Source organism: Amblyomma mixtum, chromosome 10, assembly GCF_055824585.1.
Source record: "Amblyomma mixtum isolate Tamu chromosome 10, ASM5582458v1, whole genome shotgun sequence".
NCBI classification, from domain to species: domain Eukaryota; kingdom Metazoa; phylum Arthropoda; class Arachnida; order Ixodida; family Ixodidae; genus Amblyomma; species Amblyomma mixtum.
The window spans coordinates 4,127,168-4,271,346 of NC_143021.1; the positions used below are offsets into that span (position 1 = coordinate 4,127,168).

General features: G+C 47.2%; 1 protein-coding gene and 1 pseudogene across 1 annotated transcript; one reads left to right on the forward strand and one right to left on the reverse strand.

Moving 5' to 3' along the window:
* The first annotated feature begins 22,157 nt into the window (after window positions 1-22,157).
* On the forward strand, window positions 22,158-23,018 carry LOC149325014 (uncharacterized; annotated as a pseudogene).
* Window positions 23,019-48,381: 25,363 nt separating this feature from the next.
* On the reverse strand, window positions 48,382-108,951 carry LOC149325015 (protein 5NUC-like). Its single transcript, XM_089564164.1, has 5 exons — window positions 108,820-108,951; window positions 102,584-102,703; window positions 55,005-55,058; window positions 48,951-49,182; window positions 48,382-48,386 (listed from the first exon to the last, which is right to left on the reverse strand). Exons 1-5 carry the CDS (start codon window positions 108,949-108,951, stop codon window positions 48,382-48,384), a joined length of 543 nt encoding a protein of 180 aa, XP_089420290.1.
* Between the last annotated feature and the right edge of the window lie 35,228 nt (window positions 108,952-144,179).

Consider the following 144,179-nt stretch of genomic DNA (forward strand, 5'->3'; position numbering starts at 1 on the left):
ACACCTTTGACCAGTCTCAGCTCCAAAACGACATTGACACAGTGCATGCCTGGTGTGATGACTGGCTAATGTCGCTTAATCCCAACAAATGTAAACTCGTATCTTTTCACCACCGGCGTAACCCCCATATTTCCCCTTACTCAGTTGCTAACGTTCCACTAGAATCTGTATACTCATACAAGTACCTAGGTGTCACCTTGTGCCAGGATCTCTCCTGGCGTTCTCATGTAACGAACATCATCGCATCAGCTAACCGGTCATTGGGTTTTTTGAAACGTCATCTACGGCACGCCCCTCAAAGTATTAAACTTCTCGCCTACCAATCACTCATTCGACCAAAACTAGAATACGCATCTGCTATCTGGAGCCCGCAACAAGCATATCTCATCAGTTCACTAGAATCTGTCCAAAATCGCGCAACGAGGTTCATTCATTCTGCCTATTCATACGACATCAGTGTATCGTCACTTAAACGACAATCAGGTTTATCAACTCTTGCCCATCGTCGTCGCATTGCTTCTCTTAGTCTGTTTCATAAGTTTTTTTACAGTTCCCTCGGACAACCACCCTACATCACACCGCCCGCTCGCATATCTCATCGCACCGGCCATCCACTGCAAGTGTCATGCCAACGCGCCCGCACCGTCACTTTTTCCGCATCCTTTTTTCTTCGCACTGCTAAAGACTGGAATGGCCTTCCCCACGACGTTGATGCCATCACCTGCCAATCAAGTTTTGTGAGCAATTTAAATATGCATTTCATAAATATCATGTAAGCATTCATATTCAACCTATATTTGTACTCCCACCCCTTATGTAATACCCCCAAAGTGGGGTCTTTAAGGAAATAAAGTGAAGTGAAGTGAAGTAAGGCTCTTTGAGCACCGCAACTTCCACGGCAGTGACTCGCGAGACAACCTTCCCGCACACTGCCGGGTTTGCAAATGCACACCCCTTTTCCCGAAAACTAACGTGCTTTTTTTCCACCAAGATAAGGTGACCCGGGAGCTGATAGAAGCGTTCTTTATCCGAAAAAATGGCAAACGGTGCGTGAGTGATCCTTCAGTGGCCTTGTCAGAGTTGGAATTTAGGTACTTAAATAACCCGGTGCACACGCGCGCTGCTCCTGTTTAGATCATCTTGCACGCCTTGCACGTAATCTGTTATGACGTACGCAGTCGTGGGTGGTTATTGTATATATTCTGTTCTGTTCTTTCTAATAAACCTTAGTTGCGAGTCAGCGCTTGTAGTGTCTCCCCTCTTTTCTGTGTCTTCTGTCTTAGTTCGCGCTGTTTTTTTCCACCATGAGCTGTATTGACAGGCAGAACGCTGGGCCGACGTAAATGTTTTAGAACTTTTTGTTGGGCTAGATGGTGCATGTTGTAAGAAAAGAACTGTGACGCAACCAAGACGTACACAAGAGAGGACCACACAGGACTAGCCCTAAACTTCATCTAACTTTATTCACTAACAGTGCGGAAAATATAAGGAAAAACCAGGGCACGTGCAGAGAGATACAAGTTCCGACACAACACTATCTACGTAACCGTTCAAGATACTCCATTTCCGATTTGAAGAGGCTGACCGACGTATCGCTAACACAAAATACACCTCTCTTTTTTATATGAAATGCTTCCAATAGTTCCGTTGCTCTTGTATCTTTGCTTTTACCTAGAATCTTTATCTGGTGAAACCGTGGTTGACACTTTTTGCAGTACTTGCATCTAGCCTGTAGATAATTTTCTGCCGCTCGAGGGCATTAATAACATTCAACGCAGTGCTGAGAAAGGTGTGCACCACTTACGTCTTTTACTGACCGGGCGTGCTCACCTGCCATTTCATTGATGCACCGCCCTGTTTGGCCCACATAGGCCTTCCCGCATGACAGCGGTATTTCGTAAACCACCCCGATGCAGCAATTCATGAACTTCTTTGCATGCCTGATGGGGACCATTCATGTCTTTGCTCGCGATGCCCGCTCAGAGCTGTGCTAGCTTGCGTGGAGCGGAGAATACAACCGGTACGCCATGTTTGTTGGCCACTTTTTTGAAGTGGTGGGCTACCTTGTGCACATATGGCACTACTTCAGGTTTCACAGCCGCTTTTCTGTTATCACATGGCTGCTGCAACTTGATGGCTTTCATCTTTTTTGACAGGGCTTCAGCAACCGCTGTGATGATTGTGCCAGGAAATCCTGCCGAAAGTAATCTTTCAACCTGCTTTTCATAGCTCCCTTGCATGGTATGACAACACGATTTCACGAGAGGCGACTCAAGGCAAAGTTCAGCAATGGCGCATTTCACAGTTTTTGACTGGGCCGAAGCATACCGTAGCAATCCCCTCCCATTCCTTCTGTACTCGCGGTGCATATTGCCAACATGAATGACCTTCACCCACAGTGATGTTTAACTCTAAAAACTGCAGAGAACCCCCCACAGTAGTTCATGCGTAAACCTCAATCCCCCTCCCATTTCTTTAAAAGTATTTAACACAGAGATCACAGCATCTGTGTACGTCAACCCATTGTGTTTTTTAAAAACTACCAGGAAATCGTCAACATAACTTGAAACCTTCAGCACCCCCTTCCCCGTTAAACTTAGTTCAAGGGCGCAGTCAATAGATGTTAGAAAAATGTTAGTGAGTACAGGCGCTATGCAGGATCTAATGCAGATCCCTTGTCTTTGGCGATAAAATTTGTTGTCGTACGCGACAAACGTCACAGCGAGGTAAAACTCAAGTATCCTCATAAAGTAAGAAAAGAACAGTAGCGCAACCAAGACGAACACAAGAGAGGACCACACAGGACTAGCGCTAAACTTCATCTAACTTTATTTACTAACAGCGCAGCAAATATAAAGAAAACCAGGACACGTGGAGAGAGATACCAGTTTCCACACAACACTATCTACAGAACCGTTCAAGATACGTCATTTCCGATTTGAAGAGGTTCACCGACGTATCGCTAACACAAGATACACCTCTCTTCCTTATATGAAATGCTTCCAATAGTTCCCTTGCCCTTGTGTCTTTGCTTCTACCTAAAATCTTTATCTCATGACACCGTGGTTGACACTTTTTGCAGTACTTGCATCTTGCCTGTGGCAAAGGTTCTGCCGCTCGAGGGCATTCATAACACTCAGCGCAGTGCTGAGAAAGGTGTACACCACTTACGTCCTTCACTGACCGGGCGTGCTCACCTGCCCTTTCATTGATGCCCGGTCAGTGAAGGACGTAAGTGGTGCACACCTTTCTCAGCACTGCGCTGAGTGTTATGAATGCCCTCGAGCGGCAGAACATTTGCCACAGGCAAGATGCAAGTACTGCAGAAAGTGTCAACCACGGTTTCATGAGATAAAGATTTTAGGTAGAAGCAAAGACACAAGGGCAAGGGAACTATTGGAAGCATTTCATATAAGGAAGAGAGGTGTATCTTGTGTTAGCGATACGTCGGTGAACCTTTTCAAATCGGAAATGACGTATCTTGAACGGTTCTGTAGATAGTGTTGTGTGGAAACTGGTGTCTCTCTGCACGTGTCCTGGTTTTCCTTATATTTGCTGCGCTGTTAGTAAATAAAGTTAGATGAAGTTTAGCGCTAGTCCTCTGTGATCCTCTCTTGTGCTCGTCTTGGTTGCGCTACTGTTCTTTTCTTACAATATGCACCATCTAGCCAAAAAAAAAAGTTCTTCTAAATCCTCATAAAATTACCTATTGACACCTCTGATGAGTTCGGAAATTGAACAGCACCGCTCCCTTCTATAGCATTTCTTAGGGCTGCAAACAACTCTCTGTGGGGCACAGAATAAAATAAATCTTCTACATCGACGGAAAACATATAACCAATGGAAGCATTTCCTTCTAGAAAACCAATAACATCTTTTGAACTCTAGGTATGAAAAGGATCAAGTACAGAAAGATGATTGAGGTGCTTTTGCAGATATCTGCTTAGATTAAGCTGCCGAGTGTCCGTCTCGCTGACTAGAGATCTAAACGGCACTGACGGTCTACGCGTATTCGCAATAAAAAACACTATAAGCTCATTCTTTTTACTGTTTGTGATGCTACTCGCTAGTCTATCTAAGACAATTTCAAGTCCATGCACATCTCGGCTGCCTTGCCTTTCACTGTCGTGGCACTGCATTTCACAGCAACAAAGTTCTTGGCAATAGCTTCACCGGCTCTTACTCCGAACTCTTCCTCGGTGAATACCACAAAGCCGCCCTCCTTGTCGGCTTGGAGAAGCTGGAGGTTGTTTTCCCTAAAGTAGGACACTACTTTCGTCAAGGTATGCTTGCCAGTCCTTGTGCCACTGTTGCACGTAGATCTTGTTAACGCATCCACTCCATCCAGTAGGCATCTTGGTTTGTTTTCTTCAGACGTCTTTCCTGCTATACGCCTGTTCATGGCCAGGAACTCATGTGCTTCAACTTGCGGCTCATAGCTAAACTTCGGTCCTTTGCTCAAAAGTTGGTTTACTTCACTAGGAAGCTCAACCTTCCCCACGACAGTCACCGGTCTCTTCGGCTGCGTCTTGCTCTTCGTCACAGCAGTCCGCATCACTTGGTTCAGAGTGTGGGCCCACCAAAACTCCTTCATCCTTCCAATTAGGCGGCGAATTGCTTGGAGCTTGGTCTTGCATGGTTGTCATACCATGCAAGGGAGCTATGACAAGCAGGTTGAAAGATTACTTTCGGCAGGATTTCCTGGCACAATGATCACAGCGGTTGCTGAAGCCCTGTTAATGAAGATGAAAGCCATCAAGTTGCAACAGCCATGTGATAACAGAAAAGCGGCTGTAAAACCTGAAGTAGTGCCATATGTGCACAAGGTAGCCCACCACTTCAAAAAAGTGGCCAATAAGCATGGCGTACCGGTTGTATTCTCGGCTCCACGCAAGCTGGCACAGCTCTGAGCGGGCATCGCGAGCAAAGACAAGAGAGGGTGCCGCATCAGGCATGCAAAGAAGTTCACGAATTGCTGCATCGGGGTGGTTTACGAAATACCGCTGTCATGCGGGAAGGCATATGTGGGCCAAACAGGGCGTGCATTAATGAAAGGGCAGGTGAGCACGCCCGGTAAGTAAAAGACGTAAGTGGTGCACACCTTTCTCAGCACTGCGCTGAATGTTATTAATGCCCTCGAGCGGCAGAACATTTGCCACAGGCTAGATGCAAGTACTGCAAAAAGTGTCAACCACAGTTTCACGAGATAAAGATTCTAGGTAAAAGCAAAGATACAAGAGCAAGTGAACTATTGGAAGCATTTCATATAAAAAAGAGAGGTGTATCTTGTGTTAGCGATACGTCGGTCAGCCTCTTCAAATCAGAAATGGCGTATCTTGAACGGTTATGTAAGTTTTGTGTGGGAACTGGTATCTCTCTGCACGAGCCCTGGTTTTTCCTTATATTTGCCGCGCTGTTAGTGAATAAAGTTAGATGAAGTTTAGCGCTAGTCCTGTGTGGTCCTCTTTTGTTTACGTCTTGGTTGCGCTACAGTTCTTTTCTTACGTAAATGTTGTTCGGGGAAGAGTGGAAAGGAAAGCCAGGTTATCAGGAAGAGAAAAAGAAAAGGTGCAAAATCGAACAGTTTTTTATCGCTGTAGGAAAGGGCACGATTCAGACAAGTGCTGCTATCGCAACGCGAAGTGCCGCGAATGTGCGAAGACGGGGCACATACAAACGATGTGCCGAGAGAGAAAAATTCGTCCGGTGAACTACGCTGAAGCTACGGACGAAGGATCTGATTATTCTCAGACATTTCACGTCGTGCTATGCGCAAGAGATGGAAAGCGAGGCTACAAGGTTTCCGTGCAATTGAAGGGAAGGTCATTTCTATGCTTTTGGAAACGACCGCATCTGTCGCGTTGATACCTGAAAGTGTTTTCAAGCAATGGTTTCCGCAGATTAAATGCAAGCCAACAAGGCAGTTTTGAAAACGTATTCAGGTGAGCCTGTAAAGCTGCGAGGAAAGGCGACCGTGACCGTTGAGCATAACTACTGCAAGCCTGAACTTCCACTGCATATAGTAGAGGACCAGGGCAAGGCTATGCCTATACTTCTAGGCCGGGCTTGACTTGAAGATTTGCAACTTGAATGGCAAACCGTCAGTGCTGTCTTTAAGAACACTGATGTCGATTCTCTGCGAAAGAAATTTCCAGAAGTTCTCTGTACAACAGTAAGGCATGTTGACGGACTAGTTGGTTATTCATCTTGAAACTGGGGAAAAAACCCACCTAGGCGAAAATGATTTCACGACACAAAAAGAGACGAGGAGACAACGGACAGGCGCCAACTTCCAACTATTTATTGCTCGAAAAAACACATACATTTATAGTCTCAGGCAACGCCCACATCTACACACCACGTGCCTTATCGCAGCCCTTACTTATCGCCTAGCACGAACATTATTGCTCAGAAAATCGTACTCCGCCGCATACAACCTAACTGATGTGTCACTCACGCACAAGGCTGCCTTTTTCTTCATGTGAAAGGCTTCCAATAAAAGCCTCGCCTGCTTGAATTTGCTCTTGCCCACAATCCTCGCCTTTTCCAGTCAAGGTGCACACTTGCACGTGTTAACGTGGCTCACCAAAGTGGCGTATTTGTCTTTATTATTCACTACCTTTTTGTCATGTTCCCCAAGGCGTTTGTTGATGCACCTCCCCGTTTGCTCTATATAGGACATACCACAGGGCAGGGGTATCTCGTACACCACTCCTTCCATGCAGCGTATGAAGGTGCGCTGATGTTTTATGCTGCACCCAAGGCGCTCAGTGCTACAAATCCGGGGTATAAGTTTGCTCAACTTGTTTGGGGCTGAAAAAACGAGCGGTACCTTGTGCCTGTTAGCCACCTTCTTCAAATTGTGTGACACTTTGTGCACATAAGGCATGACTTCAGGTTTTACCGCAGGGCCCCTTTCTTCAAGATTCTTTGGACTGGTGCAGCGTTTTGTTTTTTGGAGGAGGGTTTCAGCGACAGCAGTCAACACCACCGAGGGGAAGCCAGCAGCCAAAAGGCGTCCAATCTGATTTCTTAAGCTATCGTGCATTTGGTGTGGTCAGGACTTCGAAAGCGAGGGCTCAAAGCATAACGAGGCGATGGCGTGCTTCACAATTTTTGAGTGCGCCGTTTGAAGGGCAGCAGTTCCTTGCTAGTACGACGAAAAAAAAAAACGCTGCACCAGTCCAAAGAATCTTGAAGAAAAGGGCCCTGCGGTAAAACCTGAAGTCATGCCTTATATGCACAAAGTGTCACACAATTTGAAGAAGGTGGCTAACAGGCACAAGGTACCGCTCGTTTTTTCAGCCCCAAACAAGTTGTGCAAACTTATACCCCGGATTTGTGGCCCTGAGCGCCCTGGGTGCAGCATAAAACATCAGCGCACCTTCATACGCTGCATGAAAGGAGTGGTGTGCGAGATACCCCTGACCTGTGGTATGTCCTATATAGGGCAAACGGAGAGGTGCATAAACAAACGCCTTGTGGAACATGACAGAAAGGTAGTGAATAATAAAGACAAATACGCCACTGTGGTGAGCCACGTGCAAGTGTGCACCTCGACTGGAAAAGGCGAGGATTCTGGGCGAGAGCAAATTCAAGCAGGCGAGGCTTTTATTGGAAGCCTTTCACATAAAGAAAAAGGCAGCCTTGTGCGTGAGTGACACATCAGTTAGGTTGTATGCGGCGGAGTACGATTTTCTGAGCAATAATGTTCGTGCTAGGCGATAAGTCAGGGCTGCGATAAGGCACGTGGTGTGTAGATGTGGGAGTTGCCTGAGACTATAAACATATGTGTTTTTTCGAGCAATAAATAGTTGGAAGTGGGCGCCTGTCCGTTGTCTCCTCGTCTCTTTTTGTGTCGTGAAAGTCATTTGCGCCTAGGTGAGTTTTTTCCCAAGTTTCAAGATCTCTGTACAACACCTGGAATAGTTCGCAATTTCGAAGCCAAAATACCCATAGACCAGAATTGTACGTCTGTGTGCTGCAAAGATAGGTCTATGCCGTTCGCTACTAAAAGGCAGTCAGCGAAGAACTTCGTAAGCTGGAAATTCAAGGAATTTAAGAAAAGTTGCCAGCAGCAAGTGGGCGACGCCCATCGTACCGGTTCCGAAGCGGGGTGGCGGAATCAGAATGTGCGAAGACTATAAAGTAACAATCAATCAAATACTGAAGACTGATTTTTACCCGCTCCCGTTTCCTGAGGATTTGTACTCAATGCTAGCGGGTGGGAAGGTATTTTATGTGCTGGACTTGTCTTCTGCGTACCAGCAAGTGCCTCTCAGTGAAGATTGCAAGCCACTGCTCACGATAAGTACACGTCAGGGGTGGTACGAATTCGAAGGGCTCCCATTTGGAATTGCGAGCGCACCAGCTTTATTTCAGGCCATGATGGATAAAGTACTAGAAGGAATTCTTAACGGCCGCCGCGGTGGCTGAGTGGTTATGGTGCTCGGCTGCTGGCCCGAAAGACGCCGGTTCTATCCCGGCCGTGGCGATCGAATTTCGATGGAGGCGAATTTCTAGACGCCCGTGTACTCTGCGATGTCAGTGCACGGTAAAGAAGCGCAGGTGGCCGAAATTTCTGGAGCCGTTCACTACGGCGTTCCTCATAGCCTGAGTTGCTTTGGGACGTTAAACCCCAATAAACAAACCAAACAAATTCCTAATGTCGGGTGCTATATAGACGACGTCATCATCACCGGCAACAACACAGAAGATTCCTACACAACTGCCACGAAAGTTCTGAAAAGATTTAGCGACCACAATATAACGCTCAAAGAGGAAAAATGCAAGTATTTTCGTGATTCAGTTGTCTACCTGGGGCACAAGGTTTCGAAGGAGGGCATCTATCCCACCGCTGAAAAGATAAAAGTAGTACGAGACGCCCTGGAGCCCAGCAACATCACAGAACCCAGGGCCTACTTGGGTCTTCTTAACTTCTATGGCAAGTTTTTGCCAAATTTGGCAACTGTGGTAGCCACTCTTTATCAGCTTCTTCAAAAAGATCACAAGTGGATATGGACGGAACAGTGCAAGAAGGCATTTGAAACAACTATGGGAATGAGTTTGAACAGTGAAGTGTAAGCCTTCTACGACGTCACAAACCCACTCGGACTTAGTTGGGATTTTTCCACTTTGGCCTTGGGAGCTGTGATTTTCTATGAAATGCCAGACGGAATGGAACGGCCTATCGCATTCGCGTCTCGCACTTTTACAAGCAGCGAGTGAAACTACGCTCAAGGGGAGAAAGAAGCGCTTGCGCTCATATTCGGTTTGCGACGGTTTCATCGTTACCTGTATGGGTGCAAGTTCAACTTATACACCGACCATCAGCCGCTTATTGAACTGGGGCGTGATAAACCACTGCCGTCATTAGCAGCTGCACGGATGCAGAGATTGGCACTGACGCTGCCAGCGTATCAGTACGATCTCAAGTTCAGGAACGGCAAGAAAATGGAAGTCGCTGGGGCACTGTCACGGCTACCGCTGCCGACAGCCTCAAGCAACGACGAGCCGGAGTGTTTGGCTGTTTTTGACGAAATCCCGCTAACAGCTAAAGACGTCGCTCGGGAAACTAAGCGAGACCCCCTTCTAACACTCGTTTTAAGCTACGTTCGTTTTGGATGGCCAGAGCATTGCTCTGCAGAGCTGCGACCGTTTTTCACACGGAGAGATGAACTGTCTCCTGAACAAGGATGCGTAACATCGAGCAATCGAGTGATTGTGCCGAAAACCCTGCAGGGACATGTGCTCTCGGTGCTGCACTAAGCACATCCAGGGATGACTCGTATGAAGATGCTGGCACGGGCATACGTGTGGTGGCCTTCCCTCGACAAAGACGTAGAAGAAACCGTTCGGAATTGTCAAGTTTGTCAAAGCACTCGGCCAGCAAAATCGGGCGTGCCTCTGCAACCATGGCGATATCCAACAAAAGTTTGAGAAAGGATTCAAGCTGACTACGCTGTAAAAGACGGCGTCAATCTGCTAATAGTGGTCGACGCGTGTTCTACATGGATTGAAGTGTTCGGCATGACATCGACGACTGCAGCTAGAACACTGGAAAAACTGGACACTCTCTTCGCCGCCTATGCTATCTCGAAGAAGTTATTACCGGCAACGGCCCGCAATTCACATCAGATGAATTTCAAGAGTTCATGAGGCACAGGGATATCAAACACACGAGGACACCTCCGTATCATGCTGCTTCAAATGGAGCCGCAGAGAGACTCGTAAGAACGACGAAAGAAGCGCTCCTTAAAAAAGGTTCTGCACGATGAAAATGCTAGAGTAAAGAGTACAGCACAAGACCGCCTGAACAAATATCTTTTTTGTTATCGAAACACCCCACACTCGATGACTTCGCGGACGCCTGCTGTAGTTTTCTTCAAGCGTCTGCCGCGAATTATTTTGTCTCTTCTCAAACCAAGTTATGCAGAGCACATGACGCAGCGTCAGAGACGAGACACGGAACAACGTAACGATTAAAGAGGATCCGCAGAATCCTTCTCCGCAGGCGTGCAGTCTACGTGAAAACTACACGTGGTGAGGCGGCCTGTATCGTGGCATGAAGGTACTGTTGAACGAGTTGCCAGCCCAGTCACGTACATGATTAGGGTTCAAGTCTGACTACAGTTCACTCACGCTAAACACCTGCGGACCAGAAAAACCAGCGTATGGACTGAAGCCACCAATCATACGACAGGACGAACCGGTCAGGAGAATGATGGGGTGATTGGTCTAGGAGGTTCAGAAGAGCCGCGATGGGTTTCTCAAGATTTGCCTTCTCAAGAGGTCTTTTCCAGGTCCCCGGATCGTGCAATCGAAGTGCAGAGCCAACCTTCTCCAAGAAGAGATCCAACTCGGGTGACCTCTTCAGAGCCAAGGGTGTCCGCCGACCAGCAGACCCCCCAGGCCCTACTACCAAGACAACCACAGGACCCTCAAGCAGTGGCAGAAGGAGGGCGTCCAGAGCGCGGCGAGACCGGCTCTAACGGCACAGCACATGAGGAGCCCACCCCTACAGGCAACCAGCCATCAGCAGTAGCATTGCGACGAAGCACTCGTGCGCGAAACCCTCCCGAGAGATACACTGCAGAAGACTTCAGGAAGAAGAAATAGTAGTAATTAATATGACTTTTGTTTCACTAAGAAGGGAAGAATGTGATATCGGTTATCAGTGCAAGCACGTGCCTATGACGTAGGACCGTCTCGGTACATGCTATAAAAACGGAGGCGTCGTGGAATGAAACACATTCGTTCCTGCCCTCGTTCCTGTGTCTTGTGTTTACTTGGCCACGACAGAACACAACTGTAAACTACAGGTAGCTAGTTGTGATCAGGAGACGCACACGGTACAGTCTGGGCTAAAAGAAAGGCACACACCAGCAGGAAACGGATGAAATATCGGGCCTTAAATTTAGCTGCGCGGACAGTTGTTAATGTTAGCACAGAGGGAAATGCGGTAGAAGCAAAGGCGAAGCCTTCCCGCGTTCCGCCTCGTAAACGTTCGGCTTCAGTTACTGGTCAGGCGGAATTCGCCGGTGGTTCTTCCGGCGGAAAGGGAAGTACCGGACTACTGGCGTAAATTACCGGAAAGGGAAGAGCGCGTCTTCCAAGCAGAAAAGGAACGAGGATTTTCATTGGGCATCGGTCTGCAAGAACACCCAGGTCGCGCCGTACTGAAAAAAAAATAAAGACAGCAAGGAAAAGGCAAAGCGGCCCAAGAGATCAGAAGGCGCTAAGTTGCGCGACACCCAGCGCATGCGAGCACAGGGATTGAGTAACAGAGACCACGCATGCAGGCGAGTACATTAACACTTCTTTTTGGGCGAGTTGGTGCATACTTGATTTGAAGAAAATAGTGTGTCAGCACCCCATCTGTTTCACTTTTTTCGTCTGAGTTCGAATTCTTAGATGCCGCCCTGATCTTTGTTAACTTTTGTTTTTGTTTTGGTTTCCGCTTGCTCATGTGTGCTCGCTGTGATGGTCGCTTTGATATCTTTATCTTTCCTGCCCTCCTCCTTCTTTTTCAGTGAAACTTCGCCATATAAAGGCGCTGCCTGGTTTCAATAAAATTACTTGTGAGTTAGCGCTTTGTGTCTCGTCCTTGTCTTGTCGTGGTTTGCATGCTCTGGGGCTATTTTCTTCAAATCAGGCGAGTACAGCGCGCGCATTTGAGAAGGAGGATTCGTCCTTCACTGTACAACAGGAAGCACGTCGGGCGAAAGGGTAGCCGAGATTCGTGCTTGGGGCGAGAATAAAGAGTAGCTTCTTGCGCTGGTCACTGTTCGTCGCCGCGAGCCGGTTGTCGACTTTGCATGCGCTGCCAGTGCTTTCTGATCGCTTCGAGGGCGAGCGAGGACGACAGGGGGTGTCGGGGATGTTTTTTTCAGTGGCTTTTTGTCACGTATTGACAGCAATACTATCAGTGAGAGCGTGACCCTAGCGGGTGCGTCTGAGGAGCCTTTCAACGCGTATGAGGTGAGGCAGCTTCACTCCCGCGCAGCCATTCCAAGAAGTTTTTATTCGGCGTTCTTTTGTTTGGGAAATCGGGGAGGCAAAAGCTAGTTTGTAGCAGGATTTAGAGTTGATTTGATGTCGCTGTCTTTCCTTATAACTTCGACAATAATTATAATGTCAGTGAGTTAGAAATGGTCTCAATTTTCCATGCTGCCAAACAATAAGGGTACTCACAGGAGTGCAGCTAAGACTCGCGTAGACGAGGCGAAGATTCCTAATATAGAACTGTTCGCGGCGGACGTGTTTTTTGTCTGAGTTTTGGCACAAAAGCTGTTGTGTTACTTGTACGGCGCGAAGTTCCTTCGACGCTGACTATTCTGTAACGTAGCTATCACAAATGTCCCCTAAAAACAGTCGCCTGGTCAGATGGAGTCTAGCTCTCCATAGGCAAAATTTCTCGGTGCGTTACAAAAGAAAACTGCTCGGATACGCTGATGGATTGAGCAGGCTGCTGTAGGAAGGACAACTTGGTAGGCTCATCTCCTGTAATTGTTTTATATTTAAGCATTGGTTCAAGCAGTCCCTCTTTCGCGATTTCAAGGGGATGCTTCGCGCTTTGTTGGCACAGACATGAAGCCACAATGAAATCGCATTTTAGTGAATTGTTTTGTTGTCGATGTGGGAAACCTCAAGAATGTTTGGCGAATTCCGACGGCTTACTTGTGGGTCAGTGCCCTGTAGCGGGGTCCAGTCCACTAATGCCTTCTTTTGTTGAATGTTCAAGCCTGGATGATATTTCTGGAGACCAGCCCTTCAACCTAGTTCCAGCCTCATCTCTTCCTGCCCAGTAATCGTGAACGCTGGCCATTCGAGATTTTTCAGGGCGTGGAGGAGCTGTTAATATCGGCGAACCCGGACCTGGGAGGAATGCCTAGCAGTCATGAATAATCACGCAGCAAAGGTGCGGCGGCGAGGACAGGCGGCGGCGGCAGCAGCGGCGGCGGCGTCAGGTGGCCAAGTCTGCCCTCGGGTAGCCGGAGAGAGTGATGCTGTGAAAGTTTAAGCTGTCGATGTTACCTGAAAGGCGGCTGCATCATTGACAGAGGTTCTGTGTTTCGGACTTCAGGCGGGGGAGTACTGCTGGGAAACGGCGTGCAGTTCCTTTTCGGGGCATTACTATTTCCACATTCCGTTCGTCTGTTCAAGTTGCGGTGTCCGCTTTTGATATTTAGCAGAATAAGATGGTTTTCCGGAATATATCGAAAACACTTTTTTTTTCTGCTCATACATTCGCGGCGGCGCACGAAACTACCGCCCCCTGGCAGCCGTGATGTGACGTATGTCCACAACGTCCGATCCCAGCTATGACGGGCTCCTGCCGCAGCTTCGTCTTTCCAGGTATAGTGAAAGTGGGGATAACATCGTCGCTTAGTGTGCTGTTGTTGATGCCTTGAGTCTCCTGGGCTGAAATTTATTTATTATTTATTTATTTTGAACATACTGCAGGCTGAGCGCCCAAGGAGGAGTGGCAATCCGACCTGTGTAGCTCTCCGCCCGTGGTGCTGCTAGGCTTAAGGCTGTTGTAGCAGTGCGTGTTTCTCCTTTCCAAAGGATACCAAGCTCCGAAGGCTAAAGATGCGTGCTGAGCCTTCGGACATCTTCGGACCGGAATTTCTTTCCCCGGACCATTGACTGACGCGATGCTCTCAGAAAGTGAAAGCAAGACAGGAGAACCAGCGTTCCGTTCGAGAAGAGGAGACGGCAAGACGTGCGCGTTATTTTGTTTTTCTGTGCTGAACAAGTGACAGATTCCAATAGGTGCTGATTTTGTGCGTTAAGAAATGAAGGAGAGGCTCGCACCGCTGTTTCCGTATTGCTGCACAAGCGACATTTGGAGCAACTTTCTATTTTATTCATTTTACTGCTGGTGGGCGCATTTGTGGAAACATGCAGGGAGAACTCATAAATCAAGAATCACGTTTGTTTTTAACAAAGTCAAATCAGGAAATTCATTTTACTGAAGGCATCGGGTTCTGGGACAGGAATATGCAGCTAATATTTTGCGCAAACTACGACTGTGTATAATTTATTTATTTTCTATTAAAGATCATTCTTTCTGTTTGGGAGGTAGATGAGCCACTCTTGCAAGGCCATGAGACAAGCAATGGAAGGAAAAACACCAGCTATGCTCGTGCAGCTCTGTTATCATTCCGGCGTCCACTAGTATACAGAACCACGTGCTTCATTTTCGCTTTCTATTACTGAAACATTTTCGCTTTAAAGGCTTCCAGAGCAGTACTACTTCAGTTTTAAGCACTCAAATTCATCTACCGTCTTTGTGAAAAGTAACCGAGCAGCTGCGCCGGCGGCCAGAGCGGTCTTGGAGCCAAGCGATGACGCTGCTATCTTCGGCGCTGGCGGCGTACGCATAAACAGGCCGACCTAAGTGCGACACTACTCCAAAGGCGCGACATTTCTCGCCGTGCATATCATCCAAGCAAGGAGTTTACGCCAGCCAGTTTACACTCGTAGCCGAGGAGCAGCGGCCAGCACCGAGAACGGCAGCGCCGCCTCTCGGCTGGGAGCCGCTGCGGGTTTCTTTCAGGAACCCGCCACCAGTGTTCCACGCTTTAATCATCCAAGCGAGCCACATGCCGCACATCCATTTTCGCGATGTCATTCATTCTACGTACGATCACTAAATGGAACCATTCGCCATGCAACATCGCTACCGAATCTCACACAACTAAATTTCAAAGCTAATTCGTGGTTTGAATGACATGGAACCTAGCCCACAGTCCTAACGGTGCAACCCTTTCTTTCCTTCATTCATTCTTTCTCCGTTCCTTTCTTCCTTTCCTTTCTTTATTTTCTTTCCTTCGTTCTTTTCTTTCCTTCTTTCTTTTCTTTCCTTCTTTCTTTTCTTTCCTTCTTTCTTTTCTTCCTTTTTTCTTTCTGTCTTTATTTTTTACCCTGGTCAGATGTGTCTGCAGTGCTGATTCATTATGCACCCTAGTATCCTGTCGCCATGCATTTGCGAAGTTTTAGAAATTTACTGCTCTAACTTTAAATTTATTCCCAAAATTGAATAGAGTATTGTGGATTTATTTTCGTTCAGTTATTCTTGTTGATATTTGTTGATTTTCTGGCTGTTATGTTGTAAGTAAAGCTTTTTTTACTGCCCCCTCCCCCTTATGACGTACCTTCGAAAGAGCGCCTTTAAGGGCATTTTGAGTAAATAAATGAAATATGTAGAACACCGGATTCTGTGTTATGTGAAAACGTAGAAACACTCAAAATGACGGCACCATTGTTTCGGGAAGCAATGCATTTTGCCGGTACTGAATTGCAAATAAGAATAACCTAGAAAGAACACCTTCTTCATACTCCCCACGACTGAAATTTAGATAATTTGTAGGTACCTCCATGCGGTACAGACTAGATTGGTCTTTTAAGGATGGTACCACCAAGTATGAGCACAATGCAGGCTATAATGTGTCCATATAATCCGATGCGCGCATTCACTTACAATGATTTTCAAAGCTGTCTGAAACAGGTGAGCCTGTTCGTCGTCCGAGATATTGCAAGGGCTTCACACAAGAACCCAGACGGTGAAGTAGTCTCGTTGCCACCTATGGCGAAAAAGATTAGCTGGATTTTGTCAATATCGCCAGCGGCTACTTTGTTGACCTTGCGATGAAGATGTTCACTCTACGCTGCAGCCAGAGGTCACAAATGTTAAACTTTCCCTCGAGAAAATTGGATGGAACGAGTTGCTGATATTCGTCAGCAATGGCAGCAGCAGCCTTGTCAACCGACTGTGAACGTTGTTCTACTGCATTTTTGCAGGGCCGCCATATGTGTAGGTCGATGCTCATGTGATCAGCTACCGGATTTTGATTCAAGACAAGAAAGAGGGCAAACCTTGCCGGTACTGGCCAACGCCCTGCCTGCAGCTGCACAACATCCCTCGGAGCATCGTGACGTCAACGTGACCAAGCATTTCGCTGCCAACCATAAAAGACGGAAGGAACCACCCTCGGCCGAGCGTTTTGGCAGCAGCAGCCTTGTCAACGGCCTGTGAACGTTGGGGCCGACAGATGTGTACATTGATGTTCGTGTGATCAGCTACCGAATTTTGATTCAAGACAAGAAAGAGGGCAAACCTTGCCGGTACTGGCCAACGCCCTGCCTGCAGCTGCACAACATCCCTCGGAGCATCGTGACGTCAACGTGACCAAGCATTTCGCTGCCAACCATAAAAGACGGAAGGAACCACCCTCGGCCGAGAGTTTTGGCAGCAGCAGCCTTGTCAACGGCCTGTGAACGTTGGGGCCGACAGATGTGTACATTGATGTTCGTGTGATCAGCTACCGAATTTTGATTCAAGACAAGAAAGAGGGCAAACCTTGCCGGTACTGGCCAACGCCCTGCCTGCAGCTGCACAACATCCCTCGGAGCATCGTGACGTCAACGTGACCAAGCATTTCGCTGCCAACCCTAAAAGACGGAAGGAACCACCCTCGGCCGAGCGTTTTGGCAGCAGCAGCCTTGTCAACGGCCTGTGAACGTTGGGGCCGACAGATGTGTACATTGATGTTCGTGTGATCAGCTACCGAATTTTGATTCAAGACAAGAAAGAGGGCAAACCTTGCCGGTACTGGCCAACGCCCTGCCTGCAGCTGCACAACATCCCTCGGAGCATCGTGACGTCAACGTGACCAAGCATTTCGCTGCCAACCATAAAAGACGGAAGGAACCACCCTCGGCCGAGCGTTTTGGCAGCAGCAGCCTTGTCAACGGCCTGTGAACGTTGGGGCCGACAGATGTGTACATTGATGTTCGTGTGATCAGCTACCGAATTTTGATTCAAGACAAGAAAGAGGGCAAACCTTGCCGGTACTGGCCAATGCTCTGCCTGCAGCTGCGCAACTTCCCTCGGAGCATCATGAAGTCAACGTGACGAAGCATGTCGCAGCCAAGCGTATACTTAATATTGACCCGAATGTACTAGCCTGGATTGAATGCTTTTTAACTGACCGCTCCCAGTTCGTGCGCGCTAATGGTTACATGTCGTCATCACTTCCTGTAACTTCAGGTGTCCCACAGGGGTCCGTGCTCGGCCCTCTTTTATTTCTCATCTACATTAACGATCTCCCAAACAATCTTAACTCTTCAGTCAGACTGTTTGCTGATGATTGTGTCGTCTACCGTGCAATAAAGACCACTAACGATATAGCTGTACTTCAAGGTGATCTTAATGTTATTTCCGATTGGTGCCGAACATGGAATATGACACTTAAAACGACAAAATGTAAAGTAATGCGTTTTTCACGCCCCGGAATTGTACGCCCTCCCTCTTACTTTCTTAATTATGCTTCACTAACATCAGTAAGATCTTATAAGTACCTCGGCGCTATTCTAACATCAAACCTGACCTGGAATGAACACATTATTTCTATTATCGCAAACGCTAACCGCATGCTAGGCTATATTAAACGCAATTTTTCTATGGCACCGTCATCTGTGAAACTAATTCTTTATAAAACACTTGTTCGCTCTAAACACGAATATGCCTCATCAGTATGGGACCCACATACCGACGGATTAACCAATGCCCTTGAAGCAGTTCAAAATCGCTCCGCACGTTTTATTCTCGCTGACTATGGTCGTTTATCAAGCGTAACACTCATGAAGGAAACTTTATCATTAGCACCCTTGTCGCTGCGCAGGAAAATTTCCCGTTTGTGCCTTTTCTTCAAAATTTGCGACACCAATCCAATTCTAAAAAATGCACTGATTACATCACCCACATATGTATCGTCGCGCATTGATAATCTACGCAAAGTAGGTATCCCCCACTTCCGCACTACATCCTATCAGTATTCATTCATTCCTAAAAGAGCAACACAGTGGAATCGTCTGCCTGCCGCGTTAGTGCTTACAAACAGTGTCGAAGTTTTCAGGAAAAACTTATCCTTACATTACAAAGCATAGAAGTTTTTTTTGTTCTAACTCCTTTAGTTTGAAAGTTTTCAGTTATATTGTTGTGTGTTTTATGTAGTTTCATATTGTTATCTACTTTCTTCTCCATTTTTTAGCGACCAACATTAACGAGTGTTGCCACTCATTAGCTATGTTTCTCCTACAATGTCAGTGCTTTCTGTTTAGTATTTAGTTTGTTACCCCCTGAGCCCCGGGGATAATCGCCTGTTCACGCCTGTATTCAGTTTTGCCTGTCTTTTTGTATATGTCGTTTTTTTTAATATTTATCCCGCTTTCCCGAAATACTGTGCCATAACATTAGCCTCTGTTAATTTTTTTGTCTCTGTTGCATTCGTTCGAACTGTTTGTTAGGTATGTTCCACTGTTCTTTTTTTCACTGCATCACTCCCCCTCTGTAATGCCCTCGGGGCCAAGAGGGTAACTTGAAATAAATAAATAAGTAAATAAGAAGGACGGAACCACCCTCGGCCGAGCTTTCTGGCAGCAGCCTAGTCGACCAACTGTAAATGTTGTTCTACTGCATTTTTGCAGGTTAGTCTAAAATTCCTCGGTATTATTCTTACCTCTCTTCGTTACCCTTGCTGCTGCTGCTGCTGCTACTGATCTGTTGTAATTTGTTCTGTTTCTCTCGTAGTTCTGTGAAATTCTACTTAGCGCCATAGTCGAGATATGATACCGCTATGGCGCTAAGTGCAGTTTCACAGAACTACGACAGAAACAGAACAAATTTCTCGAGGGAGGGGGCACACACGTTCTCAGAACTGACTCAACAAGCACGTCTTGCCCGTCGACTCTATCCCTCTCCCCTCCCCCGCCTATCCCACTCCCAACAAATCCTCTGGAAGCGACTCCAGACCCGAACTCTTCCTCCCCCTCAGCTTCTATCCTACATCCGCCCCGTTTCCCCAGAGTGCACTCTGCGGAGAATCGCACGCCACCCTGGACCACATCCTATTCGGCTGCCCTGCCGAGCCTCCCCCGCAAGGACAGCCCGCCATCGGTACATGGGAGGAATGGGAGGCCCTCCTTGCGTCGCAGGACCCGGACACGCAACTTCGCTGTGTGAACCGGGGTGCCAGTGCCATCGCCCTACGTGGCCTGGGCACATGCGTGTAATGTGAGGGCTGTGCGGTGGCCCTGAGACCTTGCACGGTCCTAACTCGCTTGCGTAATAAAGTTTTCCATCCTTCCATGCACTTAGCGTATGCTGCCATGCCTGGGGAGGTGTGTCCGGCCTGTAACAACGATTGTCCAGATGACGAGGGCTTTCCATGTGCATTGCACTTATATGTATCGCTTCGGAAAGTGCTCGGGAGTTGGGGAATCGACGTTCAGGTCAAAGGGGGAAGCATGGCGTAAGGCGTGGCACTGTCCAACATGTCGGCATGCAAGCACAAGGGGCAGCCAAAGTGGCAGATCGAACACGGAGCAGGAAAGTGATTCTGCCAGCTTGTTCATTGAGCATAAACGACAAGCTGGAACAGCTTATGACATTGAAGTGCACGGTGGAGAAAATTTAGCAGTCAGTGCGAACAATGTCACATCAGTATGGCCCAATTCTTCAGCACATTACCCGTCAAAATAAGGACATAGCCGAATTAATGAAATGGGTTGACGCTATAGAAAGCAGGGAACACTTGCTTGACTGTGAGCAGATAATGAGGGTTACTAATGACGAGTGGCAGAGTAGGAAGTTAAACCTCGAATTCCATGGAATTTCAGAAAGTGAAAGTGAAGACCTGCTGTCGAAGCTTAACGATGTTACGAGCAAGGTGAGCCGACCCGCGCTGACTGTGAGCGATGTGGCCGCCGTGCATCCATTGCCAGCAGCTAAAGATTAGGTTCCAGCGATTATTCTCCTTATTTCAAGACAATCATAGAAAGATCTGCTCTTGAGCAACAAGGAAGAACTGAACCAAATGAAAACAAACCACTTTATGCTCGAGAACTTGAAAAAGGGAACAAGGAGTTGCTTAGGGACGTAGAAAAACTGGGCTTAACACAATAACTTCGAGTGCGTTTGGCACAGAAATGGGAAAATGTTTGTCAGAAAGCGAGATGGAGCGAATGAAATTCATGTTGCATGTACAGCAGATTTGGATAAAGCTGTTTAGCTGTATTACATGTTCCTTTTCGTTAGTTTTTTTTTCAGTTTCAGTTTTGTCAGTGACCGCGTCAGGGCACAATTCCTTCATTGCACATGGCGTTAGACACTTCTCGTTGTGTAATACCAAGTGAATTTCTGAATAGTCGCGAATATCAGAACCCGCAACCTTTTAGTGTATTTCATTTAAATGCTCGTTCACTAGTGCATAAGACGGCCGATCTTGAGTTGCTTTTACGTAATTAGGCTTTGATTTTGATACGGTCTTGCGGACCTAAAAATGGTGTGCTGAACATAACAGTGTATTCAAGCTTGATTTGTGCGACTCGCACTTTATCACTCGCACGAACAGTCGTGGTGGTGGCGTACTATTGATAGTAAGAACCATTTTCAATCCGACGTGTTGAATAAATTTTCGTTTGTGAACCCTGATTATGAAATCCTGTCTCTTGTAATCGAAAAGAAGGTTGTGGCGGATATCTATCGCCCCCCAAACGGAAACTTAAAATCCTTTTTGGCATTTCTCGACTTTTTCTTATCTTTCAGAAGCGAAAACAAATACATGTCATTTTAGGGAGTGCTTTCCTTCTAGATAACCCCATGATAATTGAATTTGAAAATCTATAGAATTTCTTCGCTCTTCTGAATGTGATTTCCAATCCTACATGTGTTAAACTGCAGTGTGAATCACTAATTTACCTATTTATAACAAATAGGCACATGCTTGTCCTGAACGCAGGTGTAATAAATACAGATATCAGTGACCACCGTGGCACTTTCATGTGCACTCCGAAAAGTAAATTACCTAATTGAAAAGTGACAACTAAGTTATTTCGAGATATTTGGTAAAAACTGAACAATTTCAAAGAGGAAGTTAATAGTCATGATTGGAGCGACGTTCTTAAGGAAAAAGCTGCCGAAAGGGCTTATGCTTTTTTTCTAACGGCCTTTTTACGTACATACAGAGAAACGTAAGAACATTAGGAGGCCATGGATCACACCTGAATTGCTGAAGAAAATGCGTAAAAGGGATAGGCTTTACAAGGAGTTTGAAAAAGCACGAGACCCTGACATGTTTAAAGCGTTTAAAGTGTTTCGAAATAAAGTGACGACGGAAATACGGAGTGCGCGCGAGTGGGCACGGGAACAGTGACATCGGCATACCTCCAATGCTTCGCTTCTTTACCGTGCAGGCCGTGCTGGCGCTCGCCATATCAACTTCGCCGGCTGCAGGCACTGACTCGACGTTTTTCCCTGGTACGGTGGTTGCAAGATCTGGGCTTCGTTTCACCGACAACTTCAGCTTTCCACCCGGCCAGGCTTTCCTGCTCATCGAATCCCTCGTCCACACCCGTCCAGCGTCATCGACGATGGCATCACCACCCACACCGGATTTAAAGCGACAACACGCTGGCTTTCCCTTCAGTGGGCACGGGAACAGTGACATCGGCATACCTCCAATGCTTCGCTTCATTACCGTGCAGGTTTGTACGCACTATTCTTTGACGCTAGAAAATGCGACGATCGCTGTTTACTTCTGTTCCCGTGCCCGCGGGTGTGCTTTGATGTTGCTTGTGAATGCTTTTCAATGATTTCTCTGCTTTTGCGCTCTGGCGACATTGAATCTAATTCAGGTCCTATGACTCGCTCCCTTGACTTAGACAACGTGCCAGACAATCCGTCTGAACAAATGAAAGTTATGTTTAAGCTGCTTAAGGATGTACATTCTCGTACGTTGCAAAGCTCTAAAGATCAGGCCGAATTAGCAGCTGATATTAAAGACATTAGGAGTAGTCAGAAGAACATTGAATCAAAGTTAGCTGGCATGCACAAGAGGCTTGATGAACTCGAGGAAAAGGGAAAGAAAATCGACGACATGGATCAGGAGCTCTCATCTTTAAAGATATCTATAGAAGGCCAACGTACTCGAAATGATTTGCTGCAGTCTCGCCTTGATGAAGCCGAAGATAGATCGCGACGTGAAAATCTAATATTTAGGGGTATACCCGATGAGGAAGAGACTTGGGCAGACACTGAATCTAAACTCCTGGAAGCCTTGACTAAGATTGTCTAAGTATGCCCCTCGAGTTCAATTCAACGTGCATATCGCCTGGCCGCTTTTTCAGATGAGAAGTGTCGACCAATCATAGCTAAATTTTCTGACACTAAAATGAAAGACAAGCTATTAACCCTTCGTAACCAATTTAAAACGGATAACATCACAATCAGTGAAGATTTCTCACCGGCTACGAGCCAGGCTCGGAAAAAACTTCTTGAATTCGGAAATATGCACGCTGACCCTCGCTCTTTTAAGATACGCTATAACAAGCTGCATATCAATAAAAAATGCTTCATGTATAACCCTACCAAGGACACTGTTGAAGAAATCGTGGCACGTGGCGAATCGTCTAGATTGGATTCTGTGGCTGGATCTTCCGCTTCACCGTAGGGAATCGCGAGGGGTAGTGGACAGTTGCCATCGTCGATATCTGTTCTGTATACTAACGTCAGGAGCCTACTTAACAAGCATACTTCTTTATCTTCTGCCATAGACACATGCTCAGCTGACATTATAGCGCTAACCGAAACCTGGCTCCCAACGCATGTATCGGATTCCGAAATCTTCCAAAACGCTCATCGCTACTCGGTATATCGTTGCGATAGAATAGCCAAACGTGGCAGCGGTGCTTTACTTGCTATTTCTAAAGACATTCCAACTTCATGTATCCAAGTTTTCAGCGAATTAGAACTAATATTTGCGTCAATAGTGATAGGTCACCTTAAACTGATTATTGGCGTCTGTTACCCTTCTCCTTCTTATTCGTCTACATTCACTAACGAACTTCACGATGCTATCAATCTTGTTCGCGCACGATTTCCTTCATCACCACTTTTTCTACTTGGAGACTTTAATTTTCCAACTATTTCATGGACTGCTCAGCCGCCTTCTTCATCTTCCCGTTCGTATCAAGCTAAAGAATTCTTAGAACAATGCACCATGTTTTCGCTAACTCAGTTGGTAACAAAACCCACAAGGACAGTAAATAACGCTTCGAACACTCTTGATCTAATTCTAGCAACTAATCCAGAGATAGCTACTGATATAACATATCTTCCAGGCATCAGTGATCACGTTCGGCTAAATTTTTGCATTAATATACCACGTCCAAAACCGAGCAAAATTTAAAAAAATCATTCTAGATTACAAACGCGCCAGCTTTGCCGCTATTAACAATGAACTGGGCATTATTGCTAACTCTGACTACTACTCTGTCGAAGAAAACTGGATGTCATTCAAAACGAAGGTTCACGAACTAACTGATAAGTATATCCCTAAGCGCACCGTCACCTCTAATCCACAAGCACCTTGGCACAACTCTCACATCAAACGATTATCTAACAAAAAGAAACGTTTATACCGCCGCGCGAAGCTTTCACCATCTAACGCGCAATGGGCGAAGTACAAGTCTGTTTCCGACGCTTACGTCAACGCGATTAAACGAACAAAGAATACCTTTTTGTCTGCCACATTACCAACTATTTTGAAAACGAGTGTTAAGAAATTCTGGCGCGTTATACACCCTGAGAACGACCCATTAATTAGACTACAAGATGCCTCCGGTAACCTTATCCCCAGTGATCTCTGTGCTTCCGTGCAGAACAACACATTCGTTGAAAGCTTTTCCTCCATTTCAAGCGTTAATCTGCCTCACATACAGCACCACAGGTTCCCGACAATGTCACCTATAACTATCGATCCACCTGGCATAGCCAAATCAATTGAATCTTCAAAAATGATTCCTCACCTGGTTCTGAGTCGATTAACGCTAAATTTCGAAAAAATACTTGTGCTTATAGTTCAGTTATACTAACCAAACTTTTTCAACCGTCACTCGACACAGCAAGCCTTCCTAACGACTGGAAAATTGGGAAGGTGGTTCCACTTCACAAGTCCGGTGGTAAGCACTCCCCTCAAAACTTTCGTCCCATTTCGCTCACTAGCACATGCTGCAAATTACTAGAACATATCATTTTCAAGCATGTCGTTACCTTTCTCGATGAGAATTCATTTTTTCACACCTGCGCAACATGGTTTTCGTTAAACATACTCGTGTGAAACTCAATTACTTGCCTTTACTGGTAAGCTATACCGCATACTTGACAACTCATCTTGTGCTGGCTGCATTTTCTTGGATTTTTCCAAAGCCTTTGATAAAGTATGTCATAAATTGCTGCTACATAAATTGAGCCATCTTAATCTCAATCCTGACGTATTCGACTGGATTAAATCTTTCCTTCTTAACCGTTGGCAATTTGTGCATGCCAACTCTCTTCCTTCATATTATCTTAACGGCACTACTCTTGATTGGGTAAAAACATACAAGTACCTAGGTATTCAATTCACCGATTGCTAACGTGCCGTCTGGTGTTCCACAGGGATCGGTCCTTGGACCACTTCTATTCTTAATCTATATTAATGACCTTCCTTCTGCCATATCTTCCAACATTCACCTTTTTGCTGACGATTGCGTAATATTTCGGGAAATAAATAACGTTAACAATACTGACACTCTCCAGTCAGACCTCAGTTTGGTGTCAGACTGGTCCGCTACATGGAATATGGAATTAAACATTAATAAATGTAAAGCTTCGCGTGTTTCCCGTGCACCTAACGCTCTTCCTTCATATTATCTTAACGGCGCTCCTCTTGATTGGGTAAAAACATACAAGTACATAGGTATTCATATCACTCAAAATTTAACATGGTCTATTCATATTGACTACGTTATTAATAACGCTAACCGCATGTTAGGGTACTTACGTTGCAATTTCTCAGCCGCTCCCTCATCTCTTAAGCTTATACTCTATAAAACACTTATACGTCCTAAACTAGAATACGCAGCATCAATATGAAACCCTACACATGATAACCTTATATATTCCTTGGAACTAGTCCAAAATAATTCCGTTCGCTTCATTCTTTCAGATTACAACCGTACGGCAAGCATCACAGCCATGAAATCTAACGTGTCACACCCACCGTTACAATCTCGCCGTAAAATTGGTCGCCTAACACTATTTCACAAGTTATATCATCACGTTACGCTTCACGACTATTTCATATCACCCCCAGAATACATTTCACGTCGCATCGATCACCGCCACAAGGTTGGCATCCCAACATGCCACACCAAATCTTCTTTTCAGTCATATCTTCCTCGCACATCTGTGGAATGGAACCGCCTTCCCCCCGATATTGCAGCCATTGCCGATAGCAAAACCTTTCACGACGCAATAGCTAACATTGTTTATTCTGAAAGAAGTTGATCATGTGTTATATCTGTTTCCACTGTGTTATGTACATTGATATTATGTTATTTACGCTTTGTGAATGTTGTTTGTTTTAATCTGGAGAAAATTTATTTTGTACTACCTGTTTTCACTGTATTATATTCATTGTTCTTTATCCTAATTAACCCCCTCCCCTCTGTAATGCATTTGGCCCTGAGGGTGCAATAAATAAATAAATAAATATTTTTGTGACAAGTTTTCCTGTATCAATAAGTCGGATGAATTATGGAGGAAGTGGAACGCACTTCTGGGTAGATTTTCAGGTTCAAGCCCAATAACAATTCAGAAGGAGGGAGGGAGGGGGCGGAAAGGAATTGACAGGCATTGACTTAGCTAATGTATTTATCAGCCACTTTATAGATTTAACAAGTAACTCCGTCGATTCAAATACTCTTGATATTCGAAACGAGAAATCTATGTTCTTAACGGCAACTAAGAATCAGAGGTGATATCGGTTTTCATGGGCTTAAATAGCAGTAAAAGTGCTGACGCCGACGACATTGTAATAAAACCAGTAAAGTGTGTTATAGAAAACATGACAGGGTGCTTAATTCAAATATATAACCTTTGCATATCTCAAGGAATATTTCCGAAGCAAATGCAGCTTGTCAAAGTGAGTGTACCGCACAAGAAAGGAAGTAAGAATGGTTTTACAAACTTTAGACCCGTATCAATATTTTCCGTTTTTTCGAAAGGATTTGAAAAAATGATTTTCTCTAGAATAACAAAGTTTTGTGAACAATGCAATATTCTTTACGACGTGCAGTATGGCTTCAGAAAACACAGAACAACAGAAATGGCACTGCCCAGGAGCAAAAAGAATTTATTCTAGAATCTCTTGAAAGCAATGAAGTAGCCCTTGAAGTAGTCATTTCACAAAAGCTTTTGATTACTTAAATCACTCTATCCTGCTCCCGTGGAACTGTGCTATCCCTTTTGAGATCCTACCGAAATGATCGCAATCAGTACGTATATTTAAAAGACTACTCATCCCGTGTATTGCTAATTTCTGCAGGCGTGCCTCAAGGGAGTATTTTTGGCCCGTTTTTATTTAACTTGTACCTAAATTACATCGTCAGCATCGGTCCCACGGTGAAATTTGTCATTTACGCGGATGATATGACACTGTTATTCACTGCAGCTAGCCCAGATGAGGTCATAATAAGAGCGAATGAAACTTTTGAGAAATTTTGACATATGGGTTGAACTGAACAAAGTAAAAATAAACTTTAGGAAAACGAAGGCTTTCCTATGCTGTTCGAAAAACAAAAATATTAGCATTAACAGAGACATTAAGTTGAACAACTCAAAGAAAGTGATAGTAAATGCATTTAAAATACTTGGAGTATATTTCAGAAAAAATATGACGTGCGAGAATCACGTGGGCCGCGTTATCTCAAAACTGTCTTGTATCGTTGTAGTAACGTATGCAAACAGATATATTCTACCTCCGAAGATTAATCTGTTATTGTATAATGCACTATTCCACTCACATATAAACTATTGCCAACTAGACTGGGGGAATACAACCAAAAGAAACTTGCAAAAAATTCTGACATTGCAGAAAAAAATTAAGAAATATTGAAAACGTCTCCAGAAGTCACCCTTCCCACTCTTTGTTCTCGAAGTATTGTATAATAAAAATAGACAGCCTATACTCACACTGCTTGAGTTCACGTTATAGGTTTGAAATAAAAAAAAAACCAACACCCATTGTCTATTACGGTTGGCATCTCTTCGTAACATCCTAGGGGAGGTTTTTTTTTTATAGAGCGCAGCTCTTTGGCGCCAGTTCCTGCATTTGGCGGGGTCGCCGTTGTCCCTCTAACCAGCTCCGCAGCCGGGGCAGCGCGCTGCTCTAACTGCGCGCGCTCCTGGTGCCATCTCTCGCACGTCCTTGCCGAAACTTGTAACCGCCGCCGTCCACCACTGCGTGTACCCCCCTTACTTAAGCTAATGGGTTAATTGCTCTTTTCGCTCCTCCTCCAATGCCACCCCTGAGCGGCGGCAGTCAGAGCGCCGGATCGGTGGCGGCGGATCTCGGTATGTGCACTGCCCGAGCCGAAACGCATAGCCGCCGCCGATGACCACTGGGAACCGCCTGCCTATAAGCGCTCGTGTTGTCCAAGTCTCTTCTCTGTCCGTGTTTTTTTGCGCTTGTACGTGTCTGCCTATATAAATAGTTTATTCTCTGCCAGCTCTTTCTGAGCCATGAGCGAGGCAGCCGGACAACCTCGGACATGAGACAACCTCGCGAAATACTTGTATAGACCTCGCCTTTGAGAACCAGGCATTGGTGCAGCAAGTCGACCATATATCCATCTGTATTTCTCCGACCACAAAGTTTCCTTCATGGCAATTAAGAAACGTTAGTGAAAGTGCTTCTTGAAGAATGAATATGTGTGAAAAATAACAAGTTGTCTGTAATTGTAAATACATGTCATGCTTGAATTCTTTGCTTCAATCTATATAAAAGCTGAAACAGCTTGTGAGGTGGACTCCCATTTCTCATTAGAAAGTAACGTAATCGTCGGTAATTTTTTTTATCAGTTGTGGATGGTGATTAATGAAGCATAATAGTGTAACTATCTAATCGCTTAAATATAATTGATAAATATGTATAAGAAAACAACCTTGTGGTAAGAAAAATGGTTGTTTACTAGGGTTTAACGTCGCACAGCAACTGAGGTTACGAGGGACGCCGTAGTGAACGGCTTCGGAAATTTCGACCACTGGGTTCTTTAACGTGCACTGACATCGCACACTATACGGCCCTCTAGAATTTCGCCTCCATCGAAATTAGGCAGCCGCGGCCGCCATCGAGCCCGCGTCTTTCGGGTCAGCAGCCGAGCGCTCTAACCACTCAGCCACCGAGGCGGGTTAGTCAGATGAAAAATATTAACTTTTTTCCTTAGAAGCGCCGACCACAGTCTTGTCATATCTTTTTAAGCGCGCTAAAACGTGTTAGGACTGCCTGAAAATATGATTCGGCAGAATTCTCTTCCCGATGTGAATCTTTTGAATGCTGTCCGAAGACTGGAAATGAACAAGCATATCCCTAGTTCTAGGTGAACTGCGTGAACAACTGCTCACGTGAAGATTAGCACGTACGGCTTGTTGTTGCCTTGATCGTTCGCGTTAAATGACCTTGCGATATGGATGCTCTTCGGCAGAAATGGCAGTGTCTGGGATCCACCCGCAACCAACCCCTAAGCTCCGTGAGTCTCAAGTGTACCTAGGTGTTAAAGGTGGCAATGGATGGCCGCTGTGATGAGTTATGACCGGCAAGGAGGATTATTAGGTGTTGTCGGAGAGGCCAGCACTGCTCAGACGTCCCATAGCTCTTAGTACTCCGTCCTCATTGCAATTAGCGTTCAGATCACGCAAAGGAGAGTTGACGGTACGCGACGCAGGCACCGCAACTCTTCATAAAAGGCCCAGTTTACTCTAGCACAATTGCAGGGTCATTCCAGAGATCATCGTCAGCCTGGCTACACCCCCAGCAGAGCAGAGGTCTTTTAAATACCTTTCACAATAACCGTGTTTTGCGCCACCTATGGCCACCGTATCGCGCAAACTTTCCAATCGCATCAGTCCAGCTAATTTTGTGCCGAACCTGCTATCTGCCGATGAGATAAAAGCTGGGGACTATACGCAGACGACTGAGCGACAAGCTCACGAACGGGCTATATGCGGGGCACAGCCCTATGTTCACCAGCTTACGTGTCGCCTTAAACAGGCGGCCATGAAAGGCAATATCAGGGTTGTGCTTACCGCACTCACAGACTCGGAAAAGTTTGCAGAGTTGTCAATGATGACTCCAAAGGAAAACTTCCATGTACCACCAAGCATGGAAAGCCGTTTTTGGCCTGCCGGACTAATGTATTCTATCGAATTTCGCTACCTTCCGGAAAATGCTCCATCGGCCAAACTGGCAGTTGTATCAGTGTTCGCCTTAAGGCCGTTGTACGATCGTTTTTCGGGCGGATCCGCCAGCGAGCGAACCGCTCGCTTTCAGCCTCCGCTCGGACGTGGGGCGGAATGGGTGTTGTACGATCATTTTGGAGCTGGCGGACGAGGCGGATGGTTTAAGCGTTCCGATTGGCGCGCCCGGCATTGCCGTCTGTCCAATAGCATGCTCTTGTTGGCAACCTAGACGGCGCGAAAACCTGGTCTTTTTTTGCTCCTCGGCGACCGGCACCTAGGCTGAACTTCGGCATAGCCATGGCGTGGTTTTTGAAGTTCTTGCTCTTGTACGCGGCTCTCGTCAGCTACCAGATGAGTAGCTCGGCTGTAGAGGTTTTGACTGCTTACATGGGCGACACAAACAGGGTGAACTGGCCATTAGTCGCGCAGTTCGTCGCTGCCGACGCAGTCATTCAGCAGCAGCTAAGCGTAGGCGCAAGCCTATACGACGTCTTTTAAGAGACCGGCGTCGACTGGGCGAGTACTTCACGTTAGTCCGGGACATGAGGGATGGAGATGGAACAGACTTCTTCCAGTACTTCCGGATGTCTGTGGAAAGGTACAGTACAAGTTCATATCTTCCTTGTTTGCTTCGCACGTGTGGTCGCGTTGTTGCCGCATTGACGCTTTCGACAGATGCAGAGGCTGATACTCGCGGTAATGCAGAAGCGCGTTTTCGTGCGACTAACGTGTGAACAATTTATGACAAGTTTACTATAAAGAAGCAGGCCTAGAATGCAAAACGTGTTCACACGCGCAAACATTTCTATTACATTGGCACTGACCTCTTTGCACCCTTAACTTCAGTGAAGCACACACCGCGCAGGCAGGCTCGAGAGTGGTCCTCGGAAAAAGACCAGAGTTGACAGTTGGGCAATAAGTTTGTTGCTTTAACCAAACCAAACCCTATTTCATTTTTCCTGGCTTGGTCGCGCAGACACGAAACAGCGGTGTCCAGCGGTGCCGTGGCTTCAGCAGAATAAATGTGTACTAGGAGCACCATACAGCTCCGCATATGCGGTATTTGTCAGCAGAAAATGCTTGTGGCTCATGCCGTTATCACGTTTATTTTACAGCCAAGTGTTTCATTCTGCTCATGTCATTGTGCAGGTTTGACCGTCTCGTAGAGCTGATAAGACCCCTGATCGAACCTCGTAGAAGTACGGTAGTCAGTTTGTCGGCCGGAGAGAAGCTGGCATTCACAGTAAGGTGGGCTAATGTCACATTTTTTTCATCATTTTTTACAGTGCCGTGAAGTATCGTGCCATAAACTGTGGATACTGTGCAGTGAAATCTTAAGACGAAATGCACATGTCGGGCCTTTCCTGTAGTGTACCACATGTAGGGAGGAATTGTCTTATTGTCAGCTTTTGGTCTGAAAGTTGACAGTACACAATTTAATGTGTAAAATGCTTTGTTTTGCCTATGTGCTATATACACCTTGTGGTGTAGCCTTTCAATGACACCCAGTGTATGCTTAATAACTGCAGCTTTTTAAAACTTTTGCGATGTAAAAGTGCTCACAGTGTGATTGTAAATGCTCATGATTAGCTCCTGTGAGCTGCCCAAGTGTGCTCATTCTTTCAGCCTTCCAACGGCTTCAGCTCAGAGCTAAGACTGCAGTAACGCTGTTTTCAATCGACTGCTTTCGTTTTATCTTATTTGCAAAGCAGTTCCTCGACTACTTTGCTTGCTGTTTCATTTCTAAGTGACCTCATGTGAGGTGCAACATGTGGCTTCCTTTTCTTCACGTCTGCGGGTTGTATCTGCTTCAGTCAGGACACCTTATCGTCAGACACCTTAACTGAGATGAGATCTACTCTCTTTTTACAGAATATAGTTCTGCCTCCTTTACAAAAGACAAGGTGTATTATTTCCTTTTCAGTGTTTGTTTTTGATGTACTAAACACTGGAAAAGCTTATTGTAAATGTACAGTGCCCAGCTCCCATTCCGGGCAGTCTTGGAATTCATGTCGGCCAAGTATTCTGTACGGAACTTAACCAATACCGAAACTGATGTTAAAATCTTTAAAATTCTTCCACCAGTGCAAGCTAATGACAGAAAAAGTTGCTTTCACTGCATTTGTCTGGCACTTGGGTGGCATAACGCAAACACATCATGAAGCTGCTTTTTTAGTGCCTGCGGGTATTGCAGCAAGTCTGCCAGGATTTGTCTTTCCCTTGAATGCATACAGGCATTTGTAGTATGAGTGCCCCTCGCACTCAGGTTACCTGTGGGCAGAAGCAGGTACCACCTAGAGACAAGGGTACTGAACCTTGTGCGTGAAATATAACTGCCAAACCTTGCTGGGTCCTTATACTCGACTGCTGAGCCCTTCTGCTCACTGGTTTGTACAGCATATAACAGCAGACCACTTCTGCGATGTGACGCAGAGGTGAAGCGGGCAGAAGTGAGTTGCAAGAAGCCTGACAGATCAGTCCTATTAAAGCAGCTCGTAAGAATGCTGAAGAAGTAGTCTGGTGAATACAAGAATAATGCTGTTGAAGGTCTATTTTATGCTCACCTGAGCTGTTTCAGACTGCACTGAAGGGTGGCACCATGCATGTTTCTGAAGGAACCAGCGCACAAAACACAACGGACAAGAAAAAGGAGGAACACGATGGACAGGAGCGCTGAACTTACAACTTTATTTCGGAAGTACAGATGCAACGTATATATATATATATATATAGCCATGTCAGGGGGGCGTGCCACACAAGGAAAGAAAGAACAAGTGGAATCAGCAAGGTCATGAAGAGACAATCGACACAAGCAAACCAAAGATCTTAACTAATATAACAAGTGGAGGTGAAAAGTTTCAACAGGGAAAAAAAACAAGGAAAAACGCCAGACTTCGTGAAGATGAAAATTGATACTGATAATAAAAAACAGATAAAAACAAAAAGGTAAAAACCAATAAAAGCGATAAAAGCAATAAAGTTAACAGGGCAATGGAAATGAAAAAGATAAAATGCCAACAAGTAACACGGCAAAAATACTAACAGCTAAAGTTAAGAAAACACCCCTGAAAAACTAACAGCTAAAAGGTAAAACCCAGAGAAACATAAGGTTAAGTCTTGTGTATCAAATAGCGGAATAAAGTTGGCGGGAAAAAAGATGGATGCATAAAGTGGGAAGTTAAAAAGTTAGTGCCTCGAATTTTTTGCCAGATAGGCGAGTTCTTTCTCAGACAGCGACACTGAAGGCTGGCTAATGCACTGTTCTTTTAACGCAGCTATTGTGATTGCCTCAACTATTTCACGGGGCCTCGTGTTTCTGATTGTGGCCATTACCCGAGTTTTTTCAAAGTGTGGCACATATCCTGTTTCTACATCTTTGCAGTCCCGACAATGGATACCAATGTGACGGCACTTTTGGACATTTGCGTTGTAATCATGTTCTTTTAGTCTTTCATTTAAACAACGCCCTGTCTGTCCAATATACTGCTGTCCACAGGACAAAGGGATGGAATAGACAACTGAATCGGTACATTGCACAAAATTCTTCTGGTGCCTGACATTGCATATACTCTCTTTTTTACGAGTTTCATTGACCTTTCTGCAAAGCTGGGAAAGTCGCTTTGGGGCACTAAAGACGACTTCAACTCCAACACGTTTCCCAATTTTCTTCATGTTGTGCGAAATGCGATGCAAGTAGGGCATAACGGAGACTCTATTTCTATTGGCGTTGCCAGTCGTGGCAGTCGAATCGGGTCGTTTTGATTTTGTAAGCATTGCTTCCGCGACTGAGGCTAAAAGCTTAGTGGGGTAGCCAGCATTTTCTAATCTAATTGTTTGCGCTAAAAAATTGGTCTCAATTTGGTGTTCACACGATTTTACCAGCGCATTTCTAAAGATTCCTTGAACCACATTCCTTTTAACCAACTTAGAGTGGGCTGAGTCAAAAGGAAGTACCGGCTTCTGGCCCCTTGGCTCATAAGACCAGCAAGGTGATCACACTTGAAATGAAGGCCCAATTCTAAAAATTTCAAGGACCCATTATTCGGAAGTTCATGTGTAAGGGTTAAATTAGATAAGCATTCTAAGAAAATGGCCAATGTTTTGGAGACATCAACTTGGAAGGTATCCTGATTGCAATCGAGAAAAACGAGAAAGTCGTCTACAAAACGAGAAATCTTTGTTGCTTTTGTACCCTCCAACCGACTGTTCACGTTTTTATCAAGTTTGGCTAAATACAGGTCGCTCAATAAAGGGGCAATCAAGGAACCAATACAGATTCCTTTCTTCTGAAGAAAAACCTTGTCATCCCATTCTGCAAACGTTGATTTCAGATAGGCTGCTAGAAGTTCCAGAAAACCGCTTACTGCAATACCACATTCATTTTGAAAGGAAACCGGACCAAACTTGTCAATACAGTCGTTAACGCATTCCAGCAGGTCGTCATGTGGAATAGAATAAAATAATTCCTTTACATCAACAGAAAACCCTAAAAGTGGTTTGTTGTGCTGGGCCTTTAAAAATTCAACCACTTCTCCTGCGTGCTTAACAACAAAAGGATCATCAAGAGTCAGTTTTTTTAGATGAAGCTGCAGAAAGCTGCCAACTCATTTTTGCCAGGTGCCCGTTTCAGAAACAATGACTCTTAAGGGGCAGCCAGGCTTGTGCGTCTTGGCCGTAAAGAACATATTTAAGGAAAGTTTATTGCTGCCGTTTATAGCATTTGTAAGCTTTAGCAAATTTAAGCTTTTTCATAGTTTCTTCACTACTTTCTTTGCTTTAGAAATTGAGGTTGCGCGATGTCGATCGAAAGAGGCTTGGATTGCTTCAGAGGCTTTATAATGGTAGACCTGTCTAGGTAGAACACAGAAACCGCCCTCCTTGTCAGCAGCCAGTAACACTAGGCGCTTTTCTTTCAAAACAGCTATAGTTATTTCCAGAGGAAGCGTAGTGCCTTTACCTTCACACCTTGCCAGCATGTCAACGCCTTCAGAAATGCACCGCTGGGCGTCCGCTTCTGGCGCAAGCCGAGAAACACTCCTGACGGCGGCAAGCAAATCGGGGGCGGATAACCTTGGTTCGATGGCCCTTTGCTCAGTAAGCGGCGAACATCGTCTGGTAGAGAAACACCTTCAGCAAGATACACTGGATTCCTTGAGGCTGATTTCTTCTTAGGTACTTGTGCTTGAAGATGGGGCAAAACCTGCTGCCACAAGAATTCTGTAGTTCTGTTGATGACGCAAGAGAAGTGACGCCAGCGGTCACCTGGGCCTTGTGAAGACGAAGACAGGATAAGAAGAAGACGCAGAAAGTCCTTGTGAAGACGTGCTTGGTGCTGCCACTCAGACCTGAGCAACTTACAAAGCCGAATACGGTGGTTGGGAGCAGGGGCGATGCCACCAAATAGACCTAGGATTTCAGGTGGCAGGAACTTGTGTCGAATGCAAAAACCAAAGGTTCTTGCCCTGCATGTGGCAGCCGCTGACAGGGCCACAGCTTGAGAATGGCTAACAGCAAACGATGAAAAAGAGCCCATTGTACAAGAAATAAATTTGAGCAACACTTGTTGTTGGGCTAGTTGGTAATACGTACTTCTGAAGGAACCAACGCACAAAACACAACGGACAAGAAAAAGGCGGAACACGACGGACAGGAGCGCTGAACTTACAACTTTATTTCGGAAGTACAAATGCAACGTATATATATATAGCCATGTCAGGGGAGCGTGCCACACAAGGAAAGAAGGAACAAGTGGAATCTACAAGGTCATGAAGAGACAAGCGACACAAGCAAACCCAAAGATCTTAACTAATATAACAAGTGAAGGTGAGAAGTTTCAATGGAGGCAAGAGAAACAACAGGGAAAAAACAAGGAAAAACGCCAGACCTCGTGAAGATGAAAATTGATACTGATAAAAACAGATAAAAACAATAAAGTAAAAACCAATAAAAGCGATAAAAGCAATAAAGTTAACAGGGCAATGGAAATGAAAAAGATAAAATGCCAACAAGTAACACGGCAAAAATACTAACAGCAAAAATTAAGAAAACACCGCGGAAAAACAAACAGCTAAAAGGTAAAACCCACAGAAACATAAGGTTAAGTCTTGTGTATCAAATAGCGGAATAAAGTCCGCGGGAAAAAAGACGGATGCATAAGGTGGGAAGTTAAAATGCTAGTGCCTCGAATTTTTTGCCAGATAGGCGAGTTCTTTCTCAGATAGCGACACTGAAGGCTGGCTAATGCACTGCTCTTTTAACGAAGCTATTGTGATTGCCTCAACTATTTCACGGGGCCTCGTGTTTCTGATTGTGGCCATTACCCGAGTTTTTTCAAAGTGTGGCACACATCCTGTTTCTACGTCTTAGCAGTCCCGACAATGGATACCAATGTGACGGCACTTTTGGACATTTGCGTTGTAATCGTGTTCTTTTAGTCTTTCATTTAAACAACGCCCTGTCTGTCCAATATACTGCTTTCCACAGGACAGAGGGATGGAATAAACAACTGAATCGGTACATTGCACAAAATTCTTCTGGTGCCTGACATTGCATATACTCTCTTTTTTACGAGTTTCATTGACCTTTCTGCAAAGCTGGGAAAGTCGCTTTGGGGCACTAAAGACGACTTCAACTCCAACACGTTTCCCAATTTTCTTCATGTTGTGCGAAATGCGATGCAAGTAGGGCATAACGGAGAAAGGAATCTTCAGAAGAAAGGAATCTTCAGAAGAAAGGAATCTGTATTGGGTCCGTCATTGCCCCTTTATTGAGCGACCTGTATTTAGCCAAACTTGATAAAAACGTGAAAAGTCGGTTGGAGGGTACAAAAGCAACAAAGATTTTTCGTTTTGTAGACGACTTTCTCGTTTTTCTCGATTGCAATCAGGATAACTTCCAAGTTGATGTCTCGAAAACATTGGCCATTTTCTTAGAATGCTTATCTCCTTTAACCCTTACACATGAACTTCCGAATAATGGGTCCTTGAAATTTTTAGAATTGGGCCTTCATTTCAAGTGTGATCACCTATGCTGGTCTTATGAGCCAAGGGGCCAGAAGCCGGTACTTCCTTTTGACTCAGCCCACTCTAAGTTGGTTAAAAGGAATGTGGTTCAAGGAATCTTTAGAAATGCGCTGGTAAAATCATGTGAACACCAAATTGAGACCAGTTTTTTAGCGCAAACAATTAGATTAGAAAATGCTGGCTACCCCACTAAGCTTTTAGTCTCAGTCGCTGAAGCAATACTTAAAAAATCTCAACGACCCGATTCGACTGCCACGACTGGCAACGCCAATAGAAAGAAAGTCTTCGTTATGCCCTACTTGCATCGCATTTCGCACAACATGAAGAAAATTGGGAAACGTGTTGGAGTTGAAGTCGTCTTTAGTGCCCCAAAGCGACTTTCCCAGCTTTGCAGAAAGGTCAATGAAACTCGTAAAAAAGAGAGTATATGCAATGTCAGGCACCAGAAGAATTTTGTGCAATGTACCGATTCAGTTGTTTATTCCATCCCTCTGTCCTGTGGAAAGCAGTATATTGGACAGACAGGGCGTTGTTTAAATGAAAGACTAAAAGAACACGATTACAACGCAAATGTCCAAAAGTGCCGTCACATTGGTATCCATTGTCGGGACTGCAAAGACGTAGAAACAGGATGTGTGCCACACTTTGAAAAAACTCGGGTAATGGCCACAATCAGAAACACGAGGCCCCGTGAAATAGTTGAGGCAATCACAATAGCTGCGTTAAAAGAGCAGTGCATTAGCCAGCCTTCAGTGTCGCTATCTGAGAAAGAACTCGCCTATCTGGCAAAAAATTCGAGGCACTAGCATTTTAACTTCCCACCTTATGCATCCGTCTTTTTTCCCGCGAACTTTATTCCGCTATTTGATACACAAGACTTAACCTTATGTTTCTGTGGGTTTTACCTTTTAGCTGTTAGTTTTTCCGCGGTGTTTTCTTAATTTTAGCTGTTAGTATTTTTGCCGTGTTACTTGTTGGCATTTTATCTTTTTCATTTCCATTGCCCTGTTAACTTTATTGCTTTTATCGCTTTTATTGGTTTTTACTTTTTTGTTTTTATCTCTTTTTATAAGTATCAATTTTCATCTTCACGAGGTCTGGCGTTTTTCCTTGTTTTTTCCCTGTTGTTTTTCTTGCCTCCATTGAAACTTCTCACCTTCACTTGTTATATTAGTTAAGATCTTTGGGTTTGCTTGTGTCGCTTGTCTCTTTATGACCTTGTAGATTCCACTTGTTCCTTCTTTCCTTATGTGGCACGCCCCCCTGACATGGCTATATATATATACGTTGCATTTGTACTTCCGAAATAAAGTTGTAAGTTCAGCGCTCCTGTCCGTCGTGTTCCGCCTTTTTCTTGTCCGTTGTGTTTTGTGCGCTGGTTCCTTCAGAAGTATGTATTACCAACTAGCCCAACAACAAATGTTGCTCAAATTTATTACTTGTTGACTCTGTCATTGCCGTTCGCACGTTGCTTCTGCTTGTCTCCTAGTTTGCTTTGATTGCCTTTATAAGCACCCTGCTTTTACAAAATAAAGTCAGTTGGAAGTCTGCGCTTTGTGTGTGTGTAATCGTGCCTTTCTTTTGCCCCGTCTTCTTCGCGCAGTTTTGTTTCGCTCTAGCCACACTACTGTCACCACCATATATGATGAACTGAACATTGTTGTCGATATGAACTATTTAGATTTTGTACAAGTTGAACAGAAGCGGGCTTAATACGCTTCCCTGTAAGGAAGGATGACTGTTGGAAGTAAGGATACAGATACACCTGCTTGTATTGCGGAGATACGAGTTAAGGAAAGCATGAGGTTTTCCGCGGATGCCAGATGAAATGAGTTTTTAAGGAGGGTGTTATGGTCGAGACAGTCAAAAGCTTTGCTGAAGTCCACAAAAAGACCGAGCGTATATGTTCCGTGTTCAGTCTTCTGTAATATATTTTCTTATATTGCAAGCAGCGCTGTTTCAGTAGATTCGGCTTTTCTGATTCCGAACTGACAATCATTCAACGCACTAGCTTTATCTATAAAATTTATCCGGCGCAAGTAAAATACCATTTCTATTCCTTTTGTGAAAACCGCTAATATAGAAATTGGTCGATAATTAGGTGCTTTGCTTCTGTTTACGCCTTTAATGATTACACCGACTTCATGCCCTCTGGAAAGGTAGCCAACTCTAATGCTAGGTTAAATATATAAGACGCTAAATATATAAATACTTAAACATGTAATATATGTGTATTTAAATATATAAAACCACCCTTCCAATCTACGATGCTGGCCCAGAAGATGACGCAGGTGGCGTACCACCCACTGCTTTCGCAGTTCCGCATGTTAGGATACTTTAGTGCACCTGGTAATTTTGAATCTTCTCACCACACAAAAGGGGAAAAGGAGTTTTGGACCCACAGCCGACTGCTAGGAAATCGGCCCAAGTCAGACCTGCAGTTAAGCAGGATTTATATTGAATGGTACGGCAAAACAGCGCTGACGGACGGGACGGAAGAAGATGAGACAAACACATGCGCTGAACTAACAACCAAATGGTTTATTGCGAAAGAGGGGTGCAATATAAAGCATAGAAGGGAAAACTGCGGTGTAAACATGGCAAGGCATACATTCGGGATATCATCAATGATTAAGAAAAGCGATCTCCTGTGGTAATAGAGCCACCGATGGTTGGCTTACACATGAGTTGCCTAATGTGTGAATGTGAAAGGCCTCCGATATCAGGCGCAAGGTGTGGTCTCTATACTTAGCGATGATAGTGGTTTGGTCTTAAAACGCTTCACATTTGTCACAATCTGCGAAATGAATGACCATGTTATTTCGGCGTGATTATTTTTCTATGTCTTTCGCGTGTTCGCGTAGCCGATCATTGACGCACCGTCCGGTCTCCCCGATGTAAAATCGGCCGCATGACAGTGGGACCTTGTAAATCAAACCACAGCAACAGTTGACAAATTATTTCTGTTTTTCTTCTGACGAGCTTTCTTTCCACTTTCGTGATTAACTTTCTTGCACAGGCCTCCCAACTTGTTCCTGGCAGAGAAAAGGAGCTTCACGCCGGCTTTGTTCACAATCTTTTTCAGGTTGTGCGATACTTGATGAACATACGGAATACATGTTATGTTCTTATTGTCCAGTTTGCGCGTCTCCTTCTGAATTCTGCATTCTTTTAATATCGACTCTGCTACGCTAGATAAGACCTTCGTCGGGTAGCCTGCAGCGGTAAGCCTAGTAACCTGCGCGTCAAAGCTGGCTTGGGTTTTATGCGCACATGATCTAAACAGAGCGGCTTTCATCCAAGTTTTCCCTATCCCGCGCTTAACTATCTTAGATTGGGCCGACCGGAAGGGGAGCAGGCTCTTCTGGGATCGCGGGGAGTACATCCAACAGACATTGTCACATGAGCTAATCAACGAAAGCGGATAACCGGACTTAGTCAATCTATTAACTTGTTCATGAAAACTTGTGGCTATTTTATCATGGCAAGACTTAAGTAAAGCAGAGCGTAAGCATGAGGAGACAATTGCATTTTTTACTACTTTAGAATGCCCGGAGTGAAAATGGAGTAAAGGTTTAGAAGACCTAGGGTGGTAGCCCCAGCAAAGATGCTTATTGCCAGAATGAAGAGATAAGTCAAGAAATTGAAGTTATCTGGATTGTGTGCGGTGGTCAGAGCGAAAGCAGAGGGATTGAAAAGTGATCATCGTTGCCATGTTAATCACAAATCAAGGTTCGTGCCATGTAAAAAAGAGGTGATTTATAAGATTCCTCTTTCGTGTGGAAAATTCTATGTAGGGCAGACCGGGCGGTGTCTAAATGTCCGGCTGTTTGAACACAGAAATTCTTTGACGCCAACAGCTCTTGAAAATTGTCACATGATACGCGCGGGATAAGGAAAACATGCATGAAAGCCGCGGTGAAAGTGGCGGTGGACTCCGACACCAAGGTGCAGGCAATGCGGATCGACGCATCGAAACCGTGAGTTTCCTTGGTCGCATTGTTCACGCCCCTGTGCATGTGTTCGAGCCGGTAGGACAGTTGAGGGGTACATACGGTGGTATGGAGAGTTATCCATGCCGGCCCTCACTCGATGTGAGGTACCCAGTAGAGTTGGCGAAGACGCGCTTAGCTTATTTTCAGGCTGAGCTTTCAAAAGTGAATGGAGGAAAGGCACCGCTATGCGAAGAAAAACCTCCGGATTTGAAGGCGTTAGAAGCAAAGCGCCAGCAGCTAGAGCTCGAACTGGCTAAGCTCAAGGAGAGTAGAAGAGCCAGCGAATCAGCGAGGGAGAACTGCTCCGAGTCCCGAGAGGACAGGCCACCTGTGCTGGAAGGCAAAGCCTTATGCTTGTCAAGCACAGGTCAGGAAAACAGCAGTGAGGACGCTGAAAGCAATCAGCCGGCACGCGGGAATACCTCTTCGTTAAGAGAGGCCGCAAAAAGCGCTGGAAGCCAAAACCAGATTCCTGAAGGGCGCGAAAATATCCCAGCTTTTCCGCCACCGCGGGTGGCTAGCCGCGAAAAGGAACAGCCCGATTCAGATGATCTGGGGGCGATCGAGACCGTATTGTCCGACAGCAAACAGGGCAACGATCAATCTGCCTAGGTTAGCTCAATCTCAGATGAGACCAAGAGCGACAACGCAAGTTCAGGAATGCTGGAATTGAGTCTGACAATTCCAAAAACGCAGTCTCAAGAAAGCTGCGAAAAAGAGCATTTCGTTCAGCAGGGAACGATCAGTGAAGACAGACGTCAGATAGGCGAGCGAGTGAAAGGAGGAAGTCTAGCTTTGCCGCAAAGGCACACAGTGTCGGGCATAGGGCATGAGGTGCCCCGTAACGCTATTGATGGCAAATGCCTTTCATTCGAGGACAAGGCAATGCGTGGCGACTTGCCACAAGGCAAGCTCGGGTCAAGCGACAGCGAGTTAGACGAAGCTACGGAGCCAGCAAGCGCCTGTAAAATAGGGAGAGGCGATTTCAATGTTTGCCCGTGCAGGAACGGTTCAAATAGCCCCAAGCGAGGCGAAGTAGCAGGAGGCAAGGGCGTGGCTTTCAGATTAAAAGTCGGTGTGAGTAATAGTATGTTCCGCGCTACAGATCGCCAAATCAAATGTAGCAAGACTGACCGTACTGGTATATTTGGACGGGCCAGGGGCTACGCTCCTTACGCAGTACGCTGTTCTTACTGGTGCGCCGGAGAGAGCGTGCCCTTAAGGGCGTCGCATAGTGAGGTATTTGGACCTACCGATGATCAGGACGTTTTCGATCCCGGAGGGCAGCAGCTTTTGAGTTCTCGCCCCGTGGCGTCACCAGCCTAGTGAGCTGAGTGACCGTCAGGCGTTGGCGTTAATCGGGTTGTTTAACGAGTAGCGGCTCGAATACACACAGGGACACTCGGCGCTACTAATGAGGCTCACGTGGCCACCTACGGACATCGTACGAGTGCTGTTGAACGCTCCAGTTGCGAGTGTCTGTGTGTGTGTGTGTGTGTGTGTGTGTGTGTGTGTGTGTGTGTGTGTGTGTGTGTGTGTGTGTGTGTGTGTGTGTGTGTGTGTGTGTGTGTGTGTGTGTGTGTGTGTGTGTGTGTGTGTGTGTGTGTGTGTGTGTGTGTGTGTGTGTGTGTGTGTGTGTGTGTGTGTGTGTGTGTGTGTGTGTGTGTGTGTGTGTGTGTGTGTGTGTGTGTGTGTGTGTGTGTGTGTGTGTGTGTGTGTGTGTGTGTGTGTGTGTGTGTGTGTGTGTGTGTGTGTGTGTGTGTGTGTGTGTGTGTGTGTGTGTGTGTGTGTGTGTGTGTGTGTGTGTGTGTGTGTGTGTGTGTGTGTGTGTGTGTGTGTGTGTGTGTGTGTGTGTGTGTGTGTGTGTGTGTGTGTGTGTGTGTGTGTGTGTGTGTGTGTGTGTGTGTGTGTGTGTGTGTGTGTGTGTGTGTGTGTGTGTGTGTGTGTGTGTGTGTGTGTGTGTGTGTGTGTGTGTGTGTGTGTGTGTGTGTGTGTGTGTGTGTGTGTGTGTGTGTGTGTGTGTGTGTGTGTGTGTGTGTGTGTGTGTGTGTGTGTGTGTGTGTGTGTGTGTGTGTGTGTGTGTGTGTGTGTGTGTGTGTGTGTGTGTGTGTGTGTGTGTGTGTGTGTGTGTGTGTGTGTGTGTGTGTGTGTGTGTGTGTGTGTGTGTGTGTGTGTGTGTGTGTGTGTGTGTGTGTGTGTGTGTGTGTGTGCGCGCGCGTGTGCGTGCGTGCGTGCGTGCGTGCGTGCGCGCGCGCGCGCTCGTTCGGGAGCAGGACGACGGTGTGCATGCAGATGGAATGGGTACAACCTATCAACTTGGACTCCGTTTTACGGCGCACAGCTAGCATGCCACTGTGTGTATTTGCGCAATTTGCTTATGTTGTATTGGTGCCCATGTGCATTATTTTGCTTTTGCTTTTGCTGGTGCCAGTGCTAGCGTAGCTGCGGTATCTCACCCACAGGGTGGTTTCGTGACCGACACCGATCCGTTCTTTGTTATAATTCTAAAAGTGGCATCTGAGCCCTTTGTAGAATCTTGGCAATGGCGTGTAAGGTATCGGTAGTGCACGCGGGGTCATTGGGGCCGGTCGTTCTTTCTCAGCACCCTGCCGCTGCCGTCTTCAATGGACCCCCCCCCCCCCCTCCTTCTGCAACGGGACGGGACGGAGGGGTGCGCTCGTAGCGAAGAATGACATTTCTTAAAACTATGCGCGCGCGCGCGCGCGCTGGCGCCGGGCCGCTCGGGCGTCCATCGCCCTTTGGGGCTGATTCGCGTCAGCTAGGCAAAAGAGCGGTGGCAGCTTGGGACTGAAGAGCCGCCACACGATGACACCCCCCCTTGTCTTAATCCCGTCGTCTTAACGGACACCAGCCGAGGCGCAGACTCGCGACGAACGTCTCGTTCGAAAAGTCTGCAGGATTCCTGATAGGATTGAGCACTGCCGGACGGAACGGCGTCAGGGCGCCGTTGACGAGGGGGGCAATAGAGATGAGGAATAGCCGGCGACAGCGCGGCTAGCCGGGAGCAGCAAAGACCTTGGTTGGGTGACGCTACTGACCGGGAGTCGGTGAGGCGCCGACTAAACAAAACAGCCTTGCTAAGGCTAAGTCGCCTTGGAACGCAGGTCCAAGCTCGCAGTGAAAGTTCCAGCGGTAACTGCCCGCTTAAGCCCGATAATCCCCAATTCCGAGACGACGCCAAGGTCGGGAGGTCATTGGGGGAAACCGACGTCACGTGCTCGCACGAGTGTGGTTTGTGTTTGTGATTACTTTTATTTTGGAGGGATAGAATGTTCTAGCCCGCACATGCTGGCACTGGCTGGCACGACTGTGCGTTTGTGTTAGTTTTATTTTTATTTTGCAATGGAGAGGGTTTTTTACCTTATGGAAGCTGGAGGGCTGGCCATGCCCTTGAAAAGCCAATCGTGTTAACCGTGCAACATGATTGGAAGCTGCCAAATGTGGGCCGGGCCTTTAGGGCTTTAAAACTGGGCCCCAAAGCTGGAAAAAGGGTTCTGGGCTAAGGTCAGGTGCTATGCATCTTCGGCTACGCCGAGTAGGGGCCTCCCCTAGTGTTGGCCAGTTCCACCTTTTTGTTGTTTTTGTTTCTGTTTGCTGCTTAATATGTCTCCAGTGCCTTGATTTGTACATGCTCTAAATATCTGTACATAAACTTCAAGTACTCCCTTTATCTCTGCATCTTAACTCATCTTGAGACCGTCTCTGACGGGGCACCCCTAGTGCGAAGAAAAGCTTCAGTCTTCCAGTTAAGCAAACCGTCTCTGGTGCGAGGAAGGAAGATAAAGAACCTGTGAAATTTACTGCCATAAACCATTTGGGTTTTAGTTCAGCGCATGTGTTTGTCTCATCTTCTTCCGTCCCGTCCGTCAGCGCTGTTTTCCCGTACCATTCAACATGAACCAACCAGCCCGACTCAGCCCTCTCCTTAGGATTTATATATATGCATAGAGAAACAAAACCAAAAAAATTAATATCTAGAAGGAAGCAGTGCACAAAATATACACAATGAATAATGCTGCATACACGAGAACGGTATATACATGGGATATACTTATAGCTCAAAATAACCCTGCAGTTAAATTCTTGCACATGAGAAATCAAGGGCATGAAGTGATCCTTCACTAGTGCGGAAAAATTGTGTGCAGCTTTCCAGTCCAGTGTCAAGCTGTTCTATGTTTATCTGCCTTTAAACAGAAGTCGCACATCGCTATTCACACTGTTTCTTCAATAGATGACGTCATAGGCGCAGGATCTTCGAAGTTGACAGCCTGCCATCAAGACAATTCCTTGAGGCTTGCGGAACGCTGAGAGTGACAGAATGGGTGGTGCGACCCAGTACCAGCTCTCAAGCTTACGTTTTTGCCGCTACTGTATGCTTTCACTCCAATGTATGTTAGCGACGCCAATAGCGATGTCCAGCACAACGCAGCCGTCGTTCTCTCTGCTTCGTAAACGCCATCTCATTTACTGCAACAAGACGCGAAGTGGTTCCGCACATTGCACGTGTAACAGGTTTTTCTGTAGCCTGTGCCGCGCCTCAAGGCATGTCTTCAGATACAGAGCGTACACTTTGAGTCGCGCCTGGGCCCCGTCGGATCTCTCGTCCTGGACCTGGCAGGGTTCATATCGAGCTTTTCGTTTGCAATGCGGCAGACTGCATTTTGATGAGCTCATGTTTCTGCCGCCTTTCATACGGTAACAATGTTTCCCAGTAACACTACAACCCAATTTAAACATCATAATGCGCAAGTTCTCGGGAGAGGATGACGTCCTCGAGCGAGAACTCTGCGGCAGGTACAATTCTATGCAGCACCTTGCACAACTCCCGACGTAACAAGGTGTGGAAAATACGCATCTGGACTCAGAGATCTCCGAAGCCAAGATCATCATGGCTCTCATCCTGCTGCGCTTCAGGAACACCCCCGAGCAGGACGAGTTCACCAGCAAGAACTTCCGGGGTCTAGACGACATCTCAGTCTCGGTCCTCACAGACTGTAGGAACGAATGCTGGGAAAACGGAGAAAAGCCGTCTGCGTGGAAACATGCGACGTTGGCTTTCATCCTGAAGCCAGGAAAACGTCTTGCCCTAAAAAACATTCGTCCCATCTCCCTCACGCAGTGAACAAGAAAGCTGATTGATTACGTACTGATAAACATACAAGGCCACTCGTGGACGACAGTCACATACTTCTGCCGGCGATGCTGTGCTTCCGCTAACACTTGTCGGCACAAGTGGGTCTTTAAGGTATTAAAATGAAATGAAATGAAATGACGTGAATCTCCAGCTGTCACGCGAAATCATATATTCCTCAGCCATTCTCCATTCTCAGACTTGCCCTCACGAAAGAATAACATAATGCCTTCCACGAAGCGACTCTAACTAACCTGTAGTCTATCAGCCCATGACAGTGCACATACAGTGCACAACCCCGCACAGGGCTGCCCTGTCACCCCTGCTATTCAACCTGGCGATGAAGAACCTACCATCCCAGCTTCAGCAAACTGAAGGCGCACAACACGCCGTCTCTGCAGATGACATCACGATCTGGTGCCCCGCCGGGAACGGTGCAGAGGTGCCTGCTCCGCGTAAAGTGGAGTTGGACGTGCGCACTGACGCGTAGTTGATCAGTAGTTGATAACGTCTCCAGGGAGCAGCTGATGTGGTTCACCAATTTGCAAAACTCCGAGGCTTATACTATGCCCTAGAGAAGACGGAACTGCTCGTACTGAAGCACCCGAGACAACCAATAGCCCGAAATATCTCAATCCGCATCGATCGAACGAAATCCCCAAGCCATCCGAAATTAAAACCCTGGGCCGGTATAATCCACAAGGTCGGCAAAACACCGCGACCGTCATAAAGATCGCAACTACTACGCAGCAGATAACAGGATGCATCTGCAACAACCACTACGGCATAAAAAAGAGGGACGCTATTCTCCTGGTGCAAGCTTTTGTCGTCTCGCGAATAATGTACGGGACTGCCTACCTCTAGCCTCACACAGTCAGAAATAACAAAACAAGAATCATAAATACGGGTGGCTTACAAATCGGCACTTGGTCTCCCAAAGAAAGTATAAACATCGCGTCTCATGTCTCTCGGCATCCACAACACGCTCCAAGAAATCTGGGAGGCGCAAAGATTGTCACAGCTCAACCGCCTGGCCATCACTCGAGCAGCCAGACCTTTGTAAGCATGGAGCACTTTACGGTACCCTGCACGGTCGACCAACGGACGGAACTTCCTCTGTACATCCGCAAGATGATCCATCATCTCTCCGACTTTTAACGCGGAGAGAAGAAACGCCAGAGCCGAACGGCTGCGCTAGAAATGGAATGGCCGCTCGCACACGCTCTACGTGGATGCAGCCGGTCTAGTCCAAGGAGGGATGGCCATTGCCATAACGAATCCCGAGGGGAAGCTGATCAACTGCGCGTCAGTGCGCACGTCCCACCCTACTCGCGCAGAGGCGGCAGCCACGGGGCTACCATCCCAAACGCTAATACCCTGACAGATTCCCAAAATCCGTGCATACATACAAAGAAATGACTAATCCATCAATCAGGTCTTACACTCTTAGCCAAACATCCTCCTAATGAAGACTGAATCATAACGTTTCCACGACACACGGAACACACGTGAGGGAATGATGGCGCCCACCGGCACACACGAGCTCTCTTATACCGGGATTCTCCCTTAGCCGACGAGACAGAGGAACATGTTACACAGTCCACAATCAGCTTCGACGGACACGTACAGGCGCCGCCGCGGTGGCTCAGTGGCTATGGTGCTCGGCTGCTGACCCAAAAGACGCGGGTTCGATCCCGGCCGCGGCGGCTAGAATTTCTTTGGAGGAGAAATTCTAGAGGCCCGTGTACTGTGCGATGTCAGTGCACGTTAAAGAACCCCAGGTGGCCGAAATTTCCGGAGCCCTTCACTACGGCGTCTCTCATAGCCTTAGTCGCTTTGGGACGTTAAACCCCACAAAACAAACAAACACGTACAGGCATACAGACAGGCCAGAGAGGCATACCCCACACCTAAAAAAATTCTAGACAAGGCAGAAAAACACACCCGTCGCCGACTACAAACCGACACCACTTAAACTCCACCAATGGTACCCCTCACTCTAAAATTCACAGTGCACACACTATGGAAAAATAGCTACTGCTTTTCACAGAGTGAGTTTGCCGATTCAATCCTGCTATTTGCAGACTTTCTGATCCCACTTTGGAGCAGTTGGAGGAGGTCTGGTTCGCAGGGCCCACGCTGCGGCGCAGACCAATCAGCTACCGGATAAGGGGCCCACCGAAGGCTCCGATAATTACCATTATTTAAATGACTTTTCAATCAATCAATTAATCAACTGCCGCGATGAGGACAAGGGGACCATGTTGATCACCGTGTTAGGCACTGCTCGTTGCTGGCGCCCAACAGATGACGCTTTCTGCTGATGACCAGGAAATCTCGGTATGCTCGCATCCAGACTATTGTTTAAACTGCGCGAGGAAACGAGGACACAGCGGAAGAAAATACAGGACACAGGGGCAGACTAATAACTGGTTTTTATTCACGGAAAGGTGCCTATATATGCTATTTTACGAACCCGCGTCTTAACAGAAAACAAAAAGAAAAACGAAATTAATATCTCACTTTTCTTTTTCACATGCTACAGCGCCACTGTCACATGATAATTTTCTTTTGCTGTGTCCTCGTTTCTTCGCGCAGTTTAAACCATGAATCCCCACAAACTCGCCCAGTTCTCCGTCCTCATTATTTATCCATATTACTCCCGAGCACACGCGGTTATTTAAAGTGCACCAAGATTACAGATCACAGGGCTGCGAGTGACTTCCGCCTCCATCGAAATGCCACTGGTGAAACGAGATGAACGCTCGCAATGCAGCCTAAGTGGGAAACATAAGGTAGTTTTATAGTTGCTTTTGCGCTACTAGTGATACGCAATGAATACACCACAAGGCCTTGACGGCAGTGTCAGCTCCTTTATGGGCGTAAAGCGCTAACGAGGGCAACGCGTTTTTTCTCACAGAAAACGGCCGTACCAGGGTAAGACCTGTAGGCTGTCAGGGGGCTTATGTAGCCAATGATTCCCACGCTGACGGACCCGTTGTTGTACCTGACCACCCGGGAGGGTTGCGTGGCGTTCCCTTCGATTTCGGGCTCCCGACGCACGTCCACGTTGCACAGGACAACGGGAATCTCTTGAGCACTCATTGCGTCCAGGTAGACGCGAAGGTCGGCCGTGCCCCGGTCGAACTCGTGCACCCCGAGGCTCTGCGCAGCAGGACAGCTGAGGGAATGACTACTCGCGCTAATAGTGAAAGGAACATTGGCTGCAAAAGTGCGAGCATCAAAATATGTTTATTACCTTCTAACATTACTGTACACGCATTTATTTATTGTGTCATTCTCAGTGTTTTTCTCAGCCTGACTACACCCAACCTATGAGAACTGTTTTCCCATATAATCCCTATCCTGTACGGGCAAGGCTGCGGCGGTTTTTTTTCTTGCAAACTCTCCTGTATAATTCGCCCTAGTGACACGGGCCGACTCCAGCCATTTTTGTCTTCCTCTGGAATCCGCTGCGTTACCCCATGGTGACATGAATTATATCTTCCTTTACCTTGTGACACAATTGCACCCACAGTTGGGAGTGGTACTTCTCATATTGCCTGTCTTTCCTTCTGGACGCTTAAGAGTTATCGCGCAAAAGCCAAGGGCAATTTTGATATGTGCATTTTTGAATTGCTTCAGCAAGAACCCCCACATCCTTACATAGTTTAAAATGCAACAAGGAAAACAATAATAACAATAACTTTTATTATACTTTGTCACAGGTTCAACTTCGGGCCTTACAAGGCCGGATGTTGACTTGACTGGCAATGGCCGGCAGAGAGCGACACAACCAAGGGATCGAAACGCGAATAGTGAAGACTGCAGAGCAAGCAGCACCAGGCAAATAAAGAAAATATAATATTGCATACGCAAATTAAACCGCGACTTCACTGCTGTAATCGTCTGGAATGAGGACATTCCTGGAGGTCCATTTCGCAGAACATTGTAAGTACGGATAGGTTCACCGTATCTGGTGCGGGTTTCTGGCAATAAATATCGTTTATTTATTTATTTATTTAGTAAGGAACCCACAGCGCCGTGGCATTACAGTGGGGGGGGGGGGCAATGTACAAAAAAGAAACACACATGACACCTCCGCTCGCAGGCAGAGTTACAAGCATAAAGCGTTCGCCATGTACATCTCACTTCAAAAGAACACATCACAATCGCATCACATCATTAAAGAACGAAAGAACGCATCATTTGATGTCACACTCACAACATCGCTCGGTAGTCTGTTCCATTCTCTAATGGTTTTCGGAAAAAAAAGACATTTTAAACAATTCAGTTTTTGCCGCGAATTCGCGGACTTTAAAAACATGGTCAACACGGTTGGATCTATAAAAAGGCTCCTGCACATACCTTTCGCGTTCAACCCGAACAGTTGAATAATAAACAGCATGAAATAGCTTCAGACGCAACTTCTTTCGGCGCGTGTCAAGCAATTCCCAGTTGAGTGCATCCTTCGTACGCGATGCATTGTAACGAGCCCCGCGAGTGCCAGACACGAAACGAGAGGCAATGTTCTGCACCCTCTCCAACGCGGGGACGCAGCAAGCGTGCAGGGTATACATAGTACAATAGTTTTTCAACCACATGACGTGACATTAGCACAACAGTTTCAGTCAATAAAGGTTCAAAGCTGGGCATTTTCAAGAAGAGATACAAGCTTACATCTGTATCACGAAGGAAGACGTATCTCATCGACTTGAAACTATTCTGTAAAACATAATTATTTGTTTTCTCCAGCTGATAATGCCCTGCTGCAACATCTTGTTTACTTCAGTTTCGGGAAAAGCTCGGTCGTCAGGAGCATATCTCTATAGGGATTGACTTTAGGGCACAGTATTAGGCAAGACGCCAATGCGTTGCTCTATGCCTATATAATGTCCATGATCATCATCGCGGCGAGCGAAAATCGCATTTTTTCACCGCAATGTCTTTTACTACTGAGTGCTTGTCCAAAGAGAGCGGGCGGAAGGTCTGGGTGAATGCTAACAGATACGATGCAGCTAGGTGGAGTGGCAGGGGTACTCATGTCTCTACAGTATTAGCCAGTAATGCTTGCCAGGGAGTCTGCTGTTCTGAAGGTGAATTATCTTTCTACAGACAGGCATTGGCATCCTATTCATGTGGAAGTAAAAGCCTTGAAAGTACAGGAATCACAGCGTTGGCCATGCGTTGGATAGGATTTCGATTGGCAATAATCCTGAAGTCTGTGGCTGCATGTTAGAGCTGAACTTTCTTTGGATATTCGAAGTTGAGGCGTGCTAGTGCGGATCAAAGCCAATATTCACATAATATGAGGCGGAGCCCGTTGTTGTCAAGGGCGGCAGCTCCAGAACTCTGAAATATGGCAGACTGTTATTTTTAGAAGGGCTGCTTCAATAAAAAGCACAGTACTTCCTCCAACAACAGCTGTCCAAGGGAACATCATGGCAGTAGAAAGTAAAGCTTTGGAAATTAATGTCGTCATACATCGACAGTCCGGAAATGCGCCACATACACCTATTCCAGCAATAGAGGAGACGAAGAATGGACACTGTTGCTGCAAGCCTTCAAAGGAAACGGGGGAACTGGGACAGGCGTATAGCTTTGAGTATTCCCACCGGATGCGCGTCGACTGCGCTATGGTGCAAGACCGCAGGACATAGAGTACCTGGTCGCTCACGTGCTGCCCCCTGCCTCGCAGCAGCGCCAATAGCAACCGCCACCCCCGAGGCGCTTCACTTCGCCCAGTCGGCCCTCAACCTCAGGTCAATTCAGGCGCACGTCCGCTCACCGGGAAAGCAGAACACGGCGTACTCCGGGGGTAGGGCCACCGCCACTGCACAATCAACAGCCTCCACCCGACTATTCGACGCGACGGTCCGGGCGGCGGCGACCCGATCCGACGACCTTACCGACGTGCTGAGAACGATTAGTTTCTGCCGAAATTTTAGCAACCGCCGACAGTTATGAAGTGACGGCACTCATTGATACCGGCGCTGATTTTTCTGTGGTGAGCAGTCAGCTCGCCACGACTCTCCGTAAGGTTCTGACGCCTTGTTGTGGACCTGTGATCCGCATCGCCGGTGGAAATGTAGTGACGCCAATCGGCGTCTGCGCCTGCCGCATCCAGATCTGCGGTCTTACTTTCGCTGGCTCCTTTGCCGCATTACGTGACTGTTGCAAAGATCTGATTCTGCGCATGGATTTTTTTCAAGAGTATGGTGCGGTCATCGACCTTCGGGAGCTTGTGGTATCTTTTTCAGTCTAGCGAGCTGTTGACGCCAACACTGAGCCCAGTAGAGTTACGTTGCGCCTATGTCACGGCCACATAATCCCTCCGCGAGCCAGGAAGTTCGTAACAGTTGAGTGTAATGACGGCACCGGCACTCTTGATATCGCTGAAGCGAACATGTCGCTTCTACTGGCTCGTGAATCTTGTGTAGCTCGAGGCCTAGTAGAACTTGCCAACGGTCGCACCGACATCTTAGTCATCAACTTTACCGGTGAACCGCAACGCTTAGCGAAGACAGAGGTCGTCGCTTATTTTGACAAGCTTGGAGAGTGTACCAGGCTGTGCTCTTTGTCCACGATGTCAGACCACGACGAGGCGACGGGTGCAGCCATTCCGACCGACGTAAACCCGCACCTCTTGGCCAGTCAGAAACAATGCGTAGAAAACCTCATCTGTTATTCCTTCCGCGACTGCTTTGCATCATCTTCCAAGGTGCGACAGACGCCGCTTACCCAGCACCTACACTAAATGTCGCCGAGAAACGCAGCAGGAAGCGGGAAGCTCATCGAGTACCTCGAAGGAACTGCTCCAACATTCTCCTCGGCTCTTAAAGTGCGGACTGTCATCGTTTTGCTCGCGCGATGGTGTCCTCTAAAGAAAAAAATTACGACCCAACGGACACTGCCCATCTGCTTGCAGTACCTAGAGCGCTTCGTCACGAAGTTCTTCGTGCGTGCCCCGATGACTTTCCTTCGGCCCACCTCGAGCCTTCCCGCACGTTGGCGCGCATGCGTGCCACGTACTACTGGCCCAGGCTTGCTGCGCTTGTCCACCGCTACGTACGAACCTGTCGTGAGGGCCAGTGTCTGAAGGTGCCGCCGACTAAACCAGCCAGGCTCCTGTAGCCTATCGATCCCCAGCGCCCCATTTCAACATGTCGGCTTGGACTTACTCTGCCCATTTCGGGCATCTTCCATGGGTAACCGGTATATTGCTGTTTCTACTGATTATCTCAGCCGCTACTGTGAGACTAAGTGCCTTCCCCGTGGTACCACAGCCTAAGTTGCAGATTGCTTCGTGACGGAGCCCCTACAGTACCTTACAGAAGAACCGCTTTTACATCAGCACCTACGAGCGAGGTACTTCAATTCAGTGGCACCAGCAGTCGAAAGACTACAGCTTACCATCCGCAAACGAACGGACTGACTGACAAGACAATGTACAAGACAACTGCCGATATGATTTTGATGCATGTCGAAGATGGCCATGGGAATTGGGACCGGATACTACCTTACATCACGTTCGCGTACAACACTGCGCTACCCGAAACGACACGTTTCACTCTGTTCCATTTGGTGCACGGTCGTGAAGCCTTGACCATGCTAAACACCATGCTTCTTCCAGATTCTGCTCCCTCTTCTGTCGTGGCCGCTGACCAATTTGTTCGTGGCGCCGAAGCTGCTCGTCATGTTGTTCGACAACGAGTCCGGCGCCAACATAAACGCGACGCCGATCGTTACAATCTCCGTCGCAGGGAGGTGATTTACACACCCGGTGACCAAGTCTGGGTGTGGAGCCCGATCCGTTTGCGAGGGCGCACTAAGCTTCTTCGCCGTTACTTTGGTGCCTACCAGGTGTTACGCCGCCGCACCGCGGTGACCTGCGAGGTGCTCCCTCAAGGAACTGGCCGGTCCTCTCGACAACCGACGTCCGAAGTAGTCCACGTAGTGCGAATGGAGCCGTATTACTCCCGTTAGCTCCCTTCCAGGAAGAGACTCGCGCCATTAACTTTCCGCCTTACCATTATTTTTTTCTCCGCCCGTGCGGAATTGAGTCAATGCCTCTTAGAATGCAGGGGGGGGGGGGGCAATGCTACACTGCTGAAACTCTGCAGGCGCCACATGTTGGCCAAACCTTGTCTCCGAGCGCGTGGCCGAGCGTCTTCTTTGTCTTAAATGAGCTCGGTGGTTCGGCCAGCCTCGCCCCAGGAAACGACTGTGCTTCCCGGTTCCTGCTGCGTTTGTCGGTGACAATACATATTGTTGCGGGAATGATTATATTTACAGATATTTACAGATAGAAAGGAACAGCTGCGAACGGCCCCGAGAACACAGTCAGAACTTCGTTGTCGTCTTCGTCTTCTCCCACTCGTTCCATCGCTCATTGTCGTCGTCTTGTATCCGCTTCAGGACCCCCGGCCGCCGAAACACCGTCTCGGCGTGAGGGTGGCGACGTATGAGCGTCGTGATAAGGTTTTAGGCGGCAGACGTGGACGATGTCGGTGGTGGGGCCAAGGGACGATGGCACGGTCGCAAGGGGAGAAATTTCACAGTTGACGTCAGTGACACGGCGCACGATACGGTAAGGGCCACGGTAGTGAGAAAGAAGCTTCTCGGAGAGACCGACGCTGCGAGACGAAGTCCAGAGAAGGACGAGTGATCCTGGGTTGCATTCGACTGCCCGGTGACGGCGGTCGTAGCCGGACTTCTCGGAAACTTGAGAGGCATGGAGCCGACTACGTGCTATTTGGCGCGCCAGCGTGACTTGGGCGATTGCGTCCCGAGCGTAAGCAGTGGTGGGGGCTGAAGAAGGCGGCATGAGTGTGCCAGAGGCAAGGTGGGTACGGCTGGGTAATACGCCTGCTTTTGGCTTCCTCGAAGCGTCGACATTCCTTAATAATTGCATCGACTGTAGTGCAGTTCTCGTACACGAGTAAGTTGAAGGCATCGTCGGCGATTCCCTTCAACACGTGGCCCACTTTGTCATACTCGGGCATGTTGGTGTCAACTTTGTGGCAGAGGGCCACCACGTCCTGAATGTACGAAACATAGGACTCCGTAGAAGTTTCAGCTCGGGAGGCAATGTCCCTCTTAGCGGCAAGCGTTTCGGCCGAGCGGCCGTCCAAACAGTTCGCGCAGTTTCTCTTTTCACACCTCCCAGCTGGTCAGATCGTCTTCGTGGGTCTCATACGAGACCCGGGCGGTGTCCGTTAGATAGACGATGATATTTGTGAGCAGAAGGGCCGGATCCCAGTGGTTGCAGGTACTCACGCATTCGTACATGTGGATCCAGTGATCGACGTCAACGTTGTCGGTGCCAGAAAACGTCCCAGGGTCACGAGGGAGAGAAAGAACATGCGATGGCATGCCCGGTGCTGATGTTTGCTGGGAGGCATGTTGGGTCATGATTAGCGAAGACAACTGGCGGCCGCTGCGGAGCTCCGTCGTCGGTAGGCGTAGGGTAAATCTGCACCTCCACCAAATATGTTCCGGGAAAGAATATATTTACAGATATTTACAGATAGAAAAGCTGCGAGTGGCACCGAGAACAAAGCCAGAACTTCGTAGTCGTCTTCGTCTCCTCCCACTCGTTCCATCGCTCATTGACGTCGTCGTCTACCCGGTTCGATATATATATACATACATATTTTATTTTCCACGAAGAAGCGGAAGGAGACCGAGGGAAAAGCCTTAGGTCTGCAGATTAAGAAATCAGCCGCCTTCTAAGGAAAGTATACACAGCGCACAGTGATTCCAAAGAAAAAACGACAAATGGCATCAAACAGTGCAATAAGCACAAATAAAAGATACATGAAACATTGTTTGAAAACATCTGTAGAACAATATTTGACGTTTTATGAAAATAAAATAATACATAACATACTATTCAACCCACATTTTAAATTAAAGGTGAAAAAAATGTTTCGGCATATTCACAAAAGGGAGATTAAGCAGCAAAATATTCGCATATACATGAGAGAGGCATATTGAATACATCAGTGCCTTGACTTTCTACAGCATCCAATATGCGTGGGAGATTGTTTCGAAGCTTTGTTGCTCTTAGGTTACGCGGAATTTGCGAACCTTCCACCTTTTTGGAATTCGGTTCATGTCGATGGGATTGTTAGGAGATAATCTTGCATTTCAGGAAAGTGAAACTGTGTCCTTGGATCATTAAACGGCACAGCCGACATAAATTATGCTTTCCTAAACTATTTGCTCTTACCACACTGAGAGATGAAAAGTTATACGGTAGTGCGGTGTATTCGAAATTATTAGTGATTCGACATATCATATATACCGTGTTTTGCAACCTCAGTATGTTTGTTGCTTTTGTTCCCTAGATTCCATAGAAGCTCTTTAGGTATTAAGCGAAGAGGGTATTGTAGATCATCAGTTTAAATATTTTCAGGAGGACATGGCAGTTGGGATTGAAAATTCCTGTTATTAAACTTCATTTATTTATGAGACTGTTCATGTGATGATACCAAGGTGACAATGAAGCAAAAATGAGCTTATACTCTAACATTGTTTACCATATCAACCACTGTAGACTTAGATGTTTTTTCCTGTAATAAAATTTTCTTTTGTTGTTGTTCGGAGACGTCTAGTCTTTAGCTCGCGGTAATTTTTTATTGATTTTTACACGTATACTCGCCTTCTTTATGCAACAAGATGTCTCAATTGTAAAGAGGGCTGTGGCTCAGTTGAATCCAGGTCACTTTCCGCGTCCGACAACAGTCCTGGCCAAGAGTGCGGTCAGCAAGCCTGCTTCAGACATCTGGGTCGTTGTTTTCTTTCACCACAGAAACTGAGCGCGGCTGCCACGCTATAACTGCCGCCGGGTGTAAAAGGAGGCATCCTGCTGACCTATGGAACATGCACGTTAGGCTGATCGTAACACGGTTCGAGGCGGTAAATGTAAACGGTTTTGCAGCCACGATGGCGCGCATACTGGGGCGGCGGAAGCAGTTCAATACCGTAGTTCATTGAGGATATCTGGCCTATAACAATGTACGGGCCTTGATATTTTGAAATGAGTTTCAAGCAGAGGCCGGGACCGCTTGACGGAGCCCAAAAGCCATGCGAGATAGCCTGGATTTTACGACGGAAGAGACCTGGTGTGGGAGCGTAGGTCCTCCTGGCGACTCTGATACTAGGCGGTATGCTGGCGGCATTATCTAGCATATGTGGCTCATTGCGATAGGGTCATGACTCGGACACGTTACGGTTATAGCACAGGGCCAATGTGCAGGTGGGCTCGCCGCCACCAAGAAGGTAGAACGAAGGGAAGCCTGTTGTGCTCTGTGTGGCAGTACTGAAAGTGTATGCGACAAAGGGGAGATTGCGGTCCCAATTTGAGTGGTCATATGCAACACACATGTCCAGCATGTCGCTCAGTGTGCTGTTGAAACGTTCAGTCATGCAATTTGTTCGAGGGTGGTAGGCCGTTGTGAAGCAGCGAACGATGCTATATTGTCGAAGCAATGCTTCGACGGTGTCTGAGAGGAAGTTACGGCCCTGATCGCTCAGAAGTTCCATAGGGAAACCATAGCACAGAACGAGATGGTGCAGTATGAGAGACACAACGCCTTGCGCAGACGCGCATGGCAAGGATGAGGTATCTACGTAGCGGTTGAGGTGATCTACCGCCACGATGACCCAGTGGTGGCCAGCCAGAGTGAAGGGAAGGGGTCCGTAGAGATAGATGCCGACGCGGTCGAATGGGTGCGCGGGGCAGGACAAAGGCTGCCGCGGAGCGGTAAAACGGCAAGGAAGGGTTTTGCGACAATGGTTTTCTCTGCAGGAGCGAACGTATCGGCGGATGAAGCGGTATATTCCCCGCCAGTAGAAACGGCGTCGAAGACGTGTGTGAGTCTTCGCCACACCGGCGTGGGCGCACGGGGTGGGTGTTGAAAGACGCGCATGTGTAGGAACGAAGATGCTCATGAATTACATGGATCCATTTGCGCCCGTCGGGAGGCAGTTGCGGCGGTAAAACAGGCCGTCCCGTATGGCAAAGTTTCGGGCTGGACGGCGGAGAGGTTGGGCCGCAGGACGTGCAGATTGTGTAGATAGGAAAGCGAGGAGGCAAGCAATCCAGTGGAACTAGCGTTGTCCAAGCAGCATGTTGGCAATGTCTAGGAAAGAGGAATTACTGGTGCCAAGGGATGTGGAGTCGGAGTCAAAAGGGGGAGGCGAGCGGGATAGGGCCTTGACATCAGAATGCTTAATGCCAGAGCTCTAGACTACTTCAATATCGTACTCATGTAAACGCAGCGCCCAGCGAGCAGGACGACCACAGGGGTCTTTGAAGGAAGACAACTGCAGAGGGCATGGTGATCAGTTACGACAGCGCATGGGTGATCATATATATAAGGTCACATCTTTCGAATAGCTTAGATGATAGCCAAGCACTCTTTTTCTGTTGCAGAATAATTCGTTTAGGCTTTGGTCAAAGTGCGGCTGGCATACGCAGCAACACGTTCAGGGAAGCCGGGCTTCCGTTCGGCAAGAAAAGGGCCGAGTTCCACACAGCTGGCATCAGTGGGAAGTTCCGTGCGTTTACGGGGTTCAATATGGCGAAGGATCGGAGTGGACATAAGAAGGCGCCGAAGTGTGGAGTAGGCTGCATCACAGGCAGGGGTCCAAGACGACAGGTTTGGGTAGCCGGCAAGCAGCTCAGTTAGAGAACTGAATTTCCGGACAGAGCGGCGGAAATAAGAGCATAGGTCTCTCAAGCTACGCAGCTCTTGAAGTGAAGTCGCTCGAGGGAACACGGCTACTGCGCGCAGTTTCGCGGCATCAGGAAGAACGCCGTCTTTGGAGACGATGTGGCTCAATACTCTAAGCCGCTGAGCAGTAAAGGAGCAGTTCTTCAATTTCAGTTGCCGGTCGGCACCAGCAAGGTATTGCAGGACACGCTCGGGAGAACCAGGTGGGACGAAAAGTCTCTGGGAGAGACGACGACACCCTCGAGGTAACACAGACACTTGTAAGGCTGAGATCTGGGTGAGTTGGTATGCATTCATACTGGTGAACAGCGCAAAAAAGGCGGGACAACAACAAGACAAGCGCTTCCGTGGCACTTAGCAACAAGGAATTGGCTTACATCACTTCACATGTGACATAAGTTTTGATTTTCACGGCCCTTTTCACACTATCTTCTTACTTCTTTGTGTTATGTTTTTGTATATATACCCTTCCGTCCTTCAATAAACCCAGTTGATAGCGCTTGTCTTGTTGTTGTCCCGCCTTTTTTGCGCTGTTACCAGTATGAACACAGACACTTGTGCCGCTTGAGTCCGATGAGAATTCTGGACATCATGCGGTTGAATGTTACCGGCGTATTGCACAAGACGAACAGCATGACGGTAAATTCTGAGAGGCCAGCGGGCGTGAGAAAACCACTTTCTGCCTATCAGCAGCTGCCATGGTCCAGTTTCCGGAGCCTACTATCGCGCTCAATATGACTTGCAGCCTCAAGCATCGTGGCCGGAGCGCTCTCCGGAAGCATGGTGGAGCCGACAAGCGACACACTTGAAAACTAAAGGGAAAGGATTTTGCTGTTCCACCATTCAGCCTACTCCCCTGCGGTCTTGGCAGTACCATGGCCTTATCGCATCGCCGGCGCTTGCGTGACGAATGCAAGGCGCATGTCACGGTTGATTTTGTTTCAGTCCTTTCGCTTTCACCTGTCATGCCCGACAAACCCGCGGCCCAAATCGCTCTTCAATCACAGTATGACTGGAGTGGTTTTGACAATTTGAAATCACGCCTGTGCAAGGCTAGGCGCGCCGGCGCCTGTGAGAATCAACCAGCTCAGATTTCGTTGAGCAGACGACACGGGGGATGCGCCTGGCTGATGGAACAGCAGAATCCTTTCCACTTACTTAGCTTTCAGGCGCGCCGCTTTCGGCACCATGGAGGAAAAAAAACTAAGAGAGAGTGCGCTCAGCCTCTGCAAGCCATCCTCCTCTGACGCTGCTGCCGAGGGCCCTTTTGCGCACTGGCTCTTGGGAAATAGGCCCTCCACAGTTACCAGACTGCCAACAAGCGGTGCTTTTTAGTGAACGCCCGTGCTCCGATGTAGCGCAGAAGCGCAGCGCCTGTGTTGCTGCTTTGGCGGAATGCGTACCCAGCTCGAGGTTGTCTGAAGGCTCCGCGTCTCAACACTTCTATTGATTACACTCTCGAGTTGTTGGGTGCACTGTAGAAAACTGCAGGTAAACTTTTCATCAAAGGGTGCGGCCGCGACCTCGCCACTGTTCAGCTGTGGTTCATAAAGAGAATAGAGAGGAATTCCTTTCGTCGTTATAAACACATACGGAGCGTTTATTTCAGCGCATGCTATAAGCAGAGAACTCGAGAGTAGGCGAAGAAAACGAGCCTCTAAAAAGGGCGCAGTGGCTTCCAGAGCGCTCACGGCGCTCGGGCGTGTTTAACGAGCGCTCCGGCGCGCTGCGCAAGATTCTATTTCTCGGGCAGGCGGACTTCGGCCCGCCCATGGGCCCGCCGTTCTCCACTATTCTCGAGGCACAAGTCGCGCCGAGTACGCTCGCGCACATACGCGATTCCGACATGAAATATGCAGCAGTGAAGTATTTCTCTCTCTCGCTGTCGAGAGAGAGTGCCGGCGGCTTTACGTGCCCCTGCGCGGGGTCTCCCGGCCGCTGCGCACAATCACTTACAAAAAGAAGTAAACTGTATGTACTACGTAGCCGCGCGCACGCAGCGTCCTGTCTCGGACTAATCGCGCGCGCGGCACACTGCACTAGCGGCCGAGGTGGGGCGCCCGGCCGCGTATACCGTCCGAGGTAGCACCCACGGAGCGTTCGTGTCACGCGTGCACTACCTGGCGAAGAGCAAGCGGGAAGTCAAGTCCGCCTGCTCATGAACGCACAGAGGCTCACCATTGTTCTGTCACGGGGGCGTGCATTGCCGCGCGGCCTCAGGAGCGCTTCGAGACTGTCCGGGATGATTCCCAGCGCCCTGTAGGCCGCGAGCATCTCGCGACGCGGCACTGCAGAAGCGGCACAGCGAAGGAGCATGTGCTCCAATGCGCCGCAGTGACCGCACGCGGCGCTCGTGTATGGCGGCCGCTAGGGTGCCTCGATGCCCAGCACTGCGCCGTACAGGGTGGAGACACGACCTTCGTGGGCGCCATCTTGGGGCAAGCGCTGAAATGCGGGCCTACGGAGCGTCGGCCGGTATCCTTCTTTAGAACGCGCTTTCGCTAGCAGGCTGAGCTGTATAAGGTTTCTGCATATATGCTCACAGTTCTGAGTACTTTTTGCTTATTGATATAAATGAGAAAAGAGCTAGCGTTTGCTTACAAGCGCCGCTTTTAGAGCAAATGGCCACTGTGCAGCTAGGACAGCACTTACTTTTTGGCCGTCTCAGATGCTCAAATCGGTTATTTTAACTGCAGTGACTGCTTTACAGAGCAATGCCTTTTGTACTGCCAGAACATGACGGAGTTTATAAGGTGCATGACAAGCAAAAGGCTTTAACTGCCTCTGTTGATGAAGATGAACAACTAGTTGACGTTTTAGTCAGCCGCGCATATGAAAAATATTTTGCATCGCTGTCGGCTCGGGTCTCTTCCTGGTCAGGTGGCGTCTCAGGGGTTGGCGAAGAGCCTTTTGTAGCGTCAGGTGTAGAACTACGGGGAAAAAGCCGCGGTGCAGGCGGCTTTCTTCGCTTCGGCTGAGCTGTTCGCGCAAGAAAGAAATTAATTCATCAGTACCTAAAAATATGCGAGGCTCTAGTGCTCCTCAGATTATCTGATGCGGATACTAGGCTAGCAAGCCGAATGTGGGCAAACACGTCTAAAATCAAACAACGTCGGGACAGCCGTTGACTTGAGGAGCCGCCGTCCATTCATTCTGTTGCCCTCAAACTGATCTTCCTCGAAGTGGCGCTAAAATGAGAGAGACGATGAAACTGTCATTTCGCGCCTCTCGTCGTGTGCACGCAAACAAATGAGATAATAAAAAGGCGTTAAGGAAGCGGTGCGATATTATAAGCACAGGATCACGAAGTATTTCCGTGGACGCCAACCAACTCGCCCAAACGCAGCCATTATTGAACTATATTTCTTGTACAATGGGCTCTTTTTCATGTGTGAATGTGGATCCGTGTTTTCTGGTTTCCCTCACTGCAAACGCCATCTGCCAAGCTCGTGCTCTTTCATTTTGTATTCGATGCAACGTGGTGCCCCCGGCTGTCTTATCCTTGTTTGGATCACTTCAACCATCGGCTAGTCATGGAAAAAGGATATTGAAGATACTTCGCGCGGAATGGAGAAGACAAGCAAGGCTGTACAAGGACTGTCTGCAAGCAAGGCTTTCCTCAGGTGAGAGCCCGTCGAGTGAAAGGAAAAAATGGCAGCAGTTCGCACGAGTTCTTCACCAGTCCGCCGAGTTCTTATGGAGTTCTGTCCTGCCTGGGCTTCGACAACTGGTCCCTAAACGGAATTCTAGGTTGCACAACCACGTCCATACGTTTGGGGAGGTAACGCTTCCCGAAGATGTGCGCCGTACGCTTCAGTTGGGACCAAAGTTCGCCGTGGAACAAAAGAAATCTAAACCAGAACTTTTTGGCCATGGTCCGTTCGGTTTCGAAGCATGCCCCAACAAGTGAGCAAGGGAGCTGTGTGTCGCAGGGCATCGACGTTTTAAAGAAGTGTTCGAAGACAAGGCCAATGGTGTCCCTTTCAAATGTTTTGAAAGTGCTCAAGGAAGACAACTTATGTGTTCTTCCATCTGATAAGGAAGGCGGTTTTGCTGTGATGCCAAGATGCCTTTTTGGTGAAAAAGTTGACAAAACGATTGAGAATGTATTTCACAAGCAGCAAGGCATTAAGCTTTCAAAAATTAGGCTGAAGGCAAAAAAGATGTGTACTTCGCACAATCTCACCCGTTTAGCTCAGTCCATCGAAAATTCCAGAGGCCTAAGTCTTGACATGTGTTTTTTTCTGCTAAAACCCATAAATTGGATTGTCCTTTAAGAATAATCGTTTCAGAAGCGGGAACGTGGCAAAAATCAGTCTCAGACTTCCTGCAAAGGAGCCTAAAACAGCTAGTTGTTGACGACCCCTTCTTAATAAAAAATTCCGATTGCGTGACTACTTTTCTTAAGCAAAGTGAAAGAAGAAGTCTCAGTGCTTTCTCGGTAGATATAAAGGACCTCTACTACTCTTTGCCCCAAAATGGTTTGCTGCAGTGCGTTGAAAGATGTATCGAGAACTCTGGTGTAATTGATTTTCAGAATTCAGTGGGTGTGAGTGTTGGCGCTTTTCTAGAACTTTTAGGTACATATCTTGATTCTACATTTGTTAGGTGGGGCGATGACCTGTTTTTACAGAAGCAAGGAATTTGTATAGGGTCCAGTGTGGCTCCCATTTTAAGTGACTTGTTTTTATCTGAATGTGACAGAAGGCTCTTTGCCTGGCTGAAAGACGTAGGGGTGGTAAATGTATTTCGTTACGTTGACGACTTTTTAATTTTGTTAGACACAACTGTAATCACCCTCGATGAGGCCGTTGGAAGTGTTTTAGATTGTTTTTCGAATTGTTTATCTCCACTTGTTGTCACACATGAGCTCCCTGATAACAATTGCATACGCTTCCTTGACATCATATTAACATTTTTTGCAGATCATACTTGCTGGACTTATCATCCCAGAGATGGAAAATTGCCTTTACCTTTTAGCTCCGCGCATTCTAAACTCATTAAACGTAACATAGCTCGTTTAGGTTTCATAAACTGTTTGAAAAAGTCATGCCCACATTCTGTTGAAGAAAGCATCTTTTTACAGTCAAGAAAGTTGCAGGATGCTGGCTACCCATTGCACATGCTGGTGTCTGTTGCAGAAGGACTTGTAAAAACAAACAAAAGGAATGCTAACTCAAAGCAAGAGCCGGATAAGACAAAAGATAAAAGAAAGTTTGCAGTCATAACCTATAAGCACAGGTTGTCACACAACCTAAGAAAAATTGGTAACCGAGTGAATGTAAATGTGTTGTTCTCTGCCCCAAGTAAGCTGAGTGCGCTAAGCAAACAGAGCACGTCAATAAACAGGCTGAAGTCAGGTTGCATGATCAAGCACCAAAAACCATTTGTAAAATGCACAGAAGGGGTTGTGTACAAGTTGCCTTTGACTTGCGGTAAATTTTACATAGGCCAAACTGGTAGATGCCTGAATGAGAGATTAGGTGAACACAATTACGTTGTCGAAAACAGAAAAGGTGGGCATTTGAGCATTCATTGCCTCAAGTGCAAAAGCAAGAATTGTCGTCCTCTCTTTCATCAATGTAAAGTTCTGTATAAAAGCAAGTGTAAAACAACGCGTGAAATTGTTGAGGCAAGTGAGATAGCACGGTCTGGCGATGAATGTGTAAGTGGTGCGTCGATTTTGCTGTCTGAGAAAGAGATTGCATATCTTTCTTCTTTTGCATGTGCAGCCAGATAATATTTTTCTTGTTTGAGTTTTCTTCGCATGCGCAGGTGATCTGAAGTGTACATATATTCTGCTCTCGCATGAAAATAAAAATCAGTTGGAAGTAAGCGCTCGTGTGTCTGTCTCTTTCTGTTGTCCGTTGTTTTTATGCGCTTTCCAGGTTTAACAAGCGACAGCACTAATTCGAGTGTCGGAGGGGCAAATTTAACTTCACTTAAATTTGGCTTAATCTCGGGCCGGTACTTGCGCGTTTGACAACGGTGTACTTCGCCTCGCGATGTGTCATTACATGGAGAAGAAAGAGCTGTATTCGGGATGAACTTCTGTACTGCGCAGGCACCTTGCTTCCTCGCGACCGCTTACTTAAAGCGACGGCCAGTTCACAATAGAAGTTTCTTCGCGACTAGTCGAATTGCCAGCCATATGCTGTAACCGACTTAATTTTCGCGAGGGCCTAACGTTTGCGTTCGTTGCGAATCGCAAATACCTCGAAAAATTATTCCCGTGAATAATTTGAGAAAAGGAAGGTGAAGGGGCTTATTATTTGTGCTGCGCAGAATTTAGCACTTGCGAAAAGACCACTTGCAAAATTCCAGGACGGCTGGCTCGTAGGCAGGTTTTTGCAGCCAAAACTCTCTGTTCATAGACTGCATTTTCACTTCCTACTCTGGCCAGAAAAGTGGGTAGGTAGCACGTGGGGGTTCACCCATCAGCCTCTATTATATTCTTTTTTGAAAAGGAGAGAGGGGAATGCTCCTTAATCTGCGTGAACCGGAAGCCTCGCAAGATCGAGTGTAAAGGGCAGCTGTTGAAAGAGTACAATGGCGCATTCCTTCGACAAATACCGGGCTCCACCTGCTTCACGTGTTTTTACCGCGGCTCTGAACAAAAAGAATGTGCGATCGCGAGAGAGTAAAGATCATTGTGAGACACTCCGTGAATGATACGGAATGAGTGCAACTCACTGAAAGTTAAAAGACGCGATGATTCATATATTTAGCTTGTAAGCCTTCACATAACTGGTAATTCAAAATGTTCCGCCTCAAAAACAAAGCGCGCTACTTCCAATGCCAGGCAATGCGATGCAACACGTGCTGTACTCACGTTTCTAACTAGGCTTCGAGCTGCAGCTTTGAAGGCACACAAAAATTCCTGTTGCGCACAGTGCGAGATTGGCGAACAAGGCAAAAACATATATTCAAACCGCACAAAGTCAGTGCTTACAAGCGGATGGGCGGAGCGGTGTGGTTATAATGTTATTCCTACTGAAAGCACATAACTTTAAGCGACATTTAGAAAAAGATCTAAAATCTTTAGCGCAGACAACGACCACGAGAAAGACGGTACACAAACACAAGCGCTTGTGTGTGTCTCTCATCTTCCTCGTGGTCTGTGTCTGTTCGTGCTAAATTTTTTTACATTATCTATGTGAACAAACTAGCCAAAAAAAGAAGTTTTAATGATGCATAAAAACAGCACAGACATTGCGGATTGCCTCGCAGATCTTCGCGCTGTCATTCGCCTTCCAGTTCTCACGCTTCACTTTCGCCTCCCATATTTCTCTCCGTCCCTCATCCCGTGGAAAACGAAAACGTCGCGCTCCTTTCTTCGCCGAGCCGGCACACAATGAAACACAACACCCTGGCATGCTATTTTTCGTGAATTAAAGCAGTTCATCAGCTCAGAATCCAGCGCAAAACACAGTTTCGAACCTTCCACAGCAGCGGCACGAAAAGCGACTTGCCCCAAGATGGCGAGCGCGGAGAAGACGGCGGCGCGGCGCATGCCAAAGCGTGTCACCACCCTGGACGGCGGCGCTGGCATCGAGGCACCCTAGCGGCCGCTGCGGCGAGCGAGCAGTTTGCGCTCACCACGGAGCCTTCAGTGAACACAAGCAAATGGTCGCGCAGTTGCTCGTAGAGCGAGAGAGCGAAACCGAAATCCGGCTAAGAGCTACCGCTGCCTTGTCACGTGAGGGCCTATTTCCCATGATTCTTTCCATTATATTTTTTATGACTAGGCTTCAAGATTGTGACGTCATGCTCCCTCCTAGTTTTTTCTTCCTCCATGTTCGGCACCACCACGCTTCCGAATTGGCTGAGGCCGCACGCTCCCGGGTTGCCAGTCGCCCTGAGCGCGATAGTACATAAGTCCAGCGAGGAAAAGAATACCGTGCCTTCCAGGCAGTTGAGGGCATCGTAAATTTGGGGAAGTGGAGACAAATCTTTGCCTGTAATCTTGTTCAGGTGATGGTAATCAACGCAAAAGCGGATGGATCCGTCCTTCCTCCGCACGAGAACAACGCGGGGAGGCGTAGGGGCTGTGAGAATGCTGAATGACGCCGCGGCGCAGCATGTCTACTTCTTCTGTACTGACGTCACTTTCAGTGAGCGATACCCAATACGGGCGCTGGCGCAAATTGGCATGTATGCCGGTGTCGATACAGTGAGTGACGACGGATGTGCGGCCCAGAGACGTGTGCGGGAAGTCGAAGGACGGACGCAAACTCTAAAGCAAAGGCGTTGGGCTGGCGAAAGGCTGGCATTAATAAAGCAGGAAAGAACGGAAACGAAGTGGGGGCGGGGAGCAGCAGCAGGTGAATCGAGGCAGAAATCTGGCGAGAGACGGGGTTGTCAGAAATGGTGTATGTAATAGCGTCATTAACTGCTTCCAGATGTCCCACACATTCACCACCGACAAGCGGTGATAAACACAAAAAGGGTTCGTAACGTCAACTGCGCTGTGGCCATGGCCAGCGCCTCCTGTGTTTTTACAATGCCAGCCGCATCGCCCGCTTCGCAATGGGAGCCGTCGGCACATATCACTTCAATTCACTTCATATCACTGGAAAAGATCTTACTGAGGCGTTTAGAACGTTTCTCTAATCAACACTCCCTTATAGATGATTCCCAGTTTGGTTTTCGACCAGGCCTATCAACTGAATCTGCTCTGCTGACACAAAAAGAACTCATTCTACAAAATATAGAAGAAAAACTATTAACCTTAGGCATATTTATTGATTTCAGCAAAGCCTTTGACTGCATTAATCATCATATCCTACAAGACAAATTGCAAAAGTATGGAGTCAGGGGAAGTGCATTACAGCTGATGGCATCTTATCTTGATAAACGTCAACAGTCTGTTATCATTAACGACTTCTGTTCTTCTTTTGAATATATTAACTGTGGTGTACCTCAGGGAAGTATACTGGGTCCTTTTTTCTTCATTTTATATATTAATGACCTGGCACAGATTACAGATATGGCAAAATTTGTAATTTATGCTGACGATACTAGTTTGTTCCTTTCGGGATTATCTGCAGATGAATTACTTGAGAAAGGAAATGCTGTTCTAGAAAAAGTTCTGCACTGGTCCAGTATGAACTCCTTAAAAATCAACAACACAAAATCTAAAGCAATAATCTTCCGTCCAGTAAACCGCACAGTATCTGCACTTACGTCACTTACTCTGGGCACAAATAGCATTGAAGTCGTCACCAAACACAAAAATCTAGGAGTCATCTTTGACGAACATCTTAAGTGGTCTGACCATATTCAATATCTTACAAGTAACTTAGCAAAAACTGTAGGTGTCATCTGTCGGTGTCAATTAAGAAACTGATATACCATGCATTATTTAACTCTCAAATTAACTACTGCCACTTAGTCTGGGGGTCCGCAGCCCGTACACATATTAACCACATTCTCATCTTGCAGAAAAAGGCCATCCGTATTATTTCCTCCGCTGATTACATGACACATACGCCACCGTTATTTATCCTATACAATATTCTACCAGTAAACAAAATGTTAGAGTACAACGTCCTGCTTCTTATGAAATCCACGACCTCCCACAGCAGTAAATTCCTCCTCAAACTTGCATCCTTACAAAAAATAGACCCACCCAGATATACACGTCAAAGAAACCAATGGTCGGTACCTCAGACTCGCACAAACTATGGGAGGCAAATGATGCGCTTCCTAGTTCCTAACACACTTAATTCAAATGAATGGTGGTGTGGGAATACCGGCTGTAAAAGAACTGTTTTAATCAAAAATTTTCTTAGTCGTATGGATGATGACTGTTTTTTCTCTTAACTATTGTTTTGTGTACATGCTTGTACATCCTCACTGTGTCTTTTCACAAACAGAAAACTCTACTTCCCTATTTCTATTATCTCATAGTGAACATCATATTTTGTACTTATGTCTGTCGCTTAGAAACATTTAGTAGCGTTGTGTTCTAGATGTCTGATTTTGATTTCATTTATTGTTCTTCTTGCCTGTTATATTGTGTCATGTTCAATTTGATTTAACTGGTAAAAAAAAACAACGCCTTATAAGTTTCGTCTTTCTTTGCGTTCGAAATTGCAGTGCTTAGTCAAATTGATGCTGTGCTTTATTACGTCCGAATTCTACATGCCCTGCTGCCTTGTAATGGGCCCCGGGCCTAGTCAAGCTACTCTGAAGTAGCTTTTTGCCCAGGGGCCTTTTTCTCTTTTAGAGAAATAAAGAATATGTGTATGTATGTATGTAATTAGTTGGCGCGCTGCGGCGCTCGCCAGATGGTAGCACTGCTTGCGTCATTTGCTCGCCGTTTGCAGGGCTGGGCTGCGGCGTTCATTCTACTTATCACTTGTGAATGGCAGCTGGCAATACTTGAGGCGCTGTTTGAGGTGTTTGCGCCACTTATTGTTCTTCATTGGCAGAGGAGTAGAGTGTTGTAAGATTTAAGGTTCGTTCGTTTCGTGGCACCATAGTTAACAAACATTGTTTTGCGCGGGTAAATGGCGTCTGCGACGCTGACGAGGTGTCCTCGAAGCAGCAGCTAAATGGCACTGGTTAATTATGTTCAGTATGGCAGCTGCTTTCAGTTTTTTGTGAAGTGTGGATGATTTTATGCTCATGGATGTGAAGCTGAGGAACTTCGCAGCGCAGACAGCACAAAAGAACAAGGACGTTTACGTGCATTTGTTCACATACAGGGTGTGTTCTGAAAGTAGTAGGACTGGTTTTTTCCTGGGCAAACGGGCGGACGAGAGGCGGTCTGCGCGTGCAGGATCGTTGAAGGGGGATATTGGGAATGCTGGGGAAAATGGGCAGTCGGCTCTCGGGCGTTGAAGAGAGCAGGTCACTTGTACTGTGAACCCTTGTCGAAACGTCTCGTCACGCAGAATCATGGAGCGTTTACTTGATCAGCGATACGCGATAAAATTTTGTGTAAATCTTGGTAAAATGGGCAAAGAGACTCACGACATGATTAAGGAGGCCTACGGTGACGCTGCCATGGGTAGATCAGGTGTTGTTTGTGTGGAACAAGCGGTTCCGAGAAGGTCAGGAAAGAGTAGAAGACGTCGACCGTTCCGGACGCCCTTCGACCAGCAAGACCAAAGAAAATGTGTAGCGAGTGAAACATTTACTGAACTCTGATCGCAGGATGAGTATCTGAATGATTGCTGATGACATGAGCATTCCTCAAACCCAAGTTTTTGAGATCGTGACAGAAAACTTAGCCATGAGGAAAGTGTTCGCGAAGTTGGTGCCGGGAGTGTTGTCAGAGGAGCAAAAAACCAACCGGAAAGCGATCTGACAGGATCTTCTTCATCATGTGAATGAGGACCCCAATTTTTTGCCCAGCACAAGGCGGCAACGCTACCTCAGGCCACCTAGAGCCCAGACTTGGCCCCGCCAGACTTTTTTCTATTCCCGAGAATAATATTGACGTTCAAGGGGAAGCATCACGGATCGGTAGAGGTGGTTCAAAAGGTCGTGACGAGGGAGCTAAACAGCATTCCGGTCCAGGCGTTCCTGGAGGCGTACGAAAACTGGAAAACTCATTGGCAGCAGCGTGTAGGTGCGGAAGGGTGCTACTTTGCAAAATTCTAATCGTTTGTACTATTGGTTTGAATAAATTTTATAAAATAAAATGAGGCCTACTACTTTCTGAACAGACCCTGTATATTTCCAGGAATTTACAGTAATAGTATACACAATAATTTGCATCTATCCGTGGCTACATACTTTACAACTCTTTTTATTTATATCCATTTACAGCTATAGAATTGGTGTCTATTTGCTTGTATTTGCAGGTATTTACGGTCTTAAATAGTTTGCATTGTAGCGCAACCACTTCTGTATGCGCGAGGAGGACAAAGCATCTCCTGCGCTAGCGGAGCTCAACAACAAAGGGAACAAAACACCCCTACCGCCCGGGTGGAGACGCCAGTTCGTACGCCCTCATGTGTTCGGTGGTCCTCTCTTGCGGCGTAGAACGACAACGCCGGTAAAAGAGACCCTGACGCGGCGCCCAAGAAACGCTGCCTTGTGGTTCGGCATTTACGGGACGGTGACACGTCCTGAAGCGGCCTTGATTTCCGTTTTATCTGCGCCCTTTTCTTCAAGCGCTTCTTCTTATTTTTGCATTGTTTTATTAGCGCCTGGTTGTAGTCAGGACCAGGCAAAACTTCCGACATTCTGTGGCGAGCAGCTGCTGCGCCGTGCATTTGCGAATGAAGTTCATTTTTTGCTTCTCAAAACAACCGTAGCTGCAGACTGTCAAGGACAGGGAATAAACTTTATCTAGTTGTCGTAACGATGGCAGCTTATCCTGGAAAAAGTACAGCTACGACTTGAAAGCTGTTACTATCTGGTAGTTTCGAAAAATGCCTTCTCGGGAAGATTTACCATGCCTTCATTTCATTCTCCAGTTTTCCTTACAGAATATAATTGAATCCAAAGCCATAATAGCAAAACTTATTGCTAAATACGTTACCATCCGATTTCATATTTTTGCCAAGCAGTTTTAGAACCTCTCCCGGAATATTTCAGCGTTGTAGCTTAGCCAAAAGACCGACATGATTCGACCAAGCCACCATCCTTTCGTCGCAATGCCAACACCGCTGCGCCGCACACTCAGTGGCTCCTTTTAAAGGGACACTGAGGAGAGCACTATTAATATTTTTTTATAGTAAAATCCGACAGTTCGGCATGTCATGGCTTTGTTGCCACTTGGCCGGCAGCGAAAGATGCATTTATTTCTAAGAAATTTGGATTCGAAGTTGAAAAAGTTTTTCCCGCCGTTCTGATTCAAACTTGGGATTCGTCTATGACGGCACAGGACTAAGAGACGTGAAACATGATGTGCACGTGACGCAATGCAGACTCCGTGATTTCTGGCTGCCAGCAGTGCGGCCTAGCAGCAGCCGAAAAGAAAGCTACCGCCGGCCGCACGTTGAAGGCATCTATCGGCTATTGCGGCCGTCGCTACAGTCGCTTCGATTACGATTGCACTGGCGTTTTGTCAGCGTTACGATGGATCTCGTTCTCGAAGTCGTCAACGAAGTTCTCGCAAATAGACACCTTTAGCATACCGTGTACCTTGTTACCGCTAGCGGAATACCGGGAGCCCGCCTACCGCCGGAAAACGGGCGCTGATTTGTCCCGATGCTTCAGGAGCGCGCGTAGCAGCCGGGCACGTGGCGCCATCTGGCGACGTCAAGGAGATTTGCGCATGAATTGGCTGCGCCTCAGTGATGCATGATTTCTCGGTTCCTGGTGTTGCTAGAACCATTCGTTCTAGCAACACTGTTTTGTCCTATGATCTCATCACGCTTGTACTTGCGAGTTTGGCCTGTGGCGCCGATACCTGTATTTTGGTTCTTGCTCTTTTCTACGTTACAAGAGCTTTGTTGTCAGTATGAGTGGCGTTTTTGTAATCAGGAGCTGGTATTCTGTCGATACAAGCCAACTTCAATTTCTCCTCAGTGTCCCTTTAAAAACAGCGCTCAAGGATGACCAGCGCCACGGTCAGCAACGCCACGAACAGCGCGCTCAATGACGCGTCCATACCTGGCAGGCAGCCTGATGATCATGCGAGATGCAGATCCCGGCCTCACGAAGAAAGAGAGAACGTTTTAAAAAATATCTGCCTTTCCCGTAACCGAGAGTAGAGTAAGCATGAAATGTTTACGGGCATAACACATTGGTTGTAGATGGTACTAGTCAAAATCTTGAAATTGGTCTAGTGTTCACCACACCACACCACACCACAACACAGCACATTCTTCTTGTTGCGTCGAAGCGATCGCCTGCAATACAGCGGGCTTAGGAAGGCAGCCGCGAACCGTGGCGGCCTTGTCGCTTTCGGGAGCCGCCGCACAATCATGGCGTTGTCGGCTGGGGCGAGCAGTCTTCTGCTGTGGCGTATCACTCGCAAAGCGATCGCTTTCCGCAAGACGCTTCCTATCTCTCCTTTCATCAGGCTCCATTCCTCGTCTTAAGCAAGCAGCTGTGACGATGGTGGTACGATGGCGTACGCGGACACGATGAGACGCAGGACTGACAAGAATGTATATGCAGCTCGTCTGAAGGCCGAGCGGCCGGTCTTTTACATGCGTGAATGTGGGACCGCAGCGCCATCCTTGGGGATGGCGCGGAAGCAGTTTTTCAGCCAAAAGCTCTTTTCGCCCTTGCGCTCCCCTCTTGCTCTCTCTCGTCTTGTCTCGTTAAATCTCGTACGGTGCCCGGATGTTCTCGTTTCAGTGCCCGGATGAGTAGAATTCAGTGCCCGGATGTTGGCTCTTGGTCTCGGCGTGAAGTAACCACACTGCCGACAACCGGAGCTAAAAGCATTTCATGCTTAAAATTGTTTTCGTCCTGCTTTCCGTCGTTCGGCGCAACTCAGATGGTACTTTCACTCACAGGAGCACAGCAGGCGCGAAGGCTAGCCGATGGGGGAGGGTATGAAAGGAGGATAGGAGAGAGCCTTGAACAGTCGGATCGGGAGTACTCGGCAGGCATTGTAAGAATAAAGGAAGTGCTGCCATGGCAGAGAGTCAGAAGGGCGCAACGAAGGAAGAGGCAGAGGCGATGGGCAGCAGCATCACTCGGATTGAAGAGTACAGATGAATCAGACAAACAGGCGCACGCTGTGAGCATTAGGGCTGTAGATAAAGCAAGCATGCCAGTAACTGCACCAACCAGCATTTTACTGGGACGGGGAGAGGTACCACATCAGGCGGTTGGACAAAGCGGAGACTGTTGGATGCTGGCGCGGTACAGTCGATGATCGAATGATGAAGGGTTAGGAAATCACCGCCCCGTATTATATCCTGAGTGCAGCGTGATAGCACAAGAAACTCGGCGATGTAAAAAAAGTCCTGTCGCCGTCGCCGTAGCTCAGCGGTAGAGCACCGGACGCGTAATTCGGAGGTCGTGGGCTCGGATCCCACCGGCGGCATGTGGTTGTTTTTTGTTCTGCTTTTCTAATCAATTACCTTTAAGCGGTAACATATTCAGTAATATTCTTAATTGAACAACAGCACAAAATAAATTAATTAAAAATCCCTCGTGCCCTTCGTTTGTGTGGCTGTTGGCTTCTGTCATATTTATAAGGAGCCCCTCATCCCCCCTCTCTTGTTTGCTTAATTGCTTAGCGAGGGCCTCGGTTCTCGCAGCCTTGACGCCATAGGAAGCATAAAAGGGTTCTCACACAGCTTCCACTCTCGCCGTTCGATGACGTTCTACGTCACATCAGCGGTAACTGAGGACGTGCTACGTCCGCCGCTTAAGAGTGTGGGTGGCGCTGGTGAACACTCTAAAAGTTATTTATTTGTAAACATAAATACCCCCGAAAGCAAAAGAATTGACAGCCGTCGCCGTAGCTCAGCGGTAGAGGACCGGACGCGTAATTCGGAGGTCGTGGGTTCGGATCCCATCGGCGGCATGTGGTTGTTTTTGTTCTGCTTTTCTAATCAATTAGCTTTAAGCGGTAACATATTCAGTAATATTACAAAATACATTCCGGTTATCACAGTTAAGTGCAGCAAAAGTGCGCCCTGGTTCAGTGGGCGGCTGCAAAGAGCTAATAATAAGAAAAAACGTTTGTATAGGCAGGCAGTTGCTAACAACCAATTAAACACATGGCAAAAATACAAACAAAGTGGTAAAAATTACCAAGAAATGCTTAAAGCTACCCGTCGCAAGTTTTATAGTGGTGTTTTGCCCACCATGCTATCAAATAACCCCCGTAGATTTTGGAGCGTAATTAACCCTCATTCGCGTGCTGATTCTTTTTTGACAAATTCTAATGGTAACCAGCTAGACGATGGCTATTCTGCTCAGCTCTTCAACAATGCCTTCTCATCTGTTTTCACTCAAGAAGTCATCACTACCTCTCCAGTTCTCGACCCATTTCATGATTATTCTTTGCCCCCAATAGTCATTAGAGAAGATGGTATTCTTTCTTTGTTAAATAATCTTAAAATTACCACAAGCACGGATTCACTGGGCTTTAACAATATAATACTAAAAAACATATCTCACAGTATTTTCCAAGTTTTGTCTGCACTTTTTTCTCAGTCTTTATCATCTGGCTCCATCCCTCACGACTGGCGTATAGCCAAAGTAATTGCAATTTTCAAATCTGGCGTCCGCTCTGATCCTCTAAACTATAGACCCATTTCATTGACTTGCACCTTCTCCAAGCTCCCTGAACACGTCCTATACACTCAGATCATTCATTATCTTGAAGATCATAACATCATATTTAAATATCAGCACGGTTTTCGCAACGGCTTTTCTTGCGGCACTCAGCTCGCCGGATTTACTAACGACTTATTTACTTCTTTGGATGCCGCAATTCAAGTCGATGCTTTGTTTTTAGATTTTTCAGAGGCATTTGATCGGGTTCCACACCATCGACTACTTCTCAAGCTATCGCATCTTAATATTCACCCTCAGGTACTAGCATGGATTAAAGACTTCCTTTCATCTCGCGTTCAGTTCACTTCTTTTAATGGTTCTAACTCTACATTGGCGCTTGTCACATCTGGTGTGCGCCAGGGAAGTGTTCTTGGTCCCCTTCTCTTTCTAATATTTATTAATGACTTACCAAATTGCATTTCTTCACAAATTAGACTGTTTGCTGACGACTGTGTTGTGTACCGAACCATTACAAACGACTCTCACCGACAATCTTTACAAACTGACCTCGATTCTATTAACACTTGGCGCCAGCAGTGCCTTATGACCCTAAATCCCTCTAAGACAAAGCTCGTCTCCTTTACTAGAAATTCTTATCGCATCCCAACCACATACTCTCTTAATGACATAACAGTTCAAACAACTTCCACTTACAAGTATCCAGGAGTTTACCTTCAATCAGACTTAACTTGCAACTATCATATTAACTTCATTCTAGCAGCTGCTACCCGTTTTCTTGGGCTTTTAAAACGTAACCTTCGACATGCTCCGGCACACGTGCGTAAACTTGCTTATATTACACTAATTCGATCTAAAATTGAGTACGCTTCCGCCATATGGAACCCAGATCAAGCCTACATCAAAGATCACATAGAATCCCTGCAAAACCGTGCTGCTCGTTTCATTTATTCCGACTACTCACGTTTTACTAGCGTTACGGCGTTAAGAGCTCGTGCTGGTCTTGACAGCCTTTCCGATCGTCGTAAACTCTCCCGATTAACTCTTTTTCACAAAATTTACCATCATCTTTTGCTTCACGACGATTTCTTTCACTTACCCACAGCAGTGTTTCCACGCCGTGACCATCCTTTCAAGATCAAACGCATCACATGTCACACTTCAAGTTTTCCCAAATCATTCATACCGAGAACCATTATTGATTGGAACCGTCTGCCTTCCACAATCGCAACTGAAACTAACGCGACATCATTTCGTGAACTTTTAAAAAATCAAAGCGATGTGTAGTTTTCTTCTAGTTCTGTTCTGTTCGCCGTAATGTGTTTGAGTTTCGCTTTTCGTTCTGTTTATTCCGATGTTTTTATTTTTTTGTTTTTTTTTTGCGTCTTGTTGTTCCGCCACATTTCGATTGTTGCTGACTACCAGTTATTCCTCTTTTCTTGCTTCTTTTATGCCCTGTTACTCATGTTAAATGTTCCTTTGATGTATACAATTTGTAATTTTTACCACCCCCTATGTATTACCCTCGTGATGAGGGCCTTTAGGGTATCTTGAAATAAATAAATATTGCCACGTATCATTGTAGTGTTTGTTCATTCACGCTCAAGGCTGTAGGAAAGGGTTGTTATCACTTTTGTTCGTGACGCGAGAAGCGACCAGTCTAATCTCAATTGATCGGAGCCATGAAAGGCTGCATCTAGGTTTTTCTAGATTACTGTAGATCATCTTGCGTTGTTATCTGGAAGTTTCCTTGCCGCCTTTAAATTGAGCGTTGCCGCGAGCGGCGGGCATTCGTAGATCGACGATTGACGAGCACCGTTGCTTACGCCGCCACCGAGTGATTTAGTTCTTTTGCGGGCGCAAGTCAGCCCAAATAAAGAGCTTCGTTTGCAAGTATTTCTGGTGTCTTCCTGACCGCTGGACTGCCGTCACTACAACGTCACATCTGGTGGAGGTGCTGGGTACCCTTCTATGTTCCGGACAGCCCCTACAAGTCGTGACGCCAGCCCTCTGAGTCATCTACCGCAGGACCTGAGTCCAGTCAACCGCGCAATCCGACGCCTGCAAGGGGACGCACCTGAGTTCGGGATTCTGCCGGACTCTACCCGGAAGCGAAAGCCAGCAGAAACGTCTACCCTGAGCTTGCCCCAAACGATGACTCCAATCATTCTTCAGCAGCCCAAAGTGCCACCAACCTTCGACGCATCGCCTGGCGCCGACCCCGAAGAATGGCTGGAACAGTTCGACCGTGTGGCTGTCTTCAACAACTGGGATGATGCTACGAAACTTAGGTACGTCTTCTTCGCCTTGGAGGGACCAGCAAGAATCTTGTTTGAGAATGAGGAAGCTATCCTCACGAACTGGGAAACCTTCAAGGAGCAGCTTCTGAAGTGCTTCACGAACGTCGTGCGAAAGAAGAGAGCCCAGCAGTTGCTACAGTCTCGCATGCAACATCCAAACGAGACCGTTGCAATGTACACTGAGGAGATGAAGCGTCTCTTCCGGCGTGCCGACGCAGACATGAAAAAGAAGAAAAAGTAAAGCTTCTTATGCGAGGAGTCAAAGAGCAACTCTTTGCCGGCCTCGTCCGCAACCCACCGAAAACCGTCGCGGAATTTGTAGAAGCATCCACGATGGAAAAACCTCTTGATGCCCGAGCCCGCCAGTATGACCGCCAACAGCGCGTTTTCTCAGCAAGCTGCCTGGACAACGCTAACAACAATGACCTGCGGGAGGTTATACGTCAAGTTGTGCGTGAAGAGCTCCGACGATTGCTGCCAACGGGAACACAGCCGCAGCTTACTTCGCTCGCTGACGTCATCCGGGGCGAAGTTCAGCAGGCCTTGGGTGTGACGCCATCATCCACGCAGCCTCTGCAGCCCCCAGGCATGACTTACGCCGCAGCAGTGCGCCGTCCTGCACCTCGACGACGGGACCCAAGCCCCTATCGCTCACAGCCAGCTGCGTTGGACCGCCGCCCTCTCGCCCCAACCCGCCCGTCCTACGAGCGCCGCACACAGACGAGGAAATGCGACGAGTGGAACTCCCTACCAGCGCCGTCCACTATGCTTCCACTGTGGCGAAGCCGGTCATGTCCTCCGGCACTGCCCATACAGAAGACTGGGCATCCGAGGGTTCTCTTACGACGCTCCATGACCCCGACCCGGCCAGCGACCAGCCGGAATCGAGGAGTTTTTGCGTCGGGAAGGATGCTCATCGCCAAGCCGCCTATCACGTTCCCCGTCGCCATCTTTACCGCGCTTTGTATCTCCTAACAGAAGTTACGCGGCGCGTGGACGCTCCCCCAGCCCTCGAAGGTTAAACTGAATAAAGCAGGCTCTGGAGGTGAGGTTGCTTCTAAGCGCAAGGAGAAAGATCCTCCACCGACGACACCTCAGACGACACCTCCGACGGCACCTACGACGACAACTTCGACGACAACTTCGATGACAACACCGACGACGACGACGACGCGGCCAGACTTGACGCCTTTACCGCTGACCATAGAAGTAACGTCGGAGTACGCCCACCGCAGCCTCACTACCCGACGAAGCAGAGATCGTACACCGAAGACCACATTTAGCACGAAAACGTGAACAAGTGACCTTGGAGTTACGGTCGACGGTCACGCGGTTACTGCCTTGGTCGACACGGGAGCTGACTACTCCGTCATGAGCGTGCCATTCGCTGTCCGACTCAGGAAAGTGACAACAACTTGGGATGGCCCGCTGATCCGTACCGCAGGTGGTAACCTTATTACGCCGTCAGGCCGCTGCACCGCGAGAGTTACAGTAAATGGGTGAACCTATGCTACAACCTTCCTGGTCCTCCAGAAATGATCGCGAGACGTGATTTTGGGAATGGACTTCCTGAATGAATATCGGGCGATCATCGACCTTCGATCCAAGTCGATCAAGCTTTCCACGGACAAAGCCATATCTGCAGCGACGACAGCGACTCATCGCGTTGCCTTAAACGTCCTCGACGAAGCACTGAGCGTGCCGCCCCGATTAAGTGTCGTCGCCTGCATAGGTACAGGAGGCCTCGAAACTGCCGAAGGCGTCGTCGAGGGGAACACTCAGTTACTCCTTGATCGAGGACTGGGCGTCGCAAGGGGAGTCGCCCAAATAGGAAATGGCCAAGGCCAGGTGCTGCTAACCAACTTCACCGAAGAATACCGGCATATAAACACAGGTACGACGATCGCTTTCCTCGACGAGCTGGCAGACATCAGAGACATATTTGCCCTACCCGACCAACCCGTAGAACCATCTGACCAAGGCCATCAACCAACGTTTGATATCAACTCGGCATTACCACGGAGCAGACAAGACCAAATAAGCAGTCTTCTTCAAAAGTACAGTGATTGCTTCTCATCAGCATCGAATGTGCGACGAACCCGGCTTTCCAAGCACCTCATTGTCACAGATGAACACGCCCGACCCTTGCGACAGAGCCCCTACCGCGTATCGCCGCTAGAACGCCAAGCAAGTTGAGGAAATGCTTCGTGACAACGTCATCCAGCCGTCGAGGAGCCCTTGGGCAGCTCCAGTCGTCCTAGTGAAAAAGAAAGACGGCACCCTTCGCTTTTGCGTCGATTACCGCCGCCTGAACAGCATTACGAAAAAGGATGTCTACCCCCTCCCACGCATCGACGACACATTGGATCAGCTATGCAAAGCTAAGTACTTCTCATCGATGGACCTGAAGAGCGGATACTGGCAAATCGAAGTCGACGAAAGAGATCGGGAGAAGAGTGCGTTCGTCACATCAGACGGACTCTTCGAGTTCAAAGTGATGCCATTCGGCCTCTGCTCTGCCCCAGCGACGTTCCAGCGAGTAATGGATACGGTGCTCGCAGGCTTGAAGTGGCAAATTTGTCTAGTCTACTTAGATGACGTTGTTGTCTTCTCCTCAAGCTTTGAAGACCATCTCAGAAGGCTTCAGATAGTGCTGAAAACAATCAAGTCTTCAGGACTAACACTAAAACCAAAGAAGTGCCACATTGCCTACGAGGAGCTGCTGTTCCTTGGTCACGTCGTAAGCAAGGATGGAGTTCGCCCAGACCCTCAGAAGACGGCTGCGATCGCAGAGTTTCCACATCCTAATGACAAGAAAGCTATACGCAGATTCCTTGGATTGTGCGCTTATTACCGGCGATTCGTCAAGGACTTTTCGCGCATCGCTGAACCTTTGACCCAACTTACCAAGGCTGACGTGCCTTTTAAATGGGAAAGGCTGCAAGAGGAAGTTTTCAAAGAGCTGAAGCGCCGCTTACAGTCCCGTCCTGTGCTCGGGCACTTTGATGAAAACGCCGAAACTGAAATCCATACCGATGCAAGCAGTGTTGGCTTAGGAGCGGTCCTCGTTCAGAAAAATGGAAAACACGAGAAAGTTATCGCGTACGCTAGCCGTTCACTGTCGAAAGCCGAGGCCAACTATTCGACCACCGAGAAAGAATGTCTCGTCATTATTTCGGCCACGTCGAAATTTCGCCCCTACCTGTACAGACGACCATTCAAGGTTTTGAGCGATCACCATGCTCTGTGCTGGCTAGCCAATTTGAAAGATCCCTCCGGCCGCTTTGCTCGTTAGAGCCTGCGCCTTCAAGAATTCGACATAACTGTAGTCTACAAATCTGGCCGCAAGAATTCCGACGCAGACTGCCTGTCGCGAGCCCCCGTCGAAGCAGCACCGGAAGAGGAAGATGGCGACGCTTTCTTAGGACCGGTAAGCGCCAGCAGTTTCGCGCAGCAGCAGCGCTCGGATCCTGAGTTGCAAAGCCTAGTTCATTACCTGCAAGGCAAGACAGCATCACCTCCTCGAGGGTTCAAGCGCCAACTGTCGTCCTTCGTCTTTCACAATAATGTCCTCCTGAAGAAGAACTTCGCGCCCAACAGGACAGTGCATCTTCTTGTCGTGCCGAAAAATCTCAGGCAAGAAATTATGCAGGCATGTCATGAAGAACCGACTGCGGGGCATCTCGGGATTGCTCGCATGTTGCACCGCATCCAGGAGGAGTACTATTGGCCGCGACTAGCTACGGACGTTTCCCATTACGTGAAAACGTGCCGTGAGTGTCAGCGACGCAAAACGCCTCCGACTAGACCAGCCGGACTCCTGAACCCCATATCACCGCCAACTAAGCCCTTTCAGCAAATGGGGATGGACCTTGTGGGAATCTGGCTTTCCGCCGTCGCCTTTGCGCGGCTGTGCCGGCCTACCGCGTCGTTTCTCCTCTTTCCCTTGCTCCCGCCTCAGGCGGTGGAGAGGCGGCTGGGTGACTAATCACTGTCATTTAGCCACAGCTCCGCCCCGGCTCCCCAAGGGCCTTTGCCATTGGCGCCTTTTGGCGGGAATCCGGGACCCGTTTTGGCGGCCGCGCATCCCGCGACCGTCCGAGCGGGGCCCAGAGAGAGATCCCTCCGAGACAGCGTAAGGTGCGTACGTTACTGTTTGTCCGTGCCGGCCTTTGCCGTTCGGACCAGTGCTTACTCGAGCTCGCCCGCACGTGTCCTCTGACCTGCAGCGGCTCGAGCCTGTCCAGCGGGGTCCAGCGACCTCTGACAGGCGTACCTTGCGTTGATTGCCCACTCTCTCTCGCAACCGGCCCAACGGTCGACACGAGAGAGAGATCACAGCACTGCCGCGGGGACATTCTCCTGCAGCGGCGTGCTAGCGGTGCGCATTACTCGAGTCGCTTCGTGCGCGCAGCGGAGCCTTGCTCCTCGCGCGCCCCCGGGACGGGGTGACTATTGAGCGCGTGTGTACCTGCTGGAGGACGATGTGAATAAACGTCTCCTTTGTGAACTTGGAGGCCTATTTGTTTGCGGCGAATCGCTCTCCTCCCAGCGGAGGCTGAGTGCACTGCATCGGTGTCCCAGTGCGTGTGTGGTGACGGCTGATCGGGGCCCTTGGCTCGCGCGAAGCTCGAACCCGCGGTGGGTGGTGGCCTGTGTCCACTTAGAAACCCACAACTGGCGCCCAACGTGATAAGTCATTGGCGCTTACGCCTTTGATGACACATTAGCCGAGCAGGTCGCATTGCCGATCCCGCTTGCGCACCATGTCTACCCCCAGCGGGGCACTCGGTAGCTACATGTCGGCTCCCTACGGAGTTGTAGCGTCGTTTGATCCGCTGGCTGCTGTTCCTTCGAATAGCCAGACACCGTGGTTGGCCGCGGCCCCCGTTGGGGTTTACGGCGCCACAACCCAAAATGTCGACCACGCGGCTGCCATTGGAGCTGTATCGGAAGCACCCTGCGGTGCATCCGCTGGTCACATGCCTCAGCTGTGCACGCTTTCCGCCCAGTGCGAAAGCAGTTCGTGTCACGCTGCCGCAACCGGCAGTTTCGAACAGCAGCAGCCGTGCCCCGCGAGCAGTCAATTCTGCTCTGGGAACGGCGAGGCGCTGGCCCGGTTCCCTGCGGAAACCGCGCCGCTCATCGAACTAGGAGCCTTGCCTCCCTCGTTCGTGCAGCCCGCCCAAGCCTCCACTGAGGCCGGGGCGCAGGCGCTGCTAGCCAGTGCTGCCCAGATGATCCAGTCGCTGTCAGGGGCTGTTGGGACACTTTTGGCCACGCCGAAGTTGTCTCACCCCGCGGTCAAGTTGCCCATGCCAACATACCGCGGATATGATGACCTACTCAGTGCCCGGGATTTCCTTGAGTCCCTCACCCATTATCAGAGAACTATGGGTCTCACTGAGCAGGTGGTGCTTGCACACATCATCCCCGCAGCGCTGACTGACACGGCAGCTCGGTGGCATCGGCTTTCCGGCCACCGGGCAGCGACTCTCGAGGAGTTCCGTGCAGCATTCCTGCGCGAATTCCTGCCCGCTGACTACGAGCGTAGGATGCGGCGAGAGCTGGAGCTCCGTACTCAGGCTCCGGATGAATCGCTGCAAGAGTATGTTCGTGCGATGGAAGACCTTTTCTCAATCGCCGAGCCCAGAGCCTCGAACGAGGAGCGTGTCGAAAGGACGATCAGGCAGGCACATCCGACCTTTTCGGCTTACCTGCGCGGCGGCCGATTCCGAGATTTGGAGGAGCTGGCCGCCGAGGCAAAGCGCATTCAAGGCGACATTCTCGCCGCGCGCGCCTATCGTCCGCCACCGCCGGCAAGCGAGGCCCTTGAGCCACGTTGTGCATGGAGAGGGGCCTTGCCCTTACCCAACCGGCGACCACCCGCACAACCTGCCTTTGCAGCTGTTAGCGGGCAAAACGAGGCATGGGAGTTGAGCGACAGAGCTCTCGATCCCTACTCGTACGGGAGACGGGCAGCCTGCGCTGCACCGTTTTCTGAAGCGCGTGCTGAGGGGCGCCAAGCGCTCCAACGCACAGCGGAGGGGGAAACCCGACTCGGCCGACCCTTTGGTCGTGCAGCGGGCGGACCCAGGCAGGAAGAGGCGCCATTGTCCCGCGACCAAGCTCGCGGCGGTGTGCGCTGCTTCCGCTGCCAAGAGAGGGGCCACTTAGCAAGAGAATGCACCGTAGCCAGGCCTCCTGCGAGGCAGGGAAACGGCGGCGGGGGTCGGTCGTAAAGGGACCACCGGCCCAATCTCTGCTAATTCCCTCTGCGTACAGAGCAAGCTGCCTTGCTAATGCGCACGCGCCGTTTATTCCGGTCACCATTGCTGGCCGCGAATTTTCGGCGTTACTGGATACGGGAGCCAGCGCTTCCTTGTTCGGTGAAGAGGTGTTGTCCCACTTGCAAAAGCACTCTGTGCGCTTGCGGGACTGCCGTACGGCATTCAACCTTGCGAAAGGCGTAGCCCATTCGGCTGGCGCCGCGAGGCTGACTGTCAGGTGGGGAGAGCGGACGAGACGCACGCGTTTCATCCATCTCCCAGCGCTCAGTGTGCCCATGATTCTCGGACGGGACTTTCTCCTGAAAACCGGGATCGTGGTGGACATTGCGAATGGCGGCTATCGCGACGGACCATTTTCCCAGCTTAAGCCGTTCATTAGCCCACCGGCGTCAGTATCTGCCTGCGCAGTGAAGGCGTTCGGAGAGTGCCACGCTCAGCGGACAGGGCCACGCCCTTGTGTCGAGCGTTCCGTCGTTCAGCCTCCCCATTGGGACCGAGCGGCGCGGCACGACCAGGCACCACATCCGCTGGCCGCCAGTGCGGTAACATTGGATGACACACAGAAGGCTCGTTTGACAGCGCTATTGCGTCAGTACGATGAGCTCTTCACGGATCAACCTGGCTGTACGACTTTAGTGAGCCACAAGATCCACACTGGAGACGCGCTTCCTTTGAAGTGCAACCCTAGACCCGTCAGCCTTGCGAAAAGGCAGGTGATTGATGGGTTGCTGGATGAGATGCTGTCGGCGGACATTATCCGCCGCTCGTCCAGCGCCTGGGCGTCTCCGGTGGTGTTGGTGCCTAAGAAAGATGGCAGCCACCGTTTGTGTGTGGATTATCGCCGTCTGAATGCGCTGACTCGCAAGGATGCCTATCCGCTCCCGACGATCAGCTCAATCGTAGGAAACCTGGGCAGCGCGCGGTACTTTTCCACGCTAGATGCCTCCAAAGGTTACCTACAGGTCCAGATGGCTGACACTGACCGGTCTAAGACCGCGTTCACGTGCCACAGAGGGCTGTTCGAGTTCACTCGTATGCCCTTTGGTCTCTGCAATGGTCCTGCGACTTTTCAGAGGCTCATGGACCGCGTCCTGGGGGAAGCGAAATGGTCCCACGCCATGTGCTACCTGGACGATATCGTGATTTATTCACGAACCTTCGATGAGCACTTAGGCCACATTGCCGACGTGCTCGAGAGGGTACGGGCTGCTGGGATGACTTTGAATCCTGCGAAAGCCCAAATAGCGCGCACCCGGGTTCAGTTACTAGGGTTCACGCTGGGCGAGGGCTCTATTGAGCCTGATGCGGAAAAACTTCGAGCCATACTCGAATTTCCCGCGCCCAAGGACGTACGCGGCCTCCGCCGCTTTCTGGGAATGGCCAATTTTTATCGGTCGTTCATCCCGTCCTGTGCCCACGTGCAAGCACCCTTGACCAAGCTCTTGGGAAAGACTGCAGCGTGGCGATGGGGGCCCGAGCAAGAGCGATCCTTTCGCCTCCTGTCTAGTGCCATTGCCGAGACAGCGCAGCTCAGGCTACCCGACCTGACCAGACAGTTCGTAGTCCAGACTGACGCGAGCGATCTGGGTTTAGGAGCAGTTCTCCTACAGGAATTCGATGGCGTGCTGCAACCGCTGGCCTTTGCCAGCCGCTCCTTGCTGCCCTCGGAGAGGAATTATTCCGTGACCGAGAAGGAGTGCCTCGCCATCGTGTTTGCACTGCGCAAATTTGACGTCTACCTTGATGGAACGCAATTCGTGGTGCAGACAGACCACAGTGCGCTCAGTTGGCTGATGCGGCTCCGCGAGCCTGCGGGTCGGCTGGCGCGCTGGGCTCTCCTGATACAGCATTACGACTTTTCTGTGCAGTATCGAAAGGGGAGCACAAACGTGGTAGCTGACGCGCTATCCCGTGCCCCACTCGCCAGCGGCGCCTTGACGCCTGTAGGCGGAGGGGGCGAAACAGCGGACGAGCCGCCGGGCGGCAAGGAGGGGGAGCCCGCAAACGGGTTAACCCATTCCGCTAACCAGGCAAGCAGCGCTTCGCAAAGCGGACGAGAGGCAAAGCTCTTCGTGAGCGCCTCGGAAGTGCCGACGCGAACGGAAATTTTGGCTGCAAACCTGAGTGGGGACGAGACCATGCTCCCCTCTGGGATGACTGGAATCGTTTTCAGCCGTAAAGAGCTACTGAAAGCCCAGCAAAATGACCCCTTTTGTCGCGAGGTGAGCGACGGTCTCAGGGAGACGGAGCGCCGTGACGCTACTTGTATTGTAGCGGGCGCAGGGGGGCAGAAGCCAGCGTGTGTCGCGGCGAACCCCGGGGATTCATATTTGCTGGACCATGACGGGCTCGTGCTGAAATACATAGCCACCGATGACGAGTCCATCGACCCGTTCAAGGTGGTTATCCCCAAAAGTCTGAGAGGTGCACTGTTGAGATTCTCTCATGACGAACCACTGGCCGGTCATCTGAGTGGCTCCAAAGTTTTTGCAAAACTGAGTCATTCGGTGACGTGGCCCGGCATGAAGCGTGACATTTTCCGCTATTGCCGTTCCTGCCATGTCTGTCAAGCGGTGAAGTCAAGGGGCGGCAAGCCGCCTGGAATGATGAAACCGATTGACAGTGTGCGTCCGTGGCAGATGGCCACCTGCGATTTGATGGGGCCTTTCCCCAGGAGCAAGCAAGGGTTCATAGACCTGAAGGCCTACGCGTCACGGTCTGACGAGCTTGCGCCGGTACCCATTGGTAACAAAGGCAAGCGCAAAGGCACAACTGGTGCTGCGGAACGCAAGCGTACGGAGCACCGGTACAATCTGAGGCGACGGTCACCGGTGTGATTGATGCCGGACGGCGGACTTTTCCGCAACCGAAGGCACGCAGCCTCAGCTAGCTGGCGAGCTTTCTCGTCAGGCCCTACCCAGGTGAAGCACGGTGTGTTATTTTTTTTGTTTTGTTTTGGCAGCATGCTCAGTTCCAGCCTTGTGTGTTTATCTATTTATTTATTTGTTTTGTTTTAGTCAGTTTCTAGCCACTTTCGTTTCCCAGCTTGTTCGTCTGTTTTCGTTCTAACGTACCCAGATGTACATAGGCAAATTTCAGCCCGCTCGTGCTTGCTCTTATCTGCTAGAAGGAATAGATTGGGTGTCGTTTGTACAGCGCGCCTTTTCTCATTTCCGGCCCGACTGTGGGTGGTTGGCTCGTTAAGGAGCCGTGTGTCGCGGTGCGAGTTTTGTGCGGCCCGCATGGAGGGGAAGTTGGCGGGGCGTTTGGGGCGATGGGGGGGGCGGAAAGTGCACCCTTTGACCCTCGCCGCGGCGCCTCTGGACGCTTCTGATGAGGGGATCGTTGTCGCCGACCAGCGTCCGCGCACTTGCCGGTGTTTGCGTGGTTGTGGCTGTGACTGTGTGCGCGCGTAACCATGAGCCAAGGCGACGCCTGTGAGTTGTGCCGTTGTGTCCTTCTGCGTGAGCGCGAGGATGAGAAGGACCCCTCGCTGTGGCCAAGGTTACACATCAGTACGCCGCCGAACGTCCTCGCCCGTTTCAGCCGGCGTGAAGGGGGTGCACTAACTCTCTTGTGCCCGAACGTGATGTCGTGTCCAAGGGCGCGAGGTCAGTGCTCTGCCGCGGCCCCGTCGTCATCAACGCACCCTACATCAACGGAAAGAAGACCGCCATCAGTCGTCGGCCCTCCCAACCTGTTCAACTTGAAGTCTGCGAGCGGTGAGTCGCCGACAGGCCCACTGGGCCGCGCCACCGAACTTTGAGGCTGGCATCCACCTGTAACATAGTTGTACAGTTGTATTCACATCTTCTTGTGTACCGTGTATATAATCTGCAAGCTGTTTTGATTTACTGAAGCGTATGCAAGTGTTGTTTGCCTTGTTTTTCCTTTGTTTTTTTTACATTGTTCTGGCAGGCAACTGAAGTGTAGCTAGTTTTTTTTTGTGTATTCATTTCTTTATTTTGGAACTGAAGTGTAGCTAGTTTTTTTTGTGTGTATTCATTTCTTTATTTTTGGAACTGAAGTGTATCTAGTTTTTTTTTTGTGTATTCATTTCTTTATTTTGGAACTGAAGTGTAGCTTATTTTTTTGTGTATTGATTTCTTTATTTTGGCCGCGTGCTTTGCCGATGGGTAGGAGGGCATTTAAGGAGAGGGGGATGTGGGAATCTGGCTTTCCGCCGTCGCCTTTGCGCGGCTGTGCCGGCCTACCGCGTCGTTTCTCCTCTTTCCCTTGCTCCCGCCTCAAGCGGTGCAGAGGCGGCTGGGTGACTAATCACTGTCATTTAGCCACAGCTCCGCCCCGGCTCCCCAAGGGCCTTTGCCATTGGCGCCTTTTGGCGGGAATCCGGGACCCGTTTTGGCGGCCGCGCATCCCGCGACCGTCCGAGCGGGGCCCAGAGAGAGATCCCTCCGAGACAGCGTAAGGTGCGTACGTTACTGTTTGTCCGTGCCGGCCTTTGCCGTTCGGACCAGTGCTTACTCGAGCTCGCCCGCACGTGTCCTCTGACCTGCAGCGGCTCGAGCCTGTCCAGCGGGGTCCAGCGACCTCTGACAGGCGTACCTTGCGTTGATTGCCCACTCTCTCTCGCAACCGGCCCAACGGTCGACACGAGAGAGAGATCACAGCACTGCCGCGGGGACATTCTCCTGCAGCGGCGTGCTAGCGGTGCGCATTACTCGAGTCGCTTCGTGCGCGCAGCGGAGCCTTGCTCCTCGCGCGCCCCCGGGACGGGGTGACTATTGAGTGCGTGTGTACCTGCTGGAGGACGATGTGAATAAACGTCTCCTTTGTGAACTTGGAGACCTATTTGTTTGCGGCGAATCGCTCTCCTCCCAGCGGAGGCTGAGTGCACTGCATCGGTGTCCCAGTGTGTGTGTGGTGACGGCTGATCGGGGCCCTTGGCTCGCGCGAAGCTCGAACCCGCGGTGGGTGGTGGCCTGTGTCCACTTAGAAACCCACAACCTCCTCGGCCCCTTTCCGACTTCGTCATCAGGTAACAAGTGGATCATTGTGGCCACCGACTACATGACCCGCTACGCCGAAGCAAAAGCGTTGCCTAGGGGTACCGCAACCGAAGTCGCAAAATTTTTTGTCGAACAAATTCTCCTGCGACACGGCGCCCCCGAAGTGCTCATTACAGACAGAGGAACGGCATTTACAGCGGAGCTGACGCAAGCCATTTTAAACTACAGCCAGACAAGCCATCGGAGGACAACTGCCTATCATACACAAACCAACGGACTCACAGAGCGTCTGAACAAGACCATCGCAGACATGCTCTCCATGCACATCGACGCCGAACACAAGACGTGGGACTCCATTCTGCCCTACGTGATCTTCGCCTATAATACTGCCGTCCAGGAGACAACCAGGTTTACCCCATTCCAGCTGGTATACGGCAGGAAGCCCACGACAACACTCGACGCAATGCTCCCGGATGTTTCCGACGAAGACAACCTCGACGTCGCCGCATACCTTCATCGCGCCGAGGAAGCCCGAAGACTTGCGCGGCTTCGCATTCAAGACTGATATGTTTTGCCGTGCTAGTAGCGTGTCCCACCAGGCATCGGGTCGAGGAGCACCGCCGCAGTGCCCAAGGAGGAAGGGACGTGGGCCGGAGACGGGGAGTAGGGGAAGTGAAGGAAAAACTGTATTTACATAATTACATGATTATTTACAAAAATGACAAACAAGGTAAAAACTGAGAAGTCTCAGGGAAACGTTGCGGGAATCGCTCAGGGAGTCGCTCCGAGAAATGGCTTTTTGATGAACGGCTCGAGCGCTTTAAATAGACCCTCCCTAGATCCTCCCGCCTTTTTTTAACCAATCGTAGGGACTTCTTCCGGGTGCTCCTAGGTCGTTCACCTCTTCGTCGTCTTCCTCGGCTGAGGCCCTTGAATAGTCGGAAGTGGCCCGTCAGGCCAGGTGGATTCCATATCTTGTCTCGAGGAAACAAGATGGGCGAACACCTGCAGCGTCGTCACCTCGCTTCATCCGCTGAAGGCCGTTGTACGATCGTTTTTGGGCGGATCCGCCAGCGAGCGAACCGCTCGCTTTCGGCCTTCGCTCGGGCGTGGGGCGGAATGGGTGTTGTACGATCATTTTGGAGCTGGCGGACGAGGCGGATGGTTTAAAGCGTCCCGATTGGCGCGCCCGGGATTGCCGTCTGTCCAATAGCATGCTCCTGTTGGCAACCTAGACGGCGCGAAAACGTGGTCTTTTTTTGCTCCCCGGCGACCGGCACCTAGGCTGAACTTCGGCATAGCCATGGCGTGCCGAAGTTCAGCCGGCAACAGGACGAAGAACTTTGCACACGCAAAGGTAACGCCACGCGGCGAACCACGGAGATGCGAACCGGTTTCAAAGTGAATCGTCTCGTGGGTTGATACCTTGATTCCCCGCTGTGCCCGCGCATTGAGCCGCTGCGAAAGAGCTTCCGTACTACTGGGGCACGAGATGGAGGGCGAAGAAACGGGCGCATGTACAGTATGGTAGCACTCGAAATTAAGGCAGGCTGTGACCTGTGCATTTCCGCGTGAGAGAATTCGGAAGCACATAGTTGCGGAATCTGTAACGCGTACCAATCCCACGGATGCCGGGATGGATGCGCGCAATGTCAAGACCGCATACTAGGGGTATTTAAAATGAAGGATGTCAAACTTTCAGAAAGGAATGCTGCGACGGTCATACAATGACAAAGGATAACAAATTAACTGACAAAAGAGATTGTGAAGTCTGCATTTATTGGGAGAAGCCCAAAAAACAACTAAGACAGGTGGAAAATGACATTATGGAGGAACATGTACCAGTGAACAGCCTCAAGAGGGAACAGTTATTGGTGGATGAACTGAGGGGGCTAATTAGAAGCACTGTCCCCATAATGGGACAGAGGTGTGAAAAGGCCCAGGGAAAGCACCTGAAGGCATTCCTGAGGTTATAATTGAAAGGCAGGATTAATGATAGCCATCATGGGTGAACTGCTGATACCTACTGGGAATTCTTGCATGCAGTGCTGTACAGTTGGATACTAATTACCGCACATGCATTTGAGCATTGATCTTGCATAGTGATGGAAATGGGGCAATAGCTGCTGGGTGGTAACTGACAAAGGCCAGCATTCTGAAGTAAGAAACAGTACGTGCAGCATGCACTCCATACATGAGTATACACAGTGGTTCCTGCACTTTGTCGTTTGTTGCCACAAAATTGTTGCATAGGGTTCTCTGTGCTGCTGAATGATAGCAGTAATGTCGGGTGAATATGACTGTTATTATTTTCAACTGGTAACCGTCTGTGCAATCAAACACATGCTTTTAGTGAGTTTCCATTGTTTGCAGAAGCAAACCGACATCCTGAGTGGAGTACTTTAACACAGACGTTGGCTGCCTACCTACAACATAACTGCAAGTAAAAAAATAATGGTGCATTTCATGACAATGGTTTGCTGGATTTGAGGATGGTGACCTTGTGGGACACACATCAAACATCTGAACAAGATGAAATTGCTGTGACTGAAATTTTATGATTCTGGTTCACATACCGCGTACCTCATGTATAGTAGGATAAAACTTAAAAGAAACAGCAGTTGTTAGCACTCGGTCATGGCCCGAGGCATCCTGTATTACTCCACTAACCAATAACAGTAAACAAAATAAGTTGTTCGATCTTTGACTTTATTAATCTATCCAGGTATCAGAATTCTAGAGCTTATCATTTTTTCTTGTAATAAGCTTCTTATGGTAGTATACAATAAAAGTTTTAACAACGGACTACTTTTTTTGGCGCGGAAGAATTCTGTGCGGCGGTCCAGATGGCAGAGCTTCACTGCAGACTTAAATTGAATCTGACTATAGTGTTCGGTGATAACATGTTCTGACAGCCAAAAACCAAAACTGAACATTGGTTGTTGGCTGAGCTTAGATGCCAATTCAATGCAAACAAGAATATTTGTTGTAGGAATAGATACGCATAGTTAACATGAAACAAAAAGAGACAACCCGCAACAAACACCTCACTGATACTGCCAACTGTCCAAAGCGATATCACGAACAGTGTATGCTGGACTGTCCTACACAAGAGGTGACGTAGAGCAGATGCCTCTGTGTGCTCTTAGATAAAAGGGAATAGTACCGAGGCTTAGTCCATACTACTGCTTCTGACGTCAAGGTGACCTTGACAAGATTGGTTGTTGCATCTGTAGAGAGGGCATCTGCTGCTGCTGATGTGGACTGCTTCTTCACAGCCTTTAACAATGCTCTGTCATAGCACGTTAAAGAACCCCAGGTGGTCGAAATTCCCGGAGCCCTCCACTACGACGTCTCTCATAGCCTTAGTCGCTTTGGGACGTTAAACCCCATAAACCAAACCAAACCGGATCATTTTTGCCCAGCTTAGTTCTCCAGCTGTGGGAAATCCAGCATCACCTGTATATCATTCTTCTTGTGTCCCTGTTCACTCCCGCCACACTTCAACTCTATCCACATCATAGTATGTGCGGTCAAATGACATCAAACACGCCACTGTCTCTCATTAAAGAAAAGGTGTATGTGTATGTGTGTATTATGCATGCATGAAAAAATCAGCATATTTTAGCATGTTACCATCAGATATGAATGCATCTATACATGAGGAAATTACAATGTTCCCAACCTCTACTAATATGGAAGATCAGTGTTAACTGCAGGTGTTTACAATATCACAGAAAAATGACGACGCAATAATACTGATTTCTTTTCTGGTTTTTTTTCGTCATGTTTTTCACACCATTACGAAAATCGAAATAGAAATACCACTCAGTGGCTTCAAAGTGGATATGGTGCGCATCACTGTACTAAAGTGCACGCTTTTGTTCTGCAGTGACAGTGGGCAGGCCGCTTCCTTTTACCAGTGCTTCCTGAGGTGACATTGCAGTGAACATTGTGCAAACCAGTATGCAGCATAGTAAACAAGTGTCGAAAGTTCTGTTGAGAGCCAATCAATGTTGACATGCACAGAAACAAGGTGGCGTATTGTGCGTACAACCACAAAGCATTCTTAACTGTCCCATGAATTTAAAACAAAGTGGTTGCTCCGTATTTCAGAAAAGTATACATGGGCCATCCTCATTAATCCATACATAATTAGATAAGGCAGTAAGTACACTGGCCTAGAGGTTAAGGAAATGCAAGAACCGATTTGGAAAGTTTACATAGCAAATATTGGCGGAGACTAGGATAGAATGCTTTGTATAGTCAAGGGAACGGGAACTGCTTCATATTTTGCAGTTACATCAAACACAATCATATCAAGCAGAATGCGAAAAAGGTAATTTTCAGAAATAAGAGCTATGATGTCTCAGGACAGAATGAATTGAAAAATAAGCCATTGAAGTATGTGTGGGCCATAGATGCTTAAGTTCTCCAGTAAAGCTCTACAGCAATCTTGAAGGTACGTCCTTTCTGATCAGTAAAAAATAATATGAGAAATTTTAAGGGCAACTCTGATTCCCAAAGCAGCAAGCAAAAGAGAGAATCTGTATTTGTTAATCGATATCCGCACCACTTGTTATATATAGAATAATGTCGTACTAGTTACTAATTACCAATTTCTTAGCAAAATATCCTTATTCCACTGCCAGTCTGGGTTGCAAGGAAACGAATTAACTGAGCCATCAGTAGTCATAAGGAAGTTGGAAAAAAACCAAGTTGAAGTCAGGCCGAAGGATGACGAAGAAAAACAGAAAGGCAGTGATGACTTTTGTCTTTTATTGCTATCTCTTTGCTGCAATCTGATGATGAGAGCTTTTAAGCTGAACCAATTGCCCAGTTAATACTATCCTCAGTATATGTGACTATATACAAGTTACATGCATAAGCATACACATGTAGAATTCTCACTGAGCCACATCATGAAGTCAGTGTGTTGCTCAGCTGAGCAGAACAGACAAGCACAAAGAGAAGCCTGGTCAACAACAGGTGGGTGCACTAATGCATGTTTAGCTTTGCAGTGAGCGAATGTAGGTAGCTAGAGCTAGCTTGTGCAAAGTTAGCCCAAATGCTACTATTGTGTAAATCTGCCCCGATATAGTTTGAAATAAATTGTGAACAAAGTTCTCAATGAACACGTTATGCATAAGAGAGCATTGTACTGGTTTGCCGAGGTGACCGAGTGACTGAGCACTATATCAGATCTATTTGTTTTCATATTTATCACACCTCAGTGGTCCTAAATGACGTTACTTTAGTAGCGAGCTTTAAAATGGTGTGCCAGGTAGGAGCTCAGTGAGTTCGTAATTTATAGCATGATTTCTGTAGTAACCACTTCGAAGGACAGTAAGATACACAGCCTTGTGGGATGCAAGACCGTTACAGCTTTCTGTGGCACGAACAAAAACGAATCTTGAAATTCAGTGGCATATGAGCTAAATGAGGCACAAGAGTGTTAGTGCACGAGAGACTACAAGTTGGGACTGATTAGTTGGGGACGTGTTGGTAAGGAGCAAAAAAAACCTGCATAAGATGAAGACATTCAAATATGCACTTTTAGTGCTGTCACACTGGACCTTCAAAAATGGCCTGAGAAAATAAAACAAGCGGCTCAGGACTGAACTAATTCAAGGATTCTAGTTAAGTTAGATTTGTGCCATGTGCCATTAGAATACCCAAGTTGATGACACAGGGGAATTGAATGCAAGTAACTTGGAAAACGGTGATACTAACAACACGTCATGGTGTAAATATCCTAGGTTGTGGGTGGGTGTATGAGGATTATTAGGTATTTGAATCAGTATAGAGTGAATATACCTTTATCGGAAGGCCTTATAAGTTGGCAAAATGTAATGCTGACAATAAAAAACAATATTACTGCATTCTTAGTAGCATTAGCAAACAGGACAATCCAGGGCATGCTAATTGTTGTTTTGAACAACTGAAATGCTGGTATTGATTGCAATATCGCACACACCATATGGCTGTCAGTGAAGGCATATGACAAAACACTGAAGGGACGGTAATAATGCAAGTAATGAAAAGCTGAGGCCCAAAGGAGTGCCTTGGCGGACGTCCGAGATTGCAGGAAAAGGCAAGATACATAAGAATTGGCAAGGGAAATCTGCCGAAGGCTGGCTGTTTAAGCTTGGATCCAGTTTAGAGCTATTGGATGCAAGTTAAAGCACGAGAAAACCAGCCTCACATAAATAGGGGAATTGCATGCTTTTTCAAAGCAAAGAACAAAAGCATCATAGGGGGATGTTGCAGTCAAGGTGCATGTCGTGCAAGTTGGCTATTACAGAAATGTCTTCTAAAAGCTTGCTGATTTGAATCAAAACTTAAAGGGCCAAAACAATCTAGCAGGGTCAAGAGAATGAAATGTGTTTGGTGATTTGCAGCACATGCCAATAACACAAATAGGGCCATAGGTGCTGGGTGATGAAGGATTAAAAACAGAGGGGCCAGGCTATAATAAGGCAGGAAGCTATCTGCACAGCATGCACTAGATATGCCTATACAACCTACTTCCTCTCCTGTTGTTGCTTTCTGTAAATTTCACAGAACTTGATCATAGCGTACTGTGGGGTGCACCGGTGGCAAGTTGGCATGTCGAAACTGTGCTAAGGGACGACAACAGAGCAAGAATTGCTACCCTGTGCAGTGATGTTGTTACCATCGTCTTTGTTCCTAGCGTAGCTTTACCAGCTCCACAGGGCTTATTTTGCAGTCTGCAAGTAGTCATGTCTGTAGCAAGCAGTCACAGGCAAATGAAGGTGGTAGCAGACAGACATATGCAAGTGCATCGACGAGATCTTCTCAAAGCTTCGAGAATGGCTTGTTAAACAAAGTGCTGCGGCTGACCCAGGAAGCGCCGCTGAACAACCGCTTAACACCAATAAGGACGATTTCGCGAGCAGCTCTGCAACAATAGCATTGTGAACACATCCAGTTTCGTACCACTTATCCCCGGATCGAAAAGGACCATGAGCAAAATCAACAACAGACACTGTCATTGCCTATGAGGTGCTTCAAGACCACTGTATTTTTCTGATTGCAGTGGAAACCAACATCCCACTTAAACTGAATACTGCCAAGCATTTGTCAATATTTACTTTACACTGCTAAGCAAAAAGAGAAAAAAAGCAATGGCAAAGGTTTTCTCAATATTTTTTTCTTCTTTTTCATCAAGACTCGTTATGCTCAACTTGGTCTGTGGTCAGTTTTGATTGCATAAGCTGCTGCCACACTTTTTTTTTCTGCGCTACATCAACTGAAATGCTCATGAAAAACAGACTTATGAGTTGGCACATATTAGAGATTTGTACACTGTCAATCAGTCGTGATTCAAAAGCGGCAATGATTCTTGCTTCCATGTTGTTACAACCTAAACCGAAATGGCTAGCGGAAGTGTTCAGTCACCCATTCATCACGCCGATATGTTTATTGCAGGCAAATGTGCGCACAGCCGGCAGGAAATAAAAAGAAATGACGCTCCCGAAGATACATTTGCACTGCACCGATGTTTTAACACAGGTTACACAGTTTCTCCGGCGAGTCCTAACCCGAGCACCCATCATCACAAAACGTACTGAATGGAGCACCAAAGCGCAGAAGGATGGCGACATCGCTGTTGTCGCCGCAAAACAGTCCTACGGCCGTGCAGCAAAGCTCGCGTCGCGTCACGTCGCACACACGGCAATTCTCAAGCACAGTGCCAACACGAATCGCGAACAAAATGGTAACGAATGCGTAGCCAGCAACAACGTCGTGTGCACGCTTCGGTCGCGATCACTGCAACCATCGCAACGAATGCGACTAGCTGCACAACGCCACATTCATTTCAGCATTCGGAAAGCACGGCGTGCGTAGTGAGCTCTCGAAGGTGCACATTTCACTGCCTTGACGTAAAAGCACTCGGCAGAGTTTCGAAGCACTCGCTTCGATCGCAATCACTTTCACTACGCGGACACTAGTCACTGTGCTAGGCAGCTCATGCACGCACAGAAGTTCACCGTGAGCAGCTTTTGCTCGCCGCTGTGCGTGATGATCCTCGCAGGAATTAGGAACGCTTGCAGCAACCACAAACAGCTCCCTATAAACACTTCGTGACACCGCCAACGCGGAGGTCTTGCGTCTGTTTGAAGAGGCGCTCCGTCAACTACATCAGTGTCGATTTCAACTCGGGAAACTGTCGCTGCTCGCCGCTGCTGCACGCGGAGAAGTTCGCAGTCGCTCTGAACACTCGTAATATCAACATGTGGCCAATATAGTACGCCTCGCGGCATAGGTGCCATCTCTACAGCCACGACCTATGCCTCGCTAGCCTCGCTCCCCAGTTCGGTCGACGGACGGCCATCTTGCCCCGGCAGGAGCGGATGCCTACGTCACGTAAAAAGCAGCCAATCGCTGCAATTCTGTCGCCGGGCGGTTCGCTCGTCCGCCCCAAAGTTGAAGTTCACCAACTTTGCTTTCGCCTGCCGAACGGGGCGAATGCCTATTGTCTGGTCGTTCGGTCCGCCAGTCCGCCTGCCTGGCGGATCCGCTCAAAAGCGATCGTACAACGGCCTTGAGGCCCGTGGATGCTTGGAAGTGTCGAGAAGGGCGTGTTGACTGGCAAGTCGTTTCCGGCCAGGTGGATTCCATATCTTTGTTCCAAGGGAATGCCCCAAAGGCGAACACCTGCCGCGGCGTCACCCCGCGGTTGACAAAAGAGCGAGGACCGGTTGAATGGCAGGCGCTTGGCATACTCTCGTCTCCGCGGGTGGCAGCTGGCGTTGAGACATGTCACCCTGACAGATGCACACACAATGTCGCAAGGTCAATACTTGGGTGCCGTTTAAGGGGAACTCCGGAAGACACGTCGTGGCAGCTAGGCAGAAGTGGTGGTGCCAGGAATCCAGGAGTTGAATATGTCCCTCGTGTTCGTTTCCACCTGTTATGAGGTTGCACGGGAGCGCGTGCCTGAAGACCACTTTCGCAGAACGACGCACTGCATCTGGGCATGGCCTAAGTGGAGACAGGTGTGACGGGAACGCACAAAGAGAGTTGGGGGGGGGGGTGGAAACACAACAAGACCAGCAGCACACCGACGCCCGACGCTACAATCTGCGCCGACGAGACACGCATTACAAGCCAGGTGGTCGTGTTTGGATATGGACGCCAGTTCGCCGCCGTGGATTGAGTGAAAAGTTGCTGCGACGATACTTTGGCCCTTACAGGGTTGTCCGTCGCATCGGTGACCTTGACTATGAAGTCATCCCCGACGGCACGACAGCATCTCAGCGACGCCGCACACGCCCGGAAGTCGTACATGTCGTACGGCTGAAGCCATATTATGAACGCTAAAGGACTCGAAGTTTCCATTCTCCGTGTTTGTTTTCATTTTAAAGCATCGAGACGATGCTTCTTTGGAAGGGGGGTAATTCACGTATCATTGTAGTGTTCGTTCACGCTCAAGGCTGCAGGAAAGGGTTGTTATCACTTCTGTTCGTGACGGGAGAAGCGACCAAACTAATCTCGATTGATCGCAGCCATGAAAGGCTGCATCTAGGTTTTTCTAGATTACTGTAGATGATCTTGTCCTGTTATCTGGAAGTTTCCTAGCCGCCTTTAAATTGAGCGATGCCGCGAGCAGCGGGCATTCGTAGATCGACGATTGACGAGCACGCTTGTTGCTTACGCCGCCAACGAGTGATTCAGTTCTTTTGCGGGCGCAAGTCAGCCCAAATAAAGAGCTTCGTTTGCAAGTATTTCTGGTGTCTTCCTCACCGCTGGACTGCCGTCACTACAACGTGACAATATCTTGAAATAAATATTCTTCATCGAACAACAGCACAAAATAAAAATCTCTGCCTCTCCCGTAACCGAGAGTAGAGTAAGCATGAATAGTTTACGGGCCTAATGTCATCTCGGTGGACACCCGAACCGCACCGTACAGGAAGGGAGGAACGCCACCACCCGTTCAGCGCGATGCCTTGCCATTTGAACGCAAGGTTTTTTGAGGAAAGGAAATGGCGCAGTAATTCTCTGCCATTTCGGTGGACACCCGAACCGCACCGTACAGGAAGGGAGGAACGCCACCACCCGTTCGGCGCGATGCCTTGCCCTTTGAACGCAGCGCTTCTCCCCCGGGCCCCTGTGCGCCTGCGCGGCTTTGCTTCGATGCGCGAAGCCCCTAAGAGATCACGTATGACAACGAAGTGTATCGTGGAATTTATGTGCTTTTTGCACGCGTTATTAGAAATCGGAAATTATAATTCCGTGCATTATCAAACGCACAGATCGACTGATATCTTGATAAACATTGAGAAGGCACTAACAGTAGTTATTTTTTGTGACTCCTTTGGAGACCAACCAGCGCTTGCATGCCGGTCGCGTAGGAGGGCTTAGAGAGCTCCGGCCGCTTCTTTTTGAGCAGCGTCCGCCGGAGTTGTTGTTGCAACGCGCGTCTTTTCTTTCTATTTTCTCTTTCCTCTGATCTTTAACTCTCCTCTATCTGCACGTGGCAGCGGTGGTGGCTTGGCTCGAGCCAGTAGCAGGCCTGTGCATTTTCCTTTTCATCCTTCTCTCAGTCACAACAACAACAACAAATCTCGTTGAGTATCTGATCTCGCTTCGGCGAGCGCAGCTTTATTAAGGCGGAAGCCTTTAATGTCTCATCGTTGTAAGCAGCAGTTGTCGACAGAAAATGTCACGCTTTTCAATTCGTGGAAACGGTCGTGACGTCACAGTGCGCGAATTTCAAACGGGGCCAATTGCACTTTGGCTAGTAACCATACAACCAATTGAAGGGATCGTATAGTGATGCTCCAAGTAAGTGGGACTGAGCTTAGTTAATTGTTTAATTACTCAATTAGCCTAGTTAGCTTTACTAGTCAGGCCATATAAATAAATAAAAGCGATTAAGAAATTAGTCGAGCTCAGGAATCGAACCCCGGTCTTCGGCTTGAGAGACAAGCACGCTATCCATTCCGCCATGCCACCTCGATGGTTTGGAATGAACAAAGGCGCGTCTAGTGAATACGGTGTCTTCACTCACGCTCATCCTCCTCCATTCCTCTCCGGCGAGGTTTAGGTGTCCACGGACATATGAAAGACAGATACATTTCCTTTCCTCAAAAACCAGTTTACCGACGAGCGAGGCGTAGAACCGAATGGGCGATGGCGTTCTATGGACTCCTTGGCAGCGTTGCAAGACGCTATCGCGTTCCACTCAGGGGCGAAGCTTAACATCTTAACCACACATCAGTGACCACACTTTAGGTCAAAAAAGTGCCCCCCCTGAATTTTGACGGGTGTCCACCGAGATATGTGAGACAGTTACTGCGTAATTTCCTTTCCTCAAATACAATTTTCATTTTCTTCATTACGGCTCCTCTTTATCTATCTTCTTTCACTCCCACCTCCCTTCCTCTACGGTGCGGTTCAGGTGTCCACCGAGATGACAGAGAATTACTGCGCCATTTCCTTTCCTCAAAAAGCGTTAGTTCAAAGGGCAAGGCATCGCGCCGAACGGGTGGTGGCGTTCCGTGGACTCCCTGGCAGCGCTACAACGCGCTGTCGCGTTCCACTCCTAAAGGCGAAGCTTAAGCGTCATTAATTAGCAGTTAATTAGTATTCAGGAATTAATCAGTAATTAAGAATTAATTAGTGATTTGCCATCACTTAGTAATTAGTACTCAAATATATGTGACGCCACCAGTGCCAGAGAAACAACGAAGGTGGTGCGGAAAACGCTTCCGCCTCTACACACTTTAGACAGTCAAAGTGCCCCCTGAATTTTTTGTTTGCACTGTTGAATAAACTTCCCTTTTATTCGGCCGCTTATCTGATTTTTTCAGCAGCGTCCGCTCTGGCGGACGCAGTTGTTGCTGCGACGCGCGTCTTTTCTTGACTTTTTCTCTTTTCTGTGATCTCTTACCTCTCCTCTATCTGCACGTTGGCAGCGGTGGTGGCTTGGCTAGAGCCAGTAGCAGGCCCGTGCAATTTCCTTTTCATCCTTCTCTCAGTCACAACAACAACAAATCTCGTTGAGACTCGTACGGTGCCCGGATGTTCTCGTTTCAGAGCCCGGATGACTGGAATTCAGTGCCCGGATGATGGCTCTCGGTCTCGGCGTGACGTCACCACACTGCCGACAACGGGAGCTAAAAGCATTTCATGCTTAATAAATTAAAAATCCCTCGTGTCCCTTGGTTTCTGTGGCTGTTGGCTTCTCTCATATTTATAAGGAGCCCCTCATCACCCCTCTCTTGTTTGCTTAATTGCTTAGCGAGGGCCTCGGTTCTGGCAGCCTTGACGCCGTAGGAAGCACAAAAGGGTTCTCGCACAGCTTTCACTCTCGCCGCTCGATGACGTTCTACGTCACATGAGCGGTAACTCAGGACGTGCTACGTCCGCCACTTAAGAGCGTGGGTGGCGCTGGTGAACACTCTAAAAGGTTACGTTATTTGTAAACATAAATACCCCCGAAAGCAGAAGAATTGACAGCCGTCGCCGTACCTCAGCGGTAGAGCACCGGACGCGTAATTCGGAGGTCGTGGGTTCGGATCCCACCGGCGGCATGTGGTTGTTTTTTCTTCTGCTTTTCTAATCAATTAGCTTTAAGCGGTAACATATTCAGTAATATTCTTAATCGAACAACAGCACAAAATAAATAAATTAAAAGTCCCTCGTGTCCCTTGATTTCTGTGGCTGTTGGCTTCTCTCATATTTATTTTTTTTTATTTTTATACAGAATACCCCTAAAGGCCCTCGAGAGGGTATTACATAGGGGGGGGGGGCACAGGCAATTGAACAGAATAAAAAAAAACCACAAATATAAAACAAACAACAAAAGCACAAATAAGACACACTGGATGAAATAAGTAAGCAAAAGAATCAATCAAAAGCACAAATAAGACACTTTGCATGACATATAAGTAAGCAAAAGAATCAAAAGAATGGCAGCGCGGCAAAGAGCGAAGATTACTGCATTATTAAAATTATACAAACAGAACACTAATACAATGAATCTTTTTAGTAACAAACCCTGCAAAAAAGGAAGCCATGAACAAATAAAATAACAATGTATGCGAAGAGTTAAGCAGTAGTTATTGAAGATATAAGTTTAAAATATTTATCAGGATCAGTGGTGGTTGCGATATGTGAAGGCAGTGTGTTCCAGTCAGATATTGTGCGTGGTAAGAATGAATGCGCATAGATAAATGTCCTGCACGTGAAACGTCTAACTTTAAAGGGATGATCGCGGCGGTCAAAAATCGAAGTAGGCAAAGAAAAAAAGTCGTTATGAAGTGATGGATGATGATAAAGTTTATGAAAAAGTGACAGTCGTGCAATTTTACGGCGGAGACATAAATCCTGGAGACCTGCGCGTTTCTTTAAGGCTGTGACGCTGGTGTTACGTGAATAATCGGAGTAATCGGAGTATTTATAACGAGCCCCTCATCCCCCCTCTCTTGTTTGCTTAATACCTTTCCTTACTGGAATTTTATTGCTGTCTTTATGAAGGACTACGGTGGCTGCGCAGCTATTACAGATATCGTTCTCTATTTTTACGTATCGCTCATGCACTATCAGCGTCAATTGAAACGCGAACAAGCCAATTGAAACGCGAACAGCACAACTCGAAGATAATATACTAGGGAGGCAAAATAGATAAGCAGTTGAGTTTCTGATCGAAGCTGGAAAGACCACTTTTTTGAAATGTTAATAGCCCACGCCTGTAATTTATCTCCAGCCTCTAATATGCTTGATTTTTTGTCCTCGCGTTTCAGGTGTTTTGTTCGCGTTTCATTTGACGCTGATAGTACATCTTGATTCCCTAATGTATGCATTACTGCTGAGGTTTCGACAGACTCATATGAGTTCTCTCAATCTATCAAAGCAATATATGCTTAAATTCTGCGCATATCTACGCAATCTTTCTGGTAAGTCTACCAAAATACAACACGAAGAAATTTTTCTGCACATTACAGTTGTTCTCGCCTTGCGGATGTATAGAGACGTTGCAAGCACAACGGCGCTGAACTGTGGGCACTTTCAAAGGGACTGCAAGCATAGCTTTGGAATCTTACGATGGCGTCGTGTCTCACGTAGGACACGATGGCGGAGAAATCGCGTAGGTGCAGCGAGCTGAACCACGTGGTGCCCTGGAAGTAGTCGCCCGGGTTCAGGAACAGCACGTGCTTCTCCTTCCTCTTCACGGATGCCACCTGCGAGCAGGAGGCTCCCTTTGAGAAGGTGACGCGTCGGCAAGCAGCGGACTTCTCTCTCCAATGCCACCAGTGTACACAGAGTGTTGTGTCACTGCTTCGGTGAATGCTGGATGGCGAGAAGCTGGAGCTTGTAACATGAAAGTTTTGCCGCTTAGAACCATCTGAAGCCAGCCTCCACGGAGCTGGCTGAAAGGCACTCCACGCGTTGGTCGACTCCACCCTCCGTACGGGGAGAATTAAAAAAAAAAAAGGCGGTAGCCGGACGTTAATTCGACTTACTTAAGGAAATCGGCCACACAGGGCAATAAGTACCACTTTCTAAGAATGCTCGGAACGTGTAGATCGAGTTTCGTGGCAAAAAGACGAGTCAGATTCCTCTTCACTGCACCTTTAAGTCCTCCGTGACAGCCGTCCCCGAGTCGGCCAGGCCTGCACTATCCACTTTGAAAAACAGCTCACCCGCACCACCGCCCTTGAACTTTCCACGCTTCCTGGGACTCCCGTGCCGGCTTCGTTCGCCGATGGCCGAGCTCCGAGAGAGACCTTGACGGACCCCCACCAACAGCCGTGCTACGAGCCCCTTATTGCCCTGTCTCAACACCCCTCTGCTCTCTCCTGATGAGCTACATCCAACTGGTCTGTGACAATTATAATAGCATTCAGTTCTCTCGAAGCCAATATTGGGTTTTATTCTACATATGTTAAGGCTACCAGAAGGGGTAAAATTTCAGTTAATTACTTTGGAATGTATGGTTAGCGTGAAATCCTTGCGAGGAACTGCTCTTATTCAAGCTTTTCTGTGAGCTTAAGCATTGAGAAAACCAGACACCCTTTGGGCCACCGTCCTGATTTCCTGGGCACCCAGGCATACACCATCGGCCCGTTTTGCGGCAATAACAAAAAGTGTGCTTTCCTTCCCCACCACATCATGGTTTCAACGCGCACTGTTTGACGTCCTGCAGCTCGAAAACCGAGAAACAAGAAGAGAGAAATGTCAGCACATTCGCTCCCTAACCTAACAACAGGGCGGGAAAGTGGCAACATCCGCCTGTATTGCCTCCCTGGTGCTATGGGCTTGTGTTGCGTTTCTCAGGACTCTCACCACCGTTCGCGGAGGGTACCCTCCTCACCTGTGGAGGAGGGTAAGTCCGGCGGTCCAAGCGGGGCATTTGCGTGAGCTCTGCAAAGGTGTGCGCCCGTTCTCTCGAGAAGCCCGGATCGAGGCTGTCCTTAGCCCGGCAAATCAAACCTCGGGCCAATTTATCGGCAGCCTCGTTTCCCGGATTTCCAGAGTGAGCCGGCACCCGCTGCAGCTCTACCCTGCGTGGTACGTTTTTGGTGGGGGTGTTCAACAACTCCTTACAAGGGGCGTGAATCCTACCTCTCGCGCAGTTGAACAGATCCGTTTTGTAGTCGCTAAAGATGTAGTTTGCGTGGAAGGTACAAAAGCTGGGGCGATGGCCGTTTCCTCTGCCTCCTCATACGTAGAGCCCGAGGGAAGGCGGTGTGTGAGGGGCTGTGTTAGGGCTGGATTATAACCAACTGCTACAGCTTCATGCGTTGTTCAGGCGGCGTCTACCCAAATGGCGTCCTGGGCTTGTCCGTAATACTTCTGAAGGGCCTTAGCGCGAGCAGTGCGGCGAGAGATGTGGCACGCGGAGGAACGTTCCGAGGAAGGGGTTTAACAACGTGGGTGGTATGAATGTGTCGGGGAATGGCTGGAAGGAATGACTGATTAGCGCGAATGTTGATTCGAAGGGAAGAGTGAATATGTTTCAGTTGCACTCGTGGCAAGTCTTAGAGACTGTGTCTGAAGGTGCGCGTCTACTAGTTCCTGAAAGGTGTTATGCATGCCTATTTCAAGGAGTGTCGCTGTGCTAGTGCTGTGAGGTAGGTTTAAGTTTGCCTTGGTTTCAAGACGAATCATGGCGTTCACTCGCTGTTTCCAAGCAGTTCAGCTGAAGATATAGGGTGGTGTATAAAATGCGGCTAAGTGTAAAATCATGCACTAATTTCATGGTGTCCGCTTCGTCCAAACCTTTGTGCAGGGAGGATACGCGGCGTAGAAGTTGCAACACGGATTGCGTAGTAGCCTTGAGTGATTTAAGGGTACGATTGTTTCGTCCGGAATCCTGCAAGTAAAGACGGGGATGGTGTTCAGAGAGCAGTGTCACGACGTGTGGTACTGCTCAGTATCGAACGATCGGTTTTGACCTGAGTGATACTAGAATGGTAGTTATAGTTTCTTGAAATCAATCATGCCACCTTGTTCTGGATGGACTCATGTTGACCATGTTGTTAGGACAAGGAGTCTAAATGGGGGAAGCGAAGTCCAGTTGTGGACGAAAAAAGTATAATAAGCTATTTACGAATGTTAGCAGGAGAAGTTTTCAGATTACCGGGTAGGTGCCCTAAGGACCTTGAGGCGATGGCGCATATGGATGTAATATGAAAGGACCATGACAGATCTGAAGAAAGATTAACCCCGAGGTATTGGTTAAGGGATACGTGACACAAAGGTCATCGTTTATTCGGTATGTGTAGTTAGAAATATTAGGCTTGCGAATGAATCAGACGACTTTGCAATTTGATACGCATAAGGGCCATTAACCATGTATTGAACCAGCCGTTAATAAGTTGAAGATCTGATTGGAGTGCCAGGCGCTCATTATTAGAGTCAATAGGACTATAGATAACGCAGTCATCCGCGAAAATGCGCATCCATGGACTTATGTTATTGGGTAGATCATTTATATAAATAAGAAAGAATAATGAACCGAGCACGCTGACCGCTGCTGAGAGTGAGAATAATGCCACCTGGTGGCTTCCAGTGTTGCCCGAACGACGAATTTGGGGATCTTCTCGCGCGTTTCGTTGTGAGGCTGGCAAAATAACTCTCGTCTCTGTGTCCGCCCTTTTACTTTCTGAACTCCCCTTTTTTTCTGACACAGTATGTATGCATTAAAATCCAGATTCAACCTACCCAACCTTTCAAAGGCGACGAAAAAATACTGATTATGCTTCTTCCTTGTGGAGTATCAGTCATATCAGTATATTTAGGAGTATCAGTCATATCACGAACTCATCACCTCTGCAGCCGTACTATTCGCCATAATGCTGTCTACTTCCGCAACAACTACCGCTCATTCCCAGTCTGTTTTCGTCATGTCCCACCGCGATTATAGGGGTGTGCCACAGGACGCCCTCCGTCAACAACGCCATCAATTTCCTTAACGTTATCATGACCAATGTTGTTTAACTGTAACGCCCATCCCTCATGTAATGTGCCATACCTGAGGCCTTAGGGGTACCAAATAAGAAGAATGTATTTGCGTCCAAACTGTGGCAGCCCCTTGGAACCGAGGTGCGTGTGCTTCACTTTTGTAGACTCCGTTTGAGTGCAGTACACAGGTATGGAAAATTTCTTCAAAAGGCTTCTTTCTTTCTCACGTCCTAAATATTTTCGAATTGCATATTGTGACGCCCATGAAAAGGCGATACCTATTCTGCATGGTCGGCGTTGCTGACTAAGCCGAAGTTGAGGAGAACGAGGTTGGTGGCGTCTCGTGCTCGGCAAGCGGACCCAGCTGTTTTCAATCCTCCGTCCCGGTCTTAATAAACCCCTGGGCGTAATATCTTGGTGGCAGGTGCCGGGTATACTGGTTCCCCGAAGACGGATCCTCTGCTTCAACCTCGCCGGAGTCGTCGCCTCTCTGGTCTGCCGCCTTCTGTGCTTATGATGTCCCTGGAGGGCGACGCTCCGAGGTCTGTGCCCAGCAGTTCATGGCAGCATTTCTGGGAGCCAAGGCCGTTCGCCGGCTCAGCCAGCGAGGACGTGGATGAATGGCTTACCCACTACCAACGGGTGAGCCGCTACAATAAGTGGGACTCTTCAGCTCGACTTGCCAACGTCATTTTTTCCCTAACTGACACGGCCCTAAAGTGGTACGACAACCACGAGGATTGATTTATTTATTTATTATTTATTCAATAAACCCCTAAAGGCCCTCAATCGAGGGTATTACATAGGGGGGAGCAATGACACACAACGCAAAATAAGAATGACCAAGCACCAAGGTGCAAAACATAAATGCAAAAAGCACATGTAGAAAAGAAAACAAGCAACAAACAAAAACCTGTAGTATACATTGTAATTTACACGAAAAAAGAACAGATAGCGTTTTAGAGGCAATAACAATCGCAGGAACAAAACAAAATAATAAAACAGCTCAATGCAGCAAGTGGTACAATCAATTAGTAAAGCTAAACAGACATTTGGGTTAGAAGGTCGTGAAACTTGTTAAGATCCCTTTCAGAAGCGATGTGTGATGGTAGATTATTCCAGTCGACTATAGTACGTGGTACGAAAGAGTTAGCAAAAGAAGACGTGTGGCATGATATGCGTTTAACTTTCAGCGGGTGGTCGCGACGTGGAAAAAAAGATTCAGGTGATTGAATAAAATCGTTATGGAGCAGAACATGATGGTAAAGTTTATGAAAAAGGGTCAAGCGTGATAGTTTGCGGCGATGTAATAACGTATCAAGTTCGGCGCGAGCCTTTAGTGCGGTGACGCTAGTATGACGAGAATAATCAGAAAAGATGAATCTAACGGCACGGTTTTGCAAAGATTCCAAGTCATCTATAAGGTATGCTTGATCCGGGTCCCAGATGGCCGACGCATATTCGATTTTAGGCCGTATTAAGGTAACGTATGCTAGTTTTTTTAGGTGAAAAGGCGCTTGTTTAAGGTTACGTTTTAGAAGATCCAGAGAGCGGTTAGTAGCTACAAGAATATGGCTAATATGGTAATTCCATGTTAAATTGGACTGAATGTGTAGTCCCAAATACTTGTAGGAAGTAGAAAGTTCAACCGGGTTATTAAGGAGAGTGTAAGATGTCGGGATGCGGCAAGACTTGCGAGTGAAAGAGACAAGTTTAGTTTTAGAGGAATTAAGGGTCATTAACCAAGAAGAACACCAGTTACTAATGGAATCTAAATCAGTTTGCAAAGATTGGCGGTCAGAGTCGTTAGAAATGCTACGGTATATAACACAGTCATCAGCGAATAATCTGATTTTGGATGATACGCAGGCGGGTAAGTCATTTATGAAGATTAGAAAAAGTAAAGGTCCCACAACGCTTCCCTGGGGAACACCGGACGAAACGGGTGAGGAGGACGAAAGATGATTATTGACAGAAATGAACTGAGATCGACATGCAAGAAAAGCTGGATGACGTCAGACACAGACTCGAGACTTGCTTTGCCAATGAGAAAATTATAAATGTCTTCTGCAAATCCTTTAAGCAGGTGGCCCACTTTATCCTCTTCAGATTTACGACATGGGACCGCTTTGTAGAGGAGCTAAAGAAGTGTTTCGGCGACTCTGTCACGAAGAAGAAGCGGGCTGATCAAGCGCTTGCGCAAAGGGCTCAGCTTCCAGGAGAGACCTGTACAAAGTACATTGAAGAAATCATAAAGAGTTTCAAGGTCGTCTCTCCTGGCATGACTGAAGAGGATAAAGTGTGCCACCTGCTTAAAGGATTTGCAGAAGACATTTATAATTTTCTCATTGGCAAAGCAAGTCTCGAGTCTGTGTCTGACGTCATCCAGCGCTGCCGCACATTTGCGACAATGAAGATGCGTCGCATCACACCGAAATTTGGACGTTTGGCCGGAGTGACAACGGTGGCAGCCGTAGACACAACATCGTCGTGTGATCTGGCTTCCATGGTCCGCCAGATCATGGGTGTAGAGTTGAAGAGGTCGCTGGAACTCACTCGTAATTGTTCAGTGCTCTCCCTGTGTGTCCCACGCGCCCTCCTCTGCCAGGCGCAGTTAACCACCGGGTGCCCCGACGGCTGCGGCCGAGCAACATACCGCGATCGCCTGCAGAGGACCGGCCCCGCTCTTACCAACATCCGCCGGCCACATACGACCAGAACTTTTGGCCTAATACTAGGCACGAAGACTACTTGCCGGATAGACGTGCTCCTGGTCCCTCTCTTGTATGTTACCGCTGCGGTCAGCCCGGTCACGTCTCACGATTTTGTCCCCACCGCCAACCATCGCGTTACGGCTCCTCAGGCTAACCCCCGCGGCAAGATTACCAACCTGTACCTTCTTGGTGCCCGTCCTACCCGCCTGATGTCGGCAACCGATGGCCTGCACAAATGCGGAATACTTCACCGGCATCGGATAGAAGCGTGACTCCACCTCCAGCTTGCCGCACTCGTCGATCTCCATCACCCAGACGCCGCTCCTCCTCGCCTCCGCCGGAAAACTAGTCGGCGCGACCGATGGGGGTGAGGTCGCTGGAAGTCTGCCGCCGGAAGAGATACTCCTGCCTGTAGTTATGTTGCGGAACAAAGTGAATGTGCTGGTGGATGGTGTACCTGTGATGGCTTTAGTGGATACCGGTGCTACTGTTTCCGTTATGAGCGCTGCATTTAAGTGTCTCCTTGGACGCAAAGTTTTGTTTCGGTAGGGCAAAAATGTGCAGTTTTTTGGTGTGAGTGGCGAACCGTTGCCTGCAACTGGAGTGTGTACTGTTAAGGTTTCTTTGAGTGGTGAAGTGTTCAGCACGGAAATGGCGGTGCTCGCCCGATCGACGCATGACGTCATTCTTGGGCTCGACGTTTTGCAAATGTGAAATGAAATGAAATGAAAATCTTTATTTGCCATCAAATACAGATGGGGGATTGTAGAAAAAAAGCTGTTCTTGGACAGCTTGACGGGTCCACAATCCCTTATTTTGGCAGAGTGGCGGCATCACGTAACATATTCTTGATATGCAAACATATACATACATATTTAATATGATACAGACTTAGTACTCGTAAACAAAAACAACAGAAAACAACAGCGGAACTCACTTCTACAAATCCAAACGAAAACAACAGCAAGGCTAGATAACATTACATAGAAACCAAATACATCTGCCGGAGGTCCTTGTAGGTTGCCGTGAAGAGGTCAAAACGGACAGAATTATAATAATTCAGATGCGTTGGTATTGTGTACTTAAGGCACTGTTTCCCGTAACTTGAACGTGGCATTGGTACTGACCAATCCTCGAAGTGTCTTGTAAGGTAACTTGGAGTTCTGTATTGTAATGTCTTCCAGGATTTCAATCTTTCTCTTGTTGCCGTGACTCTGGTATTGGTGGTGGCGTATTAGGATTTGTTAAAGAATGCTGGCACATTGAAAGAGTAGCTTGTGCTTTTACTGCGGCGGAAGTGGTAGCTCTTTCACTCAGTTGCGAAGACGAGACATTTATTGTGCTAGCAGTTTATCGCCCTCCGAACTCAATACTCGAAGTATTTTTTTCTGAACTTGAATTTTTAACTCACCACAATCGAATTAATGTAATAACAGCTAGAGACCTTATTATTGACATTTCCGAGATAAAGAAACCCGGCGTTGAGTGCTATTTAGCTTTACTAGCTTCATATGGAATAGAAAATATTATTTCTAGTTTTACCAGGGAAGAGGTCATGGGCACCAGACTTACTCAGTCGTGCATCGACCATATAGCAGTCAGACTCCCGAATAATGTCGCCAACGCTGCAGTAATACGAAGAAAGGTGGCGGATCATTATTTCACAGTGCTATGTGTTCAGGCGCAAGAAAGGGAAACGCCTGGTCAAACCGTTAGAACGATAAAAATAATTGATAACAAGTGCTTGGACGAGCACGTTCAAACTTTTGATTGGAGGTCTCTGCTAAGTCAAACTCACATTGATGCTTATAACTCGTTAGTAGCCAAGTTTGATGAGCTATATGCCAGTTCCACGAAGGAGGTTAAAATCAAGTTAAGAAATCCAGAAAAGAAATGGATAACGAATGATATACTTAAACTTTCTCATGAGAAGGACAAACTATGGAATGAACATAAACAAGATGTCGAGAATCTTGCCTTGAACGAGCAGTATAGGGCACATCGTAATAAGCTTACTGCTATGCTGAGGCAAGCAAAGAAGCAATATTTTTCTGCTGAGTTTTCTAGGTGCAGCAGCATACGAGGAAAACTTGGAGTCTATTAAATGAATTATTAGGTAGACAGAAGAAATCTAATTTGGATGAGAAGTTGCATTGTACTTTTCTGAAAGCAGATCCTTCGACCATTGCAAATTCTTTAATGATGCGTTTGTATCACCCATTAGGGAACTTAAAAAACAAACTGTCGTTTCTACCATTCAATACCAAGGCAAGAAAACAATTAATTCTGCTGCTTTTCCTCCTGTTGATCAAGATGAGTTGTGGAACCTTATTAGGACGCTACCAGACAGCAAACCACCAGGCTACGATAAGATTAGACTGCGTGATTTGCGAAACAATTACTCCAAACTTAAAGATGTACTTTTACATAGAGTTAATGGGTGTTTCAAGACAGGAGAAATACCATCAGGTCAGAAGATCTCAGTGCTACGACCCATCTACAAGTCGGGAAAAAAGACAGATCAAACAAATTACAGACCAATTGCCATACTACCAGTCATTAGCATCCTGATGGAAAAAATTGTGCACCAATATATGACATGTTTTTGTGAGAAGTATTCTTGTTTGAGTACTACACAGTATGGTTTCCGTCGTAATATTGGTGCGGTTGAGCTTCTCGAAGATTTCTGTGATTTTATCAATGGTAACTTGGATGTTAATCAATGTGTTTTTGGATTCTTTTTGGATTTATCGAAAGCATTCGATACCGTGGAGCACTCTGTTTTGTTAAGTAAGTTGGAAAGTATTGGATTCCGTGGTCCATACCAACAATTTTTTGCAAGTTACCTGTCGGAGCGTAAGCAAGTAGTGAAAATTAAAGAATCATTTAGTGCTTTTTCTGATATTCAGTACGGCGTTCCACAAGGTTCTGTTTTAGGACCCTTTTTGTTTAATATTTATGTAAATTATATGGTTAACCTAAGATTAAATGCAAAATTATTTCAGTATGCTGATGATACAGATTTAGTGATATCCCATGAATCTAGCCCACTCGCACAAAAATTACTTCAGCACGATATCAATAAAATAGCAGACTGGTTATCTGGAAATCAATATACATAAACATAAACAAAACTGTGTTAATATGTTTCAGAAATCCGCACAAGAACGTTGATCTTACCCAGTCGGTTCTACTGCATGGTAGCAACTCTGCCAATTGCGAATGTTCGCCACTACCCTACTCGAGCAGTGTTAAATATGTTGGTCTATATCTTGATTCCAACATGTGTTCGTCTTCCCAAATTGACTATTACTTAAAACGACTTATTATTAAAACGACTCCGTGCTCTTTCTGTCCAGCTTTATCGTATAAAATACACTACACCTATAAACTTGCGTCAGACTGTGTATAGATCTTTAGGAGAATCTATCCTTAGATACGGCGTTTCAGTGTATGGTTCTTGTGCACCTTGTAAGATTAAGAAGGTAGATAGTTTTCTGTGCAGAATCTCCTCTAATTTATTTTATGGCACTGCTCACGAGAAGTCCGACCATAACACCAGAATGGTTAAAGCAGGAGTTGTTCCTCTGCATGACTTGTACTTGCAGGTGGTAGTTCTGAGAAATTGTTTTTCAGCACAGTTTAAACAGCCAGATAAAAAACCACAGTCACTTAAGCACATAGCGCGTTATAAAGTTCCCAGGGTTTCCACACATTATGGTAAAAGGACACGACAGTTCTATATACCCTACCATTTTAATAAACTACCTGCTAAGGTGTTTGGTTGCGATTCGTTGACGGCTGTGAAATCTGGACTGCAAGCGTGGTTTGAAAGTTTCAAAGAATGGAAATACTGAGTTGCTTTGTAATTTCTATCTTGTTTTTGAAATTTGTGTTCCATTTATTAACTGCAGATTTTCTTTGCTTTACATAATTATCAATCGTTAAATTTGTTGACTGAACTATATGTAATATTTCGGCTTTGTTTTATTGCTTTTTTTCTTCTTTCGTCTTCTTCTTTTTCTTCTTTATGGATTGTAAATTGTGCACTTTCAGCGTTTTGTATTTACCGCATGCTGTTGTGACTGCCGTGACCCGCCCACAAGCGCTTGCGCTTCTGCGCGCACACGCTATGTACTGTGTATATATATCTTGTAATAAAATTCCTGTATGTATGTATGTATGTATGTATGTATGTATGTATGTATGTATGTATGTATGTATGTATGTATGTATGTATGTATGTATGTATGTATGTATGTATGTATGTATGTATGTATGTATGCATGCATGCATGCATGCATGTATGTATGTATGTATGTATGTATGTATGTATGTATGTATGTATGTATGTATGTATGTATGTATGTATGTATGTATGCATGTATGCATGTATGTATGTATGTATGTATGCATGCATGTATGTATGTATGCATGCATGTATGTATGTATGTATGTATGTATGTATGTATGTATGTATGTATGTATGTATGTAATTGGGATAGGTTACGTATATTGTTGATATTCCTGTGGATTTCTTGTTTATATACATGGCTTAAGCGATATCTATAAAGATTGTGAGCTCGAATTACACCAGAGTTGCTAAAGATAGTTGAGGTGGAAGCAGCATAAGAAGCATTATATGTTGGTCAAATGTTTAGGGGAATCCCCCAAGGTGGAGTAGATTTGTAATCAGGGAGTAATTACTCATTGGCATCCACCCGAGCGCAGCCATACGGCTACAAAGGAAAGCTATACAGCTTTCTCAGAAACTTCGTAGTTAAAGAAAAATTCGTCCAGGTCCGGGGTTCGAACCCAGGACCACCGCTACACCGGAGCAGTCGCTCTACCAATTGAGCTAACCAGGACGGCAAGCTTATGGTAGGGCGAGATCGAATTGATCAATAACTCGAAGTGGGAACACTGTTCCCACTTCGAGTTATTGATCAATTCGATCTCGCCCTACCATAAGCTTGCCGTCCTGGTTAGCTCAATTGGAAGAGCGACTGCTCCGGTGTAGCGGTGGTCCTGGGTTCGAACCCCGGACCTGGACGAATTTTTCTTTAACTACGAAGTTTCTGAGAAAGCTGTATAGCTTTCCTTTGTAGCCGTATGGCTGCGCTCGGGTGGATGCCAATGAGTAATTACTCCCTGATTAAGCATTATATGTGTGTCGGAGATACTTTTTCTGTAACAGGTGGATGTGTTCTATATTAGTAGATGTTGTGTTTCCCCATACTAGTTGACAATAGTTCAAGTGTGACTGAAAGAGTGAATGATAAAGCAAACGTTTGATGCGTGTGGGAAGGATATACCTTAAACGACCCATTACACCAGTTATTTGACTTATTTGCTTAAAACATGCTTGACGTGATTATCCCAGGACATATTTGCGGAAAAGGTGACAGCCAGACATTTGAAATTCTCGACTAAAGCGATGCATCGTGAGTTTATTATAATATCTTGATGCGGAGGTATGTGCTTGTTTTTCGGCCTGAATATAATCGCTTTTGTTTTGCTTTCATTTAGCTTCATTGCATTTACTCGCGACCATTCCTCTAAGGATTTCATTGCACTGTTACATTGTTCAACAAGAAGATTAATATCATTGCCAGCAAAAAAAAAATACTAGTATCATCTGCATAGATAATAAATTTTGCTTTAGGGTTAATAGTGACGATATCATCCAGATAGAGATTAAAAAGTAAAGGTCCTAAAATACTTCGCTGCGGCACTCCACAATTAACACCTTTAGCTTTCGATGTAAAGGCACCTGTGTTCACAACTTGAGTTTTATTGAATAGGTAGCATTTCATAAGAGCTAGTGCCTGTTCTCGTATTTCATACTTACTTAATTTTTCCAGCAAAATATTATGGTTAACTAAATCGAAGGCTTTAGAAAAGTCCACGAAAATGTCAACAACTATTGTTTTGTTTTCAAACGCCGTTAATATATATTCTTTCTGCTCTAGCAACGCTAATTCAACTGATTTGTTTTTACGGAAACCGAACTGGTGTGGTGTTAACAGATTATGTTTTTCAATGAAATTTGCCATCCTCGAATACAAGACTTCCTCAAACAGCTTTGAAAAGATCGGTAAAATAGATACCGGCCTGTAATTTCCCAGCTCATTACAATCTCCTTTTTTGTACAGAACAGTAACTTTTGCGCACTGCATTCTCGCTGGGAAAGTTGCTGATTCTAAACACATGTTAAAAATGTGGGTGAGGATGGGGGCAATAATATCAACTACATGTTTGATTGGGCGTACTTGAAGACCATCGATGTCACAACTGCTAGAGTTCTTTAAGGCCTGTATAACGGACATGATTTCATCCACTGTTACGGGTTGAAGGTATACTGTGTTGTTAATATAAGTGGAAACATATTTGCTAGCCTGAGAGGATATAGAGGGAGCAGAAGCGATACTAGTAAAAAAATTGTTAAAAGCATCAGCTAGTTCTGCACCTGATAATTCTTTTCCATCAACTTGTAATTTCAATGAAGGCTTATGCGAGTGACCACGATTAAGGATGGTGTTCAACCTCGACCATAACAGACTATTTTGACGGCACTCAATATCCAACAAAGATGAATAATATGCTGCTCGTGCATTTCGCAACTTCTTTGTTAGCTTATTACGATGCTTTTTAAATTGGACAAGATCATCTGCTGATCGCGTATGAAGGAAATGTTGATATAGCTTGTCCCTCGTTTTCATTTCACTCCGTAATTCAGGTGTAAGCCATGGTTTGCGTGTTCTTTTACTTTTTTTGCGTGTTCTTGACGGGAAACTCTTGTGGTATAGTTGGGTCAGTATATCCATAAACTTATCGTACGCTTTACTGGCACTTGTGAGATTACCGACCGTGTCCCATTCTACTGACAACAGGGCGTCACGAAAGGAATTCAGTGTTGTGTCTGTTATTGGTTGGTACATTATTGGTGGGGATTTTTTTCTTACTGACCTGCTTGATTCTACACACAAGAACACTGGCAAATGATCGCTGATAGAACATGACAAAACTCCAGATTTAACATTCGTGCCCAAGGAATTGGTAATAAATAAATCCAGAGTAGACTGGCCTTCAGGTGTAATCCTGCTTGGTGTGTCAATTAAGTTAGCAAAACCATTCGATAATATGAGCATATTGAAATCATTTGATGATGAACTGTTCGCACTCACGTCGACGTTAAAATCTCCACCAGCTATTAGAGGTTTAGAGTTCGGATTTTGAACCATATAAGCCAGGAACTGATCATAGAACTGCAGAAACGAAGGTGAATCACCATTCGGTGGTCGATAGCACACAGAAAATACATGTCTAGCAGTGCACAGGGTCAGCATTTCATAGTCTGGTGAAAGCACTGTGTAAGAATCAATGATCTGACATTCTACATCATTTGTGATCAGCAATGACACTCCGCCCCCTCGAGAGTCCGACCGGTTTAGATAGTGGGTATTATAATCAGGCAACCTAAAAACATCACATTCATTAGTGCTCCATGTCTCTGTTAACATAATAACCGAAAATTGAAAAAAGAAACCAGTAAATAACTCCTTATTTCTGACAGAACGCGTATTCATGTGGATGCATTTTAAGAGAGATGCGGGAAATGTTGCGACAATTTCATCTACATCATCAGGCAAGTAAAAATCCACTTCGTTATGCATCCTTCTTTTGTTGCAAAAAAAAACGCACCCTTTAAAGGTCGTCCGGCTCTCCCTTATCCCTGACGTGAATTGCATTAGCTCCGTCGGTCTTTCGAACAAGGACCTTGCCGTTCACGTACCAAACAAACTTATAGCCTTTTTCTTTTGCTGCTTCCTTTACCGACCGTAGAAGGTCCCTGTTATGCCGAGTCAAGTTTTCTTGAAAGAAAATTGCAGGGGTTTCATTCCTCAGAGCGTTTTTTTTTCTTAAGCCATGTGTCTCTGGTTCCCTGCTTTGAGAAACGGACAAGAATTCCCGGCACATTGTCTTGCCTAGCGGGCAGTCGATGCACGGCTGCAGCGTCAGCCTCTTCAAGCTGAGGCATCTGGAGCTTATCAGCTACCTCATTTAGACAGCATACGAGTTTATCACCCTCCACAACAGGGATTCCATGGACCTCAAGGTTCAGTCGCCTACTTCGGAACTCAAGGTCATTCACCTGACGTTGAAGTTGGGATTCAACGGCTGCATGCACTGTCTCTCTTTCCTCCAGTTCTGCCACTCTTTTTCTTAACCCTTTGGTTTCTGTATCTTGATTAGCAATCTTTTATTGAAATTCATCGAATTTCTGCGACAGAAACTGAACTGCCTCTTCCATGCTGTTTACTTTTTCAACTAGAGCTGGCAGGCGCTCAAGTTTTTCGCTGATTGACGCAAGAACTAAGCTTACATCAATGTCATCCTCACTGCGGCTAGACCGCGAGCCTGCGCTCTTACATGTCGTGCATTTCCAGGCCTTCTTAGCCACCTCATATTTAGATTTGTAGGTTTTTTCTTGCATACCAGCACATTTCCCGAAGTGGTACATATATGAGGACTCACTAGATTTCACAGCCCCTTCATCCTGCACAGACAGCTGACACGGTAAACAAATGTCAGACATAGCACGGAAGAATCAAGAAGAAACAAACCAAAATGAAAACCAAAATCGAGAAAGTTCCGCAAGGCAACTGTTATGCAATCCTATTGCATAATTTTATGTCATTGGCAGTAGTGGCAGCAGCGACAGCGTAAAAGAAGCATTGAAGTGCAAAAGAAAGCTCAGAATTACTAACCTGCAACGGCAAAGTACAAATGTTAGGCGTGCTTCCAGATGCTGCCGCCGCTGCCAAATGACCGCCGACCGGGAAACGCCCCACAATTTACAGACTGCGATGCGTTGAACGGCGCTTGCGCAGACGGTATCCTCGCAGTCGTGAATCCAGAAGCAGAGTGCAGCCCATCGTCCGGATTTCGTCGCAGGAACACTGACGATAAGGATGGCCGCCGGAAAATAGTGCTTCTGACGATGCCCCAGTAGGGTCGAATGCAGCACGGCTTCAATACGGCAACTGCAACAGCAGAGTACAAATGTTAGGCGTGCTTCCAGATGCTGCCGCCGCTGCCACCGCTGCCACCGCTGCCACCGCTGCCGCCGCTGTGAGACGCCAACGTCGATTGTCGCACCGGTGAGCTCAGCGTCGGCAAAAGTTTTACCACTGGCCTTGTGGAAGGCTCTTGCCCTGGAGAGAGTGTGCTCGTTGCTCCCCGAGATACTGTCGTCCCTCCTTCTTAGGCCGTATGCGTACCGGTTTCCTGTCCCGATACCACTGTCGACGTGTTTGATGCGACTGTGGAACCGAACCATCTCACCTGCATGAAGAATTTTTTGGTTCCTCATGCCATGGTTTCCGTCACCAACCGTTGCATTGAACTGTGGGCAGTGAATTGTTCTACAGAATCTGTAGTTCTGCCTGAAGGCCAGAAGCTTGCGTCGTGCAGCCGCGCCTTACAAGTGTCCGTTGCCTTGGTTTCCGACGCCTTGCACACGGAAGCGCCAGAGTTTTGTGACGAGCCCAAGCTGCTTAGCATGATTGACAACTCGCTCTCGACGCATGAGCGCCGTGCTCTCTTGGCCATTCTTCTGCGACACTCTACCATGTTTGACTTTTCACAGCCCGGTGGCCCTCCTTCAATTTCCTCGTCTCGGACCCATCCCAGGATTGACACTGACGCTTCACATCCGATCCGGCAAAAGCCCTACCGAGTGTCCCTGTCTGAACGTAAGCTGATCAATGAGCAAGTGAAGGAGATGTTAACTAAAGGTGTTATACAAGAGTCGTCGAGTCCTTGGGCTGCTCCAGTAATTCTTGTTCAGAATAATGATGGGTCATGGCGTTTTTGCGTGGATTAACGTCGCCTGAATGCCGTCACGAGAAAAGACGTATGCCCCCTACCTCGAATCGACGATGCCATCGACTGCCTTTTTTCAGCCTCCTCTTCTATTGATCTTCGGTCGTGGTATTGGCAAATCCCTGTGCATCCCGCGGAGAAAGAAAAAACAGCGTTCATTACACCTGATGGCCTTTATGAATTTAATGTGATGTCATTCGGCCTTTGCAATGCGCCCGCCACTTTCGAGAGATTTATGGACACTATACCCCGCGGTTTTAAATGGGAAATATGCATGCGCTACCTCGACGACGTTGTAATTTTCGGAAAGACGTTCAGTGAGCACAACGACCGTTTAGCTCTCGTCCTGGACTGTTTGAGCCAAGCTGGCCTTGTGCTTAACTCTAAAAATTGCCACTTTTGTGCGCGTCAAGCGTTAGTGCTTGGACACCTCGTTGATAATGACGGCGTCAGACCTGATCCAGCCAAGACTGCAGCTGTCGAGTCGTTCAAGCCACCACAGTCTGTCAAAGAGCTGCGGAGCTTCTTGGGCTTATGCTCTTACTTTCGCCGCTCTATTCATCGCTTTGCGGACGTAGCTTACCCCCTGACAGGTCTACATCAGAAAGATGTGGCTTTCGAGTGGACACCTGAGTGCGACCCCGCCTTCCGCCAACTAAAATTCCTTCTGACATCCGACCCTGTATTTCGCCACTTCGATCCCTCCGCTCCCACAGAGATTCATACTGACGCCAGCGGTGTTGGCCTCGGCGCTGTTCTCGTCCAGCGATGCGACAACAATGAGCACGTTTTGCGTATGCGAGTCGCTCTCTCAGCAAGCCGGAGCACAATTTTACAGTTACCGAGCAAGAATGCTTGGCCGGCGTCTTCGCCACGCAGAGTTTCCGTTCCTATCTCTAGGGACGACCGTTCACCATCGTCACCGACCATCATTCCCTCTGCTGGCTCGTTAACCTTCTTGACCCGTGCGGGCGCCTTGCACGGTGGGCTCTCCGGCTACAAGAGTTCGATTACACAGTCGTATGCAAGAGTGGTCGCCGTCACGCTGACGCGGACTGTCTTTCGAGGCTGCCCCTTCCTGAGTCGGAGCCTACCATCGCTACTTTGGACCACTGCGTCGCGTCAGTGTCACCTGCTTTTCCTGATGTCGCAACGTTCAAAGCAGAACAGCGGAAAGACTTAACCCTACGGTCTCTCCTTGCGGAGGCTGAAGATCCTTCCAATGTCAGCCACTTTTGTGTGCGAGATGGTCTTCTGTGGAAGAAAAACTATCCTTCTACGGGCCACCGCTTCCTGCTGGCAGTCCCGAAGAGCCTGTACAACTCTGTCTTGCAGGCCATGCACGATGACCCTACATCTGGGCATCTTGGTATAGCACGGACGCTCCACCGTACCCAGGCAGGCGTCTATTGGCCGAAAATGCGGGCCACGACTGAGCGGTATGTCGCCAGCTGCACTCAGTGTCAGCGATACAAGCGACCTACTAGCCTTGCATCTGGTCAGCTTCACCCTGTGACACCGTCTGCAGCACCGTTTGAGCAAGTAAGCATAGATCTCCTCGGCCCGTTTCCGAAATCCTATCATGGGAACCGCTGGATAGTGGTTTGTGTCGATTACCTTACTCGTTATTGTGAAACGGCAGCCCTCTCCGCGGCTACAGCGTACCATGTGCCCTCTTTTCTGCTACGATTCATAGTTCTGCGTCATGGACCTCCAAAAGTTATCATCAGTGACCGTGGTCGGGAGTTCACCGCTGACGTCGTGGAGCAGCTTCTCCGTTCCTGCGCATCGCATTTTCGCCATTTCTCGCCTTACCATCCCCAGACGAATGGACTCACTGAGCGCACGAACCGCACGATCACCAACATGCTGTCAATGTATGTTGATTCAAGGCACAAGAATTGGGCAGCGTCCTGCCGTTCATCACGTATGCGTTCAATACCGCGCGCCATGAGACTACTGGCTACAGCCCCTTCTTTTTACTCTATGCTCGCCCCCCCCCCCCCCCCCCCCCGCTACACCCTGGACACCTTACTATCATTTTCTGACGAGCTTCCTGAAGATCCCTCCATCGCTGAGACACTCTGTCTCGACGAAGAAGCCCGGCGCCTTGCTCGCCTTCGTGTTCTCGCCTCCCAAGATCGGTCCAAAGCGCGCTACGATGCCCGCCGCTGTCACGTCACTTACAGGCCTGGAGATTTGGTTTTATTTTGGCGGCCTATCAGAAAGCGAGGACTGTCTCAGGAGCTGCTGTGCCACTACGATGGACCGTATGCCATTATTGAGCAATTTAGCGAGCTCAGTTACCGCATAGATCGTCTCACGGCAAGCGGCCGTCGTTCAGCGCGAACTGAAGTCACTCACGTTGCCCGGCTGAAGCCCTACCATTCGCACGGCGCTTCTTAACTCGCCCAGCGGGCTTCGGCTGCGTAGGGGGAAGTGTGACGCCCATGAAAAGGCGGTACCTATTCTGTATGGTCGGCGTTGCTGACTAACACGAAGTTGAGGATAACGAAGTTGGTGGCGTCTCGTGCTCGGCAAGCAGACCCAGCTCTTTTCAATCCTCCGACCCGGTCTTAATAAACCCCTGGGCGCAACAATATTTACCACACAAGTTGCACAATCACACTGTACTATTACACATGACTTTTTCCAAATGTGTGCATTTGACACCACAGAGATCACGCGAATAATAATGAACTATCAGCAGGAGTTGGCACGATACTTCAAAAAGTATCCCCTGTACAGATACCGGATACCGCAAACATTTTCCGATACCTGTACATGATACACAACCGAAATGGGCCTCCGATACTGATACTGGATGCCACGTCTTTAATACTTCATTGAACTCGCCAAATTAGACACAAAAGTTTTGGTTGCGTGTTTGTTCTTTCCAATGATCCCATCAATGTATTTCTCTACCACTCTTAATAATCGATAAACGAAGTTCTTGATTCTGTTTCTGTTTAATTAGCCGAATGATTGCCATAAGGTGTGAAAAGCGCTTAAATGACGGGAAAAAGGCACTATAATGAGTGATACGCAGTTGTATTTCACTACTATGGCTATAGGGACTGACCACTAACCAAACGTGTTAGAAGTTTGTGGCGGAAATGTGTGCCTCATTTTGCGAGAAGTACAATATAAAAAAACGAGAATTAGGCATTTTAAATTTTCATTGAAAATTGTGATGAAAACCTGCCATGACTGGTGTAGCACGCCACACTACTACATTTCCGCGGAATATCGCTCATTTGTTTACAATGCAGTGTTTTTCCTTTGAAGAGTTACTAATGTTTTCTTAAATTTTACGCTGTATACAGTGCGCCCTTCGATCAAAAGCAACGCAGCATTCACATGGCCGAAAATGTGCATTTATCTTCAGAAACTATATGGCGCCGCGGTGTTTTGCATTTTTTGGATAATGCGGCAGTCACCGTACAATATGCCGCACTTTACTCTGCCCCGCAGCAGCTTTGGTTGTAGAGATTGAAATTCATCCTACTCTATATTAAAAATGTTCGTTACTCTCTGCTGTGCGAGATATGCAGGGTGTCCCAGCTAACTGCGTTCTTCAGAACTGAAATCGCGTGGATGTTGTTTGGGTTTATCTAAAGTTTCAGTGCCATTTTTTTCGCTCCTCTTATTGCCATAATTAGTCGAGATAAATAAATTAACTTTTTTAACATAGCTTGAAACTTTCAGGCGTCAAAAGGAAAGTTGTGCAGCTCCACAAATATTGTCCAACCCAGGCACTTCCAACGAGATCGACTTAGCGTGGCCATTTTTATTCGTGGAAAACGAAAGCCCGCGGAGTTTACAAAATACCATGTGACAGCGCGCTTCGTGCGCCCCAATGCGCCGAGATTACAGCGCTCTGAACCGCGCTTTGTGAAACGCACCACTCGCTTCGCACCTTTCGTGCTGCCCAAGACAAGGCTTGGAGTTGAGCTTGGTTCCAAGATAAATGCCAGTGGGTCCGGGCGGCAGTTGAAAGAAAGCGCGGCTCCCGTTTCTTCGGCGATAATTGCGCTATCGCGTTAGCAGAATGCATGCGGAGGAACCATGGCAATCTCATGAGTTCGAATTTTGGAGCAAGATCCCAACAAGCAAAGACACATACAACAAGATTGATGACTTCCTGTGAATTATTATCTTCCTGTGAATTAGAGATCATTACTGCTAAGGGCCCCCATTGGCGTTGTGGATCTACGCAGACTCTTACAGTTGTGCCTGGACAACTTATTTCGTCTTTCAAGGCTTTTTTTTTTACCCACAACTTCAGGGCACATCAATGGGCGCCTCTATCTCCGTAAATGTTGTGAATATGACTATAGAATCTATGGGACACCGTTCCCTTGATACATTCTCATCACCACCAAGAATTTTACTCAGATATGTAGACAACTGCTTTTACCTCATTCAGAGAGATGCATTGTTCGCCTTTTCGTCACCATTTGAACTCCATAGACGAAGCGATTGAATAAAAATCATTGAAGAAGAAGCAAATGGTGCGTTGCCATTCTTGGGCGTATTGGTAAAACGAAACGGTGGAAACCTGTCATTCAGCGTTTACAGGAAGCCGACCCACACCAGAAGATACCTTAACTTTAAATCTGTTCACCCGGTCACCCAAAGAAAACTGTTGCCACATCCTTGTTTAAACGAGCAGAACGCATATGCCGTTCTCGAGAAGACCGGGCAGCTGACTTTGATACTGTACGGCAAGAAATCGCGCGCAACAATTACCCAGCTGCTTTTGCGTAGAGAAGCATCTATCTTGCCCGACACTTGAAGCTCCCGTATCGTCCCCTCTGAAACGTGCCGCTTTTCCGTACACACCCGGAATAAGCGAAGCCTTGGCTCCCGTGTTCGGATTGTGACAGCGTCTACATCGGCGAGACTGGGGATATTAAAAGGGGCCTAAAAGGACACGGTAACGATGATAGAAACCGAAAAGTGAACTCTATCGCCGAACACTCCGTTCAAACGGCCACGACATCGACTTGGGTAGAGCACATGTGGTGGCAACTGAAAAGAATTTCTTCCGTCACCTTCACCTCGAATAATTAATCATTCAAACGACTAATCACACCATCAATCGCAACACTGGAAATCTAACCCCATTATACGCACGCTCCCTGCGCCCTCTTTTCAAGCGTATTTAACCCCGATGCTTTACACATTTCATCTCATAGTGAACAAGGCTCCCGTACGGGAGCTGAACCGTCTATTTTTTCTTTTCTGTTAAAGGTTTGCTCAAAATTATAATCGACTGTGGAAACAATGTCTTCCGACGCTTAGACAGAGTTCTCTAAAAGTGACCGGTTTTTATTTGGGCTCGCATCGGCATACGATCTCGGGACGGTGTTCGATAGATTTGAAAATGCCAGAAGTTAAGGGACGGGGTAATGGACTGGATTCCAAGAGAAGCCAAGCGTAGCAGGGGACGGCAGAAAGTTAGGTAGGCAGATGAGATTAAGAAATTAGCGGGAATACGTTGTCCGCAACTGGCAAAGGTCAGGATTAATTGGAGAGACATGGGAGTGGCATTTTCCCTGCAGTGGGTGTAATCAGGCTGATGATGATGATGATTGAAATCGATTGCTGCTTGGAGTTCTGTCGGCCAGCCGGTTAGCCGGGCCGGGCCAACATTAAAAAGCTTTTATTCGGCCGTGGTAGGCCAATGTCAATCTCTTACCGTAGGTTTTAGCAAGATCGGGGCGTATATTTTTCGGCCCAAAAGGCACGATTCATGCCAATTTTTTTTTACGCATGCTGACTGCTGGGACGGTGTTGCTTCGCTAGCAGTAGAACACCGGTGTGTGTTTCGCACACTCAGTCCAATAAGACCAGTAAGAATAACCGTTAGGAAGTCGCAGACGGAGTGCGCGCACTAATGTGGCGATTGGACAGTTATTGCCGATAAGAGCTATGACCTGCCAATTGGACGAATTTCATGTGTCATTGACAGTGACCAACAATCTATGGAATGTGAGTGTACAGCATGAAGCAGTGTTTACTTCGTCTAGCTTTTTGAGGTCGTACTTAGTGGCCTCAGCGCTCTGTTTCAGGGAGAGAGAGCTTGAAGAGGCTGCTTACGTAGGCGAAGTGACGCAAGAGTCCCCCGACGCATCTGTGGCTCTGCTCAAGCTCCGGTGTGCATTGCGTGCCCGCCGGGGACACCTCGGTCAGCCTGCGGGCCACGCAAGCAGTCTGTTAAAACAGGCCCGAAGGTCCGCAGCTGTTTTCTCTCTCACGTCATCGGTAAGAAATTCTACAGAACGACTTGTTCGGTGGGCTGCTCTGTGTAATCCATGGTTGCAGTGTGACAGACGGGGAACCGAAGGAAGGACACAACATGGCGTCCTTCTTTCTGTGTCACGTCAGTCGCTTTTTAACAATCAGAAATTTAATGACAGGAAAGCAAGACACTGTGCTTTAGCTAGTCACGCCGAAGAAAAAAATTACAAGTACTGTGAACTGAAAACAATATCCGCAACACTTCTTTTCTTCAACATGTTGCCCAGCCAACTCATGAACGAATATTCTTTACTTCCTTCTCTGTCACACACCTGATTTTTCCTTATGTTTTCTATATACCAGGCATTAGGCATTAGAGATTTGTTATTCCTAACCCGAGCATTTGTGCTTCCACACCTAGAATCAGTGCTTAAAGAAAAATCGTCTTCTTTGTTTAAGGGGAATACATCAACTCTTCTAAGTCATTTTCCATTGTTCAAGTGCTTGACTGACTTTTCTTACTCAATCAAGCTGCGGTTGATATTTAAGGAGAAAAAATTCAGGGGGGTGCTTTGTTGACCTAAAGCGCGGAGAGGCGAAAGCCTTAAGCGCGGTGTTGCTGCTAGCGTCAGTGATGTGTGGTTACGACGTTAAGCTTCGCCTCTGAGTGTGGAACGCGATGCGTCTTGCACCGCTGCCAGGGAGTCCACAGAACGACATCGCCCGTTCGGCTCTACGTCTTGGTTGTCGGTAAATTAGTTTTTGAGGAATGGAAATGTATCTGTCTCGCATATCTCGGGGGACACCTGAACTTCGCCTTAAGGGAAGGGAGGAAGATTGGAGTGAACGAAGACACCGTATTCACTAGACGCACCTTTGTTCACTCCAAACCATCGAGCTGGCATGGCGGAGTGGTTACCGTGCTCGTCTCGCACTCCGGCGACCCTGGTTCGAATCCCGAACTCGACCAAATTCCTTCTCGGTTTTATTTATTTATCTGGTCTGACTAGAAAGCTAAATTAGACTAATTGGTTAATTAAACAATGAACTAAACTCAGTCCCACTTAGTTGGAGCATCACTATACGATCCCTTTAATTGGTTGCATGGTTACTAGCCAAAGTACAATTGGCCCCGTTTAAAATTCGCGCACTGTGACGTCACGCATATTTCGACCAATTGAAAAGCGTGACATTTCTTTCGACAGCTTCTGCTTAGAACGATGAGGCATTAAAGGCTTCCGCCTTAAAGTTTTTAGCCCTAATGGCCTACACACTCTGTGTGTTATGCAGCAAGGAGAATAGGAATTAAAAACTATCTATAGCTGAGCCACTATCTGTGAGAAACAGCGAGCATATTTGCAGTACCTCTGGAGTAAATCAGGAAAGAAAAGCTGAGAGAGAGTCATAAAATGTTCGTGGACAGATTAGCTCAGAATTTAAAATGAAAAACAAATCATTCTTGACGTTCATGAACCGTTATGAGCTTGAAAATTACTAGGTACTGTGGGGACGCACTCGCCCCTCCGTGGTTCGCTTTCCCGCAATGTACCCCAGCTGTGCCCCCGCAGCGCACTCTTCTCAGTTGTGTTTAACTAACAGGGGAGGGCGCTCGCGTCACAACGACACCAGCGCCACGGATGGCGTTTTGCTGCGCGCGCGCGGAGGAAAATCGGCTCTCTTCTCCCTGGGACCGGGAGGCGAGTGGACGTTTCGCTCGCGGCTTCGCTCTTCGTCGACGGGCGCCTCTTGGTCGGAACTTGCTCCCGCCAAGCCTGTCCCGTCCGGCATCGAAGTTTTCTCTCTGCCCTACCGTGGGCGAACGTTCGCTCGTAACCGTGCTGGTGAGTCGGACATCCTCGATTCCTCAGTGTATTTTGTTGCTAGCTGGCGTTATTGTTGTTATAGCAATAAATGTCTTGTTTGTGTCAGCCAGTGTGTCGCTCCTTTGTTCCCGCAGAGCAAGGCCCGCCGTGGTCGGCGTGCGCTCGGTAGCGCTCGCGACCGCGGGATGGGGTCCGCGCGGTTCTGAACTGTGTCGGCCGCGCTTAAGCGGGGAGAACGTGTTTATCTTCCCCATTTTGAACCACACAACACAAAGGTCTACTAGTCATCGGAGACCACGAAACAGCCACAAGTTTTGATGAGTTCTCTATTGATTTTTTTTCCATTCAACTTAACCTCGTTCCGATTGTCAGTGGTCAGAATGAAGCCATGTCGCTTGCCGAATTGTGCCTGAATTTTGCATCCAGACTCTTCGATGATAAATATGCATGAAAGGCTACAGACCCTGATGGTTCATCACCTAGGGTGTCAAAATGGTGCTCTAGGGGAGTGTCGAGGCATCCCCAAGTCGATGTCGATCTAAGATGAAAAGCTTTTCGGATGACTGCGAGATTGGTAATCTAGTGCCTGTGTTCAATGATGGATCGAAGTCATACGTTTCGAACTAAAGATGAATATCCCTAATTTTTGACCGTTTTAGCCTTCTGAAGTGACGAAATACTTCTGCGCAATGAGGATCTTTTTTTCGAACATTCACATCGCCTCACAAAAGGTTTCTCATGTAGAGCGCAGCTAAAAGGGCTTTATCTATTCATTAAATTTACAGTAAAGCCCAAATCGCGTACATTTTCGCGAACTTGAAAAAAGCGCTTGACATGGCTTGAAACTCAATCCTGTCAAATAAATTTCATAGCTTCAACCGAACTAAACGTTCCTTTTTTTCATCAGTATTACCTTCTATGCTTCGCACTAATCCTAACAAGTTTTGAAAATCCATTAATCCTTCACGCAACACACCTATTACTTTACATGATGAGGACCATAATCTCATTCCGGAACATGATGTCTGTCGCGTTCTAAATTCTTTTTTCTGTTCAGTTTTTCTAACGAACCGGACGGCGAATTACCGCACTTCCCTGTCTTCGATCATCCAGCTATGCCAGACATTTTGTTCGATAGCAATGGTATTAGGAAACTAATTGAATCATTGAAATTGTCATCGTCATCTGGCATTGATGGCTCGAACTCTAAAGTGCTAAAAAATACTAAAAACGTGGTTAGTGTCGTTTTGTGCCATCTTTTTCAACAGTCATTATCATCAGGCGTGCTTCCGCAAGACTGGAAAATCGGTAAGATCGTTCCAGTCCCCAAGAAACGTTCATCGTTTTCGTGTAAAAACTACCGCCCTATTTCTCTTACGAGCATCTGTTCAAAACTTATGGAACATGTTATTTATTCTCACATCGTTAAATTTTTAGTTTTGCTCAAGTTTTTTCATCCTAACCAACACGGCTTCCTAAAAGGACTTTCCTGTGACACCCAACTAGCCCTTTTTGTTAATGATCTTAGCTCTCATCTTGAGTTAAACATTCCCGTTGACACGCTCTTCGTTGACTTTGAAAAAGCTTTTGATAAGGTACCCCACAAAAGATTACTACTAAAACTTTCACGTCTTAACCTTAGCCCCTTGGTGTTAAAATGGCTACAAAATTTTTTGACCAACAGAGAGCAATTTGTCTACGCTAACAAATCATCGTCACCTCTTTCCCCCGTTACTTCAGGTGTACCACAAGGCACAGTGCTTGGACCCTTGCTTTTTCTAATCTACATTAACGACCTTCCCTCTAACGTCAATTCGAACATCCGATTATTTGCCAACGACTGTGTAATCTACCGCCCTATTACCAGCAGAACTGACTCTGACACCCTCCAAACTGATCTAACCCAAATCGAAACTTGGTGCAAGCATTGGCTAATGTCCCTTAATGGTACTAAAACATGCATGATTTCTTTTCATCGCAGGCAATCCCCTATTCCCTCAAAATATGTTCTTTTCGGTTCTGAAGTATCATCTGTTCTTTCCTGAAGGTATCTTGGCATCACTTTAACTCTTACCCTAACATGGTCTTCGCATATCACGAACATCGCTAACGACGCTTACAGCACCCTTGGCTTCCTACGTCGAAATCTTCGTTTTACTACCCCTTCTATCAAATTATTAGCTTATAAAACATTCGTCCGACCTAAACTAGAATTCGCATCAGCAGTATGGGATCCTCATCAATCTAACCTTTCTATAATCCTTGAAAAAGTTCAAAACCGCGATATCCGTTTTATTTATTGTGACTACTCTTACTATACTAGCGTGTCCTCTTTAAAATCCAGAGCATCCTTACCTAACCTTGAAACTAGAAGAAAAATATCTCGACTATGCCTATTCCACAAGTTCTATCATTCACCTTTAGGATCATCTATCATATCAATAGCTTATCGTCCTTCTAGCCGCAACAACCACATCAAGACCGTATACCCACCCGCTGCAAGAACTACATCTCATTTCCGTTCTTTTTTGTCATATCATCTCGGGACTGGAACGATCTGCCGCCAGAAGCCGTACTCATCGTCAACTGCATCGACTTCAAGAAAAAGATTGAGGCCATCCTTATGTAATCAGTAATCTTTATGTATCCTGATCTTTATGTACTCTGTAATATTTATATAATCTGCATGTAATCCGCCCATTCCTCATGTAATGCCCCACAACCGGGGCCTTTGAGGTAATAAATAAATAAATAAATAAATAAATAAATAAATAAATAAATAAATCAGAAGACATGTATAGTAACGGACTAAGGTTTTCTGACGTCCATAAAACAGCAAGTGTTTGGGAATAGAATGTGCTTCTCTCTTGTATCTTTGACGGCAGCGGTGCCCAGTGGTCTGTTCAGGGCCCATTTTTTTTCTTATTTTTATTTCTTATTTTTTTATTTGATACCTCAAAGGCCCCTGTGACATTACATGAAGGATGGGCATGACAGTTAAACAACTATGGTCTTGATAGCGTTCTTAAAATGGATGGCGTTGATGTGATGCACGGCGTCCTGTGGTAGATCATTCCAGTCCCTGGATGACGTGACGAAAAAAGATCGGGAATGAGCGATAGTTCTTGGGGTGGGGGCGTAGACGCCCTTATGGTGGATAATACGGCTTGAGAGGCGATAAGCAGGTGCTATGACTGATTCTCCTAAAGATGAATGATAAAACATATGAAAGAGGCACAATCGAGAAATTTTTCGTCGCGTTTCAAGGCTGGGTAAGTTAGCTCTAGTTTTTAAGGCAGACACACTAGTGTACTACAAATAGTCAGAATAAATGAAGCGGATAGTTCGATTTTCTATTTTTTCTAAGGTTAAAGAGAGGTTAGACTGGTGAGGATCCCATATTGCCGAAGCATATTCTAGTTTAGGACAGACAAAAGTTATGTACGCTAATGATTTGATGGATGGGGTGGCAAATCGTAGATTGCGCCGTATGAAACCAAGGGTACGATTAGCTTCGTTAGCGATGTTCGTGATATGAGATGACCATGTTAGGTTTTGCGTTACAGTAATACCCAAGTACTTACAGGAAGAGACGGACGATACTTCTGAACCGAAAAGAGTGTATTTAGAAGGAGTATGCATCTGCCGACGATGGAATGAGATTAAACATGCTTTGGAAATATTGAGAGACATTAACCAACCTTCGCACCAAGTTTGGATTCGGTTAAGATCTTGTTGACGAATGCCAGCTTCAGTACTGTTAGTGATTGGGCGGTAAATTACACAATCGTCAGCAAATAAACGGATGGTAGAGGAAATACTGGAAGGAAGATCGTTAATATATATGAGGAAAAGCAAAGGTCCTAGGACTGTACCTTGGGGAACACCTGAAATGACCGGGCTACGTGGAGAAGAATGATTGTTAGCATAGACAAATTGCTCTCTGTTAGTCAAAAAGTTAGAAAGCCATTCTAATACTAACGAATTAAGATTTAGACATGATAACTTTAGTAGCAGTCTTTTATGCGGTACTTTATCGAAAGCTTTTTCAAAATCAAGGAAGAGAGTGTCAGTAGGAACGTTTAGGTCAAGGTTGGAGCTTAGGTCATTAATAAAGAGAGCCAATTGGGAGTCACATGAACGTCCTTTCAAAAAGCCATGCTGGTTAGTATGAAAGAATTTTACGGAGACAAGGAATTTGACTATGTGCGAATAAATAATATGTTCCATTAGTTTCGAACCGACGCTTGTGAGAGAAATGGGGCGGTAATTTTTGCATGAAACAGGTGAGCCCTTTTTGGGGACTGGAATGATCTTACCAACTTTCCAATCTTGTGGAAGGACACCTGTTGATATGGACGGCTGAAAGAGGTGGCACAATATTACACCTACAGTGTTTTTAGTATTTTTTTAGGATTTTAGAATTTATGCCGTCAACACCAGATGAAGAAGTAAGTTTCAATGATTCAATACGTTTTATGATTCCATTAGCATCAATTGTAATCTGCGGCATATTTGGGTGGCCGAGAGCTGCGAAATCCGGTAAGTCACCGTCAGGTTCTTTAGTAAAAACTGAAGAAAAAAAGTTATTAAGAGCGTGGCTAGGTTCGTGTTCCAGGATAAGATTGTTGTCGTCGTCATGTAATGTTAGAGGCTTCGAATGTGATGGGTTTATAGTTTTCCAGAACTTGCGTGGGTTGGTGTGCACTATGGAAGGTAGAACAGACGAGAAAAATGTACGTTTAGTTTTGCCTGATAAAGATAAGTATGTTTTTTTTCTGCAGAATAATATCTTTCCCATGAAGATGCGATGTCATAGCGTTTTGTGGATCGATAAAGTCTTTTCTTTTTGTTTCTGAGGCGTTTCAGCTCTTTGTTGAACCATGGTGACGATGGTTTTTCGGTGATGGTGATAGTAGGGACATGTTTATCTATAAGTTGATGCATTTTGTTTCTGAAAAGGGACCAGTTATCTTCGATTGATCGTGCTGAAAAATCTCAGAGAAACCACATGCAGAAATCAGCTAGTTCAGAATTAATGGCTGCATAGTTGCCTTTGTCGTATAGAGTTAATGTTTTTTGTGTGTGACAACTGGCAGGAGTACTTGGATTGAATTACGGAATGATCACTGAGTCCTGGTAAATGAAGAAGCGGCGGGATGTTATCAGGGTGAGAAGTTAATACCAGGTCAAGTATGTTGGAAGAATGACCGCTTTGTCTTGTCGGGTTTGATACTAGCTGGGACAGACCAAAGGTTAGACACGTGTTGACAAAATCGCTTTCGATGTTATCTTTACATGTAGCGGTGGAAAGGTCGGACCAGTTTATTGCAGGAAAGTTAAAGTCGCCGAAAAGAACCATGGGAGTATGATGGTGAGCCGCTGTTATCGCGCGAAGTGTTTCGTGAAAATTAGCAACAAAAGAATCGGTTAAATCAGGTGGACGATAGCAAACTCCGATGATTACGGGAGGAAATGAAGCGTGGCACTGAATGAACAATATTTCTAGAGGGGATGAAGTTTTAATTTCAGAACAACGAAGCGAATCATGGGTTCCTATTAGTACGCCTCCTCCCCGTCTATTAGTTCTGTCGCGACGGAAAATGGTGTAGTTGGGAAAAACGGAAAGTATTTCAGAGTCATGTATGGCTGATGTTAGCCAAGTTTCAGTGAGTATGAATATGTTGCTGCCTACTGTGCGCGTAAGGCTTTCAATGGCGTCAAGTTTGGGCAGGAGGCTTCGGATATTAGTGTAAAGGAAGGACAAGGAGGAGAGCTTCGGAGTGACGGGAGGTTTATGCAGTAGCTATGGCGTGCGGTCGGGGGAGGGCGTGCGGACGGAGGACAGTGGGGGGTGGAGAGGGACTACTTTCTGTGAGTAATGGTCGAAAATATAGACAGTGCTATCAATAATTAGTTTATTATGGCGGAGTTTGTATGTCTGTGGTTGGAGTTTCGCAAATTGCAGTAACTGTTTCCTGACAAAGAGGGTAGGTTTTGAGTAGTCTTCCGAGATTCTGTAGTTACTGTTTTTTAGTTTCTTAGCGCAAGAAAGAACTTTCTCTCTAGTTTTGAAGTGAGCGAATCTGACGATGATAGGTCGTTTCTTGTCGCTTTGAAACTTTCCAAGCCTGTGCGCTCTTTCAACATCCATGGGGCAGATTGTGACGTCGAGATTATCCCTACATAACTCCGTAACCAACTTTTCAGACTCGGCCCATGTTTCATTGTCAGTGTCTGACAAGCCGAAAAATAATAAATTGTTTCTGCGGGATCTATCTTCAAAATCAGCCAGTTTGGAAGATAGATTTGCAACTTCAACTGAATTTTGCTCCGCAAGCGCTCGCACATCGCTAATATCTTCCCGAATCGCGGCAAAGGATGAACAATCTTCTTCTATTTTGACGAGCCTTGTTTTAATTTCTTCGAATGTTTTATCATTCTGGGACAATTTTGACCGAATGCTTTTCATTTCTCCTAAGAAAGCTGCTTGCCCAGTACGTATTTCGTTCAAGGCTTCCATTATTTCATCTGATGCATCAGTAGAGCGGGTGTTAGGTCCGGGATTTTCCTCGACGTCACCTGCCAAGATTAGTAATTGATGAATGACACTAATACAGTCATAGGCAATCACTAAACAACACTGTGGGCTTGGCAGCACAAGCAAGGCAGCATGACCGGTACGCTTTGCAAATAGTGGGTAACGGTAATTTACCTGTGCAACAAAGAGGCGAGGCAGGTGAGCGGACGTGGCCATTGCTGCTGTGCTGCCAAGCCCATAAAAGGCGGTGGGAAGTGGAGTGGTCCTTTTATGCCATTCACGGGTTGGTGACGTAGTAGCACGTATGCCGATGATCGATGTAGAGAGGGGAGGGAGTGGTCCAAGGCGCGCATGCGCCACATTCAGCCAGATAGCCGAGTCTTTGCTGGTGCAACGGTGAAAGACAGGCCACACGGAAAGCTGGGGGGGGGGGGGGGGGGGGGGGGGGGGGGGCCGAGGGCACTCGGAGTGTTGAGCTGGGTCAGGCGATTCTAGGCGGGCAGGGAAGTGGATCCGAGCGACCACACGTACAGGCGGCGTGATATATGATATATAAATGATATTACGTTAGGGATCATGTCAGAAATGCAGCTGCTTGCGTGCGATTATTTTGTCCTGTTCAGGCACATATAATGTTCTGCTAACGAGAAAATTCTGAAATTTTGTGTTTCTGAACTTAGGACCCCTCTATTTCACAAAAATACGAGTGTCATCCCAAAATTAAGGTCTGCAGTTATTTTATAAATCCAAAGAATTATTTATTTTCAGCAATTTACAAACCACTTAAAAGGGAGACCATTCTTCTACTTTTCCACATAATCGCCGTTGCGGTCTGTGCATTTTCCCTGACACTGGGGAAGTTTTTGTATGCCCATTTCATGCCAGCTCGCCGCCATGCCGTTGAGGAAGCGTTTGACCGCATCTTTCACTTCATCATCATCGGTGAAGCGCCTTCCAGCGAGATGTTATTTTGGCTTTGGAAACAAGTGGTAGTCACTTGGTGGCAATTCCGGACTTTAAGGCGGGTGGCTGATGGCATCCCATCCAAACTGTTGCAGGAGAGCAACGGTTTGGCAGGCAATGTACGGGCGAGCGTTGTCGCTGAGAAGACACACCCTTGTTCAGCATTCCTCTTCTGCGATTTTTAATCGCACGTCTGAGTTTCTTAAGGGTCTCACAATATCTCTCCACGTTTACTGTACTGCCAGGAGCCATGAAGTCTACCAACAATACCCTTTTTCGGTCACAAAAGAGAGTTGCCATGACTTTACCGGCAGACTATGTTCGCTTCAATTTTCGCGTCTTGGGCGAAGAGGAGTGCCGCCAGTCACGTGATTCTTGTTTGGTCTCAGGTGTGAAGTGGAATGCCCAGGTTTCGTCACCCGTAACAATGGAATCCAAAAAGGTCTCTTTTTTTGTCTCCAGAACGTCGAAGAAATTGCCGGGAGGAGTCAAAGCATTGCCGTTGATGGTCGTCTGTGAGCATTCGCGGAACCCATCTTGCACACACCTTCAGATATTTCAACCTTGCTGTCAAAATTCTATGAATAGGGCTTCTAGAAACGCCAGGAACCAAAATTCAGAGTTCGAGTGTGACGCTGTGATCTTGCCGCATCATTTCATCGACCTTCGCGACTGTCTCAGAAGAAATTGACGGTCTCCCGCTTCTTTCTTCGTCGTGAATTTAACTGCGACCAGCGGCGAGCTCCCTACACCACTTGCGGACGTGTTTAACATCTATGCACGACTCTGCATGCACTTCTGTCAACTGGCGATGAATTTCGATTCGTTGACCAACTTTTGCGATCAAAAATGGAATAACTGTGCGAACTTCGCACCTGGCGGTAGCTACAAATGGAAGCTCCATCTCGAATGGCTGTCGTGCCAAGACTGACAGTCCCTTTTGCGCTAAGTCATGACTTGTTAGGAAGACGGGGAACAATAAACACAGCAGTATGGCGTGCAGCCACTCAAATAGTTTCCCTGCGTCCGCAGCCCTTTGGGGACCTTACCTTTGGGATTACCATCGTAATCTGAATGGCTCAGAAACGTAACGAATTCACGGACGCCGCATGCTTCGAGGCTGACAGAATTCCAGCCATATTCAAGAAAGACAGATATTTGCGCCCAACTTATAACTTTCTTTATCACGTCGCCCTGCTTCTGTAACAAAAGCTCATCTACAAGTCCTTTGAGTAAAACATTAAACCGTTGAAAAAAGAAAGAAGCAGTTGAAGCCGCTCCGTGCAACTTCGCCACATACATCTCTATTTCTTGGCTTCGGAACGCGATTCTTAATTATAGATTAGAAATGGCACGGCCTTCTGTTCAGCAGGAGTACAAATTGAGCCGAGCCATCACGTCGATAGACGCTTCCAGAATAATTTTAAGGCGGAAGCCTTTAATGCCTCATCGTTGTAAGCAGAAGTTGTCGACAGAAATGTCACGCTTTTCAATTGGTCGAAATGGTCGTGACGTTGCAGTGCCCGAATTTCAAACGGGGCCAATTGTACTTTGGCTAGTAATCATGCAACAAATTAAAGGGATCGTATAGTGATGCTCTAACTAAGGGGACTGAGTTTAGTTAATTGCTTAATTAACCAATTAGCCTAAGTAAGCTTTCTAGTCAGACTAGTTAAATAAATAAAACCGAGAAGGAATTCGGTCGAGTTCGGGAATCGAACCAGGGTCTCCGGAGTGCGAGGCGAGCACGGTAACCACTGCGCCATGCCAGCTCGGTGGTTTGGAATGAACAAAGGCGCGTCTAGTGAATATGGTGTCTTCGTTCACTCCAATCTTCCTCCCTTCCCTTAAGGCGAGGTTCAGGTGTCCACTGAGATATGCGAGACATACATTCCCTTTCCTCAAAAACTAATTTACCGACAAGAAAGACGTAGAGCCGAACGGGCCGTGGCGTTCTGTGGACTCCCTGGCAGCGTTGCAAGATCGCGTTCCACACGCAGAGGCGAAGCTTAACATCGCAACCACACATCAGTGACACTAGAAGCAACAACGCGCTTAAGGCTTTCGCCTTTCCGCGCTTTGGGTGAACAAAGCGCCCCCCTGAATTTTGAAAAGGAGCGTCTGCAAACGCAGGAGCCGTGCCACAAGGGGTTAAACAACAGCGATATCGATTTCACCGACCTTATGGATAGTCTCAGAACTATTCAGAGCTGGTGCCGTTCGAACAGGATGCTTCCAAATGTCCAAAACAATGTGTTGACGTGTCCTTCATAAGAAAATAAACGAAAATCTCAATATGCCTGCACAATCCCTTTCTTAGAACCAGCGACAAGGAGAAACTTGGCTTGGTTCCGTAGGGTGAATACAGCTGTTTTACTCAATTTACCGAAGCTAATCAAGAACTTAATCATTGCTCAATTTACCCCCGCTGCATTGTGTATCTTCACGAGCTCATCATTTCTGCAAGGTCCAACCATGCAAGGTATTTCAGCAAAGGCTGCCACTAATTTTTTTTAAACACGCTTTCTAATGTAAAAAGACGACTTTTGTGGCAAAGTAATACCAATGTCGGCAGACGTCCGCAAACAAGTCAATTGTGTTCACTCGTAAGCAAGCTGATTAAAGTACCGGGTGTTACACCGAACACTTAAAAAAATTCCAGAAAATGTTGGGTTAAGTATAGCAAAAAAACAAATAGGTGTAGATGGTTGCTTGGTTTATGGGGTTTAACGTCCCAAAGCGACTATGGCTATGAGAGACGCCGTAGTGGAGGGCTCCGGAAATTTGGACCACCTGGGGTTCTTTAACGTGCACTGACATCGCACAGTACACGGGCCTCTAGAATTTCTCCTCCAAAGAAATTCTAGCCGCCGCGGCCAGGATCGAACCCGCGTCTTTTGGGTCAGCAGCCGAGCACCATAACCACTGAGCCACCGCGGTGGCTCAAATAGGTGTAGAACCACACTGTTTGCCTTGGTGGACACAATATACTGGAAAACCACCCTAATCATTAAGTAATTAACAAAAACCACCTATTTAACTTTTTAATTAGCCTAGCTGGGTGGTTAGTCCCAATTCGGAGTTTGATGCCGTGATCAAGACCATGTCATATCAGTTTTTGAAACGAAGAAAAACTCAGGGCTCTAGAAAAAAATTCTAGAGCCCTGCAGCGCGTTGAAATCCCAAGCTTTTTCCCGCGCGCGACTGGAAGTCAGCGCACGAGGAGCGCCGGAAGTATGACGTAAGCGAAGCGTCCGCTGGTGACGGGTCGTATTGACGGCAGCGCCAAATTGAAAACGCGTGCGCTAACTATCCTCGCAAGAGAACCTCGGCGCTCAGCTTAGACCACGGCCGGCGTTATCGACTGCTTCGTCGCTCGGAGTAAGGAAAATTATAGTCGTCGTCAGTTACGGGAACGTCGATCTTCAGAGCACTGATGGGCGCATCTGGAGGCATTCTTTTGTGCGTGTGTGTGCGCCACTTGTATATCTGTCCGACAGGCTCGTTTTTTGGCGTCATCATGAATTCATTTACTCGCTAGGTTGACCATCTGCGTATTTATAATAGCAGCGCTTTAGGAACCACGTCTTAAAAAGAAAAGCTTTGTCGACGTGGCTAGGAGAGCTTGCGCGGCAGTGGCTGTGCGCTATCGGGCAGTTGTTCTTACGGTTGTGGAAGCATGTGTTCGCTTCAGTTTTCAAATAGAGTACAGTCGTTTGCATTTGAGGTGCTTGTCTTGGAGGTGTGCGTGTGACAAGGCCATTGCAGTGCCAGTGTTTCAAATCACTCGAATGTTTGGATGCGCCGCCTAGGATTAAAGCGTCACGCCGCATTGTGTGAATTGTGGGAATGGCCGTTCCAGCGCAACCTCAATATTCCACTGCCGAGAAGGTGTACATAGTGATCGCTTATGTGAGCGCGCAAATGGACGCGGAGCTGGCATCTAGACTGTACGCTGCCAAACATCCTGGTCGTCGTGTGCCGACTCGTCCAACGTTCACATCGATATTTATTCGATTGAAGCCTACTGGATCAGTTTATGTTGAAAAAAGGAAGAGACCAGGGAGCGCAACCGGTTTCGCCAATGATGTCCTGGCGGACGTTTCTCTCAGGTCAGAAGCAAGTGTTAGGGAAATCGCCAACGCGTGCGGAGCCAGCCCGACACTAGTTTAGAGGTCACTATCAAGACACAGCTATCATGTGTGTCTTCACCAGGAACTGACAACGAATGATTTACAGAAACGGCTTGATTTTTGCAACTAGTGCCTAATTAAATGTGAGGAAGACCTGGAATTCCTGCTCAAAGTGCTTTCTACACATATGCGCAATTTTGCAGGGAATCCAAAGTCAACTTGAACAATGCGCATGATTGGTGCGACAAGAGCCCACATTGGCTACGCCAGCACAACCTCCAAGTAAGATCTTCAGCAAATGTTTTGTGTGGCATTTATAACGGCCACATTGTCGGTCGCTACTTCATTGACGGAAACCTCACTGGGAAAAAGTTCACAGACTGCGTCCCGAAAGGCGCCGTCTGTGATGTTGGCGGGGTTGAAAAAATTGTGGTTTAAGCATGACGAAACCCCGCCACATTTTTTTAGTTCCGGGGTGCAAATCCTGGAAAGCACCTTTCTCAACCAATGGATTGGGTCGGGAAGGAGAACAACAGCGTGGCCACCAAGACCGCCCGATTTGTCACCACTGGATACCTTCCTCTCGGGATACGTTAAGAACGAAGTTTTCAATGCGAAGCCAGCGCACTTCGAAGATCCGAAGGAGCGCATAAAGATATCAATTCGAAATTTTCCCTGAGAGATGCTCATTTCTGCTGTGAATTCCATAAAAGACTGCATTCTACTGTGCATCGCAATGAACGACAAGCATTTTGAACGCATGATGTGAAAACGGCTTCTTTGCATTCCATATACTAGTTCTTTCCTGGAGTGTCCAAGTGGGGCTCCAACCAACTAAATCCGTAAAAGGTACAAATTTCATTGATTCCTGTTTCCTATAGAACTAGAAAGTGCTAAACATCTTCGGACAAGGTTTCCTTTATAAATAGTAGCCCTTCTTGCAGCACGGGACGTGTGCAGAACACGGCAGCTGTACTGAGCAAGCCGGTACGGAGCCCCGTAAGGATAAACTTGCAATGTTTTCAGTTAGACTCTTTTCATCAGGGAAGTCATTCTCATTTACTGTAGCTGTCAAGCCGATACCGCATAAAAGAAATAGACGCTTGTCAGAATTAACACATGTCGACATACCGACACTATTTAACGTTAAACAGTAACCTGCGCATAAGAGTACCTTTATACCTTTCACGAAGCTAGGGACAAAAATAAAAGAAAAAGATTAAAAGAAACCTTTGCCGGAGTTAACCAGACAGGCAGAGGGCCAGGTGTGTTTATCAGTGTTTCCAAAATCGACGTTGCCGTAATTGAGGATGAATACAATTTTTCTTACTCCGAGCGACGAAGCAGTCGATAACGCCCGCCACGGTCTAAGCTGAGCGCCGAGGTTCTCTAGCGAGGAAGTTAGCACACGCGTTTCGAATTGGGCGCTGCACTCAATACGACATCTCACCAGCGGACACTCGCTTACGCCATACTTGCGACGCTCGTCATGAGCTCAGTTTCGGCGGCGAGCTGGAAAAAGCGTCGGATTTCTTCGCGCTGCAGGGCTCTGGAAATTTAGTTTTTCTTCATTTTAAAAACTGATATCACATCATTTTATTGACGGTATCAAACTGCCAACAGGGACTAACCACCCAGCTACTAGAGTTAAATAGCGAATTAGTGGGTTTTTGCTAATTACCTGGATAATTACAGGGATTTTGCAGCATACTGTGTGCGCTGTGGCAGAGAGTGTGATCCTAAACTTATTTTTTTTCGCTATACTCAATTCAAAATATTAAGGAATTTTTGAAAGTGTTCGCTGAAACACCTGGTATATAAGTTACCTTTTTAACTTTGCCACCTTGACACCTAGTTGTAATTAGAGTTCTTTAAATTACTATTAGTCATAACCCTAAAAGTTTTTGTAATTCAGAAAACGGGATTACCCTCGTACTCGTGGCTCTACAGATTTCGCCTATCTTGTGCAATTCTAAATTCCTGTGCCTACTGTGCGAGCACAGAGATGTTCATCAAATGGCGTCACTCCGCGGCACAGATACCAATCGATCTTCTCGTCCCCGACTCAGCAGGTGCAGTCATCCCAGCAACGGCGAGCAGCGTAGCGAGGTCATCGGGGGCGGGACAGACGTCACGTGACGCATTCGCCGCGGAGTGACGCATATTAATGGACCCCGCTCTGGGCACTCAGTCGGCGCGCAATGTTAGAATTGCATCAGAAATGACCGTAATTCGTTGAGCCATAACTACAAGTGTAATAGAGCTCGAAATTACAAAATAGGTGTGGCTATTACCAATGGTAATAGCCACACCAGGTAATAACAAACAAAAAGAAGCGCCTCTATCGTGCAGCCAAGCATACGAATTCAGTTCAAAAATTGGAAATGTATGGCAGGTGCCTACATGAATACATCAGCCTACTACGGCGTTCTAAAAATAATTTTTTTCACGATGATCTTGGAAACATAATGCGCGTCAACCCGAAAAAATTCTGGAATCTGGTCACTCCTTGCAAAAACCGTACTCAAAACATTTCATTGATTAACCAAGACGACTTACATGTCCCTGAGAATGAGCGCGCAGATGTCATGAATTCATATTTTTCCTACGTGTTCACGCACGAACCTGCGCTCCATATTCCCTCAATACCTGCCACTAGTTTTTCCCAAATGCCACCAGCTTTTATAACCCATGAGGGCATCATTAAACTCATCGACAACCTTAAAGTGTCAAGCGCCCCTGGGTCAGACAACATAACTGCAAAAATATTAAAGGGAACTGTGAGCATTTCTAGCCGTATTTTGCAAATTATTTTTCAGCAGTCGGTTTCAAATGGCGAAATACGAAAGGACTGGAAAACTAGTAAAGTAACTCCAGTATTTAAGGCAGGCCATCGATCCGACCCTTGTATTTACCGCCCAATTTCATTGACATCCATTCCATGCAAGCTACTGGAGCACATATTATATTCGCAGATGGCGTCACACCTCGACAATAACGCTTTCTTTTATGCAAAACAGCACGGTTTGAGGTCAGGTCATTCTTGCGAGTCCCAGCTCTTCGAATTCACTACAGACCTCAACTTAAACTTAGATTCTTTTTTTCAAACCGACGTCATTTACGTGGATTTCTCCAAAGCCTTCGATCGCGTTCCACATCGGCGTTTAATGACAAAACTCTCCTGCCTCCACACCGAGCCTTTAATCCTATCATGGATCGACTGCTTTCTCCGCGACCGCTCACAATATACAGTAATAGGCAACCATAGATCGTCAAATACCACAGTCGTCTCTGGTGTCCCTCAGGGATCGGTGCTAGGACCACTCCTTTTTCTCATGTTTATAAATGATCTTCCCAATGCCATATAATCTCGTATCCGTCTCTTCGCAGACGATTGTGTCCTTTACCGCCGCATATCTACTCCCGATGATCAGACTCTGCTTCAACGTGACTTAAATATCATAGAAATCTGGTGTAAATCAAGGCTCATGCAACTGAAGATTTCCAAATGCAAGTTCATGCATGTATCGAGAAAGCGAAATAACCTCAGCTATCCGTATTCATTAAGTTCCACACCATTCTCCGAAACAGAATCATACAGGTATCTTGGAATCATCATAAACAACAAACTAACCTGGTCTGAGCACATTGCAAAAATTTGTACAGAAGCTTCCAAAATGCTTGGGCTTATCAGACGATCCCTTGCTTTTTCACCCCATTCTGTCCGACAACTCGCCTACGTAACATTCATCCGTTCCAAACTCGAATATGCCTCGGCGATCTAGAATCCCCATCAAAAATATCTAATAGATCAACTTGAAGCCATCCAAAATCGCGCGGCCCGTTTTATCTCATCGCAGTACGGCAGACAACACAGTATAACTCTTATCAAGGCATCCCTTGGTCTGCAACCCCTGGCACTTCGGCGTAAACTTTCACAGCTCTGTTTGTTTCACAAATTGTACTACCCCTTCCCACAGCTAAGAAACTCTGCATTGCACCCGCCGCTTCACACCTCACGTCGACTTTTTAACTCTTTAAGTCTGCAGCGCATACACGGCTCCACAAACTCCTTTAATAAATCTTCTTCACCTAGCTCCATTACACTGTGGAATGACTTACCCGACTTCGTAGTTATCGAAACAGAACCGAATAAATTCAGGTAGTTATTAGCATCACATTTCAAGGGCTGAGTTATTGTGTCGTGTTTTTGAGTGTGTGCATGTGTGTGTGTGTGTGTGTGTTTTTTTTCTTATCTCTCTCCAAGTTGTTCTTGAGCTGCTGTGTCTTTCTTATGTTAATACTTTTGATAATGCTGATAATGTTAATGTTGACCATGAACCATGTACTATGAAACGACCTTTACTATGAAACGACCGGTCCCACCCCCCTTTTGTAATGCCCTAAGCCAAGGGCCCTTAAGGGTAAATAAATGATGCTGATGATGATGGCTACCTACAAATCTCTATCTGCTACAAGCTGCCTATAGTTAGCAAGTTAACATGAGGATCCATAGCGCACAAAATTGAAGGGACACAACACAAGCGCTAAACTTCCACTGAACGATCTTTATTTGGCGCGGACAACCTTATAAAGATCACGTAATGTACAGGTACAGATGACAGACAGGCCGGTGCCTGAATAAGCGTCTTAGCGAGCACCACAGAAATGTTAGAGGTGAGGGGCCAGGTAATTTGGCTTGTCAATGCCGTGGTCACAAGTGCGCGCCTAAGTGCGCGCCTAAGTTCGAGGAGTGTTCAGTGGTTGGAAAAAATAGCGATAAAAAAACGAGGGAGATAATTGAAGCTGCGGCGATGGGAAAAGAGGGATTGGAAAACTGTGTTAGTGATCCTTTGGTGTCACTATCAAAAAAGGACTTTGCTTTCTTAGATTCAAGGCAGCGGGCGATTGTGTGAAACGTGCTCACTGATTGGTGGCTTGCATTGTGTTTTTTCTCATTTCTGACACGTCATGAACTTCACAAGATAATAATTGTTAGTCATCTGTACCTGTACATTACGTGATCTTTATAAGGTTGTCCGCGCCAAACAAAGATCGTTCAGAAGAAGTTTAGCGCTTGTGTTGTGTCCCTTGAATTTTGTGCGCTATGGATCCTCATGTTGACTACCCACTAGCGCGAACCATGACCCCTCTTAGCAAGTTAACTACTCGAAATGACCTTCTCACAGAGCACATCCATGCTTGACCCAAACTCCGCAACAAGCTTAAGGGCGAGTGAATCCGACGGACCAGCGCTGGTCTGTCATGGTCACTCGTCCTTAAGCTTGTTGCGCAGTTTGGGTCAAGCATGGATCACCAACCAGCCCAGCTCCACACGTTGCTAAAATTTTAATTAGCCAGCTGAAAAGCTAACACGAGTTAACTGTTTTCTGACGTCCACCAACATTGGTATTGTTGTGAACCAAAAGTATTCCTTTTATAATAAAAGCCTATTTTTAGGCTTTAGCAGCGGACGCAGTGACAAAGAGTTTTCACTGGTCACACTCTATGCGCACCGTTAGTGAACCAAGTTCTCTTCCATGGGATGTGGTGACCGTCAGTACTGTGTATTTATTTCGCAAAAGTTTTTTATGCCCTGCAGAAATGCCGTGTGGGCGGTGCAGGCTTTCCCTGAATTGTTGCATGCTTCCGCAGGGCCCAGAAGACTGCACAAGGGCGCGGCCACGAGGTATGTCATGCCGCAAAGCTAGGTAGTGATCTAGAAACATTACCTAAGAATACATATGACTTAAAATAGAAGGATCCCATCAGATGCAAGTGTTTTTACGTTTCTTCAGAGTCCTATATTTCGTGCTCTCTTTTTCAGACTCTTATCCAAGCTCACTGATGCTAATGTGAACTTTTTTTTTCTGGTATTTGGGTTTGTTTACTTAGACTAGGAGAACTAAGAGAGTACTAAGAGTAAAAGCGTAAGAATAAAC

Coding starts and splice junctions, on each gene's coding strand:
- LOC149325015 (XM_089564164.1), bottom strand. CDS start 108,951: ATGGAGATCGACGAGTGCGGCAAGCTGGAGGTGGAGTCACGCTTCTAT. Junction 55,059..102,583: donor TCTCCGCCATCGTGTCCTAC/GTGAGACACGAC, acceptor TCGTACATTCAG/GACGTGGTGGCCCTCTGCCA. Junction 49,183..55,004: donor ACATGCCCGAGTATGACAAA/GTGGGCCACGTG, acceptor CCTGCTGCGCAG/AGCCTCGGGGTGCACGAGTT.